This window comes from Carya illinoinensis, chromosome 2, assembly GCF_018687715.1.
Source record: "Carya illinoinensis cultivar Pawnee chromosome 2, C.illinoinensisPawnee_v1, whole genome shotgun sequence".
Classification (NCBI taxonomy): Eukaryota; Viridiplantae; Streptophyta; class Magnoliopsida; order Fagales; family Juglandaceae; genus Carya; species Carya illinoinensis.
In genome coordinates, this window is record NC_056753.1 from 587,231 (window position 1) to 731,409 (window position 144,179).

Here is a 144,179-nt window from a genome sequence, read left to right on the forward strand (position 1 = left end):
AGGGATATCATCAGCAGCAAGGCATTGATTTTGCTTATACCTTCAGCCCAGTGGTTAAACCCACTACCATCCGGTTGGTCCTCACCATTGCTGTTTCTCAAAACTGGTCCATCCGATAGATTGATATTCAAAACGCATTCCTTCATGGTACCTTATCTGAAGAAGTTTACATGAGCCAACCTCACGGCTACATCCATCCCAGCTTTCCTCATCATGTTTGCCGGCTCCACAAAGCTCTCTATGGGCTGAAACAAGCCCCAAGGGCCTGGTTTTCTCGGCTTCATGACCATCTTTGCACTCTTGGTTTTCAGAACTCTGCCTCGAACAACTCTCTTTTTATTTTTCGGCATGGCTCAGTCACTACATTTGTGTTGGTTTACGTCGATGACATCTTAATTACTGGCTCTAGTCCCTCTGCAATTCACGATCTTATTTCTGCTCTCAGCCTTGAATTTGCAGTAAAAGATCTTGGAGGATTAAGCTACTTCCTGGGAATAGAAGCTCTGCCCGTTGCCGATGGACTCATTTTGTCTCAAAGCCGTTACATTACCAACTTGCTGCACCGAACAAATATGCATGAAGCCAAGCCCGTTTCTTCACCTATGTCCTCCTCTCAGAAGTTGTCGTTACTTTCTGGTTCTTCTTGCTCCGATCCCTCCCTCTATCGAAGTGTCGTTGGTGCGCTACAATACTTGTCGCTAACACGTCCGGATATTTCCTTTGCAGTGAACAAAACTTGTCAGTTCATGCACAACCCAACCGAAGAGCACTGGACAGCAGTCAAGCGAATTTTGAGGTACCTCAAATTTACAGTTGATTTTGGCTTGTTAATTCGTCCGACTACTTCCACACAGCTATCCATCTACTCCGACTGGGCTGGCTGTCCTGATGATCGTAAATCTACCTCTGGCTTTTGCATCTTCTTGGGTCACAATCTTATATCCTGGAATTCCAAAAAGCAACCGACAGTCGCTCGTTCCAGCACTGAAGCCAAATATCGAGCCATCGCCCATGCCACAGCTGAATCTCTTTGGCTTATTTCATTACTCCAAGAGCTCGGTGTCTTTCTTCCACAGCAACCGGTTCTGTGGTGTGACAACATCGGCGCCACCTATCTCACTGCCAACCCCGTCTTCCATGCACGTACTAAGCATGTCGAAATCGATTACCATTTTGTACGAGAAAAGGTTCAACAAAAATCACTTGACGTCAAGTTCATTTCTAGTAAAGACCAGTTAGCTGATGGGCTAACCAAACCACTTGTTTCCACTCGGTTCTCTTTCCTACGAGACAAGCTCAACATTTGTTCCTCCACGTTGTGCTTGAAGGGGCATAATAAGGATATATCTCATTATAGCGTGCAACACACCTCTCGGCCTTAACCATTGCTGTGACAGCAGCTACAATTGATTTTCTAGCATCCCTGTAATCATGCTCTACTTACGTATATTCAGTGCATGATCTTAGGCTAGACAAGTTTCCATATTTATCCTGACAGCTACAATGTAAATAGCTTATATATATGTAAACTACTCACCTCCAAATATATAATTCCATGGACCATAATCATATCTTGCTAGCTTGCAATCATCCTTTGTGATATGAATCATCCAACCTCTTTCTATGACAAGGAATTCCGGTGACGTCTGTGCCAAATATATGCCACATCATATATATATTGATTAGGTAAATAATGAATTTTTCACTAATAGGACGTATAATTCCTAGAAATTATTTGTGCCCACGACTACTTCAAACCTAAGATTTAGACACTTTAACAAAAAAATAAGTTGGTCCTTAATTAATTACCACTTGAGCCAATATTATATGGAGAAATTTTGGTCTTCACTTCATGCATGAGAGAGAGGGTGTGTGTGCACGCGTGTTTTTGTCATGACATCAACTTCATTTAAATACAAACACATTCAATTTCAAATATTTAGATTTTTCGTCTAATCATTACATATATAATCACTACAACTTTATCAAATTTTTAAACAAAATACAAAAACTAATTCAACTTTTTTAAATATCAAAATAAAATTATATTAAAAAATTATGTTCTAATAACATTTTAACTTTATAATATTTTTATTCAAATCATTTCACTACTATTCATAAATTTTTCATCTCATCTCATTTTAACATCCAAACGAAACCTTGAGGGTAGCTAACGATTCAATGGAGAGTGACCGTTAATGTGTGTGCTTTGAAATATTTGGCGAGAAGGGTAGAGAGAGTTTCCTCGATTTTGAGATTTGAGGATTTTAGAATTGAATTCCATCTTAAGCAGATTTTCTTTTAAGGAATCAATGATTCAATAAGATGATGATCATGATTAATTAGGGGTGGGTGGCGAACTACTGCATTAATAATAATAATAATAATAATAATAATGAAGATGATGATGCCATCTAGTTGGGTTTGCGTAAATTGTAATGTAAATTAAGGGAAATGGGATATCACTACACAGGCGCGTTAGGATCATAACTACGAGATAAGGAAAAATCCTATATAAAAGAAAGTATGTAGAATATACTCTCCATATGGTCAAAATGGCAAACACTGATATGTTAAAAAAAAAAAAGTCGGAAAATTACCTCTGTTGTAAATCAAATTTTATCATATACAAAGTTTAAAGGGTATATTTTTCACACTGCATGCGCTACTTGCAATTAGAAAGCACTCAAAGAATAAAATTAGATGATTATGCGCTTTGGGCTGAGGTACTGATCGATCACGTCAGTCTGAAATATTTAGGCCGGATATGATATCTTCTTCTTCCATGGGCCATTGATGGCCTAACTCGGACTTATAATCTTGGTTTATAGTACAATTATTATTTAATAATGATAATCAAGAACTTGACTCCTCGATCGATCGGTGTTTGGGGCCCGAGTACTTCCTAAATCGTAGGTCCTCAAACTTATGGGGCACTTGCGTAAACTCTAAAGGGGGTTTTGTAATACTACTACATGCAATTTACATCCTATATAATTAACAATATCCTTGCGCTCTACATGATCCTGATCATGTTTTCTTTTCTTTTTTTTTTCTTTTTTTGAAGAAAACCTGTATGTTGTATTAATCATGTAATTGCTGAGTTACACAATTTATCAAACTTTACACACTTAAGAATCTCTTGTGGATGATCTTCCATCCACAACCTCTCCTCTTGTATACTTAATGCAATTTTAGCAAGACTATGTGCCACATTATTACAGCATCTGTTAACATATATCACAGACCAGCCTATTCTCTTCCTTAATGTTGAAAACACAAAAAGAAATGAAAGGTGAGTGCCACCAACATGACCATGATCTGGCTGAATTAGACAGCCAACAAGTTCAGAATGGCTCAGAAGAAAAAGGAAAGAAGGTGGGAGTAATTGGAGTAGTGGATTAAAGCTGCAACATGCAGAGGCAGCAGTGTGTTTCTGCTTTTTTGTTCTATTTTTTATGTACAGCACAGAACTTTGTTTTCTTTTGTTACTTTTGTACAGGCTTTGTTATCAAGTGTCTCTATCACTTTAGTATAAATGCCAAGCTCGAGTGTATAGAAAACATAACAATGAAAAGAGTTCAATGAGAAGAGCAGAGAAAAGTTTTTCTAATATTTCCCTACTTATTTTCTGTTCTTCAACAGCAGCATAGTGTCTGCAATTCTCTAGTTTACCTTTTCTTATATGGTATCAGAAACATGACTGATTCCATCAACTCCAATGCCAATCAAAACGCAAATCCAAACTCAAATATTTCTGATCCATCCCAACCAAACAGCCCCTATTTTATTGGTTCCAATGACAGTTCTGGAGTCCTTCTTGTCACTCAAATGCTTGATTCAAGCAACTATCATTCTTGGGCACGTTCAATGAAAAGAGCTCTTTGTATCAAAAACAAACTTGGGTTCATTGATGGAAGCATTTCTGAACCATCTGAGGCTGATAATCCATTGATGGATCATTGGCTTCGATGTAATAACATAGTCATCACCTGGCTGCAAAACACCATGTTTGTTGACATTAAGAGCAGCACCCTTTATTCTGAGACTGTTCAGCAACTGTGGAAGGAACTTGAATAACGACTTGCACAACAAAATGCTCCAAGGATTTATGAAGTAAAGCAAGGTATTGCTACAATATTGCAAAACCAAGACACTGTAAGTATGTATTACTCTAAGTTAAAAACTCTGTTAGATGAATTGATGAACTATGAGTCTATTCCTAACTGCACATGTGGGGGTTTGAAAACAATAGTGGATAACCAAGAAAGAGACTGGGTGATGAAGTTTCTTATGGGTTTAAATGACACATACAAAGCCCTTAAGGCTCAGATCCTTCTAATCAAGTCTTTCCCTAGTCTAAATGAAGGGTACTCCATAATACAAAAAGAAGAAAAGAGGCGACAAATTTCTATAGACACTTCAGTTAGACTCCATGGCTATGATAGCAACTACTAGAGATATAGGAAGGCAAAATATCACATCTCAGAGAAAGTATTACTGCACTTTTTGTAAAGTGCCTGGACATTCCTTAGAAAGGTGTTTTAAAGCTAACCTTGAGAAACCAGTGTGCAACCATTGCAAAATGCCTGACCCTGTTGCATAAAAGTGTTTTAAACTTCATGATTATCCACCAGGCCACAATCTCCATGGGAAGGGCAGGTCAGCATTTGTCAATCAAGTCACTACCCTTATGCCACCTGGACATGAGCAAATTGACAACAACCAAGCAGCAATCACTCAAGAGCAATATTCACAGCTGATTGCCTTGCTCAAATCACAACCCAGTCATTCTCACATAGCTTCACTTAATCAAGTTCATTCCCTCAATCATTCTGAATCTGACATGTCAAAAGTATCTGGTATCTCACTTTGTCTCTTAGCTTGTAGCATAAACACACACAACACTTTTGATGGACCTTGGATAATAGACACATGGGCAACAGACCACATGGTCTGTTCAACCTCCCTTTTCACCACCATCAAAAGTGTTGCCAAATATTCTGTAGCTCTTCCAAATGGTGAAACTGTCAATATTTCTCATGTTGGAACAGTGGAGATATCAAAATACTTAACCCTGCATGATGTGCTTTGTGTTCCATCATTTTCTTTTAACCTCATATCTGCAAGAAAACTTAGTCAAAAATCAAGATGTTGTCTTATTTTTCTACCTGAAAACTATTTTATTCAAGACCTTTTAACTTGGAAAACGACTAGAATGGGTAAAGTGAGGAACGACTTGTATCACCTACTGAGGAATGAAGTCTCCCCTACAGCTTTAGTTGAAGTCCTATCCTCTCTAACCACCAACACTGCCATTTCAGCTTCTGTCATCAACAACCATGAAGATTTTGGTCTATGGCCCTATAGACTTGGGCACCTCTCAGATTCTAGGATGAACTTGATTAGCAAAAATGACATTTCTGATTTAGATGTTGCCTCCATACCCTGCTCAGTTTGCCTTTTGGCAAAATTACAAAAACTTCCTTTTCCTATTAGCCATCATAAATAAAAAAAATGTTTTGATTTCGTCCATTGTGATCTTTGGGGGCCTTGTAATGAGATTATTCATGATGGATCAAGATCTTTTTTTAGTATAGTTGATGACTTCAGTCGATGTACTTGGGTGTATATGTTAAAACTAAAATATGATGCAACTGGAGCTTTACAACAATTTTATGCAATGATTGAAACCCAATTTGACTCCAAAATCAAAGTGATTAGAAGTAATAATGGAGGGAAATTTGATATGAAAGATTTTTATTCAAAAAGAGGCATAATCCATCAGAAAAATTGTGTTGAAACACCCCAACAAAATGCTGTTGTAGAAAGGAAACACCAACACATTTTGAATATAACCAGGGCCCTAAAGTTTCAAAGTGAAATTCCAATGAGATATTGGAATGACTGCATCCTCACTGCAGTATATCTCATAAACAGAACCCCCTCACCATTACTTAAAAACAAGACCCCTTTTGAACTCCTCTTTAGGACCAAACCTATTTACTCTCATCTTAGGGTATTCGGGTGTTTGGCTTTTGCCTCTACTTTGATAAATAACAGGCACAAGTTTGATCCTAGAGCTAGGAAATGTGTGCTCTTAGGTTACCCTTTTGGGGTTAAAGGCTATAAGCTTTTGGATCTAGAGACAAAAAGAGTCTTCATCTCTAGAAATGTAGTCTTCCATGAGAACATTTTTTCATACAAAACTAAGACTACAACCACTCCTCATAACCTACCAAGTCCAACTACAGTATCCTTTTCACAACCACAAGATACTGCTCTTGACCACATTTCTGAGTTGTCTCACCTTGAACCTGAACCAGATGTCGATATAGAGAATGTAGCAAACACAGAAAATCCACCAGAACCTATTGAAGAACATGCACATGCCAATCCCACCAATCCTCACATGCCTAGAAGGTCCATCAGAGAAAGACGTGCACCACCTTACTTGTTGGACTTCATTTGTCAACAAGTATCCTCACTCCCTCATTCACAGAAGTTAGACAAGAAGAAAGGATCAAGACTTTCAGGTAATGCTTCTCCTCTTGATGCTAATCTCTCTTATCATAAATTGTCTAATACACACAAAGCAAACAGAACCTAACACATATTCACAAGCTGTCAAAACCCCTGGTTGGTGTAAGGCAATGCAAGCTGAAATTGAGGCCTTAGAGATGAATGACACTTGGACTGTAGTTGATTTGCCTCATGGAAAGGAAGCTATAGGGTGCAAATGGGTGTATAAGATCAAGTACAATGCAGATGGAAGTGTTGAGAGGTATAAGGCTCGGCTAGTGGCAAAGGGATACACACAACAGGAGGGGTTGGATTACCATGATACTTTCTCTCCTGTAGCAAAGTTAGTGACAGTGAGAACACTGCTTGCTGTAGCAGCAGTTAGAGGGTGGAATTTGCATCAATTGGATGTGAACAATGCATTCCTCCATGGTGATTTGGAGGAGGAAGTTTATATGAAGCTTCCACCAGGATATGCTGATAGTAATTGTGCAAAAGTTTGCAAACTTCATAAGAGTTTGTATGGATTAAAACATGCATCAAGGCAATGGTATGCCAAGCTCTCAGATTTCATTGTTCAGAAGGGGTTCAAACAGTCAAAAGCAGATTATAGTTTGTTTACAAGGTCAGTGGGAGAATCCTTTACAGCTGTGCTTGTCTATGTGGATGATCTTATCATAGCAGGTAATGACATGGATATCACTCATTCTCTCAAATCTTCCCTACATGACAGATTTAAGATAAAGGATTTAGGTGTTTTAAAGTACTTTCTTGGGTTGGAAGTGGCACGATCAGAAAAGGGGATTTATGTATGTCAAAGAAAATATGCATTGGACATATTATCTGACTCGGGAACCATTGGAGCTGCACCTACCAAGATACCTCTGGATCAAAACAACAAATTGCCTAAGGATCAAGGTGCCCTACTTAAGGATCCTTCTATCTACAGAAGACTCATTGGGAAGCTTCTTTACCTCACCATCACCAGACCAGATTTATCATATTCAGTCTAATTGCTTAGCCAATTCATGCAAGCTCCTAGATTCCCACATTTAACTGCTGCTCATAAGGTGCTAAGGTACATAAAGAGAGCTCTAGGACAAGGCTTGTTTTACTCTTCACAATCAAATCTACAACTTGAGGTGTACTGTGATTTGAATTGGGGAGCATGCCCAGATACACGAAGGTCTGTGACAGGGTACTGTGCCTTTCTTGGCCCTTCCTTAGTGTCTTGGAAATCTAAGAAGCAAAACATTATCTCTAGGTCCTCAGCTGAAGCTGAATATAAGGCCATGGCAAGTGCTTGCTATGAATTAACTTGGCTAAGGTTTTTACTTCAAGACTTAATGGTAGATCATCCTCAGGCAGCTGTATTACATTGTGACAACAAGCCTACATTACACATTGCAGCAAATCCAGTATTCCATGAACGTACTAAGCATATAGAGCTCGATTGCCATTTGATCCGTGATAAAATTCAAGAAGGAAGTGTCATTACTGAACATGTAAGTGGTGGATCACAAGTTGTAGATATATTGACTAAGGCACTGGGATCTAACAGCTTCTATACACACTTGCACAAGATGGGAGCAGAAAACATCTACTCTCCACCTTGCGGGGGGTTGTTGAAAACACAAAAAGAAATGAAAGGTGAGTGCCACCAACATAACCATGATCTGGCTTAATTAGACAACCAACAAGTTCAAAATGGCTCAGAAGAAAAAGGAAAGAAGGTGGGAGCAATTGGAGTAGTGGATTAAAGCTGCAACATGCAGAGGCAGCAGTGTGTTTCTGCTTTTTTGTTCTTTTCTGTTCTGTTTTTTATGTACAGCATAGAACTTTGTTTTCTTTTGTTACTTTTGTACAGGCTTTGTTATCAAGTGTCTCTATCACTTTAGTATAAATGCCAACCTCGAGTGTATAGAAAACATAACAATGAAAAGAGTTCAATGAGAAGAGCAGAGAAAAGTTTTCTAATATTTCCCTACTCATTTTCTATTCTTCAACAGCAGCATAGTGTCTGCAATTCTCTAGTTTACCTTTTCTTATACTTAATGGATCTTTAAGATCTTCAATTACCTGCCCGTGTCTCTCCCAACACTCATCAGAGCTATTCACAGCATTCACAACAAATAAACCATCATCTTCAAATTGAACCTTTCTGAAATTCAGTTCAGCACACAATTTCATGGCCCTCCATAGTGCATACACCTCAGCTACCATTGCATCTTGCACCTTTGTTCTAGGACAGTAAAGAGAAGCAATTATTTCCCCACTATTGTCTCGGATCACCACCCCAATTCCACTTCTGTCCTCCTTAATTTTCCATGCTGCATCCCAATTAACCTTCAATACATCACCCAGAGGTGGTTTCCAATAAGTAGTCTTGTTGCTTATAGAAACACCACTGTTTGCTTTACTGGTTTGCTTCACTTGAGCCACTAAAAATCTGTCAAACATTGAACAGCTTGGTTAAACACTTCATTTGGCCCTACAAGCTTATTATCAAACATAAGCCATTCCTTCTCAGCCTATCCTCCTCATTACCACAGCCATAATTTCCAATTGCTCTCGAGACAGCTTTAGAAACCAATCTGACCAGAGCTCAAACATGTCCCTTTCACCACTCGACCATTTATGCATTGGACTCCTCTCACAAGCCCATACATCACTTGCCCCCTACAACTCCATAAGGCATGACAGACAGTTTCATTTTCATTCATGCAAACTGGACAGGTAGATTCCTTCACAACAGACCTCTTTATTAAATTTATCTTTGTTGGCAGATAGTTCAACATAGTCTTCCAAAAAATACTTTAACTACCCCTGGTATGTTCAATAACCACACCTTTCTCCACACCTCTCCTGATTTATTTGACATCTCCCGTCTCTCCCTTCTTTTTCTATTGATTTTCACATGATATGCACTTCTAATTGTGAACAAGCCATTTTTTGAATATGCCCATATCTGCTTGTCTGGTAATCCTGAGAGACTAATAGGTAATTTGCATATTATATCTGCTTCCTCTTCTTTCAGCACTTCTTTCACTAGCTCCACATTCCATTCTTTTCTCTCAACTGAAATTAGTTGCTCCACATTTGCCTCAGCATGCAAAATACTGATTAGGGATTGAATTTCAAAGGTAACAGCCCTTGAAACCCATCTATCCTTCCAAATCTTAATACTTCTTCCATCTCCCACTCTCCAAACTAATCCCTCACTCAACAAGTCCCTTGCATTCCATAGGCTTCTCCAAATAACTAAGGGTCTGAATCCTAAGGGAGCATGCAACAGATCAGTATATCTGAAATATTTCTCTTTTAATACCACAGCTGCCATAGAATGGGGTTTAATCATTACTCTCCAACACTGTTTTGCAAGAAGAGCTTGATTAAAGGCTTCAAACTCTCTGAAACCCAATCCCACATCATTTTTAGACCATTCCATCTTTGCCCAATTTCTCCACTGAATTCTGTTCTCCCTTTGCTTAAATCCCCACCAGAATTTTGCCATTTGAGAAGCTATCTCATCACTCAACTTTTTTGGTAACTTGAACACACTCATATAATAGGTTGGAATTGCTTGAGTGACTGCCTTACGTAATACTTTTTTTCCTGAAGGTGATAGAAATTGATTCTTCCAATTACTCAACTTCTTCCATACTCTATCTTTCACAATGCTGAAAGCTTGGTATCTCGATCTACCAACCATGATTGGCAATCCTAGTTACTTCTCACAGTTATTTTGTTCTCTAGCTCCACAATCTTTGATAATGGCCTTTCTCATTTCACTAGCAACTGTTGGACTGAACAAGACTGTTGTTTTATGCTTATTTAAGCTCTGACTAGAAGCTTTTTCATATACCTCTAGAATCCCACTGATCTTCCTCCATTCATTCCAAGAAGCTTTCCCAAAGATTAAGCAATCATCTGCAAACAACAGGTGAGTCATTTTAACACCCCCATGAACCACTGCCACCCCTTTCAATTCACCTCTTTGCTTTGCTAGCTCAAGCATAGAGCTTAACCCTTCAACACATATTAGGAAAAGATAAGAGAGAAAGGGTTTCCTTGTCTTAATCCTCTTGAAGGAGAAATAAACTTCCCTGGTCTACCATTAATTAGAGTAGCATATGTTACTGTTGAAATACACTTCATTATCAAGTATGTCCATCTTGCCCCAAATCCAAGTTTCCTCATAACTGCCTCTAAGTATTGCCACTCAACCTTATCATAAGCCTTAAAGATATCAAGTTTTACAGTCATGCTCCCCACTCTGCCTTTTTGTCTACATTTCATAGAATGAAGAATCTCATAAGCTGCAATAACATTGTTTGAGATCAATCTTCCAGGTATGAATGCACTCTGACATCTTGAGATAACTCTATCCATCACCTTTTTGAGCCTATTTGCAAGAGTCTTTGCAATGATCTTATAGAATACATTGCAAAGACTTATCGGCCTGAAGTCATTAACAGTTTTTGGCTCGTTAATTTTAGGAACCAGTACAATAAAGGTCTGATTGATAGATTCCTTCAAGCTGCCTCCATTCAGAAACCTCAATATTGCTTCACTTACATCATTCCCAACCACATTCCAAAAGGATTGAAAGAAAATAGCCCCATACCCATTAGGTCCTGGGGCTTTCATAGGCCCCATCATTTTCAGAGCCACCTCCACTTCCTCTCTTGTAAAAGTCTTCTCAAAAAATTCATTCATAGATTCAGACACCCTGGGCTCCAACTCAGCAATGCATTCATCAATACTTTCTTTAGATGGATGTGCACTAGAGTAAACTTGTGCAAAATGTTCTCTGAATGCAGCTTCAATACTTTCCTCATTGTCCCTCAAAATTGATTGGTCATCTATTATGGCCACAATCTTGTTTCTTTTTCTTCTTTGATTAGCACATTCATGAAAGAATCTAGTATTTTTATCTCTCATTATGTACCAATTCCTCTTAGCACACTGTTTCCACTTTATATCTTCCTACTCCAGTAATGTACCAATTCTTTCTTGCAGCTGTTTTAATTCTATCATCACTTCCTGAGAAAGCTCCCCTTGTAGCTCTTTAATTCTCTTTGAAATTGTTTCAATTTCCTTAGTTCTGCCTTTATCACTCTCCTTAAAGCAAGATGACAGTATGCCACTGCAAATTTTTAGTCTAGTTTGAACTTTCTGTATAGGTTCAATGTCAGCTATCCTCTTCTCCAATCCTTGCTTAATTGCTTACTCACAGCCCTCCTGCTTGATCCAACAAGCCTCAAACCTAGATGGGACTCTCAACCTTCTTTTGTTATAGTCACCATCACCACCAGTGAGTAAGATTGACAAGTGATCTGAGCATCTCCCAATTAAGGTCTCCACATTCAATTCCTTAAACAAGGCTCTACAATTATTGTTTATCACAAACCTGTCCAGTCTTTCCTTTGTAAAGGATAAATCCTCTTGTTTATTTGACCACGTAAAAACATTACCTCTGCATCCAATGTCAACTAAACCACATTCCTCCAAAGCTTTTCTGAACATTTCAATTTGTCCCTCTGGTCTGCTCTTACCTCCTACCTTCTCATTCTGCCATAAGATCTCATTGAAGTCTCCCCCTACACACCAAGTAGTAGTATTGGCAGGTTTTAATTGCCTCAATAATTCCCATGATAACCTTCTTTTTCCTATTTCAGGGTGGCCATAAAAGCCAGTAAAGTGCCAATCTCCCCCTTTCTTTTCCCCTTTAACCAGAACACTGACATGCCAGTTTGAATAGTTGATCACTTCCACTTCCTTCTCATACTTTCACATTAACACCAAACCTCCTCTTCTTCCAACTGGATCCACAATTAGACACCCTTCCATGCCTAGTCTTCTTTGCAAACTAGAGATCTTACATGATCTAGCTTTTGTTTCACAAACAAAAACTATATTGGGCTGCTTATCCTTAACCAACAGGCTAAGATCTTGAATTGTTCGAGGGTTCCCAAGCCCTCGGCAGTTCCAACAAATGATTTTCATAATGCCAAATGGTGCTGCTCAGCAGCAACCACCCCTAGTCTGTTATCATTACAGACCATCGCAATATCACTTTTAATTCTTTTTCCTTCACTCACCACCTCACTAGCATCTTCAATTGACTCATGATTTCTTTTCAACAAAGAGTGAGGACTAGAATACTTACCTGACTCAGGTCTAGCTCTAGTTCTTCTCCTCCATCTAGCAGCCTTTTTGTTGTCTGGAACCTGGTCAGCATCATTTGACTTCAGTTTTTTAACCAGCAACCTACTCTCCTCCACTATAGTTTGCACATCTTCCACATTCACATAAGATTCTGTAAATTCCTTATTCAATTCTTGCTTCATCACTGTTAACTGTTCTACATTAGGCATCATCACCTTGGAACTCTCCTCACTTACATCCACTTCCTTATCACCAGAATTCTGTTTGTTATTCCCCCCTTCATTCTCTTTATTTGCACAATTTGATCTCAAATGATCCTCACTCTCCTCACTCTTAACATTTTTTTGCTTCCCCCCACCCCTACCATCATTCTTTCTAGCTTGAGGCATAGCTTGAAGCCACACACCATATTGACCAGAACTACCTTCCTCAGCCTTACAGCCCTCCTTTTCATGAACAAATGTACCACAACCAAAACACATCCAAGGCAATTTCTCATATCGAAAAGGAATCCAGCTTTTCTTTCCATCTACTAGAATAGTTCTCCCTCTAGCTATAGACCTCCTTAGGTCACATTCTACTTTGACTCTCAAACACCTTCCCCAAGCAGAGCCATCCTCCTGGACATCTACCTCCTTCACCTCCCCCATCAACCTCCCTATAACTTGCCCCATCTTCTGATTCATTAGCTTAATGGCAAATCCAGCATCTGTATCCATAGACATGCATGATCGAAGTCTATTCTACTAGGTTTTGTTTCACCATCAAACTCTTTAATCACAAACAGATAATTGTCAAAAAGCCATGGACAGCCTTCTAAAACTCTCATTTTACATCTTCGAGTAACAAAAGTAATTACAAAATAGTTACTCCCTATCTCATAAAATTCCAATGGCTTACTGACTTTCCATACGTTTTCCATCATCGACCTCACCACCTCTTTTCCTATCCTACGATCTGAAATGATCTTCCCTACCAGACTTCGTTCAGCTTTCAAACTCAATGCTCCAATCGAGTTTTGCTGGATCTCAATCGGCTGCTCTTCTTCATCATTCAATTTCAGACACTTCCATACTTCCTCCATTTCCTCCATCCTTTCCTCTGCTTACAATCACAAGCACAAAAAACCTTCCCTCCTCAATCGAGAAACAAAGACTCACACTTTTTCCCAGTCACTTTCCAAAAATAGAAAATGGTTGAGAGAAGACCGTAAGACTGAGTAATGACCAGATTTGGTTTGACCCGGGAATGTCTGATCATGTTTTCTAATTTGGTCAATTGCATCCTTAATATTTATTGTATCTGCTGGTATTATATGCATTGATGCAAATAGTTTTTAGGTGTAATTAGTAGCTAGGATGCCATGCATGTTAGACATGAAAATTAAACTCAGGCTTTTCAAAAATTAATTAAAAAAGATTAGAAAAAATTCAAAGGTATTCAATTGATCGGATACTCGATCAGGTCAAATTAAAGAACTACTAACTTTTCATCATATGATATGAATTATGAAAAATGTTATGACAGTATCATATATAAGAATTAACTGATATATATAGTACTAAAATTAACCATAATTAAGTTGGGTGTTATAAATAATATCATACGATATGAATTGTTGAAAAAGTCGCTTAAATGTGAATGCAGAAGTTCAAACTTGGCTGCTCTGCACCGTCCAGTTTAATGCTTGGCATCGTTCATCAATGCATCGTCCTATATATAGCTGCTGCAACTCTATATTCCTCATCAATGATGGTTGATATTTAGTAAATATTTAATAGAGCTTCTCCTATAAAAGGAGAGCTCTGATGTGTGAAGTGAGTGTGTGCAAAACAGAGGGAAGTGGACGTGAGAAATTTTGAGTGTTTGTAATCTCATACAAACATACTGAATTTTGGCTTCAGTGGACGTAGGCAAATTGTTAAACCATTTAAATATCGTCTTGTGTGATTCTTGGATTGTTTTGATGTGCAACAATTGGTATTGGAGCTTTAGTTTGCGCAGTCTAGAAATTAAGTTGATCAAAATCAACTTTTGACAACTCTAGGGTGTTCCTCGCCTCAAGACAAATCCGTTACTGCAAATAGAATAAAAAACAGAAGTCGGAGGAGCCCACATGCACCCTGAGAAGTCGGAGCATGAACCCACACACCCCACCCATGCGCATCTGGAGGTTGAAGACGCGTGAGATGAACGTGTTCCTATACGTCTGAAGATGTGTACACCATGCGCTCCACACACCCTGCCTCAGCGCATGTATCCCATATGCCAGACAATCAGGACCGTCCGATTTTCAGATCCTTTTTGGGCTTGATCTAAGCCATTTAGAGTCCAATTTCAACGATCAAATAGTGCTTTCCAACTATTTAGATCATTCCAAACTCATCTATATGGTTAGAATTTTGAAATTATTTTTTGAATTCATATGAAAGGTTATGGGGGAGATAGAAGCTCTAGAAATGTCAGCAGCTTTGGGCGTAGGTCCAAAGTTTTGAATGCCAAGTTTGAAGTTGAGAAGTTCGATAGAACTAGCAACTTTGGCATGTGGCAATGAGAAGTGATAGACATTTTGATCCAACAAGAGTTGGATATTGCATTAGAGAAAAAATTAGATGAATTGATAGAAAAGGATTGGAGGAAACTTAATACCCAAGCTTGTAGTACAATCTGTTTATGCCTTACCAAAGATTAGACGTACTTTGTCATGAGAGAGACAAATGCAAGTGAACTTTGACAAAAATTGGAAGATAAGTTCATGAAGAAGAACATTGAGAGTCGTTTGCACTTGAAGAAAAAGCTCTTCAGATTCCAGTTTCGTGAAGGTATTTCTATGTCTGAACACCTCAATAGTTACAATCAAATTATTGCTGATCTATTAAACTTAGATGTTGAAATCCAAGATGAAGATAAGGCTTTACTATTATTAAATTTCTTGCCTGATACATATGAGCATTTAATTACTACACTATTATATGGTAAGAAAATAATCAATTTTGATGATGTATCTAGTTCTTTGATTAGCAATGAGTACTGCAAAAAAGATAAGCAGATATAGCTAGATACATCAAGTGAAATATTAACAGCAAGAGGGAAACCACAGTCATAGTATCCAAGATAAAAAAAAAGGTTTTCAATCGAAACTCGGGCAACATCATGTGGCTCGTCAGTCGGGAGAAAACTCGCCAAAGACGAACGTTTTTTTTTTTTTTCACAACAAAGGACATTGGAAGAATGATTGTCCCAAGCTGAAGGGACAACAGAAGAATCAACCCACCACAGCCATTGTCACAAACAGAGATGAAGATTTAGACATTGTCTTGACAAGTTCATCATTCATTTGTCATTCTGATGAATGGATTATGGATTCTGGATGTACCTATCACATGTGTCCCAATCGAGACTGGTTTACTTTCTTCACAAAGATTGATAATAGAGCAGTACTTATGAGCAACGACAATGCCTGTAAGACTCGGGAAATACGAAGCAATTCATTGAAACTGCACGATGGAAGTGTTAAGACTCTGACAGAAGTTCGGTTCATTCCGGACTTGCGGAAAAATCTCATCTCACTTGGATCTCTGGATTCAAAGGGATTCAAAATCACTATTAAAGACGGAACTCTCAAAATAGTAATGGGAGTTCAAGTGGCTATGAAGGGTTTGAGCAAGAAAACTTGTATTTTTTACAATGAGATATTGCTGATGGAAAAGCTTCCACAAGCTATGAGAAGCTAGATGAGACTGATGCTGACACCACCAGTCTTTGGCATATGCGTATGGGACACGCCAGAGAAAAATCTTTGCAAACACTAGTGAGGCAGGGGTTACTCAAATGTGCCAAAACTGGTAAATTGTATTTTTATGAGCAGTGTGTATTGGGGAAGCAGACGCAGATCAAGTTTGGAATCGCTATACACAATACACAAATGATACTTGACTATGTACACTCCGATGTTTGGGGACCTACCAAAATTGCATCTTTGGGAGGTAAGCATTAGTTTGTAACTTTTGCAAATGATTATTCTTGTCGTATGTGGGTGTATACAATGAAGAATAAAGATGAAGTGCTGAACATCTTTATTGTTTGGAAGAAAATGATTGAGACTTAGACCAGCAGAAAAATCAAGCGGCTAAAATCTGATAATGGAGGTGCGTACACTTTAAACCCCTTCATAGAAGTATGCCGGAGAGATGGAATTGTCAGACACTTTATGGTACGAGAAACACCACAGCAAAATGGTGTGGCAGAACGGATAAACCATACTTTGCTAGATAAAGTGCGATGTATGTTACTGGATGCTGGATTCAATAAAAAAATTTAGGCTGAAGCTGTGACATATGCCTACCACCTCATCAACACTGCCAATGACGGGAAGACACCCATTGAAATGTGAAAATGTATACATGCTAATGATTATGACTCTTTACACGTTTTTGGATGTCCTGCTTATTATCATGCTAAAAAAAGTAAGCTTGATCCTAGAGTTAAGAAAGCAAAATTCTTAGACTTTAGTAATGGTGTAAAAATGTATAGACTTTGGTGCATAGAGTCTAAAAAGATAATCATCAGTAGAGATGTTACATTCAGCGAATCTGAAATGCTTAAGTTACATAAGCATAAATATTTCAATAAAGGCAGCCATGATGGAGAAACACCCGGTGATTCACAAAAGGTGGAGTTTACTACTTTAAATGATTCAGGAGACACAGATGGAGAGCATTGACAAGATGAGGTTGATAATCTAGTCACAATACCTCCACGTCAACCCGAATCAATAGCAACCAACAGGCCAAGACGAGAAAAATGTGTACCGACACATTATGCAGACTTCGTGACATATGCACTATCAGCTAAATGGGGTGAGATCCCAACCACTTACAGAGAAGCCATATAGTCCAGTGAATAAGTTGAATGAACAAAGGCGATGAAGGAGGAAATGCAGTCTCTTCATAAGAACCAGACTTTGGAACTTGTGTCATTTCCACAAGGAAATGATTCAATTGGCTATAAGTGGATTTTTAATTAGAAAGATGATCAGGTTGCTAAAAATAGAGTACGATACAAAACTAGATTGGTAGTCAAGGGCTACGCTCAGACAGAAGAATTGACTATAGTAAAGTATTTTCTCCTGTTGTGAAGCATTCATCCATTCAGATATTGCTAGCTTTGGTTACACAAAATGATCTTGAGTTAGCACAGCTTGATGTGAAGACAATTTTTTTACATAGTGATTTGGAAGATGATATTTATATGTTTCAACTAGAAGGTTTTAAAGAAGTCGGTAAAGAAAAATGGGTCTACAGTCTGAAGAAGTCTCTCTATGGATTGAAGCAGTCACCTTAACAATGGTATAAGCAGTTTGACCGCTTTATAATGGACCTGAAATACACTTATTGCCAATACAATCACTATGTATATTTCAGAAAACTTGCAAATGGATCTTTCATTTATTTGCTTTTATATGTAGATGATATGTTAATTGCATATAAAAACAAGACGGAGATAAATCGTTTGAAAACTTAGTTGAGTCATGAGTTTGAAATGAAAGATCTGAGAGAAGTATGAAAAATATTGGAGATGGAGATCAATAGAGATAGACTCAGAAGTAGTATCTAAAGAGAATACTGCAATGCTTCAACATAGACTCGAAGATGAAGCTTGTGAGTACTTCAATGGCCCCATATTTCAAGCTTAGTGTATTGTCGTCTCCTAAAGATGATGAAGAGCGGGACTACATGAAGAATTTCTTGTATGCAAGTATTTTTGGAAGTCTAATGTATGTCATGATGTGTACACGAACTGATATCTCGCAAGCCGTTAGCTTAGTTAGTCGCTATATGCATAATTCTAGAAAGACACATTGGCATGAGGCTAAATGAATTCTATGGTATATTTTAAAGACCATAGATCTTGGTTTGAAGTTCGAGAAGAGTGAAGATAGTCTAATAACTGGATATATTGACTCAGACTATGCAAGTGATCTTCACAAATGCCGATCGACAATTGGATATATGTTCATTATGGCTGAAGGACCAGTTAGTTGGTGATCATATTTGCAGTCTAGAATTGCACTATAATCCATGAGGGCTAAATATATGGCTATAACAAAAGCCGTGAAAGAACCCATTTGGTTACAGGGACTGGTAACAAATTTGGGCTTTAAACAGCAAGAGGTTATCGTTTATTGTGACAGTCAAAGTGTAATTCATTTGGCTAAGAATCAAGTGTATTACTTTCAAACAAAATACATAGATGTCTGATTTCACCTTATATGTAAAATATTAGAAGAAGAAGACATCATACTTCATAAGATTGGCACTAAAGATAATCCAGCAGATATGTTGACGAAAGTCTTCACAGGGATCAAGTTCTAACACTGTTTGCACTTGATCAATATTGCATAGTGTAGGGGTGGGCTTCGACTCTGACAGGAGTCGGAAAAAGATTTTCACTCCAACGGATGTCGGAACTCCAATCGAAGTTCAAAACTCCAATCGGAGTATGGTTGGGCTTCGGCCCACCTCTGAAGGCCCATGTGCAATCCAAGGCCCAAGCACCTAATTGACTTCCAATTTCAAAAAAAGATGTAAAAAAATAATAATGAAACTTAAATACAAATAACATTGATTGAATTCCATACAGTCATACATTACAAAACCAAAAAGTAGCAAATTAATAATTGAACATTGACAAAGTCTTGATTCTTGAACATCGAGAAAGGAACAAAATTTTGATTCTTGAAGTTGAAGCCAATAGTCACTATTATTCGGCATTCGTTCTCATAAGATTTTATTTGCAAAATAATACATATGAAAATATTTTTTAAAAATATAGTATGAATTATGAAATGGTCAATAATTTTTTAAATGATTTAAAAATACTAATATAGTACCTGAATAGCATCACTACAACACATGAACACAATTTCTCATCCATGTAACTTGTAACTCATCTGCAATTATCACTCATCTACAACTATGCTAGGGTTCACAAGTAGGTCTACAAAATCATAAAATTAGAAGTTGAATAATTAAAACATTACAAATATTTAAATTATCATTTAAAAGTATAAAAACTATAAAGTTACCTAATTCAAGCCTATAGGTCTCGAGATCAATGATATATACTCCAATGAACATTTCACATAGCCAGTTTGGTGTGCAAATGAGGGCCTCCACAGTTGAAGCTGACAATGAACTCCGATAAACATCCAACACAAGACCTCCAGTGCGCCGACTCAGAGGCAACTGTAATTATAAAAATAGCTAGCAGATCTCAGGCTATTCGGGAAAGAATAGGAAACTTGGTGGAATGAACCTTCCACCAAGTTAATAACTGAAATGCATCACTAGGTGCCTCAACATCTTCCATTAAATAGCGTTCAACCTCAGACCTACACTGCATAATATTCCTTGATGCATGTCTTTGATGATATCGCTGCACCAATGGTGATGAAATAGTTGCAACAGAAGCAGTGTAATCATAGGAAGATGTCAAACTGGTTGGGTGTGAGGAGTTACGGCTACCACTTGTTGGAGTAGGATGATCATTATTGTTGTAGTGACTATATAAGTCATCAATATCCTTTCTCAGCTCTTTAATAAACTCTTCAGCCTTCTATTCCCCAAGGATGTCAGTAAAAAAAAAAAATTGTATAATTTTAAACTTATATCAGGGGTCAAGGATTGCAGCCACAAGTAATAATCTATTTATGTTCACAATATCCCCCCAATATTTATCATATTTTGATTTCATCCTCGTAGCCGTATCAAATAACAATCTCTCACTGTTAGCATAACTCTGTTGCAAGTGTTCATGAATCCTCGAAAGTTCGTCAAAGTATAAGTTCGCAGTACAATATTTGAATACAGATATCCGCATAGTTGTATCATAAAACAACTTCGAAAAATCATAAAAGACATCACATGATCCCAACCAACTGCATCCGGCACACTGAGCCCCTTTGTCCCCCTAGTAAACTCCATCAAAGCATACCTCAAATCCCCATCCTCGACCTCCATTTGCTGGAACGCTCTTTCGTACTTATGCACCACCTCCAACATCATATATGTTGAGTTTCATTGAGTCGGAACGTCCAAGTACAACATGGCAAAACATGGAATCTGAAGCTGTTTTGCTATCGCCTTAAACTTGCCAAGCCTTTTGGGGGAAGCCGCAGACTTTGGTAATTGAATCATCAACCTCCTTCAACCCCTCAGAAACAATGAGGTTGATGATATGAGCACAACATCGAACATATAGGAACTTGTTTCCATGAATGATATCATCTTTTTTACCATTGTATTCCTCTTGAACCACTCAATTGCAGTATCATTGGCACTGGTATTGTCAACTGTGATACAAAGGACATTTTTAGTACCCCAGTCTTGAATGCAATCATCCATCATTGCACCAATGGATGCACCATTGTGATCAACAATCTCTTTAAATCCAATTATCCATTTATGCAGCGTCCACTCATTGTTAATAAAGTGGGTTGTGATGCACATATAGCCCACATTTTGTATGGACATCCATATATTAGTGGTGAATGACACTCTCTAGCTAGTCCGACTAAACATCTCCTTCATTTCCATCTTCTCCATCACATGCCTCTTCAAACAATCTCGCATAACTATATACCGTGAAGGCATGGGAAAACGTGGCTCAAGACAACGCACAAATTTGTTGAAGCCTTTTTTATCAATTGTGGTAAAAGGCATCTCATCAGCAATGATCATCTCTGCAATTAATTCCTGCAACATCTTCTCACTATATTGAGGGATTATAAGCTTCTTAACATGTGATCCTCCACCATCAGTTGCCATTTGAGTTTTGTAATTGAGATTGGTTTGATCAGTGCCAGTGGCTGCCAATCCCTTCGGGATCTTATACCGCTGGTAACCATTAAGATGTGCTATTAATACACTGGTGCCTTACTTTTTTGAATGGCAATCACAAAGTTTCCCACAGTGGTTACATCTTGCTTGAGGGTTCACATGATCACCAAAAATTTTAGTGAAATGCTCACACCTCCACGATAGTTTTTTAAAAGGCCGTGGTGGTTGATCATGCTTAATGGGCACATCTATCATCTCCTTCTCTTCATTGAACATATATTCATCTTCTCCTTCTCTATCTATTGGGAGTCGACTACTTGCATTGGAAGTAGCTGCTCTAGATGCTGGTCTAGATGCTACCCTAGATGGGGCTCTAGGGGTGGAAGTACACGCCTTCGTCGGGGTGGAAGCCCCCGCCAGTGTAGGAGCAGTGGCATTGTTTTCACAATCTCTACTTCCACTAGGTCTAGCATCCATACTATTTGAAATCAAAGAAGCTGAAAAATTAAATTAAAAGTATGGAGTTAGTTGCTAAATAAAAAAATATAAATACTATAAATAAAATAAAATTAAAGCAAAGTTGCAAAATCATCACAAATTTGAGAAGTAGCGTTAGATACTTATAGCAGTTTCGAAAGGAGTATTTATAGGTTGGTAAGAAAGCATGGTTTTTGTGCTTAAAACTCACCACTAAAATCACAATGTTCAACCCAACAATCTGTAAACTAGTTAGAATTGTGATAATTATGTAATCTTAATATAATGTTCAGCCCACCACTAGATAAAAGAAAATAAATGAATTCACATTTCATTTTTATAAATTAAGCACCAACAAAACACCATTTTTAATAGGCTAGGGATTCAAGATCAACAAGAAAAAGCCATTGACAGATTAAAATAGTACTCAAACTACTTTATATTATTACGAAATGCTAATGGAATCTTAATTTATGTAAAGAATACATGGCACTAGGAAGGCTATGTACTAAAAAGACAATAATTTTGTGTTTAATCAAATAAGTGTGGGCTGGGATTACCCAAAATCTTGCAAGTCTCAAAGTCTAAGCCCCAATCTGGGTCATTGCATAGGCAAACAAGAATTAGAGGCCCAATTAACTTATGGACCAGACTAGTAGGACCATGAACTTTAACCACAGCCACACATTCAAGTATTAGATCATCAATCGCAGTCATGCTTTTGAGATTTCTCATCCTAAAGGACAAATTATTGGGACATTGGTCCCCCTATGCCTCCATAACCAATCGAGCCCAAGGAGCTGAATTTTGCCCCAATGAGCTGAGAGCTGAAACTGTCCTAGCAAATGACTAGAACACCAAGAGTTAAGGTCACACGCATGAAGATGACTCAAACTGGACCCTTTTCGTAAAAATCTATATTCCACCATAATAAAAATTTTGAACCTGTGGGCTATTTAAAATTATTTGCTAAATCTCAAATGGGTTTCCTATAAATATCTATCTCAATAAATTAATAGTTCGCAAGTTTGGTGTTGAGCTTGGGTGTTACATTTTTACTATTCTATTGTAATGTCTCTCCTAATTTTTATATCCTAAACTGATCATTTCGGCACTCAAGGTAAGTGAGAAACCGGTAAGGAATTTCCCTAATCATATTAGAACAAAAAGTTTTATTATATACAAGTAAAGTTGTGTACTAATCTGCGTACCAATACTGATTTTTTCATATTTAAAATTTAAATTAGTATTGTTTTCAATAAAATCTATTTTTTGACAAGTCACATTAGATTGGTGCACATATTAGTGTGCAGTTGTGCTTATAACTAAATTTTTCCTAGAACAAATGACTTAAAAAAGTTAAAACTCCATTACTTGCAATGCATATAAGACATCTTGTGTAGACCAATATTCTAGAACTTGTGTGCCGTAAAAGTGTGAAGTGCTCAACTTGAGAACATTTCTTATATCATGATATATGTAAATATATGCATGCATATCTCTTTTTCTCTAATCTTTTAACTTCTTGTTTTTTTTTTTTTTTTTCTCTCTAATCATATGCATGCATATCTATGTTCAAGCGTCACTCATTTTCAAGTTTCTTCCAAGCAGTTTGATTAGCAGATGTCAAAAAAGATGAGAATTCTCAGAGGATTGGACAATCATTGTTTCTGAAATGCCACAAGAAATGCACAAGCTATTATATAATTTTTTTTAAGAATTATATATCCAACTTTGAAAAGAGTAGTGATCAAATGATCAAATGACCGAATTAAAGTGTGCTTGAGGCATTTTCACAAATAGTTTGCATGCAACCCCATTTAGATTCCTATACCAATAATGTTGTTACTGCATTTCCATCCTAATTACATACAACGAATTAAATTCATACACCAACAAATTAAATTGAAGAACAAGGGACCATTACATTACATTATTTGAAAAAATATAAAGCCTAAAATTACCAATTGGGAACTGGGAAGACGGCACTGATCAGTCGGCACTCGGCAAGATGCAGGATGGCTGCAAGACAAAGCGGCACTGCAGCAGCGTGAAGAGCCAAGACAGAAATGAGAGGCTATGCCGAGGAGACTGAGGGCCGTCTTGTGATGCTGTGCCGCTGTGAGCTAACTTAGCTGAGAGTCTGAGGTCTTGAGGCAAGGTGGTAAGGAGGAGGGGTAAATGAAGAGAAGTGAAGAACTGAAGAGAAATGGCTGAAATGCAACGAGCCATAGGAACGGCGTCGTTTAATAAAGGGGTAAAAAAAAATGTCGTTTTGCATCTGTTTTAATTTTAAAAAAGTCGGAGGTCAGAGTCGAAATTCAGAGCAATTCACTACTCGGACTTCGACTCCGACCTCCGAACATGTACTCAGAGCTACATCGACTCCGATTTCGACTTTCGAAAACTCTAACTTTGTCGGAGTTGGAATCGGAGCGGAGTTCAGACGGAATTGGAAATTTTAGAATTTTGCATAGCCCTAGCACACTGCTGAGTACATTCAGGTGCATTAGCGCCTTAGGACGCATTTGATAGCGGAAATCTCTTATGTTAAAGAAGAATGTGCATTCATTTTTAGAATGAATCAGTTTATAAGCAGCCTAGTATGACACACTTGGGTGGAGGTGGTGATTATTGAAAAAGCCACCTAAGTGTGAATGCAGAAGTTCAAACTTGGCTGCTTTGCACCGTCCAGTTTAATGCTCTGCACTGTCCATCATTGCACCGTCTTATATATAGCTACTGCAGCTCTATATTCTTCATCAATGATGTTGGATATTTAATAGATATTTAGTAGAGCTTCTCCTATAAAAGAAAAGCTCTGATGTGTGAAGTGAGTGTATGCAAAACAGAGAGAAGTGAACGTGAGAAATTTTGAATGTTTGTAATTTCATACAAACATACTAAATTTTGATTCCAATAGATGTAAGCAAATTATTAAACAACTTAAATATCGTCTTATATGATTTTTGGATAATTTTGATATGCAACATGAACACTACTGATAAATTATTGCTAGCTAGACTAGTATGAATTTTCTAAATATTCATATATATATATATATATATAGCGTGATCATGTACATGGAGATGAAGCTCATCTAGGAGAATATGCATGGAATACTTTATAAGCTAAAGAATCACGTTAACACATGTTAATTTATAAAATTAATTTTATGTAATTATTTTATATTTTAAATATTTCTCATAATTATATAATATAAATATATATATATATATATATTATAAATTGTTACATGACAAGCGCCGCTACTACCAATATGCATGGACGTCGTAGACGTGTGATCATTAGCAGGACTGATCGATTGTACGCTAGCTCTTATTTGTTTGCTAGCTCTTGAAGCTAGCATGCTGCAGGCCAGCCTAGCTGGAGTATTAATTCGTACGTATTTTAATTTGATTATTCCATATTAATTTGAATTATATTATCTTGAAGTTGGAGTTGGAGTTAAGAGTACGTAGTTGGGGACAGACCGGGGGCGGAACCATCAATATCTAAAAATTAATGAAGGATCCAAGTGAAAGCTAGCTAGCGATGATCGTTGGAATATGTTGACATATATTACCATAGACTTTATCAATCCACCGAAATTGTTGACTCAAAATATATAAATTCATATGATCGGGTCCATCTAATTTAATTGGCTGGCCTGGTCAATGTCAAAGACACTAATTATCACCCGGCCCCTCGTAAATAAATTCTTCCAACATGAGTACTTATCCTCGATCCATCGCACATAGAAAGAAAGAAAGTTGCTTCACACTAATCAACAATACATGAATTCTTCACCTATATATATTCCAGTAAACAGCATATATATTATATATACATTAATGATATATATATATATATACTACTTAATTAATTAACTATATATCTTAATTATAAGCGAGCATCGATCAATACATTTAACATAGTGGATTTTGAAGGGGTCTAAATATTATCGCATGATCCCCTCCATCCATCGCCTAGCTAGCTAGCTTCTTCAATATTCTTCCAACCATATTATATATAATACGATATGCTTTACTTTAATTAATTTGACCAATTCATATATATTAATTAATATTGTTAAACTTATATAATTACAAAATAGAGTATGGTACTTATATATATACTCATTTCACGGCCTTTTCCATCCCCTATCCAATTCTTCAGTACAGTCGTCTCTAATGGCCATTGGACCGTACTCAAAACAAACCCCATCTCTTTCTCTCTCTGTCCGTCGCTTTCATACATTCATATAATATAATTACACATGAGTGCAAATACCCAACGTCGTCCATATATACACGTATATATTTAAGCCCTTATAAACCCACCATCTTATATATCCAACCTCTGGCCTAGTACCTTGTAATCCCCTTCATTTTTCTTGCTTTCTCACAAGGCCAAAAATTATCAAGTGTTAAAGTTGGAACCTGGCATGGGCAACAACGCGGCTAACAAGCATACAAGACTCAGCCGGTACGTGAAGGCACCCATTAGAATCCTCATCAAGATCAGGGAATTCTACGTCCAAGGCATGACTGAATTATCGGGTCGCTTTGAATACGGCACGGCCATGGGATGCCCCACTCCCCAAATATCCACTCTCCCTAAGAGCTTCAGCACCAACTCCGCCAGATCGAGCAACAGCAATGAAGATTTCAGGGAGCTTACGAGGGCTGCATCTACTAGGGGCCTCGGCAATAAAGTTCAGGCGGATCTTCTTCGAAGACAGCAGGCCGTTGGCAACTCTCCAGCAACTGCTGCACCTGGTAATATATCTCGGAGCCGCAGTGTTGCTTTTGGGAGGATCGATGAAGACAAGCCCTGCGATTTTGAAGAAGATATCAAGGTCAATGCAGATGTGTATCCAAGAAGCAGAAGCTACGCTGTCTCTAGGAGAAGTAGAGTGTTTTAAGATTATAGTATAGGCAAAGAAAGAAGGGGAGAAAGGGAATTAAGATTCCTAATCATGTCTCCTTTGATCACGATCTTATAGCTTGTTGTTCTTTGTTTTTTCTTTTTACTTGAAGCATTTAGAGTGCCTAGCTGGTGTTTGGGTCTTTGGGATTTGTTTATGTGACATTGTCAACGTTATGATTGTTTCCAAATTAAATACTTGAAAAGGATTCTGGGGAATAGAATACAGAATTTCGTTATATGTTGTTTTATCTTAAATTATGTACAGACGTGCACGTTTGAGATTTTTCTAGGCTTGCTCAATTAGGGAGCGGGATTCTGAGAGCAACTAACAAATCAAACCTGGAAAAGGATTGACATTGACGCAGTACAAACAGCGATCGAAAAGTTCATGTGCACCTGAACTTTTGTTATTTGGAGATCATATAATATAGCAAAGTAATTAAAGTAACAAGTCTCGGTAGTAAGTATATAATTATTGCCAATGATTAAGGGAGTATAATAATGACTGGCTGCCAAAGTTGATGAGGAAGTACTGAGTTCATGTAATTTTTCAAATATTACGTACTGGCCGGGCCGATTCAGTAGCTGGAGTACTTGGGTTGTGGCTTTAAAGCATGCATGGTTCTCTCCCTTGTTGCTTCAACAATTTTAATTTATGGAGTAAGTCGACATCATATATTATAGAATCTTAACAAATAATTGATTTTGAATATCGTTTTCAACAACAAACATACTCAAGGAGTGCTTTGCCAAGAGCACATATGACCCATAGAACACCATTAGTGTCTGGATAACATAGCCTCCGGCGATCGAGGAAGCGATAATTTCCAAGAAGTTTCTCTCAAGTTCTGCTATAGTTCCTTGAGGAGAAGTTTATGCCTTCACTCTATGTGGTAGGCGAGAGTTCTGTCATTGGATGTTTCTAGTTTGTACATCTATTTTTGTTTATTATGGCTGAGGATTTTATCAAACAGTGGAATTCCCTTAGTCTTACCAGTATTGAAAAGGAAGGTATTATTGTCTCGGATTCTGGTGTTGAACAAACCTTGACGAAGGGCAAATTCTATGTTGTGTGGAAGATCATCACGGAACGAAAGATTAATCGTGAGGCCTATAAGTTGACTATACTTAAAGTTTGGAAGGTGGATGCTAGTCTACGTATTGTGGAAGTGGGTTTAAACCTCTTTCTCTTGGACTTTTGTTCTGAATAGGATCCGCTGAGAGTTTGGGATGGCCAACCATGGCTTTTTTTTTATCAAAACCTGCTTTGGTTAAGGTTTTTTTATGGCCTTATTCTGCCTATTGAGTTAGACTTCTCTCATGCATACTTCTGGGTGCAACTCCATAATATGCTTTTGGCTGCATGAATCATATTGTGGCTTCTTGGCTTGGAGGTCTAATCAGGAATGTGCTTCATGTTGAAGTTGATGATAAAGGCACTGGTTGGGGGCAATATATGCGTATTCTCGTTGAACGTAATCTTTCCAAGCCACTTGTTAGGGGTTCAAAGTTAGCATTGCAGGACCATCAAGCCTTGGTGGTGTTTAAGTATGAGAGATTACCACGATTCTGTTTTTCCTGTGGTGTTATCATGCATGGTAGTGGTGGTTGCTTGAATAGGGTTGTTGCCTTATCTACCATGCCATATGGTACATGGCTTCGTGCTTCTTTTAATTCTACTAGAAGGGGGGGTGGGGAGATTCATTCTTGGATCTTCCAGAGTGTCTTCCTCCTTGGTTACTCCTGAACAGTTGCATGTTTTTGGTCCTTTGAGTAACTGCCATGACAGTTATGTATCGATTGGAGGTATGGATCCCACGTAATAGGTGCGGATACTTTACTGATTGGTTGCCCATTTCAGATTAATAATTATGTTACTCCATGTGAGGAAACTGCTACTATGGCCACAACTAATACCCGTACCAAGATTATTCATGGTGGGGAATCTCCTGGTGTTGTTCCTTCTGCTGGTGATGGGGTGCCTTCTGTTTTGGCCCATGGCTCCCAAATACAGGTTGCTCCTAGTCCTTCCTCTTCCCTCCATCATTTGAAGCAAAAGGTTAGAGTCGTTACTAAGAAAGTCAAGGATTCTGATCCACACTTGGCACCTAGAAAGAGGAAGTTCTTGCCTCTTGGGAAACATAATTCTGAGGAACAACTGTTGCTCAAGAGGAAACTTCGTAATGTGAAATTATTGGCGGAGGCTGATTCTCAACCCCACCAAGGGACATGAGGCTTCTAAGTTGGAACTACCGAGGGCTTGGCAACCCTCTGACAATTCATGACCTTAATCTCATGGTTAAGGTCCATAAGCCAACTATCTTATTTCTTATGGAAACTAGACTCCATAAGAATAGGATGGAGAAGTTGAAGCATTTGTTTGGTTTTACTAATATGCTTACTGTGGAGGGAATGGGTCATGGGAGTGGTTTAGCATTGTTATGGCAGGCTGACTGTGTTGTTGACATTCAGAGTTATTCTTAGAGACACATTAACTGTTGGGTTGATGACATTTCTTCAAAACCACCACAGATGCTCTCCTATTTTTATGGTCATCCCATTACTGAAAAAAGGTTCAAGGGCTATAATATTCTAAGGCATCTTCATTCTTTTAATCCTAAGATGTGGATGTGTACTGGGGACTTTAATGAAATCTTATTTCAAAGTGACAAGGAAGGTGGTGCACCAAGGAATGTGAAACAGATAGCTCTTTTTAAGGATGTCTTAGATGAGTGTCAACTCCATACTTTAAGATTTGTTAAGGGGAACTACACGTGTCCAATAATAGAACTGATTCTTCCTTCACTAAGGAGAAGCTTGATAGGGTAGTGGAATCTTCTGCCTGGTGTGAGGAGTTTGGTTTGGTTGATGTCAGGTTACTCTATTCTGTCTCATCTAATCACAATCCTCTTCTATTGACTACTACACCTAGGCATTGTTTGTCTGGCTCTTTGAAGAGTCCAAGTAGATTTGAAACACGGTGGGCAACTTATGAGGATTATGGTGAGGCAATTCACTCTAGTTGGCTGCAGGCGGGTGGGGTTTCTGGGGATCTGTCATCCTTGTCATCAAAATTGGCTAGTTGTATGCAGTTTATTTGAAGATGTGCCTCTTCCAAATCACTAGTTTCTGATAAGCTTTTACAGGAGAAGTTGTCTCTATTAGGAAGCCTTCAAACCAACTTAAATGCAGCCTCAATTTCAGAAACTAGCAAGTTACAGAAAGAAATTTCTATTTTACAGGAAAGCCTCCACTTGACATGGAAACAAACGGCCAAAGTTCACTGGTTACAGAAGGGGGGATAGGAATACAAAGTTTTTTCACCTGAGTGCTAGTCAAAGACAAAAGAGGAACAAGATTACAGAAGTGGAGGATGAGGAGGGGGTTGAATGTAGATCTACTACTGCAATTGGCCTGACTTTTACTAATTTCTATCGACACTTGTTTACTTCCTCTAACCCATCTCACATTGATGTCTGCCTTCAGGATCTCTCCTCTAAAGTTTCTGCAGCCATGAATGCAAACCTGCTTCAGGCATTCACTGAAGAGGAGGTCAAACTGTTGTTTTCCAACTGGGACCATATAAAGCCCCTAGTCCTTATGGTTATAGCTCCTATTTCTATCAATCTCACTGGGATTTGATGGGTAAAGAGGTTTGTCATGCTGTCCTTTCCTTCCTCAATTCTCATTCGGATATTGCCACCATAAACCACACTTTTCTAATGTTAATTCCTAAATCTAGTAATCCTAAAAGTGTTTTTGATTATCGACCTATAAGTTTATGTAATGTTCTGTACAAGATTATCACCAAGATGCTTACTAACAGATTGAAACCTATTATGCCTTTTCTCATTTCACCAAACCAGTGTGCCTTTGTGCCTGGAAGACAAATTTCTGATAATATCTTGACTGCCTATGAAACCCTCCATACCATGACGACATAGCTATATGGGCATCAAGGCTTTATGGCTCTAAAGTTGGATATGAGTAAGGCATATGATAGGGTGGAATAGAAGTTTATTCAAGCTATTTTATTAAAACTGGGGTTTAATGCTAAATGGGTTAATTTAATCATGGCATGTATTTCTTCCTCATTCTTTTCAGTTTTGGTAAATGGTGTTCCTCACCATTCTTTTAGACCTAGTAAAGGCCTTAGGCAAGGTTGCCCCCTATCCCCTTATGTTTTTATTTTTGGTGCTGAGGTCTTGAGTTCTCAATTGCTTGTTGTTGAACAACAGTGCCAATAGCTCGTGATCAAATCAAACTTAATCATTTGTTTTTTATAGATGATAGCCTTTTATTTTGTAGGGCCTTTTTGCAAGAGTGGGTACACTTGAACACCATTCTCTCTATATATGAAGCCACCTCTGGTCATCAGCTTAATAAAGATAAAACATCACTGTTCTTCAGCAGGAATACTAAGGCTGCAACAAAGAGGTACCTTATGGAGGTGGTAGGTCTTCATGCTTCTACTAATCTAGACAGATATTTGGGGCTTCCCTTTGTTGTTGCATGGTCTTAAATGAGGGCTTTTCATGGCATAGTCGAAAAGGTGATAAAGAGGTAAGATAATTGGAAGAATAAATTCCTTTCCAAAGCTGAGAAGGATACTTATCAAAGCTGTTTTGCAAGCTTTGTCTACCTGTAGTATGAGTGTCTTTTTACTTCCAAAAGCTCTTTGTTCCAAGTTGCATTCATGCTTTGCAAAGTTCTGGTGGGGTCATCAAGAAAACTAGGTTAAGATACATTGGAAAAGCTGGGATTTTTTAAGTATAGGCATATCTTCTGGTGGTTTGGGATTTCGAGATCTTCATAGTTTTAACTTAGCCTTATTGGCCAAGCAGATTTGGAGGTAGGAAATGTGTCTTGATTCATTATCCAGTAAAATTCTCAAGGCTAAACACTTCCCTCATACCTCAGTTTTACATGCTGGACTTGGTTCAAGGCCCTCTTACCTATGGAGAAGTCTGTTTCACTCTATTCCTCTAGTTGAGGAAGGCCTCATGTGGCGAGTGGGAGATGGCACCAAGATTAGAATCTGGAAAGACAAGTGGCTGCTGAGAGATTCTTCATGCATGATTCAATCAACTGTGTCTGTTCTTCATGAGGATGCTGTTGTAGTTGAATTGATTGATGTCCACACAAGATGGTGGAATATGGATCTTCTTCAAACACTTTTTTAGGTGGATGATGTCTAGGAGATTCTCAAGTTACCTCTGAGTTTCCTGGCAAAACCTGATACACTGATGTGGAAAGGAACTGTCAATGGGCTTTTTTCAGTCAGGAGTGCTTATCATTTACATAAGAAATCCCTGTCAAGAGTTTATGGAGAATCTTCTCTAACTGGGACTCAAGTTTCTGTTTGGAAGAGACTTTGATCTTTACCAACTACTAATGCTGTGAAGCAGTTTGTGTGGAGTGCTTGCACAAACTCATTGCCTACTCAAGTCAATTTATATAAGAGGAAGGTGATTCCTGATTCCTCTTGTCCCATCTATAAGCTTGAAGAGGAAACACTGGGCTACATTTTATAGACTTGTCCATCAGCCAAAGATGTTTGGATATGGTGTTCAAAGTCGATTCAGAAGGCTAACATTCACTCTCCCCATTTTTTTTCATGTTTTTGAGCTGCTACTCAATAGATTGTCCTGTCAAGAGCTTGTGTTGTTTGCCACCTTGGCTTGTCTCATCTGGTTTAGAAGAAATTCCTTACTTCATGATGGTCCATTCCAAGATCCCAATGTGCTATATAGGACTACCATTCAAGCTGTTGATGATTACAATACTACTTCTTCCACTCTTGCAGGGTTAGTTTCTCATCATCCTGGTGTTGCTTCTCATTGGGAACTACCTCCATCATCTTGGGTGAAAGTCAATTGGGATGTTGCTGTTAGGTCTGAATCTTATAAGCTTGGTGTAGGTGTGGTGATTCGAGATTCAATTGGTTTTGTTTTGGCAAGTCTGACGCAACCATTAGCATATTGTACTGATCCTGTCTTGGCAGAAGCTAGAGGTCTCATTTTTGCTGTGTTATTTTGTTAGGAATTAGGGCTTGATTCTATTATCTTTGAGGGTGATAGTAGCCAAGTTGTTCATGCTGTTATGAGAAATGCAGCACCTGTTGGGAAATTGCAGGGTCTTATTTCAGATGTTTGCAGTCTTTTGAGCCATACTCAATGGAAGATCTTGCATGTTAAGAGAGAGATGAATGGGGTAGCTCATCGATTGGCACAATCTGCAGCTCATTTAGATGTTAAAGTAATCGATATTGATTATATTGCTGAATGCATAAATTCTCTTGTGCCATATTTCAGTTTAATAAGATTAACTACTATGTTCTCTTCAAAATAAATAAATAAATAAATAAAAAACATACTCCCTCATGTATATTTATATTAATGCTTTGTAGCACAAAACCTGCAATCATTCTATCAATAACATTATCATGATTACCAACATATTAATTTGAATTTGAACTTTCTTAATTATCTTCTATTTTCTCCTTCTTATCCTTATCTTCAAGGTGGTTGAGTTGGTGTTTATTCTTATCTTGAGATTGATTAGAATCTAGTCTATTATGTCCCCCTCAATCACAATAGTATTTCATGAATGTTGAGATGAACTTCATTGCTAGTAGTTTTTGTGAGACTTGTTCCCTTACAAAATGTAGATCAAGTTCAATGTTCTTTGTACAGGCATGATAGATTGGGTTTGCCGTTTAGTAAAAAGTGTCGATGTTGTCACTCCAAAGTACAGGTTGATCGCTGATATGAATGCTCGGCTCTCAAAACAGTGACTTGAGCCATATGAGTTCTACAACTACATGAGCGACTGCCTGATATTACTTAGCCTCTGTGCTTGACTGGGTAACTATAGGTTGTTTTCGAGAACTCCAAGATACAAGGTTTGACCCAAGAAACATATAGTAGCCACTAACCAATTGATTGTCATTGGGGCAACCAGTCTAGTTGGCATCTAAGAAAGCATTGAGTTGATGTGAGGATTTGTAACGAGGAAGAAAACCATGATGCATTGTTTGGTGAAGGTAGCGCAAGATCCTTTTAACCACACTCTAATGTTTCTTTATTGGACGTTGCATATATTGACAAAGCTTGCCAACTGATAAGTTTGGATGAGTGAATGAGAGATATTGGAGGGAGTTCATGACGCTTTGATAGAGTGTTGGATCACTAAAAGGGTCACCCTTGAATTGGGATAGGTTTGTCGTAGTGGACATGGGGGAGGAGACATGTTTAGATTGATGCATATTTGTCTTCTAGAGTAGATCTTGGATATATTGTTGCTAAGATAAAAACAAATCATTAAGTTGATATTAGGCTTCTATCCCAAGAAAGTAATGAATTGGCCCAAGGTCCTTTAAAGCAAACTCCATTTGGATTGTAGTAATTATATGTTGAAGAGATGTTGAGCTAAGTTTATTGATTAAAATATCATCAACATAAATTAATAGAAAAACATTATCTGATCCAGATCTAAGAATAAATAAGGATGTGTACTCTGTCCTGGAACAATTTAAATCTTTGTAAAAATTTTTGTTGAGTCGTGACAATCTAGCCAGTGGGCCTTGCTTAAGCCCATATAGAGATTTGCGCAAATGATAGACGGTCTAGACAAGATGGATTTGAGTACCCAGAGGCTAAGTCATATAAACATCTTCATGTAAGTGACCGTGCAAAAATACATTTTTGACATCAAATTGGCGTATGGCCAACTGGATGAAACTGCAAGAAATAGAACTGTTATGATGGTAATGGGATTTACTACTGAGCTGAATGTGTTATCATAGTCGAGTTAATAAATTTGATTAAAGTCCTTGCCAATAAGATAGGCCTTGTAACATTCAATGGACTCATTGGCTCTTTTCTTAATTCGGAAGACCCCCCTTGCATCCAACTAAATTAATATTAGGTCATCGTAGAACAAGGGCCCAAGTCCCATTGTCAAGAAGGGCTTGAGATTCTTCTTCATTCATTACTTTTCTCCATAGTGGGTATTTAGCTACAGATGAAAAACATGTGGGCTCAACCAACAAATCATCAGAAAATGTTAGCAAGGCTTTAGGTGGTGGATATTGGATCATATTGTTGGAAAGATGTCCAGGCCTGTGAATCTTATTCTTGGCCCCTGTCTACATAGGGTGTTGGCTGATCAAGTTGTTTTCCCACTTCCATTCTAGGTTTGCAGTAGTTGTAATACACCTACTGGTTTTTTATGTTCTGCTTTAACAAGTCTGTAGACAACACACTTGTTCACAAATTTTGCCACATCCTTTTTCATTCATTCCTCCCAAAAGTGATACTTCAGGTCTTGGTACATCTTTGTACTGTTAGGATGGGTTGTATAAGGAGTGTTGTGAACTTCCCTCAACACCTTATCTCTCAACTCCTGATCAATGGGATAACTCTTCAATCCTTGTAATATAAAGTCTCGTCTTTTCTAACACTGAAGTCTTTTGGCCCTCCAGAATTCTCGACTTTTCTGATAACCTCCATAAGTTTTTTGTCTTTTCTCTTTATGTTCCTTCAGTTCTTCCCGATCCAACTGAATGAACTCCTGAACTGAGGTCAGAAAGACTTCCTAACTGTGGTCTCTGTTCAATAGTTTTCTCATACTATTTAAAAGAGATCTCACTTTCGATGATGGAATAGACGAATCTTTTTCTCTGCTCTTGCGACTCAATGCATTAGCTACAACATTGCCTTGTCGGAATGGTACTTTAGGTTGCACTGGTAGTTACTGATCAATTCTATCCATCTTCTCTGCCTTATATTAAGGTTCTTCTGCTAAAAAAGGTACTTGAACCTTTAGCGATTTGTAAAGACTTCACACTTTTCATTGTACAAGTAGTGTCTCCAAATCTTAAGAGCAAAAACCTTAATCCAAGTCACGAGTAGAATAATTCTGTTTATGGTCCTTAAGTTGATGTGATGCATAGGCAACCAAGCTCCCTTCCTATATCAGCACACATCCAAGCATGGTTTTGAATTTCGTTCCATTCTAGCAGGAATGGCTGAAATTTGCCATTCTGGTATAGTGTCCGGTACACTTCACCACCTCATTCCGTTTCACTATAAATTCTAGTCATTCCGATCAAATTCCATCCATTTCGACCGGAATTGAGCATTTCATCCCTACTTCATTTCGGACTGTTTTTATAATTTTATTATATTTAGATGGCATTTTTGTAAATTTAAAATCCAAATGGTATTTAATTAATTCTAAAATATAAAATATATTTATATAATTTTAATTTTTTTATAACTTTAAATATGTCACCCCATTCTCTATTTTTTTAAATATCATTATTTTTAATAATTTATCTATTCTTTTATTTATTTTTTCTTTATTTTTGTGTCTTAACTCAAGTTTGTGATTTTTTTTCAACATATATTCATTTTATAAATCTTCAATTCTTATATATATATATATATATATATATATATACACACACATATACATGATACACACTTACATATATATATATATGTATTTATTTTATTAGTTGTTAGTTTATATATACATATAAATATTTATATATAATATATAATTAATCCAAAATGGTACACTGAAACATACCGATATCAAAATATTTCATTCTAGTCTCTTAACCAAAATGATCATCGAAACAGTATTCAAAACTTTGCATCCAAGGCAGGACTACATACCACAAAAGGCTTATGAGGCTCCTACAATGTAAGTATCGATGTTGTCGTAAGTCTTTTCTTCAACTTAAGAAAACTCACTTCGCACTTATCACTCTAAATGAATTTTGCACTTCTTGGTTAAGGCAGTAAGCTGTCCAGAAAAACTGGAAAATCCTTCCATGAACCTCCTATAATAATTAGCCAGTCCTAAGAAACTGTGAATCTCGTGCACACTAGTCGGCTTCTGCTAGTTCATTAATGCTTCAAGCTTACTAGGGTCAACTACTACTCCTCCACTAGAAATCAAGTGACCCAAAGACTTCACTTCACGAAGCCAAAACTCACACTTACTGAGTTAGGTATACAACTCTTGATCTTTGAGCATGGTTAACACCATACTTAGGTAATTTTTATGTTCCTCCTCGCTATGAGTAAATTAGGATGTCATCGATGAGCACAACAATGAAACTATCTAGATAAGGTTTGAATATTCTGTTCATCATGTCTATGCATGTAGTTAGAGTATTGATTAACCCAAATGGCATCACCAAAACTCGTAGTGATCGTACCTTGTCCTAAAAGTAGCTTTCGGCACATCTTGCTTCTTGACCTTCAACTGGTAATATCCAGACCATGGACCGATCTTTGAAAATACTGAAGCTCATTGCAGTTGATCCAATAGCTCATCAATCTAAGGTAACAAATACTTGTTCTTGATCATTACCTTGTCAACTCCCTATAGTCAATGCACATCCTCATGGAGCCATCTTTCTTCTTCATTAATAGTACAAGTGCACCCCATGGCAAAGAACTGGGACAGATAAATCCATTCTCTAATAGTTCCTTTAACTACACCTTGAGTTCCTTCAACTCAGTGGGAGCAATACAATACAGCGTCTCATGCGTTGGAGCCCTCATAGGTTCCTACTCTATTTTGAACTCTATCCGGTTGTAATCCAGGTAACTTGTTAGCAAAAACTTTAGCAAAGTCTTCAACCATGGGTATCCTACAAACTTCTTTACTTCCGACTGACTTCTCTACAACCATCGCCAGAAACGTTGAGGCACCATCCTCATTGCACCTTCTGGCTTGTAAAGCCAAAATCATTGGAAGGGTGGCCTTAAAAGACATTTCTACATAACTAATATTGTCTTCATTTGGGGGCTTCAAATGTAGAGCATGTACATGACACATGTCTAAAGAGTCTTATCAAATTCAAAAAAATAGAACAAGAGGAGGATTCAGGAGAAAAGAAATTCTAGAAAACACATGTGTAGCGGAAACTCAAGATGTAATTTTAGGCCTAAGTCCATTGGGATGGCGAGAAAAGAAACACGGGTGGTTAAAGACTCAATCACACGAGATCCACTTACGACAAACTTACTGAGAGGTGGACAAGTCAAAACGCACCGTATCTACCATAAGAGGTGGGTTTAAGACTATTGAAATTTGAAAACCTACAAAAATTTCTTTTTTAAATGGGCTAAACAGTCTAAACATGAAACTAAAAGAAAAATCCAAATCCGACTCTGTTCTCACTTTGTTTTGATAAGTTGAAATCAGAGTCGAAATTTGGATTTGACCTTCAATACAATCGGAGTCAAATTTCAACACTTCTTGTTGTTTGGATGTTGCTACACTTTTCAATATATTTCACTACTATTAATTATTTTATTATTACTTTTCATCAATTTTTTATTACTATTCATTACTTTTTATTACTATTCAATATTTTATTATTACTTTTCACATACTTTTTCACTATTATTCACAAAATATATCAACATTTCTCAACATCCAAACCCAACATATCTCACCCCTGCCTTTACCCTAAATTATAATGAAAAATAAAAGAAGTTTTTGTTCTTAAATCGTGAACGTTAAATAAATAAATTTTTAAAAAAATCATTAATTGACGGATAAATAGAAATTGGTGCACGGCCCGCTCGATACCCACCGAGCGTAGCAGAAGCTGCGTGGTAGCCGCCAGCGAAGTAAAGAGTGATTTGGCTTCACAATTCACATTCACCAATTCTAGAAAACCCCTAAACCCTAAACGCATCACTGTCTCCCACCACCATACAATAGTCATGGCGGAGCTGAAACTCTCAGAGAACCGAGACCTAACCCGTATAGAGCGCATTGGCGCACACTCCCACATTCGTGGGCTGGGTCTCGACTCTACCCTTGAACCCCGCCAAGTCTCCGAGGGCATGGTGGGTCAGACCGCCGCCCGCAAGGCTGCCGGAGTCATCCTCCAGATGATCAAAGAGGGCAAGATTGCCGGCCGTGCCGTTCTTCTAGCGGGCCAGCCCGGCACCGGCAAGACCGCCATCGCCATGGGCATGGCCAAGTCCCTGGGCCTTGAGACCCCCTTCGCCATGCTTGCTGGAAGCGAGCTCTTCTCCCTCGAGATGTCTAAGACCGAAGCCTTGATGCAGGCCTTCCGCAAGGCTATCGGCGTGCGCATTAAGGAAGAGACCGAGGTCATCGAAGGCGAGGTCGTCGAGATCCAAATCGACCGCCCGGCCGTCTCCGGGGCAGCCTCCAAGACCGGTAAGCTCACCCTGAAGACCACTGAGATGGAAACCGTGTACGATCTGGGCGCCAAGATGATCGAGGCGCTGGGGAAGGAGAAGGTACAGAGTGGAGACGTCGTCGCCATTGACAAGGCCTCCGGGAAGATCACGAAGCTCGGGAGGTCCTTCTCTCGATCCAGGGACTACGATGCCATGGGACCCCAGACCAAGTTCGTGCAGTGTCCCGATGGGGAGCTCCAGAAACGTAAGGAAGTCGTGCATTGCGTAACGCTTCACGAGATCGATGTCATCAATAGCAGGTAAGTGGTGCTCCTTGAAAAGCAGAAGAATATGTCTTGTGCAAAGTTTGATGCTTTGGTATTATCATAAGTATGAAAATGAGAAGCAAAAGAAGTTACTTGTGCACAGCTAGATTTGTTTGAATTTTCATGTAATCTTGAGACTATGTTGGTGGCTGCATTGTTGCTTGCTTTCGTTGTTGTACCGTTGGTTCTGCTTACCACGGCCATAACCCCCATTGAATTTCTACAGTTGCACTCTCTATTTTGTTTGCTGTATTATTACCAGGTAGGGAAGCTAAAAACGTCTTTCCCCTACTCTCGAAATTAAGATAAACTAGGGTACCTGGTCTCTTTAACTAAGTCCTAGTTCTATGCCTATTGAGCCTTATTGATACTTGATGTAGTTTTAGTCACAGTTGTGGTGAATAACGAGCTGCCGTTAAGTGATTAGAGCCCAAGTTTGGCTTCTTGAATTGCTTTGCCGCTTGTTTAGTGTTAAATCAAGCTTTGATATGCTCATATTATAAGGATTCAAATTTAAGGGCATCTGTGTTTTGGAAGAAAGTGGATCTTAGCTTCTGTTGGAAGTAAAACACTTAAACAGTACGAATCTCGCAATCATAGAAATGGAAATTGAGAATTCAATTTATTGTAGGACTTATTTCTCTTTATAAGAGAACATGCCTACTCATGTTATCATCTTTTCTTTTTGGCTAGATTCTTTCATCTGGTTGTATTGAAAATCGTTTTTTTTTTTCCCACCATAGATCAAGCTAAGGTGTTGCTTGTTGTAGGCTGCTGGTTAATTTTCCTGTTTTTATCTCTGACTGTCTTATCCATCAATTTCAGGACACAGGGATTTCTGGCTCTCTTCACTGGTGATACTGGTGAAATCCGTGCAGAAGTGAGGGAACAAATTGACACAAAGGTGGCAGAGTGGAGAGAGGAAGGGAAGGCAGAGATGATACCTGGTGTTCTCTTCATTGATGAGGTGCACATGCTTGACATTGAATGCTTTTCTTTTCTGAATCGTGCTTTGGAGAATGAGATGGCTCCCATATTAGTTGTCGCTACAAACAGAGGGATCACCACAATCCGAGGCACAAATTACAAATCCCCACATGGGATTCCAATAGATCTTCTTGATCGCCTACTTATTATCACAACCCAGCCTTACACAGAGGATGAAATCTGCAAGATTTTAGACATCAGGTGCCAAGAGGAAGATGTGGAAATGTCTGAAGATGCAAAATGTTTGTTGACCAAAATTGGGGTAGAAACATCATTGAGATACGCCATTCATCTCATTACAGCTGCTGCATTAGCTTGCCTGAAGCGGAAGGGAAAGATTGTGGAGATGGAAGACATTAACCGGGTTTATCATCTGTTTTTGGATGTGAAGAGATCAACACAATACTTGATAGAGTTTCAGAACCAGTACATCAATGAAACTGGAGATGGTGACGAAGATGATGCCAATACAATGGTTTCCTGAAAATGTTTTTGACTTGAAATTGGTTGTGTATTTTTCATCCGTGTTTGCTAGTTTTCAATGTGGAGCCCGAGTAGTTTATCTTTTGGGTGCAGTATCTGCAGCATGTATGTAAGAGGCTCTTGCAATTGTATGGCGAGATGCTTGTTCTGTATACCTGCACGTATTGTTTGCGGACATATAGTATGCATGATCTAGCTATTAGACTCTTTTGGGTTCCACAAAAGCAGAAATGAGGCTCTCACTTGGATGCACAATCCCTTTAAAAGTTCACAAACTTGTGAATAATCTTGGAGTCTTGGAAAATGCACTACCAGTACCAGAAGTGGACTTGGACCATGTTATCTTGGATTGGACCTATTAACATTGACATATGTTAATGTCATTCGGGCATAGTACAAGGTCCATATGGTAAAGAAACATATGTCAATATAGAAACAGAAATGCTTTAACCCAAAAGAGATCTCCAAAAATAAAAGTAAAGTTTATGTTTACAAATTGAGTAAGTTTCATATAATAATTTTGAGGTGTTAAAATTTTAACTTATTTGTATCCCCAAGTCCCTAATCTTCATCATTTAGGGTTTCTTTTATTTCTAGGATGTCTCTGGATGAAAAAAATATGTTATGGTTGATACTTCGCGCTACAAATCTTCATCATTACAAAGCTATAGCAAGAACCCCTTTTCCCGGACACCCACAGAAGCAGTGGAGTTGGAAGAAAAACTCTTACGAAGGGTTGCACACATGAGTGCTTGTTATGGTTGATACTTGATACTCAATTTTATGACTATTAATTTGAAAAATTATAGGTCAACACAGAGGAAAAGAACTCAGTCACAATCTAAAACTAAATTTTTTTCTTCTCTTTGGCTTCGAACTAAGTTCCCGTTCAACGACATGGCCATTTATATATATTATTGGCCTAATTTTGGGTATGGTCTGTATGGACATCACATGGATATGGCTACGAGACTGTCAACACTGACTAATCATTTTTAGTGGAAACTGGATGATAATTAATAATTCAATGTTGGCGGAAGGAATTAAGGGTCATAAAAAAGCACAACCACTTGTTAATCAGGTCCAAATTCAATATCTTTGGCAATGGAACACCAAAATAGTCTGCTTCCTGTGGTCAGCGGATGATAAATAATTAGACAAAGCATTTTTGCTTTGGTGAAGACTTGACATTTTGGAGAAGATGAATATACCATAAATCAGCTACAATCCCACTTTCCGTACCCTTGCCTATCAATTAGTGCAAACTTGGAAACCAATGGCTTAGAAATGAGAAAATCTATTCGACAGCCTGTTTAAGTTTCTTACATCACACACTTACATTACATGGCAAATTGGATTTGAAGAAAATTCATAAACAGGAAGGGTCTGGCCGTCTGGGTCTGCCTATTCTCTCCCCTTGTTGAAAAGTCTCTCTCTCTCTCTCTCCTCGTTCTTCCATCTATAAATCTTGAAGATGAATCCCATCCTTAATCGTCTGTAGTCTTGAAAAAAACCAAAACAATATACCCACTGAACAAAAAAGAAATTCTACATTCTCTCGCGCTCTGCCTTCTCTGCAAGCGGCTGTCTTTCTTGGAAGACCACAAAGTGGAACAAGACGCATTGGAATAAAATAAATTAAGTTAAATTAAAATATGTGTGGGACCCATTGTCAAGGTGTGCGGTGTAGATAGACGAGTAGAAGAACTCCTTCGAAATTAATTGAAATTAATTATTACCATCTTATTTGTCATCCTTTCATAAATTTGGAGCTTGTAATCCACTTATTGTATTAGCAACGCTGACAAATCACCAAAGAGAAGCGACTTTTCAACCATTATTTTTGTGTATAATCTCTTATTTCATTTGTTAATGAGAAAATATACAAATATTCAATTCCTAATCGTCTAAAATCCAGAAGGACCAAAACTAAACTCAACTACATACCCACTGTTGAGTACAAGAGAACAAAGGTAACCCCCCTTGAAAGTTGTAAGAAAAGAACAAAATTATATATGTCCCAAACACAGCCACTAACAAAACCTGCCTAGGCTTGGCATACGTATCGTTTTGGCCTTTTGTGGGATTTTTTTATTTTGTTTTGCTTTATTTTATTTTGTTTTGTTTTTATCACGTAAAGGTATAACGAATGTAAGAGTTTTAATAAGGAATGGATGGATGGAAGGCAACTTAACATACAGCTGACCATAGTGTTGTATTTATAATCACTTAACGATAAGATTACATAGTATGAATATGAAATCTAAATGTATACAGTTGATGTTTATCACTATTGATGTATACAACTTCCAATGACTTTAAACTTTAAATATTGTTTAAGTGTTGTGTTATTTGATAACATCATGTTGAAATTGTGCCAAGGGAAGAGTTTGTAGTAGTGTAGGAAACTGAGTCAGCAGCTACAGCATGTTTATCTGATTCAGATAAAACACTAACAACCTCGATCAAACACATGACAAGTTCACGAAGCATGAGTTTGGTTGAAGCATGAGTTTGGATTGAGGCAAAAGGAACCGAGACAAAGTTAATCTTTTAGTGAACACATCTGCTAGCTGAGCATGAGTGGAAATGAAACGCAGCACAAGATCTTTGTTGAGGATTTTCTTGCGAATGAAGTAACAGTCCACTTCAATATGCTTAGTCCTAGCATGGAAAATTGGATTTGCTACAACAGATAAAATTCTAAGATGATCACACCACAACACAGGTGGAGAGGAAAGGTGGGTATGTAAGGTCACACAGCAGCATATGAGGCCAATGTAATTCAGCAAAAATACTCTGATTCAATACTCGAACGAGAGACCATCGATTGTTTTTTGGCACAAGAGGAGACCATAAGTAGCACAAAGAAGATGGCAAAAACTATAGTGGATCATTTGTCATTAATAAGATCAACTCAATCTTAGTCACAAAAGGCATTGAGATGGTAAGAGCCCTGCAAAAGCAAGCTAGTATGTAGAGAGCCCTTGAGGTAACGTATGACTCGCTTAGCAGCAAACCAATGAGTTGTGGTAGGAGATTGAAAAAACTGAAAAAGATGGTTCATTGTAAGAATTTCAGAGAAAAGCAAAAGGAAATTGAGACAAAAACTCTGTTCTTATTGAAAAGAAAAAGATAATTTACAAATGTTGCCTTTATATATATATATATAGCACTGTGACTCTGCCAAGACAGCTAGCTGAAAAGAATATGTAGCCTTCTACCTAGCACACGGTTGTACTATCCACTACACAAATAATAGACACACTAAAAATAGTAAGAGGGACACTATGATAGAAAAACATTTACAAATAATAAGGCAGAATGCAGATGAGTCATTTGGCAAAATGATCTCAACTGCAATCATGCATCACTTGGTGGTTGCACCTTCACCTTCATACCAGCACCATTGAGAGCCTCATACTGATGGTGGTGCACTCGAGCATGATCATCATGCTTCAATACAACACCACCCACCCCCCCCCCCCCCCCGGGGCCCAAAAAAAAAGATGGAGAATGGATATTGGCTATTCCCATCTTGGACTAGATGAGATTGGAACAGATAAGAGGGGAGTACCTAAGTAAATATGTCTGCCAGTTGAGAGGTGGTGCAGACATGAGCTATTCTTATGCTCCCTTCTTGAATTTTATCCCTAATTAGATGGCAGTCAACCCCTATATGTTTGGCCATTACATGGAAGACAAGGTTGGCTGCATATGAAGTGCAACTTGGTTATCACAGAGTAAAACAACAGCTTGAGGATGATTAATGAAGAGATCAACAAGAAGTTGTCGCAACCATGTGAATTCAATAGTGGCAGAAGCCATTGGTCTATATTCTGCCTCTGTAGATGATCTAGACACAACTGTTTTCTTCTTTGATTTCCAAGAAATCAGTGAGTTTCCCAACAATAAGCAATAACCTATTATAGCATGTCTAGTGTCTGGACATGAGTCCCAATCTGAGTCACATAACCCCCTCAACTGAATAGGTGATGAGGCTGATAGAAATATCCCCTGACCAGGAGCTCCTTTTAGGTATCTAAGCAACTTATATGATGCTGCAAGGTGAGAAGTAGTTGGTTTTGCCATAAATTGACTTCGAATCTGGACAGGATAGCTAATATCTGGCCTAGTGATGGTTAAGTATAGAAGGTGACCGATTAATCTCTTGTAAATGCTAGGGTCGGCTAGTAAAGTCCCAGAATCCCTGCTAAGTTTGTGTTCTAATCCATAAGTAGCTTGAGTGGTTTGGACCCTAAGGTCCCTGAATCAGCCAGGATATCTAAAGTATATTTCCTTTGACAAAGATGTATGCCATGAGGAGATTTAGCTACCTTAATCCCAAAGAAGTACCTGAGTATGCCTAAGTCCTTGATCTTGAATTGTTGGTTCAAAAAGGCCTTGAGAGCAGCAATAGATTTCAAGGAATTGCTTGCTACAACTATGTCATCAACATAGACCAATAAAGCAGTAAAACAATTACCATCAATGCATGTGAATAAGCTGTAATCAGATTTTGATTGAACAAAACCAAAGAGAATGAGTGAGGTGGAAAACCTTGAATACCCATGCCTTAAAGCTTGCTTCAAACCTTAAACATTTCGAAACAATTTGCAAACTTGATCAGGTTTCCCTTTAGCATAACCAGGAGGTTTCCTCATGTAAATTTTCTCATTAAGCTCTTCATAAAAGAAAGCATTATTCACATCAAATTGATGAAGATGCCACCCCTTTATAGCTGCCAGAGCTAACAGAGTTCTAACTGTCACCATCTTAACCACAGGTGAAAAAAATTCATGATAATCAACTCCCTCTTGCTGTGTGAACCCCTTAGCAACTAGTTTAGCCTTTTTTCCTTTCAACACTGCCATATAATTGATACTTTGTCTTTTAGACATATTTTCCATCAATAGTGATTTTCCTAGGTGGTAAATCAGTGACCTCCCATGCATTATTCAATTCTAGTGCTTCCAGTTCAGCCTCTATTGCCTTACACCAGCCATGGTCTTTAACAGCTTCATTGTATGTGTGTGGGTCATTGTGTGATGAAATGGTGACAGAGAAGGAAGAAAATGAAGGTGACAGATTGCTATAAGAAAGTGAATTTGATAAATGGAAAAGAGTACCTATAGTCTTAGACTGAGATTAACCATGTTGAAGTGAGGAGGCTTGCTGGCAATGGAGGTCTTGTTGACCTTCTGAGACCAATTTCATTGGACTGTGTGAGCCATCAGAAATATGTGGGGAAATATGGGAATGAGATGATGTAAGGGGAACTAATGAAGAATGAGAAGAAGGATAGGTTTCAGAGTCTTCCAAGGGGGGAGAAAATAGTGATTTGGTCAATGGGAATATGGTGGTGGAGAATAGGGATTACCATCAACTAGTAGAGTGTTACTAAAATCTCTCAATGGAGGTAAGTCATGAAGTTTTGAATGTTGGAAAGGGAAGATGTGTTCATGAAAAATCACATCTCTAGAAATGAAAACTGTGTTGGTATCTAAATCCATAAGTTTGTAACATTTGACGCCAAAAGGATAACCAAGAAAAATGCAGTTTCTTCTATGAGGCTCCAATTTCTTCCTACCTTGAGATAAGGTGACAGCAAAACAAAGTCAACCTAGGGTCCTCATGTGTGAGTAAGTGGGTGGAGTTTTGAATAATAGTTCAAAAGGAGTCTTGTTAGACAAAGAAGAACTAGGAATTATATTAATTATATAGGCTGCAGTTAAGATACAGTCATTTCAATATTTTATAGGAAGAATGAACTGAATTTTAAGTGCTCGAGCTATATTGAGAAGGTGTTGATGCTTTTTTTCAACAATTCCATTTTGTTGAGGGGTCTCAACATATGTTTTGTGATGCATAATGCCATTTTTGTTATAAAAATCTTTCATTTGGAATTCTAGTCCATTATCACTTTTGAATATTTTAATTTTAAACCAAAATTGTGTCTCTACAAGGTTAGAAAAGGCTTCAATGCAAGCTCTAGTGTCAGATTTGTTTTTGAGAAGATAAATCCAAGTGCTTCTAGAAAAATCATCCATAATAATCAGAAAATATTTAGATCCATTATAGGACTTAACAAAATTCCCATATGTCGCACTGCACAAATTCAAAAATCTATTTGCTTTTATGTGTGCTAATGGGAAATGAGAGCTTGTGATGCTTAGCCATTGGACATATGCAATAAGGAACAAAAGAAACAGTATGTAAATGAACCTTAACATAATAATTTGAGATTAAATTCAAGACTCAGAGGGGTGTATGATTCATTCTACAGTGCCAAAGGTTTGATACATCATCAATACTGCTACTAGAAGATGTTATAATAGGCATGTTCTTCTTTAGAGAAATAGAAAACTGGTCAAGTAAAGTTGTGGGGGGCACTTCAGTCACTAGAAGGTGATACAAGCCATTCCTATGTTCACTCGTGGTCCATGACAAAAGATCCTGAATATAATATGAGTTGGAAAAAAAAAAATCAAGAAATGGAGTTAGCTAACTATTTAGCAGAAACCAGATTGAAGCTAAAGGAAGGGACACATAAAACATTATTCAAAGTTAGTGTGCTTGTGATTTTTACTGTACTAATGTGGGTGATAGGAGCTGTGTGCCTATTTGGAAGTTTAACCATGTAGGAGACTTGTGATGTAATGGAGGTGAAGAATGAGGTGTTACAAATCATGTAATCTGTAGCACCTATGTCAACTATCCAAGATGAAAAATCAGATGGTTTTTTAGAAGAGGAAGTTGAGCAAAAGTGCATACCAGACATGGTAGATGGAGAGTTGAAATTTGTCTGGATCTAGTTGGTTGAGTGACTAGCAATGGGGGCCTCCCTCGAGTGCATCAATGACATGAGCTGTCGGTATTGGTACTTAGTGAATGACATCTTCTCCTCAGTACTTTTTTCTTGCTTTAGTGATTACATGTTAGCAGAAAAACCCATTGATTTGCCTTTATTGTGGAGCTTGTGTCCAGGTGGGTATCCATGCAATTTGTAGCACTTGTCAACCATGTGCCCTAAAATATTGCAGTGGTTACAAACAAGAGCTTGTGCATTACTTGCTTTAAAGCAGTTTTCCAAAAGATGACATTGAATATGGCAGTGAGAGTAGTAAAGTCTCTCACGTTTCTGTGGGAAGAATGGCCTTGTGGAAAATTTGAAAGATGAATATCCTTTCCTAATGGCAAGAGCTACTAACTTAGGGGAAGGCATATCAAAGAGGACAATATGTTGCCTCTCTTGCTGCTGAATAATGGAAAAGACCTTGTTCATAGCAGGTAAAGGGTCTAGAATCATTATTTGGTCTCGGGTATTATTGTAGGAGTCATTGAGGCCTATTAAGAACTGGATAACACAATCTTGTTGATACCTATCTAGAAGAATGTTGAGTTTTCCACATGTGTAGTCAGTTAGATTCATAAATTATCAGTTCATCCCATAAAGATTTTAACTTGCCATAATAAGTACTTACAGAATCTTGGTCTTATCGCAAGGCAGCTAAATGTGTCCGTGTAATCTAAACCATCTTCCCATTGGAATTCCTTTGCTACTAAACACATTTTTCTTCATCATCTACCACTTCTCCTCCAAGATCCTTGTATCAATCTGCTTAAACTACTTGGTGGAGAACATACTAAACTCTTGAAGACAATGCTTTTCTCTAACTTTCTTGCAATATCCCCTCAAAATTGGAAGTACTCTAAGATCTAGGTGGCAGCTTGATTTATTAAACACCGATTGACAAAACTTTTCTATTAAGAGCATTCACATTGGATTGGCCAAATGAGATGCTTGGCCAAATTTTACATAATTTGACTAAAAAATTCTTCACATTGGATTGGGCAAATTTAAAATAATTTGGACTTTTGCTACAGTGGTTGGCTAAAAATGGAAAACTACAACTCATTCATCAAACATTAAAATATTAATTTATCATTCCAAACAAATAAATTAAATTAATTAGATCAATATAATTAATATTTAACATTTAGAATATAATTATTATTAACATTTAATAATATTTTTTAATATTAATTGAATATAATATAATTATTATTAACATTTAACAATACTTTTTTTAATATTAATTTAATTAGAATATAATTACTATTAGCATTTAATAATACTTTTTTAAATATTAATTTAATTAGAATATAATTACTATTAACATTTAATAATACTTTTCTAATATTAATTTAATTAGAATATAATTATTATTAACATTTAATAATACTTTTTTAATATTAATTTAATTATAATATAATAATATTAATGTAATATAATATAATTATTATTATTAACATTTAATAATACTTTTTTTAATATTAATCTAATTAGAATACAATTATTATTAACATTTAATTGGTAGAATTACAAAATGTGAGAAAATAAATTAAATAAAAAATTCATTAATTTAATAATATTTTGTTATTATATAGAGAATAGATGGCTAATTCAATGTGGGGATTGAATTTTGATGGAGTAGGTAAATATAAAAAAGTATTGATATTAACCAAATTTAAAAATAAATTTGACCAAACCGATGCCAATACTAGCATTCAAAGCTAATATTACATCATGTATATTTTACTCTCAACGTAGACCCTAAAACTGGATAAGATTAGTGTGAATAGATTTTAATACTTTATGAGTTAAGATCAGAACTGTGTCTTCAATTTCGTCGAAGAGTCGTTGTAGTATAGTGGTAAGTATTCCCGCCTGTCACGCGGGTGACCCGGGTTCGATCCCCGGCAACGGCGCTGATTTTTTGTCACCCGTACGTTTTTCCACGTCTTTTATGGTGGGAGAATTTCGGCCACCTATCGATTCCGAGTTGCTCTCTTTCTGAAAACTTGTTCCAATGTGAAGTACGGGATTCAGCTTTACTGTACTGGAATGCGACTATCGAGTGATTAAAGAAATGTCACATGGACAGGACAGACATGGTTGATTAATCGATCTGTGCCTGTCTCTGTATGTTTTTAATGTTTTTTTTTTTTTTTCTCAGATGGAGCAGGAAGTACAACATCTGGAAAGCAGCAAGGGGTGGCAGGAGGAGCCAGCATTATGACAATGGAGGCCAGCCTTGCAGTTGCAGCGCATGCCAAAGGTTGGACCTTGAAAGCACTGAAAATACCCAACAACAGGGTCCCTCACTTTCGAAGATAGGTTTTAAAGATTTGCATTCAAAAAATAATAATAATAATAATTTACTTTGATTTTGTAACTGTAATCAATATATATTTACAAGGCGCTTTAATTAAAAATAAAAAAATTAAGTCGGCAGAGTTCCAATAAAATATTTATAATAAAAAAAATATAGTTGTAAGTATAATTATTTATTAATCTGTGTATTAATATAATATGATTGATAAAAAATAAATTTTATTAAAAATAATATTAATTTAAATTTTAAATATAAATAAATAAATATTAACATATAAATTAATTGGCTACTGTCATTATATGAAACAAAATTCTTTATAATAATAAAGTCAGTGAGGCCCAATTAAGGCTCGACTCGATTCGAAATTTCGAATGCAGGTGGCTCCGTTGCAAAATAGCAGAATTGCCCTTCCCATTTTACCGTATTCTCAACGAGTACCTTTCCCCACCCCATGGCTTCTCCTAAACCCCTTCGGATCTTCGCCCGTATCCTGTTTCTGCTCTTTCTCGCCATTTCGGGTCGGGCCTCAGCCACCGAAAGTTCTTTGGGTACGCTCCTCTCTTCGATTACACGTTGAATTTGGCTGTGCCTCGGACATTCTCAATATTTAGGGTTCCGAAGTTGTATTTAGTGATTCAAAGCAGAAAATTTGTGAAAGTTTGTGAAAGATTTAACTTTGTAAACATAGAACATGAAAAACGAATACAAGTTTTCTGTTTATACTTGAGTTAGTTCCTTTTGCGAATTTTTTAAAGAAAGAATTCTATGTTTCTGAATATTGGGTAACGAAGATACGCATTACGAGTGTAAATAATTTATTCTATTTCTTTTCTTTATGCCAAGCATATAAGAGAATTTGGTGTTCAATTTTGGGTCCTATTTGATGCAAATTAATACTAAGTTTGGATGTTGTGCCCGCTGTTCGGTTCTTGGTAGCAACGAGGGAATGCAAATGTGCATTGGAACATTTTTAAATAGACTCAATAAGGGAACTTGTTATAGACTATTCTCCTTTCATTTTCTTTCCCTCTCTCATTTTTTTTAATGGAAATTAAAGTGAACCTTTAATGGGAATGAGAGTCATATAAGGAACATATGGACTAAACACTTGGTTTTATGTTTCTGAGAATTTAGACAGACAGTGATCATCTACTGTTATCAATTTGGTTTCGCAGTTGTTGGTCAATCAACTAGGCTGCAGCTATCTAGTGGTCTGCCAATGAATAACTCTCCAGGTTTGAAGCCTGGTGCTTCAGTGATCATTGAAAGAGTTCATATCCGTGGATTGTCAAGGCTTAACAATTTGAGAAAATTTGCCCACACGGTGAAGGTGAATGTATCGCAAAAAGATCCAAGCATTCGTCTACAGAATGTTGAGGTTTGTTTCCATAGGTGAGTCATTGTATCATGTGATTTTCACACCTGGCATTCCAAACATAATGAGTGATTTGAATGACTGGCAAAATTAGTTTACTGTTCTAGAATTTCATATTCTTGATGATCATGTATTCGCTGCTGCTTTGGAGAAATTGGCATTCATGCAGCAATGCTGTATTTGTTCAAGATAAAGTAATCTACCATACAATTTATATCCTTGATTGAAAATTGTGGGAATTACATGTCTTGAAGAGTGTTTTTTTTTAGAGAAGTAATAGAGTATATTAATCAAAGAATAGGCAAAAAGCCACGTTCAGTACAAAGAATGTCCTAAACTACATAGGAACAGTAGAGATAAGGAAGTCATGTAAATTTTGGCCATTAAAACTAACAGCAACAGCCCAAGTACAAAGAGTTCTAAAAAAGAAAACTTTCAGCTCTTCCATTGATCTCTCTTTATCCTCAAATGTCCGTTCATTGCGCTCCTGCCACACGCACCACATAATGCATATCGGAATCATCTTCCAAATTGCCTTGATCTGGTTGTTGCCTCTTAGACTTGTCCAGCTAGCAAGTACTGCCACTACTGTTTCCGGCATAACCCAACCCAAGTCTAATTGATAGAAAACCTCATTCCACAACCCTCGAGCAACCTCACAATGTAATAACAAATGGTCTACGGATTCACCCGCCTTCCTACACATACAACACCAATCCATGATAATCACCCTTCGTTTTCTCAAATTATCTGTTGTGAGGATTTTACCCAAGGAAGCGGTCCACACAAAGAAAGCCGCTTTGAGAGGCGCCTTGTGTTTCCACAACCTTTTCCAAGGAAAATGAGATGATTGCTCTTGTGCTAGAGCCTTGTAAAAAGTGCGGACCGAGAACAGACCTTTTATTGATGGTACCCACCACAGCGAGTCTAGGAGCTGGTTGCTTGGTTTGGTTGAATAAAGGAGACTGAAAAATACTTCAAAATTGTCCATTTCCCAATCTTGTGCCGCCCTGCTAAAGTTGATGTTCCACTGGATTTGTTCTCCCATTACCACCATAACTTCCGCGACTGATGTTTCTTTATCACTTGCAACGGAGAACAATGTTGGGAATAAATCCTTAAAAGCACAATTACCACACCAGATGTCATACCAGAATTTGATCCTGTTTCCCTCTCCTAAATGAAGCCTCGTATACTGAGAGAAAAACTCCCATCCATGTCTAATGTGTTTCCACAAACCCACACCATGCCCCCCTCGCACTTCCTTAGTACACCACCCACCCCATGAATCCCCATACTTGCTTTCAATCACCAACTTCTATAGGGCTTCTGGTTCTCTATGATATCTCCATAACCACTTTCCAAGCAACGCCCAATTAAAGGTTCTCAGCTTTCTGATGCCCAATCCCCCATTCGAGATAGGCCTACACACCTGTTCCCATCTGACTAGATGAAACTTGAACTCCTCTCCTATACCACCCCACAAGAAATCTCGTTATAATTTCTCAATGCGAAATGCCACCCTTGCTGGAATAGGAAATAGGGATAGAAAGTATGTTGGTATGTTAGAAAGAGTACTCTTAATAAGCATAATCCTAACCCCTTTTGAAAGGTACATTCTCTTCCAGCCTGCTAATCGTCACTCGACTTTCTCAATCACTGTATCCCAAAGCGCAACTGCTCTCGAGGGGGCCCCCAAAGGTAGGCCTAGGTACGTCATAGGGAGTGTAGTAGTCTTACACCCTAGAGTATTGGCCAGCTGTCTAAAATGCTGAACACCACCAATAGGCACTATCTCTGATTTGTCCAGGTTCACTTTCAAACCTGAAACTACCTCAAAACAGAGAAGTAGAGCCTTCAAAACTCAAACCTGGGGTTGATTCGCCTCACAAAAAATGAGGGTATCATCTACAAATAACAAGTGAGAAATATTAATACTACCCCCTCCCAGGGGTCCAGTCGAAAAGCCAGTCATATGCCCATTTGCAACCAGAACTGAGAACATTCTGCTCAAAGACTCCATCATGATGACAAAGAGTAACGGGGACAATGGATCTCCTTCTCTTAGGCCTCTTGTACTATTGAAAATCCAGTTGGACTTCCATTTATTAGTACTGAGAATTTCACCGTCGAAATACACCATCAGATCCAAGATCACCATCTCTCTCCAAAACCACACTTCCCCAAGATGTCAATAAGAAAATCTCAGTTAACATGGTCGTACGCTTTTTCCATGTCTAACTTGCATATAATCCCTGGATAACCCGCTTTCATTCTACTGTCCAGACATTCATTAGCTATGAGCACTCTAAAATCTGTTTATCCTTTACAAAAGCATTTTGAGGCTTTGAGATTATCTTTCCCACTGCCTCACTAAGGCGATTTGCAAGTACCTTGAACAGAATCTTGTAGACCCCATTAACTAAGCTAATGGGTCGAAACTCCTTTATGTCCTCTGCTCCCACCCTTTTTGGTATCAAGGCTAGAAAAGTCGCATTTAAGCTTTTTTCAAACTTTCCAAACGAATGAAACTTCTGAAAAACCTTCATAAGGTCATTTTTTAAGACCTCCCAACAAGTTTGGAAGAATCCCATAGAGAAACCATCAGGACCCGGAGCCTTATCTTTAGCCATTTTCCTTACCACTTCTAGCATCTCCTCCTCTTCAAACGACCTCTCCAGACGATTGGCTTCCAACAGCCCAATGGAATCAAAAGCCAACCCTTCTAGCTTAGGCCTTCACCCCTCCCGCTCAGTGAGGAGCTGTTCAAAAAAACTAACCACATGATTATTGATCACCTGTACATCCTTGCAATCTGCCCCATCGATCTTCAGCATCTCAATGTTGTTGGATCTCCTATGGGAATTAGCTACCCTGTGAAAAAACTTTGTGCTACGATCACCTTCCTTCAACCATAACGCTCTCGACTTATTGGTTGGAACTAATAGTCTCAAATAACAGAATATTTGAGTTGGTCGGATAAGTTAATATTATAGACTAATGTCTTAAGTTTAGTAGCACAATGCAGAATTAAGGTACTTTTATGAGATGCCCATCGATCTCAATTCTCACCTAAAAATTAATGTTTTATTTTCTTCCCAAATGTATTCTTAAGTGGTTCAAAATAAGACTTGCTGATATAACAACAATTTAAAATTATTTGGTTATTAAATAAAAGCAGTATCTTCTCTTTGTAGGAATTTGTCTATAGGGATAGGGATGTGCCCTCAAAGTCAGTGGGAGAAAGTTACCAAGAGTTCTTGGGTTCGTTCCATGTCACCTTTTGACAACAGGCTCTTAGACATACGGACTACTGGTTCATCCTTAGACAAATTTGAGGTGTCCATTGAAGAAGGTATTTTGTTGTCTAATCAGTGGATACATTCCTTCCCACTAATTTTTTGCTAGAGAGGTGTTCAATTACTATTTTATTGTTTTGTTATTTTTGGCAGAACTCTTTTCATATCGCATAACATGTTTAATCCTGGGCATAGTTCTGATGAGCGTGTCATCCTATCTGAGCAATTCATTGATATTTTATTATGGAAGTGCAATCTCGATCGGGGTCATCCTTGTAATATTGATAATCCTTTTTCAGGTAAGATAGCTTTTCATTCCTCTACTATTAATAATATGGATTCCCTTTGCAATTTTTAGGCTTTAAATATAAACTGGATTTTCTATGAAGGTTTACTGGACTTGCAGATAAGAATTTACATAACAGGTAGATATATATAGATATAGATATAATGATATCCACTATGATGCCATTCATCCTTCTTCTTTGTTGTGCTTGTGTTGGTTAAAACTGTTGTTCCATCTTTGTTACTGTATTGTTACTAGGGTGGGTTTCCTAACTGGGCAAAGAGGATTGTCTGGATTCCGATGAGATCTGGTGCATTAGTGCTGTTATCTAGGCAATGCTGGATTCTGATGACTTTCTTGTATCATTCTAGCTCCAAATTTGTGATTGGTGTTCTCTTTTTTATACTCCCTATATACATGGGCAACGCTTTTTTCGATAAAATTTTCTTTTACCTACAAAAAAAGAAAAAAAAATTATCTGGATTCCAGTTTCAGTTTGATGTTTGCAACTTGTATATGCGTTACATTCAGTTTTGGTATTTCATTTCTCTATTGAGTTTGTTTAATGTCTGTATCTGATTTTATCATTTGCATTTCTTTTCTGGTCAAATTGGTTGATCACTTATCAGTTTTGTATGGAGCAAATTTTGTATTATCATCTATGTCGGCTTCTTTATTGGATCGAGGCTTTGAATAACTACTGTCACTAACTTTTTAGTCTTGAAAAAATTTATTTTTGTTATTTTGTTATCTTTTCCTGGTATTGTCATATGGCAAAACAAAAGTTGTAATATGGAATATCCTTTATGGTTATTGACAGGGGATGAAGCTTTTACCGACTGGTCGAAAGAATTCACTTGCAATTTTTATATACTCATCTGCTGTGGGTATCAACCTTAACTCAACTCACTTCCCTGCCCTTCTTCTTTTTAGATGTAAAAGATGTTTTAAATAAAATCTTTTTTACAGGTTGGTTTGGGATCTTTCCTCCTCCGATACTTACCTGGATTGTGCCACTCAATACTTATGGAGATAGGAATCAGTGAAGACATGTACTATCCTGTATGTATGTAAATATGCTAGGTAGAGAGAATAACTTCAGGGTCTTTCATCTGCATCCTTCTTTTTTTATGTTATTCTATTTTTTGCTGAAAAGGCCTTGATATAGTCGTACATATGAATGAGTAATCAGCAAACAAAGAATTTTCTGGCTTCTATGCATTTTCCTAGTATACAGGAGCTATCAGCTACCTCTTTGTCCTTTGATTTCATTATGTATTTAGCTGATTTACTTGGACATATAAATTATTAGTTTAGCTTTATTGCCTTGGCTTTCATTTTGGTGGTGGAGAAGTTGGTGGAAATGGGATAAATCTTATTAATCCAAATCAAATGAGTTATGATCTAGCTTTCTTCACAAGTTAATGCACAGACATGTAATGAGCATTATTTAGTTTCAGTTGAAAGCTTGGCAAAACCTCTGTTAGAACTTATTTAATTGTGGCATATTTTAAGTTATTTAGGCAGTCCTACATTTGGAATATACTGATAAAATAAACAGATATCTCTGTACCCTTTCCCCCAAAAGAAAAGGGGGTTAAATTATATGCTGAATGGAATGCTTTCTTGAGGTTTATGTAGAAAATAATATTTAAGGTCTTACCCTCTTTGGATCTCATCCCTCTTCATCTCTCTTCTTTGTTTTCAATTGCCATCCTTGAAATTTATAAATCTTTACTTTCTAAAAAGAAAAAAGTATTCTTTAGGCGTGTATGTAATATTTGGTTTCAAAATTAAAACTAGAATTTTTTTATTCATTTGAAACTGTAAAAGTAAACCACTATTCTTTGTGTTTGTTTGGATTATTGTTGTTGATGTTGTTTTATTTAGGTTTCTTTCGATTAAAATGGCCTTTATATTAAGAGAAATGCTTGGTCTATATAGAGATCTTACAAAAGTGAAGTTACAAACTGGCGTGGCTTGATGTAAGACGTTAGATTGTAAAGCTCTTTTTATTGTAAAGTAGATCTAACATCTCACATCAAGCCACATCATTTGTAAGTTCGCTTTATTAAGATCTCTGTGTAGACCTAGCGCTAACTGATGATATTGCTTAGCAAATTGAGAAATTGTAATGTTTTTCAAAACTGTGAATTGCAGTTGACAATATTTCTGATGGCTTTTGTTGTTCTGACTGGAGCGTGGATGGGCTTCTGGGTAGTCCGCAAGCTTGTCCTGATGGAAGATGGATCGATTGATATAAGCACGTCTCACTTTGTTGCATGGTCGATCCGTATTTTGGCTGCCATTATGATTCTTCAGGTTTCTTTTCATTTACGCCAGAAAAATAAATTTAATCATCCTTACCAATATATAGTAAAACCATGGTCCAGTTAATTACATATAAGCTTCTTGTTTCTGAAGAAATGGTAACAACCCTGACAGTGTGTTGCTTTCTAGAGTTCTGTAGATCCTCTTCTGGCAGCTGAAGCTTTAATAGCTGGAATAATAGTCTCATCATTATCAAGGAGAATCTGTAGATTGAGATTCCTTCGTCGCCTGTACAAGTATGATTTTACAATTCTGGAGCTTAACGATTACCTTCCATCATCAGGATTTCAAGATCTGCTTCCATTTCATCCATTAAGGTCTTTGGCACTCATATATTTGACACTTATCTCCAAATTATGATAATGTTGGCATGCCGTTAGAAAAATTTACTGATTATGGGGGGAGGGGATAATCATTCTCTGTTTTTACTCTAAAATAACTGAAAGACGGTATGTTATCGTGGCCTGGAAAAAATATCCGACATATTTGCATAGTTTTTCAACCTCTTGAGCTCCAAGTTATAACAAATTGTCCTAAACTATCTATCTACACTATTAGACTTGTAAAAAAACTATCTGCACTTTATCTCACATGTTTCACTTCTTTCTTTTATGGAAAAGTGTTTCTTTTGTTTTGTGCTGTGTTCTGTGATCTGTAATTCATTCAATCTGTGGAATACTTCTACAGGAATATGATGAAATCTCCACGAACAAAGCGGAAAAGAACTAGAGTTCCTGATTCTTCACCTTTTGGAGACTCAGATAATGAAGATTTGTACAATGTTCGGGGTGATGATGGTTCCAAGTTGTTTAGGCCCCAAACCAAGAATTTTACCCTGGCTCCATGCAATTCTGCCGGTCGAGGTTTAATTGATCTCTTTTTATGCTTGATATAATTAGTAAAAAGGAAATAGTGAGTCAGTGACTGTTACCCACTGGAGATGTTCTTGACACATTCTATTCTATCGTTCAGGTTTTTCCAGAACATTGCCTAGTCAGCTATCAGATTCAGAGTTGTTATACCCTTCTACATTCCATACAACACCTGAAAGGAAAAAATTCTCAAAGGCTGAGTGGGAAATGTTCACTAGAGACTCTACGGAGAATGCCTTGGAAGAACTTGTGTCGTCACCTGATTTCAGCAGATGGCTTGTTGATAATGCAGAAAGAATCACCGTAAACCCCAACAAAGGCAGGAGGGCTGTGCAGCGTCGGAAATGGCTCATTTGGTTTTAAGCAGCTGTCATGTTCTTTGTATCGGCAACACACACAAGGCATTCAGATGCCACTAAGTTCAGAAAGAAAAGCCAAGCTTAGTCTTGTAATTAATCCAACTCAAGTTGTGGAATTGAATAAGATCCATGCTGGCCAAAAAGAGGGATCCGTGACAATCTTGTAATATTACGTTGTGCAATAGTTATGCAGTGTATCACGTTGTTTCTGGATGCCTGCTTGGAGAGGATCAATTAACTATCAGGATCTGTACTTATTAGGCCGATGTCTTGACAGTGTTTAATTTGTCCTTTTTCCTTGTGCCTTCGTCGTGAAGACGGGGTAAATTGAACAGGTGCGGATTGATTGGTATATTGTTTCAAATAACCTCAGCGGACCGACTACTCGGTGAAGTTAATGTAATACCCAGGATGTAATTGAGAATAGAAATGTGATGAATGAAATCTTTATATTGTTTGAGAAGGAGAAGTTGTTACACTTTATAATGCCTAAAATCATTGTTCTGCATTATTAGTTCAATAGTCACAAGGTTGCTGCACAATTCATCCACCTCCATTCTATTATCATCATGGTTGACCTTTTTCCACTTGAGCCTCATTTTTCCATTGAGAAAGTAGTAAAAAAATAGAACCCACTCAATCTGCAAGGAGGAAAGGGAACATAGAGAGTTTAAGATAATTTGTGAGATTTTGAGTAGAACACAGTACCTTAATTTCTCACAGCAAATAATGGTAAAGATTTGTGGGAAGGTATTATCATGTACGGAATCTAGAAACCTTGATATATGAAAATTGGGGGTGATCTGAGTTGATTTACCTCATTAATAAAAAGATGATTCACCGGTACATGAACGGTGGAAAAAGTTTTGCCTTGCAATGAACATGAACATGAACAATAAATAAAAATAAAAATAAAAATCTAGTCAAAAACCAAAATAATATTCACAATTAAGGGCACTAATGCAAACCATTCTGTACAAGCAGGACACAGTTTCATTTCGAAAACCCTTAACAGACCCCTTTCCTAATTTCAGAAAATATAGGTCGCTGTTTCTAAAGAGTTAAAAACACCAAAACTACTTTTATTTTTCTCGGACAACAAACATCATACAAAGAACACATGCCGTAATCTCTTCCATTATCTCCGGGTCCGAATCCTGTATTCGACTGGAGTCTACAGAAATTCGAGCAAACTTTGGGATATATAATCCTTAATGATTAGCACCTGAACCCACCTCCGTTCATAGTAATTCCTTTTATCCGCTACACCTCTGCCTCCTCAACTTCTCCGATTTAAACCTCACAGGTACATTTGGATTATATTGTGTATGTTTTTCGCCGCTTTTGAGGCCTGGTTCTTAAGTCAATAAAATCATGCGGATGAAAATTTCATCAAGTGGATTAGACTCTCTGCTTTCTTATGTTGTTTGCATTTTTTTGCGGTCGAATCTATCTCGCATTGTTTTGCAAGTATGAACTTGCAGGGTTAATGACAATCTGAGCCGATTTACATTAAAATCTGATTCTAGTCGTTAAAATAAGTTAATATTTGCTGGCTATAATTCATCCACTTAAAAGTCGATGATCGGTTTTGTAGGAGCACGTGTGTATTGATAGCTTGTGTGAATATTTGAAGTTTATTTGAGGATTCGGATGGATGCTTCTTTAATGTTTTTGTGAATTGATTCCCTGTTCGCATGGGTTTTACATATTACTAGCAATACAATAAAGTCTGTGGCTTTCTTGAAACTTGGTCCACGCTGATGGTATCATATTCGATCACATGATGTATGTAGAAGGAGATGATCAGATAAAGCTATTAAATTGCTGGGTTTTATTTTTCGTTTCATATGATGTATTATCGTTCATTTTTCCCTTTTTTTTTGGTGTTTTGTTTGTGGGTTCCCCCGCGGGGGGGGGGGGGTACAACTCAAAAAACTGAATTTTGTTTGTGCTCAAGATATTTTTTGTTGGGTTTCTGTATATGTTTGTTAATTTCAATTCAGTGTTTGATTATCTGTTTTCTATTCATGGGTCCTGAAAAGCTACAGGATAAACTGTATAGGTTTTGTTCAAGTAGGAATTGGGGGGGGGGGGGGGGGGGGGTTGGGGGGTACAACTCAAAAAACTGAATTTTGTTTGTGCTCAAGATATTTTTTGTTGGGTTTCTGTATATGTTTGTTAATTTCAATTCAGTGTTTGATTATCTGTTTTCTATTCATGGGTCCTGAAAAGCTACAGGATAAACTGTATAGGTTTTGTTCAAGTAGGAATATAAACTGTATAGGTTTTGTTCAAGTAGGAATTGGGGTTTGTTGATGGGTGCTCCTAAGCAAAAGTGGAAAGCAGAAGAAGAAGCAGCTCTTAAAGCAGGAGTCATTAAACACGGGGCAGGCAAATGGCGGACGATACTAACCGACCCAGAGTTCAGTGGCATCTTACATCTACGTTCAAATGTGGATCTCAAGGTATCTGTTTTGGACCTTCAGACGGTACTCCCAACTATTATAGAAGAAAGTGTAATTTACACTTTCAGCTGTGATGCTCTAGAACTGGTTCCAATGGACAGTGCTTCTATTTGTTGCATCTGAAAATTAGGAGCTGTGTCCTAAACTCAGTTGTAAATCTCTAATTATGCGTGATGATGTATTAGTTTTGACTATCATATATTCTGGATAGGATAAATGGAGAAATATAAATGTGACGGCGATATGGGGCTCCAGGCAGAAGGCCAAACTTGCTCTTAAAAGGGATCTACCAATCCCCAAGCTTGATGATAACCCTAAGTCTTTGAGCACTATACCTCATAATGATGTTGAAACCGTCAATGCTAAGCCTCTTGCAATTTCTAGAGGAACATCACAGGCTGCTGATTCAAAGGAACCATTTGCAAGGTTACACCTCTTCTGACTATCATATTGCAGTTATTATCCCTACAAAACTTGTATACTCATTCTTTAAATGGAAAAATTTAGTTGCAAGCATAATTGTGCACTAATATGTGCACCAATCTAATGTGATTGGTCAAAAAGTAGATTTTATTGAAAACAATGCTAATTTAAATTTTAAGTATAAATGAATCAGTATTGGTACGCAAATTAGTATGCGACTTTGCTTGTACGTAGCAAAACTCTTCTTAAATTAGCTGATCTAAAGTTCATATGGTGGTCAATTTCTTTTTTCTTTTTCTTTTTTTTTTAATTTTATAAGTGAGGATTTTATTCATTGAAAGCAATAGGCGAATCCCATGTACACAGGAAGTATACAAAAGAAACACATAAATACATTCAAGAACTAGAACAATGAGGATAGCAACTCATGGACTACCCCACCATTAAGTACAATAGCTGAAAACCAACTAAACAAGGAACACATAAAAAATTACCAGAGTTCATCTACATTGCATTCCCTAGTATTAAAACACCTCTAATTCCTTTCCAACCAAATGCACCACAACATATACAAAGGAATCATCTTCCACGCAGTTGCCACTTGAAAGCAAGAAAGAAGTCTAGGCCAACATGCAAGTACAGCCTTCTTCACTTTCATAAATCATCTCATCTCATCTCATCTAATTATTACTACTTTTCCAAATTCTTATAGAAAATAAAATAAAAAATTCGACCTTTTCAAATCTCAAAACAAAAATAATATTAAAAAAATATATTCTAACAAGATTTTATTCAATTTTCAACTTTTATTTCAACTAATCTGTTCTCATCTCATCTACGAAAACAAACGTGGCCTAAGTCTACCACTGATTTTGGCATAACCTAGGACAGTCCGGATCTTCTAAACATATCATCCATAACTCTTTAGCCACATCACAATGTATAAGAAGATGGTCCACTGATTCCGCAGCTTTCTTACGCATAAAGAACCACTCCATAACAATCATACCACGCTTTCTCAAATTGTCAATTGTCTGAATGTTCCCAATTGCTGCTGTCCAAACAAAAAAAGCAATATTTGACCAAACATGAGCCTTCCATATACTCTTCCAAGGAAAAGAGATATTATGCTGATCGTACAACGTCTTATAATAAGATCTAACAGAAAACTTTTTAGACGCTGTGTATCTCCAGTACATTTGATCCTTCTCATGTTCTCTAATAACCACTGAATACAACAACCTGAAAAAATCAGCAACCTCCTCAATTTCCTAATCCTGAACAGGTCTGAAAAAACTGACATCCCAATGCACCTCTTCATTAGAGTAACTCAACAACTCTGAAATTATGGCCTGCTAATTAACAGCCAATCTGAAAGCAGCCGGAAAAGCTCTAAACAGTGCAGTCTCACCACACCAAACATCAAACCGGAATCGAACTCTTGAACCATCATCTACCACAAAATTGACTTGTTTCACAAAATTATCCCATCCTTTTCTAATAAATTTCCATAAACTTACACCATAAGACCCCCTACTCTCCTTAGTGCACCAAGCCCCACAATCACTTCCATACTTCCGGACAATCACCCCCCTCTACATTGCTCCCTCTTCCCTATGAAATCTCCACAGCCACTTCCCCAACAACGCCTTATTAAAACTACACAAATTATGAACCCCCAAGCCTCTATCAGCATTTGGACAGCAAACCTTTTTCCAATTTACTAAAGGAATTTTATTCTCCTCTCCCAAACCTCCCCACAAAAAAGCTCTTTACAACTTTTCAATATGATTAGCCACTCCTACTGCTAAAGGAAATAAAGAAAGAAAGTATGTTGAAATATTAGCAAGAGTACTCTTTATATGGGTGATTCTACCCCCTTTTGATAAATACAACATTTTCCACGCCGCCAACATTTTCTCAATTTTCTCAACCACCCCATCCCAAACATACTTTGCCTTGAATGAGGCCCCCAACGGGAGGCCTAGATATTTCATGGGCAAAGGAGCAACTCTACATCCCAATAAATATGCCAAATTATTAATATTATGCACATCTCCTTCCGGGACAGCTTTGATTTACCCAAGTTCACCTTTAACCAAGAAACGGCTTGAAAACATAACAACACAGCCCTGTGTATACTTCCTGTGTACTCGAACTTTGCCTATTTACGTGGATCAATAAACTTTTTACTTATCAAAAAAAAAAATGCTATCTGTTCCCCAACAGCATCACAAAAATTGAGTGTATCATCAGCAAAAAGTAAATGTGATATAAAATTAAAGCCATTATCAGAAGTTCCCACCGAAAAAGCTGAAATAAAACCTCCTTCTACCACGGCCTCCACCATATGGCTCAAAGCCTCCATAACAAGAACAAATAAAACTGGGGATAGTGGATCCCCGTCTCAATCCTCTTTAACTTTGAAAAAAACCACAAGGCTGCCCATTAACTAAACTGAAAATCGAGCAGTTGAAACACAATCAACCACACCACCTGTCACCAAAACCACATATTCTAAGCATGCAGAAGAGAAAATCCTAATTTACGTGATTGAATGCCTTTTCCATGTCCAGCTTACAAAGAACCCCCGGAACACCTTCCCACAACCAACTTTCTAAACACTCATTTGCAATCAGCATAGAATCAATGATTTTTTGGCCTCTAACAAAGGCATTTTGGGGTTTAGATATAATCTTATCCATCACCTTGCTCATTTGATTTGCCAAAACCTTTGAAATTATCTTATAAAATCCACTTACCAAACTAATGGGACGGAAATCCTTTAACTCCGAAGCACCCACTCTCTTAGGGATTAGAGCGACAAAAGTGGCATTCAACAACTTCTCAAACTTTTGAAAATCATAAAATTCTTGAAGAACCTGCATCACCTCCTCTTGCACTATCTCCCAACAATTTTGAAAGAACGCCATAGATCCGGGCTAGGAGCTTTGTCTCTTCTCATCCCACAAACGACCCGATGCACCTCAACCTCTTCAAACAGCCTCTCAAGCCAGGTTTCTATAAAAGAATCCACTGCCTCAAGATTCAGACCATCGATTTTGGGTCTCCAATCCTCTGTCTCAGTTAGAAGGGAACTATAAAACTGCACAACATGATCTTGAATCTCATCGGGTGTAGAGAGCACATTATTTTTTTTTTTTTTTTTTTTTTTTGATGTCGGGGAACCTCTCCAAGGCAGGGCCCTTTGGACCCACCCCTGCAGAATAAACCCCGGTCCCGTGCACCGCAGAGAGCACATTATTATCAGCTTTAATCATCTCTATAGCATTGTTGCGCCTATGGGAGTTAGCCATTTTATGAAAGAAACTAGTGCACTTATCTCCCTCTTTAAGCCATCGGACACTTGATTTCTGCCTCCAAGAAATTTCTTCCAGCAAAAGTACCCTCTCAAGTTCTAGCACCACTTATTTCTTTCTTAACATAGATTCCTCCCTATCCCCCTCAACCTCCAGGGCCTGTAGGTCTTCCCAAAGAGATTTTTTCTGCTGCTCTACATCTCCAAAAGCTTCCTTATTCCACTTCTTCAAATCAGCCTTCAAAGCTCTGAGTTTACTTGCCAAAACAAAGTTAGGAGTCCACACAAAATGATAAGAGTACCACCAACTTCTCACCTTGTCTACAAAACCCTCAACTTTAAGCCACATATTCTCAAATTTAAAATAATGTCTACCGTCACTAATACCCCCACAATCAAGTAAAATGGGAAAGTGATCAGAACATACCCTGGGAAAATCAATTCCTACTCAGATGTTTGTGATGTTACCATAGACATGTTTTTTTACTTATAAAAAATTGTTGTTACTATAATTTTGAAGAATTTATAAAACCTAGTATTACAAGACAATAGGCAGACAAAAAATATTGGATGCTTTTAAATTATGCCAATCTATATAGTCATGGCATGTAATCTTCCTGAAGTGTACACAAGTGATGATGGGAATATCTCATTTCAATTATACATCCAGTTACTGGGATGAAGAATTGGAGACATACTACATTTGATGAAATCTTTCCCAGGGTATGTTGGGAGAAAGACCAAATTAGTATGTTTCAATGGGTTGGTCCGAATTGTAGTATATAGCCAGGAATTTTCTGCACTCACATCCTACAAAGATTTCATCAAATGTAGTATGTTTCATCAGAGAGACCAATGGCTGATGTGATCTCTTAGTTGGGATGTTCTTGTGCTAGTTGTTGGGAGTAAGATCAAATCGATCAAATAAAAGTTGTTGGGAGAAAGATCTCTTGCTCAATTCTTTTAGTTTTCTGTACTGTATTAAAATGTAAATAAACTCTTTATAAGTAAGATAATTTTATAAATAAATTAGGCACTATACCAAGTACACCAGAAGCATACATATTTTTCAAAGTACACCAGAAGTATACATTAAATGCACCTAGTTGGAAAGATTAAAAAGGTCATAATAATCCAAAAACCTATGGCTAGAAAAATCTAAGTTGGCTGAGGTCCAGAGATACAAAGATAAAAAAGAAACAATCCTTAAGATCCTCCATATTCTTGTCACAAATTTTGAAACTTCAATTATTCATCTCTACCCAAATATACAACATTAGGCATTAGGCAAATTGGTATTATTATCCAAAAATCACTGCTAGGCTGCCAATTGACCTTTACATTGAAAAAGATCCACCACCAGTCAAGGCATGACCCAAACTCAATCCGAAGAGGCTAAAATCAGCATGCCAAAGAGCACTAGTTACCTCACAATTAACTAACAAGTAATCTGCCATTTCCCAATCCCTCTTTTTTCTTTTTCTTTTTTATCAGTATTTCCCAATCCCTCTTACATGTGCAGCATCAATTTATCATTGTAGTCTGTCACCTCCTTAAGTTATCTTGCATGTGATTTTTACCTCAAGTGGCCACCCTAGCAAAGACTACCACTCTCTGAGTAAGATCTTTTATCAGATGAGACCGTTTGTGGAAATATGACACGATAAAATGATTTCACTTCACACAATGGCTCTTGGAAGAGGCCCACAACAGGGAAGTTAATTTTTTTTTTTTTTTGAAATAGAAACATTCTTTCCTTCATTCGATAAACGGATAATTACAACTTCTAACTTGAAAACACAAGCCAAAAACTAACAGTTCGCACTCTCCAGCCCACAAATTTCTTTGTGGCTGGTAGGGTATTGTCCCACGCCTCCAGACTAACCGTCTGAGAGACAGGCCTCCAGACTAAACGTCTAGGAGACACACCTCTATCTTAGACCACCGTCTAAGATAGACCACACAACTCCCCCTCCCAAAGAGTGGAGTACAAACTCTACGGACCCCCGGTCCTAGAGAGACAAACTCTACAGACCCTAGGTCCTAGAGACAAAGTTTCCTAATATTTCCTAATACAAAATAAAATACATAATGGTCAATCCAAAAGCACAATACAGACAATACAATTGGACTGCTGAGTACACCATGGGCCCAGTCCAACAAACCTAAAGGCCCTAAATACAAGTGGGCAACACGTGGACAGGGTTGAAGGACACACAAAGGCCGGGTAGGGTTTCATCACTAACTCTCCCGCCGCCCGCCTTCTTCTTTCTTCTCACTTCTGTGCAGCACTGATCCGCCATGCCGATTTCACACCGATCCGCTACCAAAGCCAAAGAGAAGGAAAGCCAACACCTTTCCGACGTGATCCAGCATCTTTGCTCGTACCAAACCGAACAGCATGCCTCTCGCCGACTAGCAACCTTGCCGTAGCCTCGCCTCGCCTCGCCTCGCCATAGTCCAACGCCATCAGCCTTGTGCCACCAAAACAGGGCGGCCAGGCTCTCACCCCTGTCCAGATCCTCCCCCCTCGGCGAAACCACCGTACCTCTGTTCGCGTCTCCTTCGCGATGTGCCACCCAACTTCGGGGTTGCGCTCGGGAGCGGTTCCTATTTGGTTGCAGATGGTCCTCACCTCGGGGCGGCTCCGTAGAGAGGGCAAGAAATGCGCCACCACAACCACCAGCACCGACTGGAAAAACAAACAAAAGCACCCAAAACCAGACAACAGACTGGAAGAAAAATAAACGAAACAAGGAAAACTAACAAATAAAGCTAACGGGGGGAGGGAGGGAGGGGGTCCTCCCCCCTCCCCTCAAGATCTCTTTTTCGATTAACTGTCTAGAGAGAAGGAGGAGGTTCTCTCTCTCGAACCTCCGAATCGTCCCTTGAAATCAACAGGGAAGTTAATTGGTTGATAAATTGATTTCACTTTTAAACATAGTCTAAGCTGCATATTGTATAATGCTGGAAAAATTCGTTGCATGACTTTTTGGTTGATTCTGGCCCCTACAGGTGGAAATAGGCATTGCAGTCAATCAATATTTTTTTTTTTTGGTAAGTAAAAAGTTTATTGATCCACGTAAATAGGCAAAGCCCGAATACACAGGAAGTATACATAGAAGTGCCTAGTTACCACAATATTGCATATATATAACAGCTAAAATGTGGGGTTTTATACCTAAAAAAAAAAATGGGGGGTTTTATAATTTATAAACCTTCCAGAAATATAGGAATATTGTAATGTTAACCATGATATCCTGTTTTTCTTTGCATCACCTTACAAAATCAAAATCCTGTTTTTCTTGGCATCATTAATTTCTTCTGTTGGAACCTCCTTTCCCTGGTTGTAGGTTGGACAAGCTTATATTAGAGGCTATTACCAATTTGAAGGAGCCAAGGGGTTCTGACAGGGCTGCAATTGCTTTGTACATAGAGGTATTTTCACTTGCTTGTCTTTTGGCTTGGACTTCATATAACTATCATGCTTGCAGAAACCAATTCTAAAAGTAGTCAAACTTCTTGACTTTTAGTGCTTGTAAGCTGTAAAGAGCATTCGTTATTTCCCTTGAGCAGAACTCCTTTCCTACCTTCACTTCTTTTAAATAAATTGGTTTTGCCTCAGATAAAGTGCACTTGCAAACGACTTCCTCTCAAGCATGATCTTTTAACAGAATAGAAACGATGTAATAAATTTTGTTTTTATAAGAAGATATTTTATTGATATTGAAATAGGCATAGCCCAAGTACACAGGAAGTATACATGTGATTACACCTAGTTAGGAACTAGAAACGGATACAATGAAATCATGAAAGTTGAGACCATTAGAGTCAATAGCAATGGCCCACATAAATAAAGTCTTCTAGAAAAAACTCTTAAACTCTTCCAAAGAGCGCTATCGATCCTCAATTTCAGTCATTCCTTTCCCTCCAAATTCACGAAAGTAGACAAATGGGAGCCATCTTCCACACAACTATAATCTAGGGTATGCCTTTGATCCCTCTCCAACTAGCTAGTAGGTCAACCACCCTTCTTGGCATAACCCATGCTAATCCCATTTTGCTGAAAAAGTAATTCCATGAGGCCCTTGCAAACTCACAATGTATATAAGTAAATGATCCACTGTTTCACCACTATTTTTGCACATGCAGCACCAATCAATAAGGAGAAACCCACGTTTCCTTAGGTTGTCAAGGGTCAGGATCTTCCCTAAGGATGCAGTCCAAACCAAAAAAACAGCCTAAAGTGCTTTACTCCTCCAAATGCTCTTCCAAGGAAAGTGATTACTAGCTTGAGTAGTGAGAATCTCATAGAAAGAGCGTACAGAAAATTTTCCTTTACTAGAAGGAGACCAAACAAGCTTATCCACCACTATATCATCAGTTCCAAGTGTGTATAACAAGTTAAAGAATTCAACAAAGACACCAACCTCCCAATCATGTGCCTCCCTAATGAAACTGACATTCCACTACTATGAGCCATTAGTAATTTCCCTCAAATCTTACTTAAAAAAAAAAAAAAAAAAAAAAAAGAACCCCTCAAATCTGCCACCAAAGCATCCTGTTCCCGTGCAATTATGAAAATAGAGGGATAAGCATCCTTAAGAGCTGTATCTCCAACCCAAACATCATGCCAGAAACAACACCCCTTCCCTCCCAAAAAAAAACTCACATACTTCGTATCAACCACCTCCTTCCATAATGCTTCTCTCTCATAATTATATCTCTACAGCCATTTCCATAAAAGAGCCTTGTTGAAGACCCTCAAATTGCAAACTCCCAATCCGCCTCCCCTCATTGGAGAGCACACCTCCCAACCAACTAAATGAAACTTAAACTCCTCGTCAAGTCCACTCCACAGAAAATCTCGTTGAAGTTTCTCATTTCTCAATCCGTTAGGCAATACTAACTGGGAGAGGAAATAATGATAAGAAATATGTGGGAAGGTGTAACACCCCGTTCCCGTAGGATAGAGACGTTACTAACAAACATGATAAAATGCCCGGTAAAGAGACTCATTACTCTGAAAGACCTCATTTATTGAAAGAAACTTAATTGAAAGGATATAAATAGTCTTGAAATTTAAATCTGAATAAAGCAAAACATGAGCTAGTCTTAAACAAGACTAGTTATTGAAATGACATAAAAGAAACTTAATCCTTGTGTAAAAGACACTTATTCATCTCTAAGTGCTTATACTAAATCTACTCCTGGCCATCCAGCTCTGCATCATCATAATCACCATCTGTGGCAATCAACATAGAAGAAAACAAAAAGACAAACAACAAAAAATGAGTCGAATACTCAGTAAATAATACATCATACCGTAAAATACTATCTAGCTTAGCATAAAATTGATTTTTAAAGCCTTATCATAACTTTCATATAACATTCATGGATTAACATGAACGGAAACATTCATAATCATGGCAACATGAAGCGTGAATGCATGAGTAACTTGTTTATCTTGAATTGTACTTATTTCATGGTGAACCACGCTTGAGTCCATGGCACCACATAACTTGTCATGTAGTGAAACACGCTTGAGTCCGTGGTTCACTTAACTTGCATAACATGAAGTGAAACACGCTTGAGTCCGTGTTTCACTTATCTTGCTTGACGTGGAGTGAAACACGCTTGAGTCCGTGTTTCACTTATCTTGCTTGACATGGAGGGAAACACGCTTGGGTCCGTGTTTCACTTATCTTGCTTGACATGAAGTGAAACATGCTTGGGTCCATATTCACTTAACTTGCATGACATGGAGTGAAACACGCCTGAGTCCGTGTTTCACTTAACTTGTGGTAACCACGCTTGAGTCTGTGGTACCGTCTTAGCATAACTATGGTAAACACGCTTGGGTCCGTGCTACCCTAAAATGTTTATCTTTCTTAATGCATGATAATTTTCTTGGACTTCATAGACTTTTCTAGCATGACATATTCTTGTACATGGCATGGCATAACATGATATATTCTTGTACATGGTATAGCATAGCATGACCTGGCCTAACATGATTTAATCATCTTATGACATTTCATGGCATGCATGATCTCAAAACTACATGAATATGGCATACATGATCTGGCTATTTATTACATGGCATGCTTGACTTAAGTTATTGCATGAACAATACATGGCATACATGGTCTAAGCACTACATGAATGAAGCATGCATGATCTGGCTATTTTAATTCATAGAATACCTATCTTAAATTATTATATGATCATATCATGGCTTCCATGTGATTTTAGTAACATTCAATCCATCAATCAACAATCCATAAAAGCATAACACATATATAGGCTTAGTTTCATGTAAATCATCATAATTCATAGAAGTTCATGAAAGCGATCTAACCTTGACTTGGCTCTTAGCGCAACGTAGATAACCATCAAAACCATATCATATTATCATATCCAATTATAATATTTACATTACACATACATTTATATGATCATATTATTTACCTCTTAGCGCTGCTTCCAAAATCTCACGTCGTAGCTCGTGACCTATACGAGGCACTAGACGTTACTAATCTTTCTAGAAAACGTGTCGTAGCAATCTAATTATTTAAAATCTTACCATAGAGATAATATAATGAATATTCAAATATAAAAAGATTACCTAAAATAATATTATTCCAAAGCTCATATGATGATCTTAATAATTTTATAAAACTTAGTTAAAGGTCAATTGAAATATTAGCTAAGATAACAAGCTGAAACAATATAAAAGAATTCTTTAAAGTATGCTTAAAAGCCCTTCAATATATTGTATAAAAGAATGAATCTAAGACTAATATATTTATTTAAGTGAAACTTTGGTCTGATTTAAGTTTCAGCCCAGCCCCAATTACAGAAATCATTTAAGATTACTAGAACAGTTTCTGTAAATACAACCAGCCCAATAAAATAATCAAGCCCACAAGAAATCAACTCACTTATCAATTAAAACAAGTTTCTGAAATATACTAGAATCAAGCCCAATTTAAAACAAAAGTCCATATTAATGAAAGATGTCTAATAAACCTCAAGCCCAGCCCACAAGGAAAAAATAGCCCACGTATATGATCAGGTTTAAAATATAAAGTCTGCCTAGTTACTAGAGGGTAAAGAGGTAACTTCACCAAAAGTTCCTTTATGAGGCAGTTTACGGAAAGGTTAGGTGCAGTGGGTTGAAGGGCATTTGTGTAATAACCAAAACTTGCATGTGCTTTTCAGTAAAGTAAAAGAAATAAGAGGATATGAACAAAGCAAATAATCATTTGCTGGAGAAAGCAGGCCAGCGATGGGATCTAAGGCTTGCTAAGGAAAGGTAATGTGTGACAAGAGAGAGAGAAAAAGGTGGCAGACTGCAGTGGCTTACCAGATAGTGGGGTGTTCAACGAAGTGGTTGACTGGCAGTGTCTGCGCAGATCTGAAGGTGCTCTGATGAGGTGGCTGGGTAAAAGAAAAGAAGGGGCTGCACGAGTGCTATCCTTTTCTTTTCCCTCTTTGTCAACTAAAATTTCTGAAACATTATTCTGAGGGTCTGGTGATATTTTATAAAGGTGAGGGAAAGGGTTTTACGTGAGTTTTCAGGAGATTAGCTAGAGTTTTCAGGAGATTAGCTAGAGTTTTCAGGAGATTAGCTAGAGTTTTCAGGGGATTAGCTAGATCTGATTTGGTTTTGATCTTAGAATCTTTTCAAAAATTTTTAAACCTATCTGATAATAACAGAGAATACAAGATAAAAGGAAGCCACCTTAAAAAACTAATTAATCTGGTTCATTATCTTATTTAACAAATAGATAATTATAAGCATCTGAAAATAAATAAATAAGTAATTAATAAAAGCAATAAATATAAACAGAACATAACTAAATAATTCTAACTGAATTAACCTAAATTCTAGGTTCGTATGTTACAGAAGGTTTGAAAATGTGCTTTTTATTAAGGTAATCCAACCCCCTTTAGACAAATACAACCTTTTCCACCCAACAAGCCTTCGCTCTTATCTTTTCTAGCACCTCATCCCAAATAATCTTGGCTTTGAATGATCAAAGATACTTCATAGGCAGTAAATAAACCACACAACTCAATAGGCTGGCCAGACCCCTTATGTTGCAAACGTTACCCACAACAACCAGCTCAGATTTAGAAAGATTTACTTTTAAACCGGAGATAGCTTCAAAGCAAAGCAAGATAGCCCTCTAAGATTGGATATGACCTTGGTCCGCCTTACAAAATAACAATGTATCATCTGCAAACAAAAGATGCGAAATAATGGTAGAGCCATGGTTAGTATCCACCATCAAGTAACCTGAGAAAAAACCACCCGCAACTAAAGCCAACAACATTCTGCTAAGAGCCTCCATGACAATAACAAATAAGAGGGGTAATAATGGATCTCCTTGTTGCAATCCCCACAAAGAATCCCACGAGGTCACCATTCACCAAAACCGAGAATCGAACCGTGGACACACAAAACCACATCTCCTTAAAAAGTAAAATAGGAATTCCCAATTAACATGATCATAAGCCTTCTCCATGTCTAATTTACACAAAATACCCGAAACTCCTGACTTAATCTTGCTGTCCAAGAATTCGTTAGCAATAAGGACCGAATCCAATATTTTTCTCCCTTTGCAAATGCATTTTGAGACTTAGAAATGATTCTATCCATGACTAAGCTCATCCCATTAGCAAGAACTTTTGAAATTATCTTGTACATACTGCTCACAAGACTGATAGGATGGAAATTTGTCTCCATTTCACCAACCTTTTTGGGAACAAGTGCATTGAATTTAGAATTAAAACTCTTCTCAAACTTCCCAAAAGTGAAAAATTCATGAAAGACCTGTATGACATCCTCTTTCACCACCTCCCACAAGTCTGAAAAAATGCCATGGAAAAACCATCAGGGCTCGGAGCTTTGTCTCTATTCATTTTTCTAGCTACTTGCTGGACCTCCTCCTCTTCAAAAGGTCTCTCAAGCCAAACCATATTTTTATGATCAATTGCCTCAAAAGATAGACCATCTAATCTAGGCCTCCAATCAAATGGTTCGGAATGCAACTCTTCAAAATGTCCAGCATTGTGATCCTTGATCACTAATTGGTCTGAGGAAACAAGGTCATCTATGGTCAGGGTCTCGATGGCATTGTTCCTCCTATGTGAGTGCTACCCGATGAAAAAACTCTGTACATTTATCCCCCTTCCTTAGCCACAAGGCCCTTGACATTTGCCAATTGCCTCCAAGAAATCTCCTCACTAGAGTCACCCTTTCTAGTTCTGAGATGAGGCTTTTGCGGGTGTTCTCCCTCAAATGCATACTCCTTACTTCTACACCCTCCAAACCTTGTAACTCTTGTAATAATGTCTTCTTTTGGAATTCCACATTGCCAAATACCTGTTCATTCCAACTTCAAGGCCTTCAGAGCTTTCAATTTACCTGCCAAAATAAAGCTCGGAGTGCCTTGTATCTGGTATGAACTCCACCAATGTCTAATCAACTTCACAAACTCATCAGCTTTTAACCATACGTTATAAAATTTAAAGTACCTCCGTCCCCCTTGGATGCCTCCGCAATCCAATAATTTAGGAAAGTGATCTGAACGTATATGTGGTAGTCTTTTCTGATATACATCTGGAAAATGCATCTCCAGAAGAGGGGGGGGAATATAAGAAATCTATCCAATCTAGACCGAGCATGATTGTTAGACCATGAAAGGAACCCCCAACAAGAGGAATATCCGTAAGATTCATGTCAAATATGAAATCAGAAAATTCAACCATTGCATGGTTTTGACGTCCCTCCCAAATGAAATAACATGATTGCTGCTGCTGCTACTTTTTTTCTTATCGCAGCAATTTTCAAATTTCTATGACTACCAAGGCTGCAGTGGATTAATCCTTTTTTTTGTCCATCACATCTAGCTGGTATTGGGCAGACAATACAACTATTTTTATGAATCTGCTGATACATTATCTGCTACTTCTTTGGAGTCTCTTTGAATTTCCTGTAATATGTTTCTCAGTTTTGTCAAAAAGCATCGGTCTCTCCTAACTCTAGATGAAACTGTGCATGTTCAATTCAGGAGTTCTAGAAACCGGAAAAGCTTGTGCCTGTAATATTCTGAACATTCTTCTTTTTCGTAGGAGCGATACTGGGCACCGTCAAATCTAAGAAAACTATTGTCCACGAAGTTGAAGCATATGACAGCTAATGGAAGACTGATTAAGGTACTCAATCTTTCAAGTCTTGGTGTTGATTAATAAAATTTCTTTATTTATCAAAAAAAATCTTTCAAGTCTTGGTGTTACAATGATAGGTAAACACTGAGGCATTTGTCTGTGGTGACTGATGAGCTAATTAAGCTAATTGGGTGAAACATTCGTTCCTATTGTACCAAGATAGATCTTACTTGTCAAAAAAATAAAATAAAAGGCGAAGGCCAATCTTTTATAACAAAGATAGTTAGGTGATGATACATTTTAGTAGCTGTGGATGTTCCTGAAATGTTGCACTGCAGAAAACAGTTTAAAAAGAAATTGATATACACAGCATAAAGGATTTTATTCTCATTGATTAATGACAGGAAATTTTGCATGTCATATGCATATGTGGGTATTTGTGTGTATGAGCCCACTATGATTTGAGTAAGAAGTTTGTATTTTACTGGAAAATAATTAGTATGATCATGATTCAGAATGGGATACCGTTTATGGTGGTGACAGATAAAACACAAGTACAAAATGGCACCAAGTTTGGCATCTGAAAAAAGAAGAAGCTCATCCTTGTTACTCCTGGAGGAAAGGCAGAAGGATTCTTTAGAGGCAGAAAAGAGAGAGATCAACATTCTTACAAAAGCTCAAGTCGATGCAGAGCTGTCAGAAATGAAGGGTATGACTGCGCAAGAGGCTGCTGCAGCTGCTGCACAAGCCGTTGCAGAAGCAGAAGCCGCTATCGCTGAGGCTGAAAAGGCTGCAAGGGAGGCAGAGGCAGCGGAAGCTGAAGCAGAAGCAGCACAAGTTTTTGCCAAAGCAGCAATGAAGGCATTGAAATGTGGAACACTTCGTGCTTGGTAAAGTGTTCTCTCTGCAATTTTCCTTTTATATTTGCCATTTAATTGCCAAAACCCCGAGTCTTAGGATGCTATGGTTAGGTTTGATGCATTGCTTCCTGTCAAAAAACCTTGGTTTCCTCTTTAGTAAGGTTCCCTGATATTTTGGAAAGGACTGATTCCTGGATTAGATATGGTTTCCTCTATTATTATATTATATAACGAAAATACTTGTATGATCCTCTGCATATCCAATGCACCACTGATTAACAAGATTTCCAGTGTTTCCAAGGGGAGATACCTCCCTCACCCCCATCCATTTGCTGGTTCATAAATTGATGCCTGTCAGATCCATATTACCCCAGCATATGCTGCTTCTTTTTCCCCACTTGTATATATTGTTATTACAGTACTCGATTTTGTTCACTACATGCTAAATTTTGCAGAGAATTGTACCACCCCCTTCCCCACACCCCCCCCCCCCAAAAAAAAAAAGTAACTAACATTTAATTCTGATAGAAGTCAACTTCAAGTTAACCCCATTGAAATAACCGTGAAAATCGTGATTTATGACTTGGATGTTGTCATGGTAGCACACAGAGGTTCTGGTTGATCTATAAGAAGATTTATATTGGTGCCTTTATGGTTGCTAATCCTAGTTGTCTTTGGAAATGTTGCAGATGATGGGAAACTCACATATGGGTATTGAGATCATTGAAACAGGAACCATACGTTGGGCTTGGCATCATCCCATGCAGCTCTGTATTCTGCCGATATGTCTATAACTGTATAGGGTAGGATTGTAAATGTGGGAAATGAGAGATTGATCTTTGACTTGTGTTTGCATTTTTTGGGGATCACTTCATTAAGAGCTTATAGATTTTTCCAAACATTAGAACTTAAAGGATGATCGTAAAAGATGCCCTTCAGAAATACATATAAGGACTTCGGATGCCAAGTTAGAGATGTAATCCAGATGTCCTCGAGACTATTTGACAATGGAAGAGTACAGGAAGATACGAATCATTTTCAAGATTTGTGTTTAGAAAGTTTTGTGTTCATGGCTTACCAAATAAAAGCCTTGTCATCAACTACTGTGTCTGCACGGTTTCGCATTTGTGTTTTCCTCTTCAACCACTCTCTTTCTGTATGCATGGAGACGGGCATTTTGATTTCCTATTCATGCTTTTCGAGATCATGGCATCAAACAGAAAGTAACGTGTTAATGAGTTCACGCTTGGAACTTAAAATGAGAATAAAACGGTCCCATAAACTTCAAAAAAATCTGAGTCGGACCAAAACGCCTCGGCCTCCCCCTCCCCTAGTATTTCCAGGATTACTAGTAGCAACTGCAATCCCAAGCCCATCTTTCTCATCGTGAAAAGCCATCATTCATCGATCTATGGATGCTTTGTTCAGAAACTTATGTCTGGGGCATATATGACTCCAACGACGTCGTACTAAGGGGGTGTTCCATTTCCATAGACATTGTTCTTGTTTGTCAATATGCATTAGTCTATATATGGTGTATGTACAGCTTACGAGTTGACACTCACTTTTTTATTTTTTTATTTTTGTTTGAAGAGTGGAATTAACAGTTGCTAAGACACTGATTTTAAGTGGAAAAATTATGTATGTATATATATATATATTGGCCATGCAATATGCAAGTGCATAAACTCATCTATGCAACTGTAAAAATTTCCAATTCTCTTATTGCTGTAACAATTCTCGTAATTTTGTACAGCTCCAAATTCACAAAATGCCGAAAAGGTAGTGAAACCCATATTCATTTTTCTTATTTTCTCTTGTAGAAACTGTTTCGGACAGTGTTGGCTGAATATATACAGGAATACGAAGATACAAAGAAATTTGGACATACAATTTGGACATAAACTGAGTAATGCTATATACCATACTCTTATCATATTTTTATTCTATTAAGTAAGATGTGGCTCATTTATCACCATTAGATAATAAAGAAACATGCAATAAATGATCATTCAATGGTGATGAATGTGCCATATCATATTTAGTAGGATAAAAATAAAATTGTAGTATGATGTATAGAATTTTCCAAACTAAAATACGGCTTTTCACTACCTTTACAAGCCATTAGTGACAACGAGAAGCCATCAGCGATGGTAATGGCTATAAATTGTCCCTAACAAAAATCTGACAAAGTTGAACATCAAATCAGCTAATTGACTTATCTATTAGCCATGTAACGATGTCTTCTATAACTGATGTCCCACAAACAATGAGACTTTTAACTCATTTCCGGCCAAGTTGAAAGGGGAAGAATATCCCATCCTTCTTCCTGCTTTCCTTCCAAGATTCCAGTACTTCGTCTGCTGTGGGCAGGTTAGAGCCGCGAGAATCAACCCCGTCCATTAGGGTTTCCAGTTGCAACCCATTAAGATCAGTTGTGTGTACATTAATCAAGAAAGTTGCAAGCTTGTTAGGCGCAGCATCACTACCAGATGTTACATCATCATTAAAACCCTTTCCTATGGAGACAAGGTTGTTTTTTCTATCTGTGCCAGAAGCTTGATTTGGAGAACCAGAGATTGCCTCTGAATCAGCATTCACCTCTCCGTTAGTGGTAGCATGATTAACAGGATGTGTATCTAACGTGACATCACCATCTTTAACAACGGTGTCCTTGCCAGGGTTAAGGTTTTCATCCATCATGCTTCTAGAAAAGCTTGGCATATCTGCTCCAATACAACCATCAAATCTACCCTTACAGCCATACAAGGATGATTTCTCTGAGGCTGCCTTTCCCGATGCATTGGAACTTAAGGCTCTCGATGTGCCAGAACCGCAGAGAGAGTGCAAACATTTTAACAAGTTTGAGAAAGTGGCCTCTGCAGCTACTTCACAATTACCAAGAGCTTCCAACAGTTTCACTAAACTTTCCTCGCTAATCCTGTCCCCATTATTCTTAAAAAGGTCTGTCCACTGCCTTTCACTGACTTGAAATGGAGCATAAGCCATGGTGTTGACCAGCGTGACAGCTCTCTCATAACTACATTGAGCTGTAGCTTGAACAAACATTTCAGTAAAGAATTGCGGGTGAGGAACTTCTCCAGCTTCCAAAATAGTGTCAAATGCATGCTCAAGCAGATACCACTGCATCAGAGATGATAGGTGCTAAGTTATTTATTTATCCACCCATATTTGAGCTCATAAGCTTATATGGTAAAAGTGCAAGTACTAAGAACAGTTGAACAATTACATGAAAAAGAGGAAAAAATCATCTTTTAGTAATTGTGGCATCTCTGGCTAGGTGACTTGAGATTTAACAAGAAAAACTGAAGAGTTCCAGCATAACAAACATTGGCAAGTGGATTAAAATCAGCTGCAAATTTAAGCAGGATGTGATGGAGCAAATAAGAATATAACTAAAGATATGTGATTTACCTTCCCAGCTCTTGATGCTTCCACAAGTAGTAATGCATGTTTAGTTTGATCCAGCTGGTACCCAGCGAGAGTCATCTCCCGATACACATACTCAAAATATTCCCATTGCATCGCACTAGAAGATGCCTCGAGCATTGAGCTATATGTGTACTTATCTGGGATAGGTGCAGTATCATCCCCGTTTTGAGGTGCGTAAGAATCAGATTTCGCTCTCTTAACATCTTCAAACAACTCTTTAGCTTTAGAAAACATATCATTCCTACCATAAACTTTCAACATGGTGTTTATGGTACCTATGTTAGGCGCACAATGGGCTTTCATGCGTTCAAAAATAGATATACAATCAGCAATATGCCCACCACCCATTGAAGACATTATCATGCCGGTAAAAGTAACCTCCAAAGGTCTAGTACGAGATAGTTTTTTCATCTTATCAACCTGCAGGCATTTTTTACACATAAGAGAAGCATTCTTCAATAGAAATAAGAATGCAGGTCAGGCATAAACTAGAAACATTCAACCATCAAAATCTATGATGTATTGGACATGAGTCCTTTCGAATTGAGATCCTCTCCAATTGTTTGACCGAATTAGATGGTATAATTGGATAATTGGGCAGAGATACATACAACATTAAACAGTCATACAGGGTGCATACTGCCTGAAATCCTACACGCATGACATTATATTCTGTAGGATCGACATGATGCGTCCATCTCTCTCCAAAATTCGACCATCCAATTCAGTCGGGCAATTGGAGAGGATCTTTATGGGTGTCCTTTCCTGCTATTACAATGACTTTTAATAACAAAAGTCATTTGAACGATCAGTTCCATATCTCAAGCCAAAAACAAAGAAACTTATTAAGAAGGTGCAGGTATCGTTTTGCGTCTTCTCGTAGATAGTGTGAAAATCATAGTATTCATTAATATAACAGTGGTGTGGAGTGAGGATATTTCATGTAATTTGCAGGAGGATTAACATAAAAATTTAACCCGTCACCCCATTTATTGGAAGTTAAAAGAGAGAGAAACAAAAATTATTTCAAAAGGAGAATCCAGTCAAAAACAGTAATAAAAAAGCAGCACAACTTCAAAAGTCCAAAAGAACATGCGAGGATCAGAATTGTTGAACAATTCACAGCAGCTGTGAATGGAGCAATCATATGACAAGACAGTGTCAGAGGGAGTTACTGATGGTTCAGGCAAGACAACCAGCATTAAGATTGGAAATGAAATGATTTGATACGTACATACGAATTATTATAACATTGTATCAATAAACTAAATTTAACAAAGCTATCTGACAAAAATGTTCAATAAACAAAAATTAACAAAAAATATCTTGTACAAATGTAGCCCCTCCCAGTTGATAGTGGTATAAATCAATCCAAATTAAAAGAAAAGGGAATGCTTTGTTAGATGAGTTTGAACAAGACTGCAGAATTACAGTCAAATGAGTTTTATCAACAAACACATAAGAAATTATTAAAATAGACCACATTAAAAGGTTCAAATTCCCTTGGTATGGGTCATTAGACTGGGGATTTTTCCCTTAAATTACCCGAGGTGCATTTGCGGAAAACTCCTTACCAAGAGCCTATGCACCCCCAGGATTAGTCGGGACACTATTTCCGGACACCTGGTGCTAATAAAAAAAAAAAAAATAGACCACATTAAATCCAGTCACAACAGGTCCAAAGTCTACCGATACAGAAACTTACCTCAAACATAGCATCTTGCCACCTCCCACTGTTGCAAAGGCAGCAAGCTAGCTCATAGTATACACTAGCTGCTCCAACCACTCCCCTTTGTTCCATATCCCTGACTGCTTCCACAGCTTCATTGACTTTACCTTCCTCCCAAAAAGCTCTAACAAGAACTGGAAGTCAGACGTCAAAATTGTATGAGCCACCAAACACCAAACCTGATTATAGAAAAGGAATAGCTAAAATCACCTTTGTATGTTATCGCTTTTGGAGTTTCCCCAGTTTTCTTCATCTTCCTGAAGTACTCATGGACAAGGCCATACTTTCCAGATTGCAACATGACCTTTCAACAAACACCCCTTGTAAGACATGAATGCATTTATAATTTGAGGACAAACATCTGGCATCTGCAATACTTTTTCCTAAATTCAGATGACCACTCACTCAGTTCCACTACAATTTATAAGCAACTCTTCTTTTTACAAGTAAAAGATACAATTTATAAGCAACTCTAAAGGATTAAAATCTAATTTAATAGTCTTATGATGTTTATCAAATTAGGGAACAGAAAAATCCTCGTATATTTTGATAAATGCCTACATTCCTCCAGATATTGCACAACTGCAAAGCTGCAATATCATTCTTACATCACAAAACAAATTATTAACACCATATCTGCCAAAAGAGGACAGCACACGAATTTTCAATCACAAGAAAGGACTTTTGACGTTAGTTCTACTTCTTATGCTTTCTGCCTTTAAAACAAAAATATACTTCTTTAGTTGGTTCCCAACATACAAAGGCAATGCCCAAGACATTTCATACTAATGTAAGCCATGATTCATAACTACCTCCATTGCAAGTCCATAGGTAGCCCCATTAGGTTTTCGTCCACTCATTCTCAACTGCTCAAATACCCAAGATACACCCTTCCACTGGCGCGATAAAACACAAGCATTCAAGACCTAGCAAACAATTCACAAGAAAGCAAGTTGCATCATCATTATGCAGATTAATGTCAGTCAGGAATTAAAAGTAACAGATTTATGCTATCTTACCGCATTATATATAACCATATCAGGTTCAAGGGTCGGATCCCAGTTCTTACGCCCAGCTTTTACTCTTTTAGAAGGTTTCAGTCTCATGCATTCCATAATGCTTATCAGTTCTTTCACAAGACCAGCTTGACCAAGTGTAACAGCGATGCTGTGATATGCAGCCATGTCAGGATACAAACGGCCATCTCCCTGAATCACTTAATCGTAAGAATCCATCCACTAACATCAAAAACACATTCAGAAAGAAACACAATGCATAAAACCAACAAAGTGGGTTGACTATTACACGCATCAGATTGAAAATACGAAGAGCTGCATGGGGCTGCCGTGCCTTCCCAAGAACTGCCAAGAGTTTGGTGTAAACAAACCTACAAGGACAATCAAATTTATTTATAGGACGAAAAGTTATGAGCCCAACCGATGTTTTCAACAAAACTCGTATACTTCAATTCTAAAAGTCTTGATTCTTCACATACGAATGCATTAAAACCAAACAATAAATAAAAATTACCTACTCTTATAACGTCTATGTTCCTTATCATTGTACACCCATTCCACAACAGATAACGCTTGCTTCCACTGGCCCTTATTCCCAAGCCCTTCAAGAACGTTAAGCAACTGAGACTCAGTGAACTGCAATTCTGACTGTTTCATGATCCTGGAAAACTTCCAGTCCCTCATCGTAATCTCCCTAGCACTTAGCCTACACCACAAATAATTCATTACCCTCGTTAAAAAAATCCAACCAATTTATAAACAAGACCAATCACATAAATTCCTTAATGCTAATTCATTCCCCTACCACCCCCCCCCCCCCCCCCCCAACAACCCAACGGATGGATTTAAAAATCTTAAATACAAACCTATGAACGAGAAACCTAACGTCCTCGGCCTCGCTGCGCCTCCGTTTTGAAGGTTCCCACACTTCCTTTTCACCATCCAACCACTCTTCTTTTACGAGCACATCGTCATCCAAAACCCACCGCAAAGCCTCACGCTTTCGCTCTTCAAACAATTCCCTCAGTTCACTCAGTTTCTCCCTCTTGAGCTTCTCTCCGCAGTACTCCCTACTCTCACTGGAAATCTCTCTAATCCCAGCTCTCTCCAGACTCTCCCACGGCTTCCCGACCATCAAAGTCCTGGTCTTGACACCCGTCTCTGCCTTTACCGCCTTGGTGAAGTCCTTGTACTCGTTCTTGAGGGTTTGGAAGTGGGAATCTTCGGCGAGGGCTTGTTTCTGAGATTCGGAGAGGGGTTGGGTGGCTTGGGATTTCTGGGAAAGAGGATTCAGTTTGCGGTTGTTTTTCTGGATTTGCTTCTTGCGCAGGATGTGGATGATTTTGGGGGTTGGTAGCACACCCTTTTGTACAAGCTTCCGTTTGATTTGTTGGGTGTCCGGTTCGAACATGGGAGTGGGAAGTAGAGGGGGACCTTGCACAGCTTCCATGGTGGAAGCGGTCGCACAGCAATCGAGAACTGAGAAAGATGGAACCGTGGGACGACAATGGGACTCGTAAGTGGATGGAAAATGCAAGTACGATTATCAAATATTTTCATTAAATATTTTTTTATTTTTTAATAGTTAAAAAATGATTATTGATAAATTTTTATATATTTTTATTTTTTTAATAATTAAGATTGTTTAAAAAATAATTAAAGAAAAAAAATTATTTATAGTAGTATGCATATTTAATAGACATTTAATAGTTATCTTAACATTATCCTAAATGGCTATATACAGTAGAAAATAATAGTGTTGCCTTTAGAAAGTTTTTAAAAAAATAGAAAATGCTAGTAGAAAATAACATTTAGACGGTTTGTATATTTAATTTTTTTATTATTTTTTCTCTTAATAATTAAGAAAATAACATTTAGATTGTTTGTATATTTAATTTTTTTATTATTTTTTCTCTTAATAATCAAGAAAATAACTTTTAGTATATTGAAGTATTTTTTATTTTCTAAAAATATTTAAAGACGCTAAAACAATGTAAAAAGAAAAGAAAAAAATTAAATACAAAATTTGTACTAGTGGGCATGTCTAGTGGTCAAAATTATGCGGCACACTAGCAATACTCTTTAAAAATATGAATAATTCTACTAATCATTTCATACATCATACATTATATATCTTTTAATTTTTTTTTTATAATAAATATGTGGTATATGAATTATGAATAAAATTATTTATTTAATTTCGTAAAAATTAAATTAATTTTTTTTTTTTTAAATATAGCATTCCTAATCAGGTAAAGGCTGGGAAAGGCGTGATAGAATCACTACTACTAGGGACAGTCATTGCTTGCAAACGGCTGACAGTCGGCTAATGCCACGTCAGCTGTTAAAAAATAGAGTAAAGAAATGCGGAAAAGATGAATTTGTGAAAGCTTCTTCTTCAAGTTTCACTGAAACACTCTTTGTTTCTGAGCTGCATCTTGCATTTGGAACGATCAAGGATCATTTGTTCACAACGTTCGTGGTTGTCTGAGATCATGCAGTTGGTTCACACTTTGAAACAAAGTAGAAAAAATAGTGTGTTTGCATCACAATCTTCGGTGTCGTCGTCTGTAAGCAACCTGGTAATAGCTTCATGCTTCTTCTTCTTCTTCATGTGGATCTTCTCGATCAAGGGAGCCACCTTTTCTCTTTTTGCTCTTTCTAAATAATCCATTGTCTTAGCTAGTTTTTGTAGTTTCTTCTCCATTTCCTATCCTAGCTAGTTTTTTTTCTTTGAAATAACTGAATAAGTCAATTAATATGTATAGAGTTTAACTTTAGCAGTACCAATAAAAAAAAATGTATAGAGTTTAACTTTAGCATTAAAGCTTGAATTAGTTGAGGACCATGAAATGCCCACACGCTTTATTCTGCCACTGGCTGAACAATCTCTAGTCAAGTGGAATGCCAATTGTCAATTGCACAAAATAAAATCGGCTCATATTGTAAGGATATAAAAAGAAAACAGAAATAGAAATACAACAAAAGATCAGAACAAGTGATTATCCCTGGCTACTTCAAAGTTGCTAATAAAGAGCCAATGGGAGTGTTAAGGGCATGAACAACCGCCTACAACAGCTAACCATAGTTGGCATCTAGAAATGGAGCATTGGACTGTTAGATAGATCTGCACCACACTTGAAAATTAAAAACTAGCTCCAATTAAATGCAAACAAGTCAAAATCCAAGGAACATGACAACTCCCAGACAACTGTTATTAGTCGAGACTGGGATGTTACCTTCATTTTCATAGTTATAATGAGTTTACTAACGACTCGAAAACCAAACTGGCATCATCCACCTAGAGTGCCTTTGCTCCTCACAACTAACAAAGTATCTAGCAATGAAAATACACCTACGCTAGGTAAAAGAAAGCCCAGCTGCAAGAAACAACTCCACACTGCTCCACACAAAAACACAGCATAAATATTGCATAGAAAAGATATCTGGCAATCTGTTTCAATTTTGTACCAAAAGAAACGGAAATTTTTTTTAAAAAATTAACATCCCAGTTTCCATTCATTCTTTTGCTCCTTCCTACCACTCTATGCCATCCTAATTGTACAATGGATTACATAATATAACTAAAAGCAAAATTGCAACTCTCAAGTCCTAAACTTGCGCTAGCATTTATTAATTTAGGCAAATACATGTATACATATAATTAAAAAAACAAAACAAAGAAAAAACTGTCAGCTGGATTAAACGATATTGCCACCAATGAAGCCATCCTCTGATGAGGAGGTGGACATGGTGATCAACGCATTACAGTCAGACACGCTATCCTGCAAACTCATCAAGAGGTAGGAAGTGCTAAAACTCATGGAAGGCTTTGCTTGAGGAACAATGGGGACTTCAGCCTCACCCACTAGCATCTAAACCATACCTCTCATTGTGGGTCTAGCCAATGGGTCAGGATGAGAGCAAGCCAGTCCAACCAGCAGCACCCTCCTCATCTCGCCCTTATCAAATTCACCTCCAAGCCTCGCATCTGCCATCGTTAACAACCTCCCTTCTTTGTGTAAACTCCAAACCCATTCCACTAAGTTGCTGCTAGCTCCAACTCTCTTGACCCCAGTCTTGATGGGTCTCCTTCCACTAGCCACTTCAAGAACCACAACACCATAACTAAACACATCAATTTTCTCTGTAGCTCTCCCCGTTAGAAGATACTCAGGCGCCAGATACATAGAAATGGGGCTTCGGGACTTCAATGGTCTTCGCAAATCGAAAGCACAAAGAGGAAAGGATGGGGCTTCCATGGTCTTCGTTAATCGAAAGCACAAAAAGAGAAGGAGCTTGTCCAAAAGCACAGATAAGGAAGGAAGGGGCTTCGAAACATAGAAAGGGGTCATACTAAACACACAGAAGGAGGAAATGGGGGAAATGTAAAAAGCACAAAAAGGTGCCGTTTGATTTTTTCCACATCAGCTTTGTTTGCACGGCGCTTTCAAGAACCAACTACGTCCAACGTTTTTGTTGTACAAAATATAAGACGATGAAATGAGATGAAAAGAAAAAAAATATTTTTTATACTTAAACTGGATGTTATTACTTCATGGATTAGAAGTGTTATTTGTTAACAGAGATAAATTAAATATTTAATTTAAAATAATAATTAAAAAAAAAACTGCCGAATTGAAGTCCCCAATTAGGCACTAATAAAACATACAGTAGCTTACACAACATCTCTAACGCTGAGGTAAATACCACAATTTTAAAATAATCGGCAATCAAAGACAAACCCACCGGCCTTCAAAGAGAAATTATGACATAGAAACCCAAAAAGAAAGAAAAAATCACCTCAGCTGTTCGATTTGGAATGCTTTACAAGCCAATCAATTACTGAATCAATGTTTGTCAAGTTCTTGCACGAGATCATGAAGCAACAAACTTCTCTATCAATAATTGACTTGAGTCCCTGCAAAGCAACAATGCAATTTTTAGTAATGAAATGATCATATGTTCTTCCTCATTCTTTAGCAAAAACATTAATATGGAAATTGTATCATCTCACATTAACCCCAAAAGTGGCTCATCTTGGAATATTGCTTGAGAAAGTTTCCATCATAAAGTAAATTTGTCTTACATTTGGTCAATTAAAGCCTGCTCAGACACAACTCCCCGCTTGTCAATCTTGTTTCCCAACACTAGCAACGGGATACCACTAAGTGAGGATTTGCTCAGCAAATCATGCAGCTCGCTTTTTGAGATACTCAGGTTGTCTGGATCAGCAGCATCAACAGCATAGCTGCAGAAACATGAATCAGGTTCTAGCAACTTGTAAACTTTTAAGACATAACAAAATTAAGATGAACACAAACCACTAGTCTATTACTTATACCATCAAAAAGGTATTAAAAATACCTGTAAACAATCAGATGCATATCATTGCTATTCTTCATCATCTTGTCTTGTCTTTCTTTCTTTTTTCTTTTTCTTTTTTTGCTTAGAAAAAAATATATAGAAATTCATCTATTTAGACATACAAGCATTGGAATAGAAGTGCACATTCATTAAACTATGAAAAACTTAACATGCTCAACAACAACAAAGAATACATAATTTCTTATGTTTGAATGTTCTGTTCTAATAGCTATTTCAGTTCTAACTTCTAAAATCTCCTGAATTAGTTCTCAAATCTAGATTGCCCAAGATAAATGGAAGCATGCATGTATAATTGTACAATTGCAATCATGCATGATTGTAAGTATTAAGTCCCCTTTGTGAAGTTTCCGGCTTTTCGCCATACCTGCATTATAGTTTCAAAATTGTACATTATTCTGAGCTTCCATAATATATATCTATTACTATATATTGCTACCAAGGGAAATAGGTCGTATAAAGCTAAGCTTCAAATTATCACAAGCATTTAGTGCAGTGACTACGGCCTCTGAATCTCTACTATGGTACTTTCACACTAAATAAAATTAACAAAGAGTACTTGAATATCAACAAGGTGTAAAACATTTGACAATCTAAAATTATTTACTGATATTGAAAATTTGCTGTATAATTAGTACAAGATTTGATAGAAAACTGCACAAGAAAGCATCCATGGATATCCAAACTAGACATAAATACAAGGCCATAATATAAGGAAGAAACATAAATAAGGCCGTATGCATTTAAAACCAAATATTATCTTATTCAACACACGATCAAGTCAACTAAGATGGAAAAAAAAAAAATAGGTACATACACAATAGCAGAAACTACACGACAATATCGCTCCCACATACTGCGGAACCTTGCTTGACCTCCAAGATCCCAAAACTTTATGGTGACATTTCCTTTTGTTACCTTCCTCATATTAAATCCTACCTGCAAATAGCATTGGTAAATACATTTCACCACTGACAAGAAAATAAATGTAAGAGAATGAAATAGCATTGACTGAAAGGGAGTGAAATACAAGCTTTTGGCAAAAGTATATCTTCCACTTGCATGTAAAGTTGAAAAAGGGCACAAGTACTCCTTTTAAAAGGCCACTCATCGTAGTGGTCATGTCTTCACTATATGCACCAGTCTAGAAGCAACACCAACAATTAGGATTTCAGTGAATAAACCCAAAGAGACAAGAAGAAGAAATACTAATACAAGCTCCATATGATGATTACGTACATCAACAACATTTACAAGTGATGACTTTCCAGAACCCTGAAGTCCTATCAAAGATAGCTCCATTTCCTGTTTGAAATAGCAGCTGCAATCACATTACAATCGAGTAAGCCCACTCCTTCTAAGCGAGTGATCAATCAAGGTCACTCAAAAAAACCTAATAGCAGGCTGTAATTAAAGATTCCAAATATTCTTGTCATAATACATTAGCAAATTAAAATGGCAGCCAAATTCCTTGCATGACAAAAACAGAGTAAATGCGTTTGCACACTCAGTGTTTGAATAAAGTTTTTAAATAATTTTCTTATATAAAAACACACTTCCTCATTCCATTGAATATTTCTCTCATAGATTATAGAATACATAAGATTTGTATATATAGGCCTTGTCATAACAGATTTTGCAGATTATCACCATACATCATTTGACACCTGTCTAGCCTAGCTTATTACAAGAAGATTCTTCGAACCTCTTCTCAATCATTCTAGAAGAGTCTTTGGAAGCATATAATTCTATTGCTTTAACATCACTCGCGATTCAGGCGGTACGGATATAAGAGTAAGGCTTGATCGAAGTTGCAAATAACGATTTGTTGAGAGAGGTTTGGTAAGAATATCAATGATCTGATTTTTGCTGGACACAAATGACACTTGAAGAGATTTGGCAGCCACTCTTTCACATACAAAATGAAAGTCTAGCTCAACATGCTTAATCCGAGAGTGCAGAGCAGGATTCATAGACAAGTCGTAGGTGACACCAAGATTGTCACACCATAGCGTAGGAGGAGATGAAAGAAAAACACCAAGTTCCCCTAAAAGAGACTGCAACCAAAGAAGCTCACAAGCAGTATTAGCAATAGATTTGTACTCGGCTTCAGTAGAAGACAGAGCAACAGTAGGCTGTTTCTTGGACTGCCAAGAAATCAAATGATTCCCAAAATACACACAAAAACCACCTGTGGATCGTTGATCATCAGGACATCCAGCCCAATCAGTATCAAAGAAAGTAGCTAGTTGAGGAGCGGAAGTGGAGAAAAGATGTAGACCAAGATACTGAGTGTTATTAAGATAACGCAAAATACGTTTGACGGCTGTCCAGTGAGGAAGCCGAGGACAGTGCATAAATTGACATACACGATTCACAACAAATGATATGTCAGGACGAGTAAATGCAAGATACTGTAAACTTCCAACAACACTACGATACCACTGAGAATCCTCAAAAGTGCAAACATAAAAAATATTCAATTTTTCCGATGAGGACATGGGAGTAGAAACTGACTTAGAATTATGCATGTTGGTTTTGTGTAACAAGTCAATAATATATTTGGACTGAGATAAAAACAGACCAGAGAAATTCCGAGACACTTGAACACCTAGAAAATAATGCAAGGGACCGAGATCCTTGACTGGAAATGATGCTCATAAAGCAGCAATAAATTCAAATATAATCAAGGCATTGGATCCAGTCACAATAATATCATCGACATAAACTAGAATAAATAAGCAATCTGAGTTAATACGCATAATAAACAGTGAAGAATCAGATGAAAAACTTCAAAATCTTAGAGACAACAATTTATCACTAAGCTTAGCAAACCAGGCTCTAGGAGCCTGTTTTAGACCATAAATTGATTTTTGTAACTTACACACATGATGTGGAAAATCAGGATGCATGAACCCAGGTGGTTGCTTCATGTATACATCCTCTTCAAGGTCGCCGTGGAAAAACGCATTCTAGATGTCCAGTTGGTGAAGTGCCCAGTTAGATGAGACAGCCAAAGAAAGAAGAAGTTGAATGGTCGTTGGTTTCACAACAGGACTAAAGTCTCTGTGTAATCTAGCCCCGGTTGCTGATGAAACCCCTGAGCTACAAGCCTAGCCTTGCGACACTCAAGTGTGCCATCAGCACGCCGTTTAGTCTTTAAAATCCACTTGGATCCAAGAAGCTTATAGGCTGGAGAAGGGAAGACAAGTTTCCACGTCTGATTTTGAAGGAGAGCGTCAAACTCTATGGTCATGGCAATACTCCATTCAAGGTGTTTGGAAGTTTTAGAAAATGATGAGGGCTCTTCTGGAACAGATGTGGAAACCGATGGGGAGGAAGATACAAAGGAAAGCGAAGCCATGGGTTTGGACGGAGGCCAGGGAATCGTTCCATCGGTGCGACGCAGAGGACAAAGGGTTTGAGTTTTAGATCGTGTAACCATAGAGTGAGTGAATGGTTCAGACATATTGGGTAGAGGAGAGGTCAAAGTCTGGGAAGAAGATGGAGACATAACGGTGGCAGAGCTAGGGTTCGGTGAAGAGAAAGACTCGGGTCCTAGGGTTGGACTTGGACGAGATATGTGTGGAGAGGAGGTAACGTGGCCTTGTGAGGAAGTTGGGTCAATGGATGAAGTGGTGGGTACGGGCTGTGAAGGAGTGGGTTGAAGTTGTGTTGAGGAGGGAAGTACCGATGCAACTGGAGACAATAGAGGAAGCCCCGAAGTGATGGTGTGATTATTAGGGGTTGGGCCTATGGATTGGGATAGAGGAGCAATCTGAGAAAAAGGAAAAACCATTTCATCAAAGAGAACGTCCCTAGAAATATATGTACGCCCAGACCCAATATGCAATCAAATGTACCCTTTATGGTCAGGGTTATATCCCAAGAATACACACTGTTTAGAGCGAAAATCTAATTTATGATGATTATACAGTCGTAAATTAGGCCAACATGTTGAACCAAAAACACGAAAAAATAAATAATCCGGTGGTTTTTCCATTAAAATTTCAAACGGTAAATGATTTTAAGGACAAGAGTAGGCATGCGATTTATTAAATATGTGGTGGTGTGAAAAGCCTCAGCCTAATAGATGTGGGGAACCAAGGCATGAGAAAGAAGAGATAAGCCTGTTTCAACAATATGGTGACGACGTCGTTCGACACTACCATTTTGTTGGTGAGAATAAAGACAAGTGACCCGGTGATTAATTCCAAATTTTAAAAAAATAGGATGGAGGGGCCGAAACTCACCCCCCGTCAATCTGAATGGAAATAATCTTGGAAGAAAATTGTTTAGTGACATAGTTTAGAAAGGCAAGAATGATAGTTGTAACATTAGATTTTAATTGCATGGGAAAATACCAAATGAACTTAGAGTAGTCATCAACAATGGACAGGAAATAACGAGATCCTTTAGTAGATAAAATTGAGGCCGGACCCCATACATCCATGAACATTAATTGAAAAGGAAAGGAAGAACGTGTGGGAGAGGCAGGATGAAGAAGAGCATGAGCTTTTGAGGAGGAGCACGCTGAACATGAAGACAAAGCCATGCTGGTAGTAAGAGGAAGACTAAACCGTTGAAGAGTCAGGGAGGTGGTACGAAGAGAAGGATGGCCCAACCTGGAGTGCCAAAGCTGAGCAGATGTTCTAATAGCAGAAAAAGATTGCGGAGAGAAGGGCACTTCAGCCGCATGAAACACAAATAGACCATTCTCAACGGGCCCCTGAAGAAGAGTTTCTTGGGAACAAACATCCTTCACAAAACACGTAGAGGAATGAAACTCAAAAAATACATTATTGTCAAGACAAAACTGACGTACTAAAAGTAGATTGCGAGATATAGAGGGAACATGAAGTAAATTTTTTAGAAGAAATTTGCCATTATTGGAGCTGAACTTGGCAGATCCAAAATGCTGAATGAGAATACTAGAGCCATCTCCAATGCATACTTGGTCTGATCCCTGATAAACACTGGAATCCACATTAAGGTTATTAATATCAGAAGTTGATGAGTGTGTGAAAGTGCACTCTATATACCCTATTATTGGACTAAAATGCTAAAATGTGAATAGAAATTATAAGAATTAATGTGTATTCTTAAATTGAATTTCTATTTACGTTGGGATACTCCTAAGCAGTTTTTTTATGTCTAATTTCAGAGTTTATAAAAGAGCAAGTCAAGCCCAGTCAAATTCAAAGGAGGACATTCATGGGGTTTGAGAGCAATTTGGAAGAAAAGAAAAAGAAAAAAAAATCACAAAATGAAACCACAAGAAGTCCAAGTCCGAAATTCTCTAGGAGACAGTCTGGATATATTTTAGTGTTTTAACTGTATCTTTTTACTCATATATCGGATTGATGCGATTCTTGATGCATTGGAAAGCTATCTTAAAGGGATATAACTTTGTATCTAATAAGGATTTCCAAATTTGAACTCCTAAAGGCTGTACGTGGCTGCCAAGATAAGTCCTAAAATTTAGGCGATTTTTTTATGCGGAAATCAAGAGGACATTAGGGTTTCTTTCTTACCCTATATAAGCATATCATTAGCACGAAATGGAGGGGAGGAAGAGGCACAAGAGGCAGATCTGAAGAGAGGAAAAAATCACTTCCATGGCCACCGTTCGCTTCAGTTTTCTCTGGAGATTTTTGTTGTCCATTATATTTATGGGTAACTAAATTCTCAAGTACGGTTAAGGATGAACTTGCACATTAGATGGTATTTCTAATTTATTTTTAATTCATGTATTTGATCTTCAATTGCTAAAACTCTTTTGTTTTAGCATTCTCAATTCATCGTTGATGTTTTCTTTTCCGAATAATCATAGAATTTATTCTGTTTATGGATTCAGTCATGCTTTTTCTATTGAATGGATTAGTTCTTTGATTATGTTTGGATCAATTATTTATCTATATTGATTTAGTTTTTTTGCTGCAATATCGCTCCTTGAGTATATTTTCGTCATTGGATTTTCTCAATAGGGGTAGTAATTTACGTTTTTTTAAAAGTGATGAATGTTTTTTCAAAGGGTTACATTTGATTTAAGTCTAGTTTATAAATCTATACCTTCCGATTGAGAATTTCGAGAATTGAGTTCCTAATTGAGTTATCCAGTGAATTAAGAATAATTAAAATACCAGATTTGTGTAAGGGATTCCTGACGCTCTACTGTTCGTCAAATTTGAGTAATTTTTCCGTTAATCACATTGCTTCATTTTAATTTACATTTAAAGTTAATCTTTATTCTCTATTACTTATTTAATATTTTTCTTTAGATTCTTTGTTCCTCTTGCTATTCTTTTAATTTGTCTCCCTGTGGAATCGACACCCCAAAGCTGTGCTACAACTACCGCATTATTCTTTGGGCGTAATCAAATTTTTGCGCCGTTGCCGGGGAGACGGTAGAAGAATTGTGAGATAGTTTTTTCTTTTCAACAGTTTGTAAAAACGGTAACTTTGTTCCCTATTTTAGCTTGCTGCCTCTTTTTTTTTTCTTTTTCTTTTTGTAGTTTTTTTTTTTTTAGTGTTGGGTTTTTCTCTACCTTGCATGCATAGGTATAGAGACGCCTTGGGTCGGTTTGCTTGTAGACCTGTGTTAGAGTCAGAGTTTAATTTTTCTGATCATTTGTTTGATAATTCTTCTAATTTTGAGAAAATGAGTGAACATGAAGATCAACCCACTAGGACCCTTCAGGATTACCTCCACTCTACACGCATAGCCACACCATCATGCATCATGTTTCCAGCTAATATTCGCCAATTGGATTTTAAAACAGGGATAATACAGTTACTCCCTACTTTTCATGGCTTGGAAAATGAAAATCCATATGTGCACATTAGGGAGTTTGAGGAAGTAGTTGCGGCTTTTCATAGTCAAAATGCAACTGATGACATTGTGAGACTTAAGTTCTTTCCTTTCTCTTTGAAGGATAGAGCTAAGAGTTGGCTATACTCTTTGAGACCACGATCTATTGGGTTATGGAATGAGATGACTCAGGTATTTTTTAATAAATACTTTTCCCAACATAAGACCAATGCTTTAAAAAGAAAAATCTCCACCTTTGTACAAAAGGACAGTGAGACTTTGTATCAGTCTTGGGAGAGATTTAAGGAGCTATTGAGTATGTGTCCTCACCATGGGTATGAGAATTGGCGCTTAGTGAGCTATTTTTATGAGGGACTTACACCTAGAGATCGTCAATTTGTGGAGATGATGTGTAATGGTGAGTTCTTACAGAAAGATCCTGATGAGGCCATAGAATACCTCAATGAGCTTGCTGAAAAAGTTCACACTTGGACTGGACCTAGTGCTACTGAGAGCACAAATAGGTCACGACCTGCAGGAAACCTAAATGGTGGTGGAATTTACCATCTCAGGGAAGAAGATAACCTAAAGGCTAAGGTTGAGATGCTCACTAGGGAGCTAGAGGTGTTGAAGAATAAAGACTTAAAGCCAACACACGTGGCTAATCATGCAGAGTCTTTTGGACGATGTTTTGTGTGTGGTGGGGTAGATCACCTTGCCCAAGAGTGTCCCACATTTGCTGAGATGAGAGGGATGTATGAGGAACAATGTAATACCTTAGGTATATACATGAAGCCTGTTGCACCTTTCTCTGATACCTATAATCCAGGGTGGCGTAATCACCCCAATTTTAGCTGGAAGTCTGAAAACCAGCCACCTGCACAGCCCCCTAGATCATATCCTACACCATATCATGCACCTTCATCTTCTAGGAGCCCCTTAGAAGATACTTTACATGCTTTTATTGAGGCATAATGTAAGACTAACCAAAAGTTTGAATCTTTGATTACGCAGGTTGTTGAAGAAAATAAGGAGATAAAGAGTCATATATCCCAAGATAATGAGCTCCTTGAGTGTGAATGAGCGTGGCAAGTTTCCTTCTCAAGCTCAATCCGCACCCCAAGGTCAGCATATGGCACAAAAAAATTTAAAAGAAGTTCATGCCATTATGACAAGAAGTGGTAAGTCCTTACATATCCCAACAACTGATAAGCAAGAGGATGTTGAAGAGGAACAAAGCAATGATAGCACCGAGTTCCCCAAGGATGCCGAGGTAATCAAGAGTCCAGTTAAGGTACCATTTCCTCAAACTTTAAAATCTGGTATGCGAACTTTGGATCCTAATAATGAAATCTTGGAGAACCTCAGGCAGGTAAAGATTAACCTTCCTCTTTTGCATGTTATTAAACAAGTTCCCACTTATGCAAAAGTTCTTAAAGATTTGTGTACAGTTAAGAGGAAGCACCATGTTAAGAAGACAGCATTTCTGACAGAGCAAGTTAGTGCTCTAATTGAGCAGCGAATTCCTCCTAAGTACAAGGATCCTGGTTGTCCAACCATTGCATATAATATTGGGAATCATGAGTTTGGGCAAGCCTTGCTAGATCTAGGAGCTAGTGTTAATTTGATGTCTTAGTCCATTTATTTGCAGCTTGGTTTGGGTGAAATTAAGCCTACTTCTGTCGTGCTTCAGTTGGCTGATCGTTCAGTTAAGAAACCGAGAGGGATAGTTGAGGATGTTTTGATCCAAATTGACAAGTTTTATTATCTTGTTGATTTCTTAATTTTGGACACTCAATTAGTTGTTGAGTCTAACTCTAAAGTTCCTCTCATATTAGGTAGACCTTTCCTTGCTACGGCTAATGCACTTATAAATTGCAGGAATGGGTTGATGAAGTTATCTTTTGGAAACATGGCCATAGAGGTCAACATTTTCCATATTGAGAAGCAGCCAACAGATGACGAGTGCCACCAAACGTATATGATTGATGCACTCATAGACAAGAGAGTTCACACAACTCATGATTTTGATCCCCTTGAATATTCTCTTGTGAATTCTGAGTTTAATACATCTGTTAGTGATTCATCTGATGTTATTGATATTTGTGCTGTTTTTGATGAAACTCAGGATTATAGCACACAGGTTTGGCAACAGAAATTTGAGGAGTTGCCTAAGAAATGTGGAAAAGAGATTCCTGTAAGTATGAAAGCACCAAGAGTTCAATTGAAATCTTTGCCTAAGTCTAAAGTCTATAAGGTTAAAATGAAAGCGTTTCATGATAAAAATATTCTTAGGAAGAGGTTTAAACCTAATGACCGAATATGCTTATATGATTTTGGATCTCATAAGCACAAAGGAAAACTTCGGTTTAGGTGGACTGACCCATTTCTAGTGAAAAATATTTTTGTAAATGGGGTGGTAGAAATGGTCGGATCTTTAAAGTAAATGGTCAACGCCTTAAAATATTAATTGATAGGTAAGTTCCGGAAGTGGAAGACATTCCACTTGTGGATCCAGTCTATCAACCTTGACCACACCACCAAGGTATGTGTTTCTTTATTTATTTTGTTTTGCTTTGTTTTGTTTTTGTTTTTTCTTATTTTCTTTCTTTTCCTTTTTGTTTGCTGTTGTTTTCTTTGTTTTTGATTACAGGATAGTTTCATTTCGTCATTTCAGATTACCATCTTTGGTGTTTAGGGAGCTACCCACATCACTCATCAGGTGTATTCTACCATTTTCAGTTACTCCCCATTCAATTTTGATTCTTAAACATTGAGGACAATGTTTCATTTAAGTTGGGGGGTGGTGGTGCAAATTCAGTTTTTAAAATGCTTGTTGGAACTCTGTGGCATATTTTTATGTGTCAATTTTTTTTAATTTGCATCACATGTGCATCATTTTCACATGTGTACTCATTCTCATTCATAGCCATCTTCGTGAATTCACCAAACCCACCAGATCATGTTTTGCTAAAACATTCACAGAATCCTTAATGCACTTATCCAAGTTTTGTGGTAAGATGGTGGTTTGACACATGTAGCTAGAGAACTCTTTTGCTTAAGTTTTCATGTGAGTTTGGAGAGGATTGAGAGCATACAAATGCAGTAAATTGTGATAAGCATTCATTGATATGTTGAATTGGGCACTTCTTTGGAGAATATCATTACATGGTTTGCAGTACAATGGTGGATATACTTGGGATATGACGAATGTCAACTTAGGATTAACGTTTGAGCCTTCCAAGCTATCCTTTCCATCATAGACCCCTAGTAGCCAACTTTGAGCTAATAAAACACTTGTAGCTTTTTCTTTTCATATGCCCATATCATCCATGCCTCTCCACATTGGAGTATAATCTATACACAGATTTTCTTACCCTTTTTACTTCCAAGTGTATACTAGGTGTGGAATTTGAATTTTCTTTCTTTAATTTTATCATTTTCAATTAAAAAAAAGAGAGAAGAAGAAGACAACGGAAAAAAAGAGAAGAGTACAAGTTGCAAAGTGTTCAATTGAGTGAGCTCCAAAAAAAAAAAAAGTTGGTAGAGATAGAAAGAATACAAAAGTGGCATGTGTTTGTCCATCAAATTGTTGAAAAAAAAAAGAGGAAGAAGAAGGAAAAGCATTATTATTTGATGATCTGAAAAGTTGGAGGGTATATCAAGTGAGAAGTGTGGTCTATTGAGATATTTAATAAAATTCCCTTTGTATGTACTTGGAAGTTTTTGAATCCCTTTCATCCTTTTTTTTTTTATATAACCCCAAAACCAAGCTACATTACAACCTTTTGTGTTGACCATTCTGATCCTAAGTAAGCTATTGGAAAGATTGATGGAAGTCTCATTTGTTAGTATTCCTATCATAAGATCAATGTTTGCTTGTTGCTTGTACATAATTGCCTAATTTTCCATGAGATATACATCCATTGTCAACTCCATAGAGAGAGCCCTTACACGAAACACTATTATACCCGTGAGTTATGGAGTTGAACCTTTTGCTTAAGATGTTCTTGATGTTGCATGTGTCAAGGTTAGTGGTACGATGGTTATGGCTTGGAGAACACACACCATTAGCACGAAATGGAGGGGAGGAAGAGGCACAAGAGGCAGATCTAAAGAGAGGAAAAAATCACTTCCATGGCCACCGTTCGCTTCAGTTTTCTCTGGAGATTTTTATTGTCCATTATATTTATGGGTAACTAAATTCTCAAGTAGGGTTAAGGATGAACTTGCACATTAGATGGTATTTCTAATTTATTTTTAATTCATGTATTTGATCTTCAATTGCTAAAACTCTTTTGTTTTATCATTATCAATTCATCGTTGATGTTTTCTTTTTCGAATAATCATAGAATTTATTCTGTTTATGGATTCAGTCATGCTTTTTCTATTGAATGGATTAGTTCTTTGATTATGTTTGGATCAATTATTTATCTATATTGATTTAGTTTTTTTGTTGCAATATCACTCCTTGAGTATATTGTCGTCATTGGATTTTCTCAATAGGGGTAGTAATTTACGTTTTTTTAAAAGTGGTGAATGCTTTTTCAAAGGTTACATTTGATTTAAGTCTGGTTTATAACTATACCTTCCGATTGGAAATTTCGAGAATTGAGTTCCTAATTGAGTTATCCAGTGAATTAAGAATAATTAAAATACCATATTTGTGTAAGGGATTCCTGACGCTCTACTGTTCGTCAAATTTGAGTACTTTTTCCGTTAATCACATTGCTTCACTTTAATTTACATTTAAAGTTAATCTTTATTCTCTATTACTTATTTAATATTTTTCTTTAGATTCTTTGTTCCTCTTGCTATTCTTTTAATTTGTCTCCCTGTGGAATCGACACCCCAAAGCTGTGCTACAACTACCGCGTTATTCTTTGAGCGTAATCAGAAGTAAAATGGTGCATGGCAATGGTGTTAGGAAACCATGTGTTTGAAGGAGAAGATGATGGAGCAAGAGCAGAGTAATTAGCCGCAAACCCAGCAGGTGGAGGAGTGGGATAGAAATGATCATATCTATGATAACAGGCAGCAGCCTCATGACCCAGTTTGCGACAAACTTGACACATGGGCGTGGAGTAGGAAGAAGACCCCTACCATAGCCATGACCACGACTTCGACCCCCACGAAAATTGTTCCCACGACCACGAGAAGAAATATTTGAAGATGAGAACTTGGTGGTGTTATGGGCGGCGATAGTGGTGCCAGAAAGAGGAGATTGGGTTTGATGGGAGAGCCTCGATTCATGATTCAAAAGATAACTGAAAATCTGGTGAGGAGATAGAGAATCTGGACGTGTGGTTAAGGAGGTTACAAGACTCTCATATTTAGTGCCCAGTCCAGCTAGAAGGTAAATGGCAAGTTCCAAATCATCTAGGGGACGGCCAGCAGCGCTTAAGGAGGAGGCAAGGGACCTTACTTTATTGTAATATTCTGTAACCGATTCAGCTCCTTTTTTAAGTGTAGCAAGCTAAAACTTGGTATGGATGAGATGTGCAGAAGACTTGGCAGCAAATAGGTTTTGTAAGGTCATCCAAACCTCACAAGAGGTAGAAGAATCCAAAACTTGTGCCAAGACCGAATCAAACACGGAGGATTGATGGTGGAAATAATTAGTTTGTCCTGTAAACGCCACTGCATATGCACTGGATTTGGTTTATCATTAAGCATAGCAGGAGGTTGAGGGAAGGAACCATCAACATATTGAAAGAGTTGATGCCCTTCAATGTAAGGAACAATTTGAGCTTTCCATAAAAGAAAATTTTCAATTATAAGCTTGATGTTGATATAATGAGATGCAGTGGTGAGAAGAGTGGGAGATTTATCTGATTTGGCCATGAGTAATGAAATAGCCGTAAAAAAAAAAAAAAAAAAAAAAAAAAGGACGTTGGTCCGTTTACGCTTGTGATACCATGACAAAAACAGAGAAAATGCGTTTGCACACTCAGTGTTTGAATAAAGTCTTTAAAGAATTTCCTTATAGAAAAACACACTTCCTCATTCCATTGAATATTTCCCTCACAGATTACAGAGTACATAAGGTCCGTATATATAGGCCTTGTCATAACAGATTTTGCAGACTATCACCATACATCATTTGACACCTGTCTAGCCAAGAAGATTCTTCGGACCTCTTCTCAATTATTCTAGAAGAGTTTTTGGAAGCATATAATTCTATTGCTTTAACACTGCAAGACAAAGTTTTCTATTTAAGGTCAACGTGCAAAATTTATTTGCTCCAAAGATTACCTAGGGTGGTTTGGGAGGAGTTTAACTATCATATGCTTAAGTGCGGAAAGACGTTTTCACATCTTTAACGAGGTGGTTACTTGGGGATAAGGGTTTCTCAATGTATGACTTGGAAAATCAGCAAAAAGGAATATCCTAATTGGGTGGCATGGGTGTATATATAAGATGGTGTTGTATGGGTTGATCGGGGCAAGGAGGATTAGGTCATGGATGACTGATGAGTATCCCTGCAAGGAGGGTTACGTTACGTCACGCCTTTTGCATGGAAGGTGCACTTCTGGCAGGTTGGATTTTGGAGATTTTTTTTTTTTAAATGGAAAATGGGAGAGAAAAAAGGAAGATACAGATGTTTATTTTTAGGATGTTCAGAAGGCATTACGAATTACTGTCTTTATTGATCGAAAATCAAGCATTATATTACTCGTGGTCTACTACTGCTGATTTATAATAGCGCTAGCTAAACCTATATCTTCATTTATATTTCATAGAATATGATCCATTGTGTCATTTAGGAAAGATAATTTTCTGAGCAGCTAAAGCCCAAGAGTAATATTTGAATATAATTCAACGATAGTTCAGCATATTTCGTTTTAATATTAATGCTCTTTACTCAATCACCATATAAAGCATTAATGGAAAGTTACATAGGAAAAAAATAATATGAATAATTGAATGAATTTCCACTATGATTCTTGAAGTTGAAGACAATATATATATATATATATATAAACGAAGAATTAAATCAGAAAGACATCTATGAGATGTTGCTATCATTACGCGGAAGGAAAGTCGACCTGCAGCCAATACAAAGCAGAGATTCGAACGATGAAACATCGACCTCTGATCGTCAATATTCATGATATATATTCATACCACAAAATATGAAAATGTAACTTATGGGATGAAAAAGGTGGAAATCAAAATTTAGAGAGGGAGAGACCAGGGGAAAGGGGAGCTTGTTGAGGATGAAGATCCTCTGCCCTAATACAAGACTTTCCTTTTATAGTCTTCATTGACCCGTGATTAGTGTAGCCTTATTCTTTCATTTATTTACTTGATTTTCTCTCATTTATTTGTAATCAATCTCTATATGTAATTTCCATATATACTCATGTAAATGCAACTATATAATACCATAGACTCACCAACACAAAGTGTGGTGGTTTTACTAAACCTTCTCATGGTATCACGAGCCAAACCGGATTAACATCCTCTATCCAGCATTCTTGTTTCATGGCTTCCGAAACCTTCCCCACCCTCCTCCCTTTCAACACCTTAATTCACATGGTCACCATCAAACTCTCTTCCACCAACTATCTCCTATGGAAAAGCCAACTTCTTCCCCTTCTTGAAAGCCAAGAATTGATAGGTTACGTTGATGGCATCATTCTTTCCCCACCCAAATTTGATCCTGCCGATTCTCACACACCAAATGACAAACACTTGGCATGGAAAGCTGCTAACCAACGTCTACTTAGTCTCCTTCTTTCCTCTCTCACCGAGGAGGCCATGTCTGAGGTTGTTGGTCTCTCCACTGCCCGTGAGGTCTGGTTGGCCTTGGAAAACACTTTCAGTCATCAATCGAAAGCACGTGAAATTCGCCTCAAAGACGATCTCCAACTGATGAAACGTGGCACCCGATCTGTTACTCTCTACGCCCGAGCCTTCAAGGCCATCTGTGACCAACTTCATGCAATTGGTCGGCCGGTTGATAGCACCGATAAGGTGCACTGGTTCCTCCGTGGTCTCGGAGCCGACTTCTCGAGTTTCTCCACCGCACAAATGGCTCTCACTCCTCTCCCCTGTTTTGCAGATTTAGTTTCCAAAGCTGAGAGCTTTGAGCTCTTCCATAAGTCACTGGAGTCTCCTGCACCTCCAACTGCAGCTTTCCTTGCTGCAAATCGTGGCCCCGATCGGAACACCCAGCATTCCTCTTCCCGAAATTCCCATGGCTGAACCAGTGGCCATGGACACAACTCTGGAAACCGTGGCCGATCCACCTCTGGCCCAGGCCGGCGTCCTCCTCGCTGTCAAATTTGACGCCGAGATGGACACTACGCTGATCGTTGTCATCAGCGCTACACCCAGAGTGAACCCAGCAATTCCCATGCTCATCTGGCCAAAGCTTTCAACGCCTGCTCTGTTAATGGAATCGATGCCTCTGATTGGTTCTTGGACACAGGGGCTTCGGCCCACATGACCAATGATCCAGCCCTTTTGGATCAGCCCACTCAGTACACGGGTAAGGACTCAGTAATTGTGGGAAATGGTGCCTCATTACCTATTACCCATACCGGTACTCTCTCTCCCGCCCAAAATCTTCATTTATTAGATGTTTTGGCTGTTCCTCATCTCACTAAAAATCTTCTTTCCATTAGTAAATTAACGTCTGATTTCCCTTTGTCTGTTACATTTACTAATAATTTTTTCACTATTCAGAATTGTCAAACAGGAAGGGTGGTGGCAACCAGTAAGAAAGATGGCGGCTTATATGTGTTGGAACATGGCAACTCTGCTTTTATTTCTGTCCTTAAAAATAAATCTTTACATGCTTCCTATGATTTATGGCATGCTCGCCTAGGACATGTAAATCACTCTATCATTTCTTTTTTGAATAAACGAGGACATCTTTATCTCACTTCTTTATTGCCCTCTCCCACTTTGTGTAGTACCTGTCAACTTGCAAAAAGTCATCGTTTGCCTTATTCCCGTAATGAACATAGATCGTCTCATGTACTCGATCTCATTCATTGTGATATATGGGGTCCTTCCCCCATAAAATCAAATTCGGGATTTACCTATTACGTTCTCTTTATTGATGATTATTCGCGTTTCACTTGGCTTTATCCTTTGAAATTCAAATCTGATTTTTACGAGATTTTCACCCAATTTCAAAAATTTGTTGAAAATCAATATTCTACTCATATCAAAGTTTTTCAAAGTGATGGTGGAGGTGAATTTACTAGCACTTGCTTCAAAGCTCATCTACGTAATTCTGGCATTCATCATCAAATTTCTTGCCCATATACACTCGCCCAAAATGGCCGCGCCGAACGCAAACACCGCCATGTCACTGAGACCGGCTTGGCCTTCCTTTTTCACTCTCATCTTTCACCTCGTTTCTGGGTTGACGCCTTCAGCACTGCAGCTTACATCATCAACCGTTTGCCCACACCACTTCTTTGAGGTAAGTCCCCGTTTGAACTCTTATATGACTCCTCTCCCAATTATGAAAATTTTCATCCCTTTGGCTGTCGTGTTTATCCTTGTCTACGTGATTATATGCCTAACAAACTTTCTCCTCGCAGTATTCCTTGTATTTTTTTGGGTTACCATCCCTCTCATAAAGGGTTTCGTTGCCTTGACCCCATCACTTCTAGGCTATATATCACTCGACATGCCCAATTTGATGAAAATTATTTCCCCTTCATTACCACCTCCCAGGCTCAACCCCTTTCCTCTCTCCAATTTTCTAATTTCTTGGAACCTAGTCTTCTCCAGATAGACCTCCCTCCCTCTTCCCCTGATCACTATTCTCCACACATTACTTTTTCCGGATCCACCTTGTGTGCTATTTGTACTGATCCTGTGGATGAGTCTTTGCAGGTCATTGATTCTTTTGCAGGTCCTTCTTCGCCACACCCGGCTTCTCACTCGCCATCTCCTGTTCCACAAGATGTTCCTGCTCCTGCTTTTCCGTTGGGCTCTCATCCAATGCTCACACGAGCTAAAGCTGGTATTTTTAAGACCCGCCATGCAAACCTTGGTGTCTTGGCATCCTCTGGACTTCTTTCTGCTCTTCTTGTTTCTACTGAGCCTAAATGATTTAAATCTGCCACCAAGAATCCTGCCTGGCTTGCTGCTATGGATGAAGAAGTCCAAGCCTTGCAAACTAATCATACCTGGATTTTGGTTCCTCGTCCCGCCAACACCAACATTGTGGGCTCCAAATGGGTGTTTCGGACTAAATATCTACCTGATGGTTCCATTGAGCATCTCAAAGCTCGCCTTGTTGCTAAGGGCTATACACAGGTACCTGGTCTTGACTATACTGATACTTTTAGTCCTGTTATCAAGGCCACCACTGTTCGTGTTGTGCTTTCCATTGCTGTGACCAACAAATGGCCTCTTCGTTAACTTGATGTTAAGAATGTTTTTCTTAATGGCACTATCACTAAAAACATTTATATGGAACAACCTCCTAGGTACATTGATCCACGTTTTCCTAATCATGTTTGTCAGTTGAAGAAAGCCCTCTATGGCCTCAAGCAAGCTCCTCGTGCTTGTTTCCAACGTTTCAGCACTTTTCTCATACAGATTGGTTTCTCGTGCAGCCGTGCTAACCCTTCACTTTTTGTCTTTCATAAGCACTCTGACATTATCTATTTGCTTCTTTATGTTGATGATATTATTGTTACTGGCAACAACTCATCTCTTCTTACCAGCTTTACTTGTAAACTCAATTCTGAGTTTGCCATAAAAGATTTGGGTTCTCTCAATTACTTTCTTGGTCTTGAAGCTTCATCAACTGCAGATGGTCTTTTTATCAGTCAGCTGAAATATGCCCGAGACATCCTTACTCGAGCTCAGTTACTTGACAGCAAACCTGTCCACACTCCCATGGTTGTTTCTCAGCATCTGTCTGCTAATGGTCCCCTGTTTTCGGACCCCACGCTTTATCAGTCTCTTGTTGGTGCTCTCCAATATTTGACCATATGCGCCCTGATATTGCTCATGCTGTCAATTCTGTTAGCCAATTTCTGCATGCTCCCACTGAAGATCATTTTCTTGCTGTTAAGCGTATCCTTCGCTATATTAAAGGCACTCTTCATTTTGGACTTACTTTTCGCTCCTCTGCTGCCCCTGGTGCTCTAGTTGCTTATTCTGATACTGACTGGGCAGGTTGTCCTGACACTCGTCGCTCTACCTCTGGTTACTCTATTTATCTTGGTGACAATTTGGTCTCTTGGAGTGCTAAGAAGCAACCTACTGTCTCTCGCTCCAGCTACGAATCTGAGTATCGTGCCCTTGCACACACTGCTGCTGAACTTCTTTGGCTTACACATCTTCTTCATGACCTCCAGGTTCCTCTTCCTCAGCGGCCCCTTCTCTTATACGACAACAAAAGTGCTATCTTCTTGAGCTCCAACCCCGTTTCGCACAAACGGGCCAAGCATGTTGAACTGGACTACCATTTCCTTTGAGAACTTGTTGTCGCTGGCAAACTCCACACACAATATGTGCCCTCTCATCTCCAAGTTGCTGACATCTCCACCAAAAGTGTTCCTTGTCCTCTTTTTAAATTTTTTCGCTCCAAGCTTCACGTTCGTTCCAATCCGACGCTCAGCTTGCGGGGGGGTGTTGAGGATGAAGATCCTCTGCCCTAATACAAGACTTTCCTTTTATAGTTTTCATTGACCCGTGATTAGTGTAGCCTTATTCTTTCCTTTATTTACTTGATTTTCTCTCATTTTTTTGTAATCAATCTCTATATGTAATTTCCATATATACTCATGTAAATGCAACTATATAATACCATAGACTCACCAACACAAAGTGTGGTGGTTTTACTAAACCTTCTCAGAGCTAAAGCTAACCTTTGGAGACAATGGAGAAAGGCTTTCCACAAACCCATGGATGATCAGAGAAAGGGATCTACGCGAGTCTGATCTGTTTATTACCAATGAAGAAGAGAAGCTTTCTGATTGGAAGAAAAAGAGTTTGTACTTCCCTTTCTCAATTATTTTTGGGTTACTTGATCTAAATAATTCTTTTATAGACTGAACATGAGGGCGCTATCCCATGCATGTTATCTTATTTTCGGGTGTTTGTTGACCTCTTTTAGTAAGTTTTTTTTTCCCCTTTTTGTTTAATAAGCATGCAAGGCTTTGAAGGGTACTTGGACGTAGAGGCTTTGCTAAAAAGATAGCTAATCAGCCATTTTATCCAAGCTGATGACTTTTTCTAACAAAATATTTTTGTGCTTTTGAAATGTTGATAAATTGATGAATAGAAGTATTTTATCATTGTGTTGACGAGAAAATTTTATACACAGTCCTATTAATTTAATATTAAAAGAAAATAATGGAAGGTGATTGGTTGATACCGAAAGATAGATACAAGATTATATTTGGTAAGCCGGGAAGAGCGCTGCAGACCATGCATATACACACACATACATATATATATATATATATATATATCAATTGGACGGTACGAGGAATCTTGCACGTGTTGAAGTACTTGGGAATCCAGAAAGAATAACTGCAGCATTTGACTTTTGAGCGTCATGCATGTTGTCGTTATTAGGAGTACGATCATTCACGTGTGAAAGCATAACTAATAGGCATGCAAGCTGCATTTCTTTATCTGATCATGATCAATAATTTCAACATTAATTCTTTGAATTTTACACATCTGTTTATAACATCGATCGGTTACCATATATATTGCATTCCCAGATCCACACTAAAACTAAAGACTAGCTCTTATCCCTGCATCTAGGGATTCTTAATTAAAGGCATGAATTAAGCAATATATATATATATATATAGTTGATTGAGCATCGGTACTGCAAAACAATAAAGCCAGTGCTCTTAGCCTTCGATACATTATTGTAAAGAGACCTTATTACAACAGGTTGGAGATACTTGTTTGTAGGGTGCGTAAGGGAAAGATGGAGATAAAAGGAAGAATCTAAAGGTAGTCAAGGTGATGCACCCCTAGCGCACTCTGGATGACATATAAAGAGATTAAATGAAACGGTGCGTTGAAGCCTCACACCCTGTCGAAGTTGAAGCCTGTAGTTCCCCCCTCACCCGTAGCAGATCCGTTGCAGAGATCATTGAGCCCACTCCTCTGTCCGGCAAACCAACTCCATCTGTCCTCCTCCGTTCGGCAACAGAAATCGATAGAGTTTGCTCAACCAGACAAAGATAGAGGTAAATACCCAAAATGCAAGTGGCTTCACTGCAGTGGACATCTTATCTCAAGGTCCTAGGAATAATAAGATATAACAGACCTGGAAATTAAAGTTTCCTTGAAAAAAAATGGAGCTTTAAAAATCAATAAGGCACCATCAAGTATTTTTTATCCTGAAATTGTCAAAAATGCTCCCTTAACACAGCCATTATCCTCACAAGAAACGGGTGCTAAACAACCAGTTATGAAGCATAAATAATCCTAAATAGTGAGCAAAGCAAAACAGAGGAAAGTAGAAAACCATTTCTTGCGCAGTCGGGGTTTCACCCTTTTTTGTTCTCTGTCTGTGAGCAAAACTCAGGGAATCACATGGCAAGGGACCACAACAGAGAAAAAGCCAGATAAGATGTATACGTACGTATTTATATTTTCCCTCAACCAACATATACGTACTTGATCGTCAACTGCAACACGAATCCAAGGTGTCCAAACATGCTGGTGGCGAGAGAACCGTGCCCAGACGTAACAGTGGCGGAGATGTGTCGGTGTAGAGCCGTACCGATGGCAGAGACGAGAAGGCGCTAAGTATTGTGTGAGAGGCTTCTTGAGCCAAACTAAGCAGAAAAAATGAGCATACGAAGGTCTGGAATCTAATCCTTAAAGTAATTTAATTTACAAAACTACCCTCCAGATCAGCATAGAGTGCACAAAGGGTGCGCATGAATGACTACCCGTAGCAGAATTGGAGATAAACTTGTCCATAAGTCGATGATAAGCCGGTAAGAACGCTGGAAGCATATACATATTTTTTGGTCAACACGAGTCAGCTTGCATGTGAAATTAATCAGGTGAAGTCGGGGTTAGAAAGACGTGCAGCATTAATTTAGAGAAGACTTTTGAGCATTTATGAGTTTTGTTGTTTTTAGGAGTCTAATCATTCAATAAATCACCTTGAACACGTATACGTATGTGTTGGTAAAAAGGAAAATAAATTTTTTATTATGCTCTATTCTTTTTTAAAGAAGACTTTGTAAAATATGAGAAGACCTTTAAGCAAGCTTGCATAATAGATAATAATACGTACCGGGTAAGTGAGCATTTTTGTATTTATAAATATATATATATATATAAATTTTTTAACTATAAAAAAAATCTTATAAAAATAAATTTATAGATTGACGTAATTTGATGTAATATATTAAATTATAAAATTATTTTTATTATAATGTAAATTTAACGTATCACATAAAACTATGTCTGTTAATAGATTACTTATTTGAGAACCTTTTAGATTGTAGCACTTATCATATCAGTTAATTGATTTCTGCAGCAGTTCGTCTTTCTAAAACTACCTTTTATTTTTCTTCATGCTAAAAATCCAACCATTTATTAGCAAAATAGGAAATTTGGTGCTCATATCGGGCAAGATGGCCTAGACAAGTTCATCAAACTAGACGGTGCCATTGTTTTTGGCGTCCATGTTGGCCAGAAGGATGTGGAGCTAGTCATCGGAGGGCTTGAGACCAAGTGAGCAAAGAAGGGCTGCCAATTCCAATTGGGTAAGGCTGCCGTCAGAGTTCATGTCGAAGCACATGAAGATTTCCTTCATGAGCTACTTCAATTAATCTGATGGGAGAATTGAAAGAGCCTAGGGTTCTCATGAATGAGACTTGGGCAGCTACTAGCTAGCTAGGGTTTGACAATCGAAAGTATGCTTTTATACTTGGACGGGTTGACACCCAAAATACAAACTCGCTATTAGTCGGGTTGAAGACTTGCTTAGATAATAACCTAATAAAAGTCGGGTCAGGTCAAGTCATTCTAATCAGATCCAATGGGTGTTTGGGTTACACGCATAGCCTTACTGAGTATGAATCTTTTGTTTCATAATATTAAATCTCATCTCATCTCATATTATTTAATCATTACAACTTTTTTAAATTCTCATACAAAATATAATAAACAATTTAATTTTTTCAAATCCCAATACAAAATTAATATTAAAAAATTATATTATAACAATATTTTATTTATTACTATTTAAAATATATCATCTCATCTCATCTGAATTACGTAACTAAATCGAGCATAAGATTTCTAAATGGCTGGTGTATTTTTTTCAATTAAACTCGATTTTAAGAACAAATAAGTCAAGTCCTTTGTAGTCTACAGTTAGTACCAATTGTTGTTCGGCACCTATCTTTAAACAAGCAAGTGTGCACCTTGTTCTAACAAAACTCTTAGATTAACATTAAAAAACAATCAATCACTCAAAAGTCAACAAAATTTAAAAATGAAAAAAAAAAAAAAAAAAAAAGACCTTAAAACTAGGGGTGGAGGGCGCAGGTTCACTCACGACCACCCACTAGCCCTAGGCATGAGTGCAAGCGGGTAGTTAAAGTTTATAATTGTACATTGGCGGGTTCCGGTACCCACAAGCCCACTTGTATGCCTAGTAATCAAGTAAAAAAAATAAAAAAATAAACCCTAAGTTTACAACTCTTTCTCTCTCTTCTCGTCTCCTAGTCTCCCAGCACCTCTGGCTCCAAGTCCCTCATTTTCTCTTCTCCCAAACATCTTCATCCCATGCAAGTATGCTCTTATTTCTTGTATTTCTTAAATCTCTACTACCAATTTTCTCCTCCTCCTCCTCCTCTTTCTTCATCTTCTTCTTCTTGTCTGGAAAAAACCCATAGCCATAGTCACAGGTCACTCAAGGGGGACAAATTGACCAAACAAGGGGGCAGGGTCCATATCTCCATCCCAACTAAGCAGGAGCAGGGTATAGGGGAAAGGTTGCTGCCTGCCCATATAGGGCATGTAGCGGGCCTACTTAAAACCAAAAAAAAAAAAAGAAAAACATTAAAAAAATTAATATTTTATATTTAAAAAAAAACAGATGCAGGAGGATCCGATTCAAATGATGCTAAGTTTTCAGGCTGCACATTGATGAGATTGAAATACTTTGAGGTGGTAGATCAACACAAAGATGGCAGGAAACCGTGATCTTTCCCTGATTGGGGCAGTTTTAGGCACGTTTCGGTATTTTGTCCATAACTTTAGCTACGAGTATCAGAATTGAGCATATGACCCCAACTCAGGAAGCTATTTTTGGCGCACACGTTGTGATCACCAGCTATGCTTGATGTGCATCCTTTTTTAGGCCAAAATCCAATGTTTACCTTCCAAATCTCCATTTTTACTTATTTTTTACCTTTATGGTAATATTTCATTTATCATTTAAGAAGTGATTCTGAACTTGATTTGAACCAGATTTTTAGTAGATTACTTCTTTAATTACGTATTTACTTTTGGTGTGATTGTTGAAATTTTACTTTTTTTGTAAAATTCTAATATTGTTGATTTACAACTATTACAGCTCAGCTTGTAGATTGATTTCGACATTCTTGAATTTTGATAATTTTGAAGTGAACATGAGAATTATTTTCTCTGTGTTTTGGGCAATTATCTTGTCTTCTTTCCTTACAAATATCTGTTGAAATTAGCCTACAAAGAAACCTCTATTATGTGTGGGGACAGTTGGTATTAAAGCTTAAGCGTTATTCTTACAATATTCTTATAACTCCATAGGAAAAAGTAACATGCTTAAGACATTCTTAAAAGCCATAAATGTTACCTTTAGAGGAAAGAAAGATATTGAAATAAAGTAAGGTAACCATATTTATATGCCAAACTAGAAAACATGGCACCAAGACAAAACCAACTTCAGGTCTAAACATGAACACACCAAGGCATTGTCTAAAACAGAAACTAGACCTAGAGAGGACTACATGGCAACTCACAAGTAGCGACAATCTAGAAAATGGTCCAAATATGTATGTGTTGGCATATTTGGAGTGAGAGAAATGCTAGAAGCTTTGAAAATCAAGAGAGAACTATGGATGAGCTAAAAGTTTTCTTTCTTAAGTCATTGTTTTTATGGGCGGGGGCCTTATTTTTTAATAGGCTTAGGGTCCATGACCTTCTTCTTTCTATTGTAACCTCTAGCTAGGTGTACCTCATGTATACTTCATGTGTACCTAGGCTTTGTCTATTTATATAAATATAACTTCTTATTACCTATCAAAAAGACTTGGATTACATCATCACACTAAATCTCATCATAAAATCTTATACTAACTCTATTCAAAAGAAAGAAACATACTTGGATTGCCTCACAGCAGACAAATGTTATTTTTTTATGTCTACAAACTTGAATATAATACTAATAGCAGCAACCTCGAGAGTTTGATGATGATAATATTCTAATAGCAACAGCTACAAGAATTTATAAAGGATTACACACAATACATGAATTCATTATAGCACCAACTAAAGTTAGTATAAGATTACACGTAATATGATGATAATACAACACTAATAGCAGCCACTAAAAGAAATTATAAAGGATTACACACAATATATGAATTTGTTATCAATTAAAGAGAAAATAAAGTATCAGTCCATCAATATAGCATCAGCCCTTTACCTCCTGTTTGGTTACCAAGAAAACTAAGCAATGATAAATAAAGGCTCCTCTTAGTCATAGCCACTTCACTTATGCTATGGTTAAGCTTGTTATCTTATTCTTACATTGTGTGTGTCACTCCACAATGGCCTAAAGAAAGCTCAACCAAGTTCTACATCTTAAAGGTCACTTCAGTACTATTCCTACCCTCTCCCCCCCCCCCCCCCCCCCCCCCCCTCCCTCCCAACACTTCATTGATATAACAAAAAGAGCAACTGGGCAAGTTTATTAAAAAGCAATAGGGCAGGTCAATTAAAAAGAGTAAAAATAATTGGAAGACATATGACAGTATGTTTCTCATAGTTATATAACTCAACACATTTATCATATAAGTTTTATGAAAAAATTTAAGGATAAATTCAATATTCCTAGCAAATCTTAATAAACACTATGTTGAGCCATTGCCTTTTGCTGTAAGTTTTCTTTGTATATCTTATATATAAGTTCTCACCTCGACATGCATACAAGCCTCCAACTTGTTGGTGGCAGTCTGTTGGTGGCAGCTTTTATCTTAATTCAACCTGTAGCTTAATGCCCCACGATCTTGCTATTTTATGGTTCTATGATTTGTTTTGTGGTTGCTATTGTATGAAGTTTGAGTGAGGTTTGTGACTTTATTGTATGGTTGCTGTTTTTTGAAGGATGGATTCACAAGTTTATAAAAACCCCTTTTTCACTATACCACACTTTTGCAAAGTGGTGGAGAAGGTATTAACAACCCCCTATGGCTAGTGTCTTGCATGATAATGTTGAAGCCGAGGTTGAAGTGACACAACCCAAATGGGAATTAAAGGCACCAACTAAGAAATCCCAACGGGGTGTGTCACTCAATATGGAGGAAGACAACCTCCTTGTATCAAGGTAGCTCAACATTAGCATAGATACTATTAAGGGGACTGACCAAAAATCCACATAATTGTGGATAAAAAACCATGATTACTTCAATACCTTTAAAAAATCTAACTGGCCTGAATGTTTCGTAGTCTCATTGACTAATCAATGTTCAACCATCCAAAAAGCCACAAACAAGTTTTGTGGTTGCTTGGCCGAAGTTGAATCAATGCATCCAAGTAGTACCAATCAACAAGAGAACGTATGTTTCTAATTATTATAAATTTTCATTGAAATGTGTATTTATATTTTTATGATTATTGTTTAGATTGAGAAGGAAAATGTAATGTACTAGTTGACACAAAAAGCCACCTTAATTTGGACCATTGGTGAAACCTATTGAGAAACAAACCAAAGTGGCAAGTGCATATGGATAATTTGCTAACACGGAGAAATGAAGGTTGCTCTACTATTCCAATTGCCAATGCTGGAGATGACAACATTTGTGAGAGCATGTTTGTCAATGTAGAGAGGCCACAAGGCAAGATAACTTAAAAAGAAAGAGAAAGAAAAATGAAATGTAAAGAATCTTCACTTATTGATTTTGGTGAAAGGTTAAGTTACATGGAAAGTGATAGGAAGATAATAATGATTGAGCAATGGTAAATGGTAAGCTAGGTTGAGAGGAACAGGACTGAGATGATAGATCTTATGAAAAATAAGATAGAGATGGAAATCATGAGTTTGGATATTGATAACATGAATGTGGTGCGGCAAGAATGTTTTAGTCACTTCAAATGAAAATCCTAGAGAAATATAGGAATAGATTACCATCTTAGTCTTAATATATTTTGTTTGGTTGTTTTTGTATAATGGCTGGGGTAACTTCTTGTTTTAATCCACCTACTTTTTTTTGCTGTTTTGATCTACCTCCTTCGGGTTGCTATTTTGATGAACCTATACTTGGCTAGACAAAAATGAACTTTTGATGGCCGGACAGATTATGTACTAGCTAGACAAATAATGTAGTAGCTGGAAATGTATGAATTTTTTATAAAAAAATCAATTTGACAGATTATATATTAGGTTGATAGATGAAAATGTATGAACTTTTGATCCATTTGTATGAACTTATGTGGTGGCTAGAAATGTATGAACTTTTGATAAAAATTCAGTTTGACAGATTATGTATTAGGTTGATAGAAAACTCTATTTACACACGTCATTGGGAACCCCCACGTACACGCCTCCATGTGTAATAATGAAACAGGGCGTTTCATTGAACAGAAGATGAAATGCAGCTGAGATTAGGGCATAAGTTTTCCCTTATTCGCATTGCATCACGAAGGAAGAGTAGAGAAAACCAAAAGAAGGGAAAATCGAAGGAAGAGAAGGGAAAATCAAAGACGAAGGCAGAGAAGATGAAATGTAATCCAAAATTATTTACTTCTTCGCATCTGAAATCTTTTTCATCTTCTTCTAATCTTTCCCTCATCTGCTTCTCATCTGAAACGCAGCACTCATCTGAACATATTAGGCTTCGGGAGCAAGCTTCCCCACACACGATCATGAAGACATGTTATTCTGATCTACTGGTTTGCATCTTCTTCTCACTTTCTTCTCATCTTCTTCATTCGAAAATATTTTTTTCCTATGCCGTGCACCATACAATGGAAAAGATTCCGAAATACCCTAACCCTAAACAATGGAAAAGATTTGGGACTCTTATATGAAGTTGTGTACGATCCACCATCAAGGCTCTTGGTGCCCATGGCAGCCAAGTGTAATAGGGACAAACGACCTTGTTGTGGGGGCCCTTCCACCTTTAGAACTGCCTAGTTTCATTGATTGAAATAGAACTTCACTGTAGTCAGATGGATTGTCTAGTCTTTGGGTGTTAAGATCATATTGATCAAGTTTGTCATGGCATGGTCTGATATACAAGACCATTTCAAAAGGATATGGATAACTCTGGGCATCCATTGACCTGAATTTATAGGTTAAGTTGTTTGGATGCATCAGTTAGTTTGATCATCTTTATTGTTATGTTTAGTACTGCTTTATCACTTTTGAAACATTTTCATAGACATTAATTCCCAAGAGAGCCTACACATGGTTCTAACATGATATTGGTTATATATTATATATTCATATCTTTTATGAAGGAAAGCTTTCTTGCTAGTCTTATTGTAGCGTATGCGTTGTCATTTTCAACACTTCAACAAACCGACTTTTTTAAATCCATTAGAGGATATTTTTCGGTTTGGTATTTCATTTTCCTTTTGTTTATGCTATGAACATTATTAAACTAAACCAAAGTGTATGCAGATTTTAGAGTTCCCTTGAAAATTATGACTTGTTCTCAATTGATTTTAGATTAAGTTTGTTACTCGTTCATTGGAAAATTTCAGGCCTACTTGAGCTTATATATATTTAATGACATGCAGACATATGTACGTGTTTCTATATACATGTATGTGTGTACATATCATACGTTTGTGTGTGTTGTATCTATATATACATGGCATTTTGAATTTGGTTGTGCTTTCCTCTTGTTAATTTCTTTCTATGGAAGTATAGCCAGATCATCGACTGGTGTTATTTTTAGATATATTAATTTTATTTCACATGAAATGTAGTAATTAACATTAACTCATTTATATAAAAAGATCATGAAATTAATTAGGGCTATGATAATCAACCTTTTTATTAATTGTTTTAGCTAGGGTTTATATGTGGAAAGTGGGTGGTAGGTAGTTTTTTAAAATTGTGTCCAGGTTTCTCCTCTTGAACTTTACATGCACCTAAATCCATCACCAAAATATCCGCAGCATATAAACCACAGCTAAAACTTACGACCAATTTGGACATGGCGATCATTTTCACGATTAGAAAAGTTCTTCTCAGTTGAAGCCAAATTCTACTAATACTAGATTCGGACTTGAAAGGCTAATAATCCAAAAGGTGAAGATGGCTCCTCCCTAGAATATATACTTCCCACCTAATTCATAAATGTGATTTCTACAAAATAAATAAAGAAATTCTTAGTTCTGTTGTTGCTCTATTCCTTTTTAAAGGAAGATTTCAGATAATTGCACAGTGATATTTAACTGTTTCCTACAAGGTGATGTTTAACATTGTTAAAGAGATACATATCAAGAAACTTCCTTTCATATGTGCATGACCTCAATCAAGTATTCAGAATTTTTGTATTTTAACATTTAATCAAAAGGGCAGTAGTTGTTCTATTTTTCTGACAACATTTTTCATGACATTGGATAAGAATAAGTCAGCATCCACGATGACATCTTCTTCCTCTTTTGCTAAACAAACTCTGGGGCATCCATTATGCTTTTGTGAGATTGAAGCCCAACTGAGATACTCAAATACTCAAAAAAATCCAGGACGGCCCTTCTTAGGTTGTCCAAAATACAACAAAGAAGTAACTAAATTCATGTTTAGTTAAATTATTAATATTATGTTCATCTAACATTTTGCTAAAAAGTGTGTATAAAATCACAGGGATTACCATATTGTAAGTATTTCAAGTGAGCAGAGAGGGATGAATACAAAATATTGGATCTTCGAGAAACTCACAATGAACCATTAAGAAAGGAGAAAAAGTTTAAGAAAATACTCAACGATATCGAAAAGATCATTATTGATCTGAGTAAGAGAGCGGATGAGATCGAGTTGGTGTTGTCCAATAGAAATGAGGAGTTACTAAAGGAGTTGGTGCATGTTGTACACGAAGTTGAAATAAGACGTTCACGCACACTACTCCGTGTGTATTGGGGTTTTGCATTTATTGTACCATGTTTCTTGATAGTACATAAGTGATTTCATATTGGTGTTAGAAGTTAGTTGCTATGTGTATGTAATATTGTTTATGTGTTGGTTTTACCTTTCAAGCATGTAGATTGCACCTGATAACAGGACTAGAACCGTGCATATTTTGTATTGTAATTTTTTGGACGTTTGGAAAGATGCAATCACAGGCATGGTTCATAATTTCCATTGGAATGGAAATTATTACTGGGATGGATGTTTTAATTATTTAGAAATTAAATTTATTCCAATCTCTTTTTATTTATTAATTTATTAGTTTTGGTCTTTATGTGTTAAAAAGTATACATCTAAATTTATTAGTTATTGGCCTTTCAATCTCTATATTGTTGTAAATAACGTTGGCCTTAGAATTTTATATTCTTGAAGAGCACGTTGGCCTTAAAAATCTTTGTAGACTTTGGGTAAATAATGTTGGCTTTCATTACCAAAGCAACTTTACATGCATGTGGCAGTTTTCTGGTGAAACCAGAGTTCACAAAACCTGGGTTTTGTATCAGTTCGTAAAAGAACAACCATGTAGTTAATCAATGAAAGAAATGGGTACAAGTTCCAGTGATGATGGCTGGCTTATTCAAAAAGCACTAACCAATGCATTCAACAATTAGGAACAATAAAATTCTTGTTAGTTGCCAGAACATTAAGTACCACATGTCATCTAACATCAAGTATTTTTAGATTCACCTAATGTTAAGTTTTTCCATATCTAACATCTGCTACACAACCTCTAATCTAAACCTCTCAGTAGTAGGACTGGACCTAAAATATGAGCTGACCTTGCTATTTGGAGATTTTCCAAAACCAATTTTAACTCTCTCCAGTTCTTTCTTCAGAGACTAATATTGACCTATAACAATAAAGATAGGCATACTATTAAAAAAGAAAAGAAAAAGAAACACAGATAATATTCATTAAAAAGATGCATCCCATAATTTTGGTAAACTAAGAAATATATTAGATGATCGTTAACGAAGTGACATCAACTTGACCAATATCAGCATCTTTTGGAAGGTGTTGAGATGAAATCCAAGGTTATAAACACCAAATGAAATCCAAAATCCTGGAGGAAGTAGAATTGATAGTTTCTCTTGCTGTTTAAGTGATACTTTCCATGGGAAGCTCTGAAAACAGCAAAACACAGCTTGAAAAATAGCAAATAGTAGAAACACACAACTTGCTACTTTTCTCTTTTCAATGATCATTGAAATATTTGAGATGATCCAGTGCCTACTACAACTTAAGTTTTTTAGTCAATTTGGATACATGAACATATCTTTCTTTTTAAAACCATGCCTGCGATTGCATCTCTCCAAACGTCCAAAAAATTACAATAATTTTCTTTTCACCCTATGGTTGCTTGAATAACCACTTTACCAATATTGAACTTAAAAGTCACTAAGGTTGCACCGGTTGTGATCCATCTACCAGAAACTCTTCAACCAGTTGTGATCCATCCAAACCAAATTGAATTTGCAATGAGTAATATGCAAATCTTAGTGTAATGTCAATATTACTATTTCTAAAAAATGCAGAATTATTATGCTTTCTTGACTCCCAATCATTGATTCTCAGCGCTAGGTTCGACTAATGTCAACAACTGAGCTATCTTCAACAGGTTGGTGATAACATAACAAACGTAAAAAAAAAAAATTATTGGCAGCAATAAGTAAACATCAAAAAAAGTATAACAGCTCCATTATACATTTTAGGAAATTAATATACCTACAATAAGCTAGCATTGGACATGTCTATCTCTGATGGGCCAAATAAATTCCTGCACGTGTTCGGCAATGGTGTATCTCCTCCATCTCTCTAAAATATACAAGTAAAAAAACCCATTTGTAAGTGTTTGCATTAATAATTTATAAAACCACATAAACACCTATATTTATCTATAACTAGTTTAGTGAAGTACCTGTTTACGTTTTTCCTTGACTGGCGCTTTCTTCACCTTCGCTTTAATTTTCCGCACATCTTTCGACATTATGGATGCTCTCCTCAAAGATGATGGTCTGCCTTTGCCTTTTACTACTAGTGGACTGAGTACTTTATGTGAACCACCACCTGTAGCTGCATCCTGTGTCGTACAAAGAACAACATTGGAACCCGTGCATGTTCCTAATGGAGGTTCTTGGTTGTCACTATATAACTCAATCATTGCATACAATTTTTGTGTTGCATCCTCAATATGTTTTCTCAAACCCGCTGCATGAGTAATCATCTTATAACAGATATTCAATAGAGTTGAATATCTGTTAGCATTTGCCGATGAGCCCCTGCGTCATAGCTTCTATCGATTAACGTATACCTCCTCTTGATGTCCTTCCTCCATCTCTCTAAAATATACTAATTTGGCAAAGATTTTATACCGTTACATTTGAATATAGCCAAAATATGCCTGTACAATATACCCCTCATCTGAAATAACCCACACGAACACTTTGCAGCTGTATCCACCTCACTAAAGTCCACTGAATATTTAACTAGTTTTGTGAATTCTTCCACATGAACTTCATCCTCTACCAGATACGTCTTTATTGCACCATCTCTATTAAGTAACTCTGGATCCAGATCTATAAGACATGTAAGTTCTCGCTAAACTTCCCTGAATTTTGCATTCATATACAATTCTTGAAACCGATTTTTGATTGGAGATCTATATATGTAGGGAATGGTGATACTAAATGAGTGGAAGTCAACGCTATTTTCATTTTCAAATTTCTTTTCCAATGCATTGTCAAACTGATTGACAAACTCTTTCAAGTTTGTCTTAGCGTGAACATAACTGTCAAAAAAATCATTCATGCTCTCACTTCGTTGCGTTGTACTCATCCCCGCCAAAAAAAAAAAGAAATATTTCAAGAACGCCGATACCCAGTGCTCATGCTTAGTGTATAAACTTTGCAGCCAAGCATTCTCCTGCAAGTTGTAAGTGGTGATTAACTAATCCCAACTTTTTTCAAACTCTTCAACACTTTGGGTGTCATATACACATTTCATCAATGCATTATTGATCCCAATTTTGTAGGCAACATAGGAGGCAAGCTTTTCAATGGCTTTCTTTAGTATATGCTACAAACAAAATCGATGTCAACTTTTTAGAAAGACAATAACAATAGCATTCTTCATTGCTTGTCCTGATCTGTGATAATAGCTTTTGAAGCTATACCATCCATACACTGTAACCAGGTCTTGAATAACCACACAAACGTTGCTATATCCTCACTAGATATCAATTATGCTTCCAAAAGAATTGATTGGTCATGGTAGTTTATACCAACAAATTGTGCAAATGGCATCTCATATCTATTCATCATATATGTGGTGTCGAATGTAACCACATCACCGAAATCTTGGTAGGCTGTCCTACTACGAGGATCTACTCAGAAGACATTCTTTAACCTCTCATCATCATCTGAATTTATCAATGCAAAGAACCCAAGATTTTTGTATTGCATCCGTAAAAAATATTCTCGAAGCGCTCCAGCACCACCAGCGCCAAGTCATAGATGTCTTGCCTTATCGATGTAATTGCGATAATCATTTTAAAAAAACGGGAGGTTCTCAAAACCTCCCGCGCCAACGACCAGAGATCCGAAACTCTTATTCATTCAGATGCCAGCCAGATCATTTGTATCTAAGACTCTTTTTACGGAGTAACTCACTTGTCTATTACATCAAAAGAAGCGGGATTTTTTTGGACTGAGGCCATGGTTATGAATATTATGAATTGTTGTCAACTGAAACTTTCAGTCAACTTTTAAGAAATTAATCTTTGCCTTACATTCTGTTTTTCCTGTTGGACGTGGTCTGGCAACATTCAACGTCCTATTACGAGCCTTCCCACCACGGGCAAAACCGAGGGTGGCATATCTGACAGTCCCATCATCTCCATTCTCAGTCATTCTTGTCATCACCTCAAATCCACATTTCTTAACATACTGCTTATTATAAGTCATTACTTCTTCAAAATAATCAAACTCCATCTTTGACTTTAGCTCCTCAATCGTATCACCACCAATTTCATCCTCTACCTAAGGTGTCTCGACAATTCCATCCTCGGTTTCTACTAAATCTGGTCTATTTTCATTGTTTTCTTCAACTCTAACGGAGGTACATGGAATATCAGTTTCCGTACAATCGAATGTTTCTTCTATATCAACTCTTTCGCTCGCGGTGAATCCAGTAGTCATGAGAGGAGTTGGGTATCCAGCATTGTGCTAAAAGAACAAAAAATCTATGACATTAATCTTGTTTTAAAAAAAAAACCAACTTATAAAAAAAATTCAACACAGTTATATCACCTCTTGAATGTTGCTTGGATATTGGTAGCCATCTGGATGTTCTAGAAAAGCTGGTGACCATGCAGGAAGTTCTCCATAGTACCTGTGCATGTGCATGTAATTTTCGAAATTTATAAAAGTTGATGGTATGCCCTAACGTGTTATTACACAAGTTATTCATGTACAAAATCCATAAATATCAACCCAACACAGTCCTACAAATTTTTAAAAAAATATAACACATCGTAGTTGAGGGATTTGAGCAAGATGGTGTTAGCAGAGATGGGTGTTCTTCCCCTTTTTCCATGATGAGAAGAGATGAACTGCATAATTCCACAAGAGTAATTAAAACTGGCCTTACAAGTAGTACATCCTGAATGAAAAATTCTAAATAAACAACACTAAACTGTTCTTTCATTAAGCAACAAAATCATTTTCTCAGACCCAGCAACACCTACACAAAATACGAAACAAACTACATTTCCCTTTTCTTGTGTAATAACATGTACTTGTGGATTACATGTTTTGTATCTCCTCGTGTTGTCTTGGTGAGTAATTTGTGTTTTAGTGAGAGAGAACTTTGCTGCTTCGAGGAACCGATATAGTTGGAGAATAGAGATTGCTAAGTACAAAGATTCATGGGCTATCTTTCTGTATTACACATTTTGCCTAGTCTCATTAACATGGGTACAGGCCTGGTGGTTTTTTCCATTGGTGGGTTCCGATTAATGCTATGGCCGAAAGGGATACGTTTAATTTCTTTGTTTGGTGATAAGTTGAGTTCTAACCCGGCTATAGAGATTGAAAAAATAGTCTACCATGTTGTTTCTGAAATGTCAGTTTACCAGTACCCTCTCCCAGGGAGCTATGTGCCTTAAGCTTTAATTTCAACTAAGTGATGTTCGAAGCAGTAACACTACTCATTAAACAGGGTGTCGTTTTCCACTACGTTATGCTGCTTTATTCTTAATTAGCTTCCCATTGTACATGTAATATGCCTTCAGCCCTTAGTAACTGTACTGAGAATATATGCAGAACCTTAGAAGAAAGACCTTCCTACGCAATGTGACAATCATGTAATGTGCCTTCACATTACTTTACATATACTGAGATTCCTATGGTCCAGCCACAAAATATGAATTATGGCCGTAAAAATAAGTAATAGCATTGATAATGCAAAATGGAAAGTGATTTTACTTGAAAATGGAATCTTTTATTATGTATTGTCAGTTTATGTTGTTTTATCTTTAATTGTTTTATAAGTACAGCTTGTTATCTCTAGAATTAGGAGTCTTTTTCAGTTCATTTGTTTGTCTCTTATTTTATTAGGATTACAAGTCTCTGGTCAGGTCAGAAAGTTTAGTTCTACCAGTTCTCTGATTTAGAATACTATAAAACCAGTGGAATGAAAATACAACTACTTTTTTTTTTTTTTTAATTTTTAATTTTTAAGGTACCTCAATACAACTACTACTCCACATAAACAAGAAAAATCCCATTTTCTTGCCAACTGGCTTTGCTTCAAGTCCCCAATTCAAAGACCAGACCAATAGGATATCTCCTAATAATCAATATATCAAGATTAATAGAAAAGACATACTCTGTTTGGATTTCTACTGGTCAAAGCTTCCGCCATTTCATAATTTTCAATTTACAAATATTCTTATATGGGAACTTGAAATACACGTGGCCCAATGATATAGAATGGGTTGTTATGCATTGAGTAGTATAAATATTAGTAGTGAAAATCAATGAAATATGAAAGCAATCCTTTGAGGCATTTCAGTAAGCACCTTGAGTGCTCTGAGTCTGTTCTCTTTTTACGTTATTATCCACCACATGTATCTTTTTTCTTACTCTAATTTTGTATCTTTCATCTTCTGCTCATGTTAACACATTAGCTTCTCAAAAGAGTAGGCTCTAGTCGACTAACAAATACATCACTACTAGTACAAACAACTGCTTATGAGAACATAAAACATTGTGTTTAACAATACGCTAACATGCTTCATGAAGCAGTGTCAACCTCATAGGTTTTTTATACACTAACAATGTGCAAACATAGTTTTATAAATGGAAAATAAAAATACTTTAGTAAATAAATAAAAGAGCCCCAAACTCACCATTTCAACAGTAGATCGAGCAGAGAGGAGCGGGCATTCAACAAAGTTGCATACCCATCTACAATACCTGCATTTTTTAGCTCAAACTGGAGTTCAAAAACCTACCGGGAATGTAGAAATGCAAAAACAAACGAAGAATTTGGTTGGTAGCTGAACAATCTATTGGGATGGGGTCCGACAGTGATTTTCGTGCGGTTCTTCAGAGAGGGATGGATTTTGGTGCTCGTGGCTCCTTTTTGCAGATTTCATCATATTTGAAATGCAGTTTTAATGGATTTTCATTTTTTAATATATTATAATATATTGACTCACGTGACGTCAACGATTCCGCAACAGGTAACTAGCGGCAAGTACCTATAGGAAAAATGCTATTTGCACACGGGTTGGGGTACCCACCGCGTACACGAGTCCACATGGCAACTTTAATGAAACGGTGCGTCGCGACGTTGGAACCTTTCCTCATCCTGCCTTCCCCCCTTCACGTACAGAACCCGTTGGAGGGGAAGCTGTTTTTCACATTCTTTTTTATTTCGCAAGAACTGCTGTTGCTAATTTTACTAGTTCGATTTTAGAAACAAATTACAATCATCGCTCCCTCGCCCGCCTCCTTCCTTCATGATTTCATCGCTCGTTTCAAGAAGGCGACTATGATACTCTGTCCAAACTAACTTTTCTCCACTTCTTCCGAACGCTTCCTTGATCTTTTTTCCTTCTTTTTCACAGGTGTTTCCTTTAAGTACTTCCCCAAATTCCCCAAGCCCTCTTTTTCCGACCTACCAAGAAACTCTCCCTACTCGCTTTTTCACCATAAGAACTGAGTTTTCCATAAAAGCACCAAATGAGGTTAAAAATAAAAAAAAACAGAGGACCGTCATCTTCTACCTTCTGTTAATCAATTCCCAATTATTCATACCACGTAAATAACCCATATGAAACATGGTTATGGGGGTAGCAACGATCCAACAAATCTAAACCTCAACAAATGACATACCCAAATCACCAAACTCAAACTGAAAAATGGACAGAATCAAACCACAGCGAAACTGAAGTGAGGCTCGCGACCAAGTGAGGAGAAGTTTGGTATATATTTTTTCTCACAACATCTTCATTCAAAATGCTAATGCTTTTGCTTTACTAGATATATTTAAATACATCAAAAGAGAAAAATAGCAACTCCCAAAGAGACATCTCAGTAACATTCACAGTATCAACATAAACAAAATTCCTCAAAATGCTTCTTCTTCGTCTCTCAAAAACCCCTTTTTTCTCCCTGTAAAGCATTTAGACATAGTTTCTCTATTCATTTCTTTTATGTATATATAGATATATTCAAGCGGCAGCTATAGTGCTTGTTCGGAAAGGGTAGTCCTGGGTTTCGTTTGGGGAGGTGGATTCTCTATGGGGCCGGTGCTCTTCGAGTCTTGCATCATAGAACCTCCCAAATCTTGGAGACAAAACCGAAGCGCTTCTGAAACTATTCCTCGTATTACCATTACAAGGAGCACTGTGACACAACCTAGACAAGAAAGGTTGTCTGTGGTGTTGGGTTCCAGAGAAGCCGACTTCCATGCCTGCCAAAGAGGCCAACCCATCATCTCCCTCAACGAAACATGGCCTTCTCGTAGAACTACCAGAGTCCATGAGACTAGCAAATGTATTATGTCCTCAAATGTATCAGAGTTGAAGAAATTGCAGAGAGAGAAAGAGACCAGAGACACGAGAGAGAGTGATACGGAGAGGAAAATGGGATGTGACGAGATATAAAGAAGTTGGAGAAGACTCGGAAGGGGATGGAGCAATAAACAGCGTCAGGTTTCAGGAATCCATGCAAGTGAAGCCATTGGCTCAAATTACCTGCATCTCAAAGTACCCGCCAACTTGCCCAAATTATCACTATTTTTCTCCATTATTATAGAAAAATGCTGACGTGACCTTTTTTTCTCTTTTTTTTTTTATTTTATTATTATATCAGCTGACGTGACATTACGCCACATCAACCGATTCCACAACAAGTACCCATCGCCGGGTACCTGTAGCAGTGCTGCTTTTAATATAGAGATTGTTGGATTTTATGAAAATGAACTTTTGAAGTATTTTGATAGATGGAAATGTATGAACTTTTTATGAACTTTTGAAGTTAATTTAGGTTGATAGATGGATTTTATGTATTTTTATATAGAGATTGTTGGAAATTATGAAAATGAAAATAAAAAATATTTTCAAAATAATTAAATATTGCATTAAAAGTATATATAAAAATTTTAAAAAAATAATAATAATTTTTATTATAGAGAGTTAGATAACTAATCTAATGTAAAGTTCAAATTTTGAGTGATTAGGCATAAGGCAAAAGGTGGCATATTAGCCAAACTTTGCCTAAGCAAATGAGAGTGCTGTAATGTTTAATATTCGTAAGTGAAAAACTACGTAATGGTTTGATTTGCGCTATCCCATGTAATCTTATTTTTGCGTGTTTGCACTTCCCGACTTGTTTGTATGAACTGACCCTTCAGTAAGTTTTTTCCCTTTTTGTTTAATACGCAAGGGAACTCAAAATAAGTATGATTGATGTCCGCTTGAATCCAAATGTTCAGACGGGATTCGCTCATGACTCATGAGCACCGATTGGCTGCAAGAATATTATAAAGATATCCACTTCAAACTAGATGAAAGCCGAATGTATCAAATGGTTGGATCCATATATTCTCATCCCTGCATCGATTAATGGAATTCTTTTATTTCTCAAACTCATTTTCAGGAGAAATACCTTTGCCGCAAATAAATTTAGGTCTCATGTTTTAGCGTGAGTGTGAGCGTTGCTTTTCTAAACCCATCCTCTTTTCTTTGTAGAAGGTATTCATTCTTCTGTAAAAAATTAAAATTGATTAATAATAGCTCAGAGGGAACGCGGGGCAGGGAATTTATGAAGAGAAGTTACACCCACACCCTTCTAGTTTATCAATCACGACTTGTCCTATCATCTTCTGCAAAATCAATGCTGTACATGATTCGCTCGGCGGGACGCTGGCCATTTTCAGGTATTCCAAGTTAGCTATACATCCTCATCAGCTGTTCGAGGAAGGGAGATCAACACAATGACCAGGTACTCAATTAGGCAGTAATAAATATATAGTAGCTTACACATCTCAGAGGAAAATACCGCAATAAAACAATCAGCAATCAAAGACAAACCCACCACCAAAGGAAATTATGACACAGAAACCCCCAAAAAGAAAGAAAAAACCACCTCAGCTCTTCGATTTGGAATGCTTTACAAGCCAATCAATTACTGAATCAATGTTTGTTGAGTTCTTGCACGAGATCATGAAGCAACAAACTTCTCTATCAGTAATTGACTTGAGATCCCTGCAAAGCACAATGCAATTTTTAGTACTGAAACTATATGTTCTTCCTCATTTAGCGAAAACTAATATATGGAAATTGTATCATCTCAACATTAACCCCAAAAGTGGCTCATCTTGGAATATTGCTTGAGAAAGTTCCCATCGCAAAGTAAATGTCTTACATTTGATTAGTCAAAGCCTGCTTAGACAGAGCTCCCGGCTTGTCAATCTTGTTTCCCAGCACTAGCAACGGGATACCACTAAGTGAGGATTTGCTCAGCAAATCATGGAGCTCACTTCTTGAGATACTCACGTTGTCTGGATCAGCAGCATCAACAACATAGCTGCAGAAACAATCAGGTTATAGCAACTTGTAAACTTCGAAGTCATGACAAAATTAAGAACTAACACCACTGGTCTATTACTTATTCAATCAAAAAGGCATTAAAAGTACTTATTTGACCAGAGATTTATTAAAAAACATGGTTCATGATCAATGAACATTTTCCTGGAGATAAATTTTAGATTACACAAGCAAAGTCTCAAATGCAACTTTACGAAATAACACAAGGCATTATAGCCAACATCTGTTGGTGGAAGTATATAATGACAAGCAAACCAAACGGAATATTTGGATTTCTGAACCTGTAGAGACTCTGCTAAACAATACTGTTAAACCTCAGAATTTTTTAAAGTTTTCTTGTGTCTTCCATGTAATTGCACCCATCCCATCTCATGCTTAAAGAACTAATTGGATATCACGGGACTATCAATCCTATACTAACGTAGACTAGTGAAGACAAAAACTCATACACAACAATTTGTGAAACCAAGGTAATTCATGGAAAGTTCTCCTTCCAAAAAGGCAAGAGCTCAACTCCAAGGAATTTGGGGGACCGCTGGCTTTCAGCATTGTATTGGGTATTGCACAATGACTCAATTTCTCATCAATTTCAATAAACATAGCTTTGAAGGAGACAATCCGAGCATTTCAATCAAAAACAACATCTCATATCAATTTGATAAATAGCCAAAAGGAGAAAAACAAAAGGTTATAATTTGACAAATCAGGTGTACATAATTGCTCTTCTTCTTCTTTGCCTTTCTTTTTTTTTAAAGCTTAGAAAAAAAAATATAAATGCATCTATTCATAAATACAAGCATTGAAATAGAAGTGCACATTCATTAAACTAGGAAAAACTTAACATGCTCAACAATAAGGTAGAAAACATAATTTCTTATATTTAGTTCTGTACTAATATCTATTTCAGCTAGAACTTTTAGAATCTCCAGAATTTCTCAAATCTAGACTATTCAAGATAAATGGAAGCATGCATGTAAACTGTACATATGCAAGCATGCATGGTTGTATGTATTAAGTCCCCTTAATAAAGTTTTCGCCATATCACTTTAGTTTCAAAATTATACATTATTCTGAGCTTCCATAATATCTATTACTGTATACTGCTACCAAGGGAAATAGGTCATATAAAGCTAAGCTCCAAATTATCACAAGCATTTAATCCATAGACTACCTCTGAATCTCTAATATGGTATTTTCTTCTTTTTTTGTTTGGCATTGGGTGTCCAAGAACAACGTATCAACTAATCTCAATGGTGCACAAGCCTTTAGCAAGGAATTTCCTGCAAGTGCAACTCAGGTAATTCAAGGAGAAAATCCTCCAGTCCAATGGCCCCTAGAAATTGTTTGCATCCAACAGGATTCGAACTTTAGACCTAGAGGGAACATACCACCAAGACCAAGGCCTTTACCATTTGAGCCAACCTCTAGGGGTTCTCTAATATGGTATTTTCACATTACATAAAACAAAGACTTGAATATCAACAAGTAGGGTTGGCAATTCATGTTCGCGGGTTGTATTCGGGTCATGTTAAGTCATGGGCATTCGACTATATGGCTCAACCCGAACAAGACCCGTTAAGTTAAAAAGGTCAGACCTTCAAAACCTAACATAACCCGTTTAAATAATGGGACATGTTGTGTCACCCATTTTGACCCTTTAGAAATTAATTCAGAATGGGTCAACACAACATAACTCATTTCAACCCATTTCATATAAATGGGTTTAACTAACCCGCATAACCCATTTGACATGATTAACATAATTTCACATAAAAGTTCAAATCTATCAATATATAATTTTTATAAATAAAAATATAATATATATCAATAGGAGTAACCAAGTACACTGAACGTATACAAGAAAACACCTAACTCATACTAGAGAGCACTTTAATGACCCAAAATACAATAAAACACTACCCAAAACACTCCAAGCCCGAATTGGAATGGAACACACCTCCCCAACCCCAGCCCTTTGTTTCCCATAAAACTAATCCTCTACCCGAAAATAATAATATCTAAAAAAATAATAATAAGACTACTTACTAACAAAAAATATCAATAACTTTTAGATTTTAACATATAATAAAACCAATTTACGAATCCAACAATAACATATATGAGTATAAGTCCAGAATTACAATCTCAATAATAAAAACTTAAGCATATTGAGAAATACCATTATTACAACCCAACAAAAATAAAATCATAAATTTGAAATAAAATTTAAACAGGTTATTGTGAGTTGATTTCGAGTTAAGCGGGTTGACCCGTTATTAACTCGTTTATTAATCGTTTCTTAACAAGTCAAATCCATTTATATCAAATCCAAACCTGCTAGTTTCATGTTGGGTTCGCAGGTTGTGTCACATATTGTCACTCCTATAACAAGGTGTAAAGCATTTGACAATCTAAAATTATTTACTGATATTGAAAATTTTCTGTATTAGTATGAGATTTTATAGAAAACTGCACAAGAAAACATCCATGGATATCCAAACCAGACATAAATACAAGGCCATAATACAAGGAAGAAACATAAATAAGGTATGCATTTGAAACCAAATATTATCTTATTCAACACATCAAGTCAACTAATATGGAAAAAAAAATTGTTACATACACAATAGCAGACACTGCACGACAATATCGCTCCCACATACTGCGGAACCTAGGTTGACCTCCAAGATCCCACAACTTTATGGTGACATTTCCTTTTGTTACCTTCCTCATATTAAATCCTACCTGCAAATAGCATTGGTAGATACATTTAACCACCAACAAGAAAATAACTGTAAGAGAATGAAATAGCATTGACTGAAAGAGAGTGAAAAACAAGCTTTTGGAAAAAGTATATCCTCCACTCGTAAAATTAAAAAAGGGCACAACTCCATGTAAAAGGCCACTCACCGTAGGGATCATGTCTTCACTATATCCACCAGTCTAGAAGCAACACCAACAACCACGTATAAAAAAAAAAGCAACACCAACAACCAGGATTTCAGTGAATAAACCCAGAGATACAAGAAGTAGTACTACTAATACAAGCTCAATATGATGATTACATACCGCAACAACATTTACAAGTGATGTCTTTCCAGCATTCTGAAGTCCTATCAAAGATAGCTCCATTTCCTGCTTGAAAAAGAGGCTGCAATCACATTACAATCGAGTAAGCCCCCTCATTCTAAGTGAATGATCAATCAAGGTCACTCAGAAAATTTAATAGCAGACTTTAAGATTCCAAATATTCTTGTCATAAGACATTACCAAATCCAAATGGCAGCCAAATGATATGCAAGACAAAGATTTCTATTTAAGGTCAACGTGCAAAATTTATTTGCTCCAAAGATTACCTAGGGGTGGTTTGGGAGGAGTTTAACTATCATATACGTGAGGAAAGGTATTTGCACATCTTTCAAGTGGTGGTTACTTGGGGATAAGGGTTTTTTAATGTATGACTTGGAAAATCAACAAAACAGAATATCCTTGGATGGTGGCTATATAAGATGGTGTTGTTATGGGTTGATTGGTTCAACTTAGAATTCATGGATGGGATGCGTATCCCTGCAAGGATGGTTAGGTCACAAGCCATATGCGTAATTTAGTGAGCAATGGAAGGTGCACTTTTGGCGTGTTGGATTCCGGAGTTTCAAAAATAAAAAATAAAAAATAAAAAATAAATTAAAAAAAAAATTAAAAAAAAATTTAAAAAAAAAAAAAAAAAAAAAAAAAAGAAGAAGAAGAAGAAGAATGGGAGAGAAAAAAGGAAGATACATATGTTAATAATTGTATAGGGTGTTCAGAAGGCATGACCACTTACTGTCTTTATTGATTGGAAACCAAGCTAATCAGAAAATTCTCGCAGTCGCTAATCGTATGAATATCGTGGTCTACTACTGCTGATGTATAATACCGCTAAACCTATAGCTTCATTCATATTTCATCGGGTATCCATTGTGTCACTAGGAAACATAATTTTCTGAGCAGCTAAAGCCCAAGAGTAATATTTGAATATAATTCAACAATACCAGGTTCAGCATATTTCGTTTTAATAATGCTCTTACTTAATCACCAAATAAAGCATTGGAAAGTTACATAGGAAAAAACCAATATGAATAAGTGAGTGAATTTCCACTATGATTCTTGAAGTTGGAGACAAAAAATAACTATGATTCTTGAAGTTGGAGACAAAAAATAAAGCAGAAAACCAGAAAGACATCTATGAGACGTTGCTATCATTACGCGAAAGGAAAGACCTGCAGTCGGAACACATTACACAATACAAATCAGGGATTCGAACGAAAAAACATCGACCTTTGATCGTTAATCTTCATATGCATACTACAAAATATGAAAATGTAACTTTTGGGATGAAAAAGGAAATCAAGATTTCGAGAGGGAGAGAAGAGAGGGGGCGGAAGTAAAGCTAACCTTCGGAGCCAATTGAGAAATGCTTCCCACAAACCCATTGATGATCAGAGAAATGGATCTACGCGAGTCTCTGTTTGCAATTTGACCTTTTGGGAAATTATTCTTCTTCTTGTACAAGATGCGATGCGAGAAGGAAGGAAGGATTCAGATTCACGCTGATCAACTATTTACTATTTTGCAGACCGAACTACGAAGCGACGTCGTCGTCTTTGTTTTTCACACTGAATTCCCCATGGACCCCGAATAATTGGTAAAGTAAGAGGCGTGCGGCCAGGATCTAGTCTGATGGACTTTCGCCAGCACCAACCAATCAGCGAAAGAGATTTCGGAGAAGGTGAAATATAATGCCTAAATAGCGAGTGGGTGAAACGTACCAATAGAAGGAGCAGGGAAGACATTGGTCCAATCGCTTCTCTTTGCCACGTGTAGTCGTAGAGAATAAAAAACAAGGTCCGAGTCTGAATTTAAAATACAAGCAAACCAAAGCATGACCTGTCATAACCTCTGAGCTGTGACGAAGTTTGGGTCCGGTACGTCGCGTGTCACATCATATATAATTTATTAACATTAATATTCCATCATGATTTCCAATCATTTTGGTAGAATTCTGTTTATGTCTTTTGAATATATATTTAATTGAGATTCATTATAATTTGAAAGTTGAGCTTGATATTTAAATATTTAATTTTTAAATTATTAAATTTATTTTAATTTAAAATTTATTTATATTGATAAAATAGATTAAGGTTGGTTTAGATTTTTGGAGCATTGACAATTCTGTTAATAATAATAAAATAATTTGTATGGAGATGTTTGAGTAGAATTTAAAAAAGTGTGTATCATATATTTGGATATATAAGCATGATGATATGGATTTAGTTTTCTATGGAAATTAAAAAAGTTTTGGTCCTGCCAATAATTAGTGTGTTTTTATAATTAATTATTGAAGAAGATATTTTTCATTATAAATTATCAAATGAATTATGTTTAGATGGATAATTCCTAAGTTTTACATAATTGGAAAATTTCCTAAATTATCAATTATGAACACACCATTCTAATTATCAACTATTAAATGAAAAATCTCTTGATTTTTAAATAAATACTCGTATCAATAATTAGAATGGTGGATTAAATTGTTATATAATTCATGATTTTATAGTGCTTATATTTTGGAAATTCGAATTTTTTTTATTTAAAGTATATTAATTTTCACAACCCACTTTATAATAAACAGTGGTAATTAATTAGTGATATTAGGTGGAATAACTTTTATGAATCGACTCGAAAATGGCATTAATTATTAACCTGATCAATTTACATGTGTCGAATGGATCATGATCAAATTATGCTTGATTCTATTCCATCTACTTCATGTTCATGTGTTGGCTCGTGTTAAAAATTGATATCCTTAAATATTAAATGGTGCAATGGGGCAGAAATATTAAGCCTCTTTTGAATGAGAACGATTTCATCTCGTTTTGTCTTCAAGATCAATATGTATTGTTATTTAGAGTCCCTCGACATTTCTTCGCCTCCATTTTGCATAGACTAAAAAGCTTGGTTCCAAAAGGTTGAGCATAGCAAATAGCTTTGTCATGGATACCCGACTCTAAGTGTAAGGGGAGTTATTCCTTAGGCCGGGCCTAGCTAAATCGCAGGGCCCAAACAGGTCCAATGACCCAAGAGGATAAGACGGGCCTAGCCTAATTCCATGGGGCTCGAACAAACCCAGTGGCCTGAGAGGATAAGATGGGTCAGGCCAGGCCAAGCCGAGCCAGGAAGCCCAAGAGAAGTAGCGATTAAGCAACATGCACTGATTAGGGGTTGGAAGATAGATTGTCTGACACCATTACTAGCCGACAACCCTAGTGCGAAAGGTCAAGGACAATCCATGTCCCTGAACCCAACAACCATACAAACCTAAGGAGTAGGCACACCTGACTGAGGCCACGCTATATTTAATGGAGGGCGGAGACGGGCACGCCACAACAAGGAGCCACATCGCATTTAATAAAGTCTAAGGGTGGGCATGCCACGACATGCATCTAGGTTGTTAGTAGTTGCCATGATTGGGTCTGGCAGGTCTATTGTGCAGCAGGAAGCTGGCAGGGTAATGCAACTCGAGTACAGAGCGACACCCCCACAATCCCCTTTCCAGGAATCACCCCGACCAGGTATATATATTCCCTCTCTTAGCAAGGGGAAGGGTTAGAAACACTTTCTACACTTAAGTTTCTACATTTCTCATATAGATGACTCATACTGACTTAAGAATTAGATGTGTCTCCCACCACCCCGTAGCTCTCGTTTCTTCATTATTACGGGTGTGAGTTAGGTCCCCGTGGAGTCGCTCAGGTAGCGAAACACGACATCAACACTTGGCCTCCACTCCCAAACCTCCAAGCCCCACCCACCAATTAATTTCGCTTCCCTCTTCACCCACCTTGCCTACCCCTTCCTTTCATTTATACTTTAGGTGTGATTGCTATAATATATACTTCACTGACTACTTCAAGACAAATCGATCTTAAGATGATCATTGCCTCTCCTCAGTTGCCCATATGAATTTGGTGACTATTGGTATGTTTAGTTGGGTGGCAACCGCGCTCTCACGTCCCTCACAAACCCCATCCCCAAAAACAAACCCATATCCCTATGAAAACTTGAAAACCACCCAAATCACCTCTCAATTATGTCAATTCCACTACCTACCTCTCCTTTGCCTCTATTTCCTTAAAACTCATCTCGCGCAAGGCCCCAAACCCTAAAAGACCCTTCTCAAGAGCCTCTCTGTCCTCTAGCATGCCCTCATCGACACAACTGGTGGTGGCATTGCTAGAGCTTTTGCCTACATCTATTTCCACTCATTTGACACTATCAAAATAGAGCTCCAAACTAAAGGTGCGTCCAAAATGTATGCCAACACATTTGATGACATCGTCAAGACCTTCGACGCCATCAGTGGGAGATTCCTCACTATTTGGTGGGGTAAGGAATATGAGAGGCTCGATCCTTGGTCCCTTGCTTTTGGCTGACCTCTCTGTATTGGACTTGTTTAATTAATGAAGAGGCTAGAGACATCATGAGATGACCTAAAATTATCCCGTGAAGTGTTTTCATGTGCGTTTGGTTGTTAGGGTACTCACTTGGTTTGGATAGAGAGATACTTTCATTTTATCTCAATATCCAAATACCACAAAGATAAAATACTTTTCAATTTTAAATCTTCAATTTTTTTCATTTAATCATTACCTAATTGTTACAGCTTTCCTAAATTTCCAAACAACACATAAAAAACAATTTAACATTTTCAAATCTTAAAATAAAAATAATATTAAAAATTTATATTTTAACAATATTTTTATTTAACTCTTTATCTCTCATTTTTCAAAATCTCATGAAACATTTTAACTCAAACAATTTCTAACTCATCTTATTTTAACTCAAATATCTCACAACTAGTCACAACTCATCTAAACTCATTATCCAAGCTAGACCTTAGTCGTACAAAATTATTTAAGATTTCTGGTACTCTTGTATCCAAATGAGGTCTAAGTCGATGATTTTCTTATAATTTTTTTCAACTTTAAATTTAATAATAAATAATCTTATAAAATTAAAATTCATTTTTAATTTTATTTATTAATTATGAAATAAATTGTAATAGTTGTAAAAGAATTATAAGTATATCATTATTCTTACTAAATTAGTAATTGCGACAGAGGTGCTTCTTTTATTTTTAGGTGTTCCTACTACGATGCCCAGCTTTGACTGCTGGAGTGCCTTAGGTACAAATTGTATTTTTTCTGTCTTTTAAATATTTAAAAAAACACCAATACAATAATAATCACTTTCTTAATTATTAAGTAAAAAAATATTAAAAATAAAATAAAATACATGACCACTCAAATTAAGAGAATAAACTTAGCCAACATGGTATCATTTTTCTATTTTTTTTTATCTTTTTCGATGTGAACTTTATCCAAACTTGGATGTGTTTGATACGTGCGATAGAGTTCTAAAAGAGAGCTCATGTTAAAAGTAGAAAATTGCTATTGTTTGAGTTTGAGTAATTTTTGTAAGGAGGCCGTATAGAATATTCATTCCTCAAAAAAGATATATATCTATATATATATATATATATATATATGTTAAAAAAAAAAACACCATTCATATTCATATTAGAGTAGTAAATCTTTTGGGTGGCTAGCCATCATCTATATATTCAAAAACATTTAAGGGATAGCCGGAGCAAGACCTTCTGAATGGTTGATAACTAGGTATGTTTACGAATTTTTCTTTAATTTCAATGAAATTCTTATGTGTTGTCACCAAATAATAAATAAATAGATTAGTATTCCTATATAGCTAATGCCTATTATGCAAAATTGAAGTAGCATAAGAAATTCCTATACGCTTTGTGTCTATGATCAGTCCATGCATGCAGCCAAAACAAGTTCCTACCAAGAGATCACGAAATTATTCAATGGCCCATAGCAGACAACAGGACGAAGGTACGTAGAGACTGTTAAATAAAAAAATGTCACGTGCATGTTCGCAGGAAAGGAAAGAGGAGCGAACTAAGTACCAACCAAGAAGATGCCCTAGCATGCGGCTTCAACTCAATTGTCATTTGCGAAGAAGATGAATTATAGATGATGTAGATGATGAGGAGCAAGAATCAAAATGCATATATGTTAGAAAAATATACTTTATAATAACATCTATAATTCAAATCTCATTTGGTTACGAGATGAAATGAGATAAACGTTAAAATTTGAATAAAATTTTGTTAGAATATAAATTTTTAAGATTATTTTTATATTGAGATTTGAAAAAATTGAATTGTTTATTAAATTTTGTGTGAAAATTTAAAAAAAAAAAATTGTAATGATTATATAATATGAAATAATCATAGTAACCAAACTAGGCCTAAATCTAAGTGTAAAATATAAGTTTTTTGTAATTTTAAGAGTAATATCAATATGCCATTTTTTAATACTCTAGAATGCAAAACATTAAACCCTTGTGATGATCATTTGATGGTACAAAATACATGTTTTCACATACAAACATATAATATGTGATAAAATAGCACTTCAACATGTTCTTAACCATAAATAACACTTAATGCCTACAAGAGAAATACTGAATGATCATTTATGTTTTTTAACAAAGACAACCTGTTGTTGCTAACTTACTTGCCATCCAAGAAAGTGCTTCTGTTGAAGAAAAGACTCAATGGCACATTTGTGTTGTTATTGAAGATAATGATCCCATAGAAGATCAATCTCCTAGTGACGCTATTCAAACACCAACGACAAGATTACTAAAATTAGAGCACTTACCAGATGCAGCATTCTCTCCTATGGTAACTTCACACCCAACAGCTACAACACTATCAACGCCCAAAGACCAACCCATCTTAGCTCTAGCTCTTACCATGTATAGATTACTCTCTCTAATAGTAATATACATCTTGTATAATAGTACCTCATTATATAAATACAAATAATAGACTCAGTATTCTCATGATCACTGAGAACTTTCATCAAACAACTTACCATCATTGTCTTTATGGTACCAAAGCCTGTGTGAGTGAAGAGAGTCTTCCTCCCACTGCCACCATAGCTTTGAATGTGGGTGACTTTTTTACCTTACGTCTCAACAACAGCAATTATCCACTCTGGCGTGAGCTGGAACATCTCTTAAGTAAGACTTTGGCACCTCCAGAGTTTGAAATCCCCATCGACAAAGCTTTTGGGTCTGGTAATTTAGAACCCACCACAGCTTTCCTTTAGTGGCACAAATTCGACCAATTGCTATGGGAATGGATTATTTGCACTCTCTCAAAAAAGGCCCTTCATCTCCTAATTGGCTTAGACTCAGTCCACCAAGTCTGGGATGCACTCAAGGCAGTGTACGCACACTAATCTCAGGAGCAAGAGTTTCATCTCACCCAACAATTGACTTACCTAAGGAAGGAACCCACAACTCAACTTGCATATTACCTACGGACGTTCAACAGATTGTGTGATAGCTTGGCTTCAATCGGATGCCCTGTGCAAGACAAGATGAAGGTGTTTAAGTTGCTGAATAGCCTCGGTGCCAAATGCAAACCCTTCACCAAGTCAATGCTCAAGCCTCCCATGTCGTCCTATGCCGAGCTCATTCTGCTTCTCCAAGGGTTTGAAACTCGAACCTCCCTCCATGATTCTACTTCTAGCTATTCATTTGAATTCCATAGACAGTGGAACAATGTGCCTGCCTCCAAGGACCACCGTAGTGGCAACCATTCATAGTAGCAACCCTCCTCCTCTCGAGGTCGAGGGTTTTACCCTACAAGTCACTCGGCCAAAGAAAACCACACAGGGCCCTCTTCCACTCATCGTATAGATAAGTCCAACCCAAATAAAGCCAGTGATTCCCCCCCCCCCCCCCCAGTGATTCCCCCCGCCCCCCGCCCCCCCCAAAACAGCGAGGGTGCAGATATATGTCAAATATGTGGCAAAAAGGGCCACGTTGCAAGTGCTGTAACATATTTAATCACTCTTACTAGCATAATGATATTCCTCAAGCACTAGTTGCTCCAACATTGAAAATTTTTTCTAATGATAACGAATGGATTGCAGATACTTGAGCATATGCCTTTATGACAGGTAATCCAGGTATACTCGAAAATCTCCTTTGCTATTTTATGTTATAATAATAGGCGTCAGTGGCTCTCATACCATTACACATGTTGGTGACACTTACATAAATAATGGTACTATTAGAATTAAATTGTAATCTTTTTGTATTGGCCCTGGTGAAAAATCTTTGATCTATTGAGCAACTTATTAAAGATTATCCCTATAACTATAAATTTTAGGGTATTGGTTTTGTTATTAAGAACGAGAGACTCACTGTGTCCTAATGGCTGGACAACAAAAGGGTTATTTTTACACCTTATCATCTCTTTACAACGCTCACTTCTCCATTCATTTATAGACTATCTTTGAAGAAGTTTGGCACCAAAATTTGGGACATTCTCAATCATTTGCCCTCCAAGTCCTCAAATCCAAAGGACTTATTCAAATTACTGGTTTCAATAAAACTCATTCTGTTTGTGAAATTGTTAGTTAGGCAAACTGAGCAAACTTTCTTTTTTATCCTCTTCTAGTTTAACTCATTCCATCTTTGATAAAGTTTATTGTGACTTATGGTGCGATACCCCGTATTTAAGTGTATTTTGACTAACTAATTGTTGAATTTTTTTAGGATTATGAGCTTTCTTATTTTAAATTTTAGATGATTTACGTAGTATTATTTTATGACTTTTAACTATTAATTTAATTCGATGTGTTTTATTGTTATTAAAATAATATTTATTATTTAAAATGCTTTTTTTTAAATTATGTTATTGTTGGATTTTATTATTTTATTTTACTTAATCATTGTGTTAAAATTATTTTTATTTAAATTGTTGTTTTGAAATCATTTTCATTGGATCAATTTTTAGACCCGAGATGAAAATGTTGGATTTTATTTCTTTTCCTTCCTTTTTCTTTTCCTCCTTTTTCTTTTTCCATTTTTCTCTTTTTTTTTTCTTCTTTCTTTTTTCCTTCCCTACCTCCCAACCCATGCACGACCAGCCCCCTCTCATTTCTCTCCAGTCAGCCCAGCCACTGTGCGCCACCAGTTGTCACTGCCCACCTCACCATCCTCACCTCACGCCGACGACCACCACCCCACTGAAACTAGCCTCCCTTCCTCATGCTCTCTCTCTCTCTCTCTCTCTCTCTCTCTCTCTCTCTCTCTCTCTCTCTCTCTCTCTCTCTCTCTCTCTCTCTCTCTCTCTCCACTGGCCATGTGTAGCCCGAATGGGTGTGCCTTTTTCTACTCCGCCGTGCACCGCCCTTTGGCACCACCACCACCACCATAGCTTCCCCTCCCACCGGCCATTATCCTCCACCAAGCTCAGCCTCTAACTCCCAGCCGTTTACTCCCTCAAAGTCCATCAAGCCACACGGTTCTTGAGCTCATGAACCATCGTCGCGCTACCATTGGCCACAACATCTTCACCATTTCACCATTGGCCTCCCAGCTACCTAATCCACCCTTCCTCAGCCCTGATCCTCCACCTTGAAAGCCCCACCATCTCCATTTTTGATTTGAGCATTTTGGCCTCCAACCGTCACCCATGGCCAACCACCACTACCATTAACTTCACCAATACCCTTAAGCCATTTCCTAGCCATCTCAAGTCTTTATTTGTCCCCATTTAAAATTGGGTATTTTGATACTCACGACCATTACTTGGAAATTGCTGTCTGTCGCTGCTCTGCCACTTTTGGCGTGACTTCCAGAGTGCATTTTAGCGCTGTAAATATTTTTTAAATAACTTTAGAAATTTAAATATATTTTGCATTAACAAATACTTTGTGATTTGAGGAGTCGGGCGGTCGGTTAGATTGGAAAATGAAGTTATTTGTGTGATTGGTTGATGTTGGGATTTCTTGGTTGTTAGATATTTTTGTCTTGTCATACATGGCATAAGTTCACGCATATTCATGTTTGTAAAGAAAAACTGGATTCTCGCATGATTGCATACATGTTCAAGTATTAGAAATAAAAACTTGGTTTTCATGTGTAAATGGAGTTTTGGGTGCGTGTGTATCACGACCCCAAGCCGAGATGGAGGATTATCTCAGTCGAGCTCTTCTGGACACTCGGGAGTAGAATATACTAAGTGACGTCCTCTAAATTATCGTTGGGTGACAACAAGCTCGAATGATACGGTAATGCTATTGTATCGACTCCGTGGCCCCTCTGCTGGGTGGGCTAGAGGATGCCTGGTCATGATACGTGTTGGGCACAGAACTGGGTATTGCTTATTATGAAATCACATGTATGGTCGTTACCTGCGGTGTGGCAATGAGAGCTAGGGTGTGTAGATGATCCCTAGGGGAGATCATGATGCATACGGTAAAATGGATAATGGGTTATTTTCTGGAAAAATATCAAGTTTTGATAAATGGATTTATGTGGACCATTTTCTGAAAAAATTTGTGAATTTTATACTAGGTTATTTTCTTAAAAAATTGCGAGATTTGATTAAAAGTTATGCGAATCATTTTCTAAAAAAATTGTGAAATTTATATTGGGTCATTTTCTGAAAAAATTGCGGATATGTTTTAAGGCTAAAATGAGATTTTGGTATGTGTTGGAAAATATTCATTTTCAGAGAAAATAATATTTTGGGTTTTATGCATATTTCATCATATACACGCATTTTGTTAGTTGCATAAATGTATTTTTATCTTGTAGATTGTTTGAATTATTACTTACCTGCAGTATTGTTTTTTGATGCCGTATATTTTGATGTAGATGAGGATGCAAAGCCTAAAGATGCGGCTCCTTCTGAAGTGATTGGGGATCACTTTCTCGTGGGTTGAGATTTATTTTCTGCTTTTGGTTATTGTGTTTGGTTTGTATTATATTTATATTGGATAACTGTATAACTTTTAGAGACATTTTATTTTAAAATTCTGTATTTAGCAAATTCTGGTACTTAGTTGATTGGCTTTAACTTATCCGCTGCGCATTTTGTCTTATACGTGTTGCATGTGCACACACTTAGCACTTGCTGTTGGGGTGTGTGACCTGAGTTGTCATCATCCTGACGATCTTAATTTTCATGTGTCCGTACATGGGATTTGGGGACTTCACATATGGGGTCTTGCCCCTGTTATTTTTGTTGGAAAAATTCATTACTATGGATGTTTAGTTTATGTATTTTCTAAATACAAATGGTTTATTCCACTCCGAAAGAAATATGATTTTTCTCCACCTTTTTACTTTTTGAAAAATATGTTGAATGGCAATTTAATAGCAAAATAAAAATTTTCCAAATTGATGGGATGGTGAATTTGCCAACAGTCAATATACTTCTCATTTATAACAACAAGCTATTAGCTATTATTCACCAACTCTCTTGTTCGCATGGCCCTTAACAGAATGGTATTATCCAATGTTGTCATCGTACCATTTGTGAACTTGGTATGACGATGCTTTTCTATGGTGGTGTTCCAAAACATTTTTAAGTTGAAGCATTTGCTTTAGCTACCTTTTTAATTAATCAGCTTCCCACTACCACTCTTGATTTGTAATCTCCTTTTTCCATACTTTATAGGACTTATCTCAACTATCATTCCTACACTTGGGACACCAAACAAAACAAGTTTGACCCTAAAACCATACCACGTGCCTTTTTGGGCTATAATGATAAGTATTGTGGGTACAAGTGCTATCACCCTCCAGTTTGTAGCACTTACATTGCTTGCCATGTTGTCTTTGATAAACATAACTTTCCTTATAAACAACCTAAGAACCTTCAATTGCCTCCACCCTCTGAGCCGACTCTTTCTACTTTTGACATTTGGATTAGCCCCCCTCCCTCCCCCCCCCCCCCCCCCCCCCCCAAGCTCAACCTACACACGTTGCTATCTCCCTTCCAATCACTAATTTACCCATCCCTTTGCCTAGTATCTTCTCCTCTCTGCCATGATCCTCACTCCACTACCTCACCTTCCTATGATATCCAAGAACCTATTACTCTACCATTTGCTCTTCCTCCCACACCTCCTTCTGGGCACCACTGAACGCATAATGATTACCCTCTCTAAAGTCAAAATACATAAACCCAATCCAAAATATGTCAACTTTCATGATCTCACTTCCATATCCAAAGAGCCAAAAATCGTCTGCTCTACTCTCAATCACCCTGCTTGGTCCAAAGCCATGCTTAATGAGTTATGAGCTTTATATGACAACAATACTTGGACTCTTGTTCCCCATGATCCCTCCATGTCTGTCATTGGTTGCAAGTGGATTTTTAAAACCAAACTCAATTTAGATAGTAGCCTTAATGTTTAAGGGCTCATTTAGTTACTAAAGGCTTTCACCAAATAGATGGTATTAATTACTATGAAACCTTTTTCTGGTTATTCGGTCGAGCACCAACCAAATTGTTATCACTCTTGCCCTGATCAACCAATGGGACATTCGCCAGTTGAACATCAATAACGCTTTCCTCCATGGCAATCTCCACGAATCTATCTACATGGAACAACATCTAGATTTTATTGACCCAACTCACTCTTCTCATGTTTGTAAGTTGAGTAAATCTCTTTATGGTTTAAAACAAGCACCACGTGAATAGCTTGATAGGTTCAGTAGGTTTCTTCTTACTTATGGCTTTATTTGTAGCACTGCTGATTCCTCTCTACTTATTTATCATTCATCTTGTGGTTGTCTTTTATTACTACTGTATGTTGATGATATTTTACTCACTGGTTCCCCTACTGATTTTCTTAATGAGCTTATTTCGACTCTTTGAAGTTAATTTTCTGTGAAAGATCTTGGCCCTCTCCACTAGTTTCTGGGTATTCAAATCACCCTGACCCCTGATGGTCTCATATTATTTCACACCAAATATGACCTCGATATTTTAAAATGGCTCAAATGATTGATTGTAAGCCCATGAGTACTCACATGATGACCAAGACCAAAGGCTTACCACTACAAACCCTTTTCTTGACCAAGCCCATTATTGTAGTATCACGGGTGCCCCTCAATACTTCACTCTTACCCATCCTGAATCTTGATCTTTCCTATATTGTTAATTTTGTTTATCAATTTATGCACTCTCCTATAGAAGCCCATTTTAGCTCCAATTCTATGAGTGATCTTTAGGCCTTTTTCAATGCAGATTGGGCAAGGTGTCCTCTCACCTGGAGTCCCACCACCAGATATTGTGTATTTCTTGATAGCAACTGCATTTCCTAGTCTTCCAAAAAGCAACACATTGTCTCCTACTCGAGATCTGAAACTAAATACAGTGCAATAGCTTAAACTATCTTGAGCTCACTTGGATCTCATTTCTCCTTTGTGACATGGGCATCAAGCTACCAACTTCCCCAGTGTTACTTTGCGATAATCTCGGCGCTCTTTACATGATAATTAACCTTGTTTTTCATGTCTGCAGCAAATATATTAAGATTTATTACCACTAATCCGTGAATGTGTAGTTCTTGGTCTACTTCATAGAAATCATGTCCCATCATCTTTGCAACTTGCTGATCTTCTCACCAAACCACTTGGCTGCATTGCACTTTTTGATATTCACACCAAACTTGGCCTCGTAACTTGACATATTTTGTGGGGGTGTATTGACAGTATTCAAACACTAGCAGCAAAATTATCAAAATTAGAGCACTTACCAAATGAAGCATCCTCTGCTATGGTAACTTCACACCTAATAGCTACAACACTATCATCGCCTAAAGACTAACCTGAGCACTCAAATAGAATCTCCATCACAAGCCATGACCAGCAGTTGCCTTTGTAAACTGATTGTGTATATCTTAGCTCTAGCACTTACCATGTATAGATTACTCTCTCTAACGATAATATGCATCTTGTATAATTGTACCCCATTATATAATTATGCATGATAGACTATCGGCACTCTCTCGATCATTTTCCTCAAACAACTCACCTTCATTGTCTTTACCTCCCTCAACTAAGTGATATCATTTAAGTGTTACCATGTGTATATACTTATCCTTACTTTTAGAAATCCAAATTCATATGTAACCTAATAAAGTTGTGTTGAGTCACTGTAAATATAAGGATAGACTTACGTGTAGATCATCTTGGTCACCCTTTTCTTTCCAAACTTTTCATGATACCAATAGCCATTGGCCTACACCACTAAACCTTTCTCTTCATGATTTCCCACTCCTCTCTTCTCCCCTCCACCACTTCCTTTCCCAACTTCACTCAAGTCATTCTTGTCAAACTCGATTGCACCAACTACCTCATGTGATTGCAGTTGTAGGCCAACCAATTGAGGATGATGATCTCATCTCCTTTATCATAAGTGGTTTACACCTTTCTTATTCTCCCTTTATCACTTCATTCTCTTTTGCTACTCG

The 144,179-nt window shown here is 37.3% G+C and overlaps 7 protein-coding genes, 2 long non-coding RNA genes and 2 other non-coding genes across 21 annotated transcripts; 6 read left to right on the plus strand and 5 right to left on the minus strand.

Moving 5' to 3' along the window:
* The first annotated feature begins 26,457 nt into the window (after positions 1–26,457).
* Positions 26,458–26,937, plus strand: LOC122301583. The gene has a single exon (XM_043112996.1). The coding sequence runs from the start codon at positions 26,458–26,460 to the stop codon at positions 26,935–26,937; it is 480 nt and encodes a 159-aa protein (XP_042968930.1).
* Positions 26,938–38,548: 11,611 nt separating this feature from the next.
* Positions 38,549–41,154, plus strand: LOC122295829 (ruvB-like 2). Its single transcript, XM_043105085.1, has 2 exons — positions 38,549–39,447; positions 40,279–41,154. Exons 1-2 carry the CDS (start codon positions 38,699–38,701, stop codon positions 40,922–40,924), a joined length of 1,395 nt encoding a protein of 464 aa, XP_042961019.1. The 5' UTR covers positions 38,549–38,698; the 3' UTR covers positions 40,925–41,154.
* Positions 41,155–49,623: 8,469 nt separating this feature from the next.
* On the plus strand, positions 49,624–49,695 carry TRNAD-GUC. Its single transcript has one exon. It is a non-coding gene; the product is annotated as a tRNA-Asp (tRNA).
* Positions 49,696–49,795: 100 nt separating this feature from the next.
* LOC122295849 (nuclear envelope integral membrane protein 1) lies at positions 49,796–59,087 on the plus strand. 3 transcript variants are annotated; one of them, XM_043105109.1, is made up of 10 exons: positions 49,796–50,045; positions 51,278–51,494; positions 54,675–54,832; positions 54,930–55,075; positions 55,883–55,945; positions 56,032–56,124; positions 57,223–57,384; positions 57,523–57,710; positions 58,081–58,256; positions 58,366–59,087. In XM_043105109.1, the coding sequence occupies exons 1-10, from the start codon at positions 50,003–50,005 to the stop codon at positions 58,626–58,628; spliced, it is 1,509 nt and encodes a 502-aa protein (XP_042961043.1). In that variant the 5' UTR covers positions 49,796–50,002; the 3' UTR covers positions 58,629–59,087. The 3 variants fall into 3 exon arrangements, with proteins under 3 accessions (XP_042961043.1, XP_042961038.1, XP_042961047.1); XM_043105104.1 differs by lacking the exon at positions 49,796–50,045 and adding an exon at positions 50,443–50,650; XM_043105113.1 differs by lacking the exon at positions 49,796–50,045 and adding an exon at positions 50,443–50,650 and having other exon boundaries at positions 57,523–57,629.
* A 506-nt stretch (positions 59,088–59,593) lies between these two features.
* Positions 59,594–76,931, plus strand: LOC122295866 (telomere repeat-binding factor 2-like). 5 transcript variants are annotated; one of them, XM_043105151.1, is made up of 8 exons: positions 59,594–59,930; positions 60,670–60,689; positions 60,912–61,092; positions 61,304–61,518; positions 68,188–68,272; positions 74,978–75,061; positions 75,557–75,903; positions 76,563–76,931. In XM_043105151.1, coding segments are annotated over exons 3-8 (882 nt in total). In that variant the 5' UTR covers positions 59,594–59,930; positions 60,670–60,689; positions 60,912–60,942; the 3' UTR covers positions 76,564–76,931. The 5 variants fall into 5 exon arrangements, with proteins under 5 accessions (XP_042961085.1, XP_042961069.1, XP_042961060.1 ...); XM_043105135.1 differs by lacking the exon at positions 60,670–60,689 and having other exon boundaries at positions 59,594–59,931; positions 60,899–61,092; XM_043105126.1 differs by lacking the exon at positions 60,670–60,689.
* On the plus strand, positions 68,279–72,794 carry LOC122295919. The gene is made up of 2 exons (XR_006238329.1): positions 68,279–69,780; positions 72,750–72,794. It is a non-coding gene; the product is annotated as an uncharacterized LOC122295919 (long non-coding RNA).
* A 714-nt stretch (positions 76,932–77,645) lies between the features above and the next one.
* On the minus strand, positions 77,646–83,611 carry LOC122295839 (pentatricopeptide repeat-containing protein At5g67570, chloroplastic). Its single transcript, XM_043105095.1, has 9 exons — positions 82,938–83,611; positions 82,586–82,777; positions 82,361–82,442; positions 82,075–82,263; positions 81,868–81,981; positions 81,266–81,359; positions 81,032–81,189; positions 79,309–79,746; positions 77,646–79,017 (listed from the first exon to the last, which is right to left on the minus strand). Exons 1-9 carry the CDS (start codon positions 83,519–83,521, stop codon positions 78,157–78,159), a joined length of 2,712 nt encoding a protein of 903 aa, XP_042961029.1. The 5' UTR covers positions 83,522–83,611; the 3' UTR covers positions 77,646–78,156.
* Positions 83,612–86,875: 3,264 nt separating this feature from the next.
* On the minus strand, positions 86,876–88,767 carry LOC122295905 (ADP-ribosylation factor-like protein 8a). The gene is made up of 5 exons (XM_043105179.1): positions 88,696–88,767; positions 88,564–88,600; positions 88,274–88,391; positions 87,161–87,322; positions 86,876–86,993 (listed from the first exon to the last, which is right to left on the minus strand). The coding sequence occupies exons 1-5, from the start codon at positions 88,756–88,758 to the stop codon at positions 86,876–86,878; spliced, it is 498 nt and encodes a 165-aa protein (XP_042961113.1). The 5' UTR covers positions 88,759–88,767.
* Positions 88,768–94,497: 5,730 nt separating this feature from the next.
* Positions 94,498–94,605, minus strand: LOC122302018. The gene has a single exon (XR_006240269.1). It is a non-coding gene; the product is annotated as a small nucleolar RNA R71 (small nucleolar RNA).
* A 23,590-nt stretch (positions 94,606–118,195) lies between these two features.
* LOC122295910 lies at positions 118,196–123,826 on the minus strand. Of its 3 annotated transcripts, XR_006238323.1 has the most exons (4): positions 123,055–123,826; positions 120,953–121,034; positions 118,564–120,868; positions 118,196–118,460 (listed from the first exon to the last, which is right to left on the minus strand). It is a non-coding gene; the product is annotated as an uncharacterized LOC122295910 (long non-coding RNA). The 3 variants fall into 3 exon arrangements; XR_006238321.1 differs by having other exon boundaries at positions 118,564–121,034; XR_006238324.1 differs by having other exon boundaries at positions 118,564–121,254.
* A 395-nt stretch (positions 123,827–124,221) lies between these two features.
* On the minus strand, positions 124,222–131,426 carry LOC122295891 (ADP-ribosylation factor-like protein 8a). Of its 3 annotated transcripts, XR_006238313.1 has the most exons (8): positions 131,197–131,426; positions 129,832–129,913; positions 129,673–129,705; positions 129,386–129,507; positions 126,581–126,742; positions 126,302–126,420; positions 126,001–126,123; positions 124,222–125,919 (listed from the first exon to the last, which is right to left on the minus strand). XR_006238313.1 is itself a non-coding variant. In XM_043105171.1 (7 exons), exons 1-6 carry the CDS (start codon positions 131,232–131,234, stop codon positions 126,303–126,305), a joined length of 555 nt encoding a protein of 184 aa, XP_042961105.1. In that variant the 5' UTR covers positions 131,235–131,426; the 3' UTR covers positions 125,940–126,123; position 126,302. The 3 variants fall into 3 exon arrangements, 2 of the variants coding, with proteins under 2 accessions (XP_042961105.1, XP_042961096.1); XM_043105171.1 differs by lacking the exon at positions 124,222–125,919 and having other exon boundaries at positions 125,940–126,123; XM_043105162.1 differs by lacking the exons at positions 124,222–125,919; positions 126,001–126,123 and having other exon boundaries at positions 126,142–126,420; positions 131,197–131,424.
* Between the last annotated feature and the right edge of the window lie 12,753 nt (positions 131,427–144,179).

Coding starts and splice junctions, on each gene's coding strand:
- LOC122301583 (XM_043112996.1), top strand. CDS start 26,458: ATGGGCAACAACGCGGCTAACAAGCATACAAGACTCAGCCGGTACGTG.
- LOC122295829 (XM_043105085.1), top strand. CDS start 38,699: ATGGCGGAGCTGAAACTCTCAGAGAACCGAGACCTAACCCGTATAGAG. Junction 39,448..40,278: donor ATCGATGTCATCAATAGCAG/GTAAGTGGTGCT, acceptor CATCAATTTCAG/GACACAGGGATTTCTGGCTC.
- LOC122295849 (XM_043105104.1), top strand. CDS start 50,554: ATGGCTTCTCCTAAACCCCTTCGGATCTTCGCCCGTATCCTGTTTCTG. Junction 55,946..56,031: donor TTTTTATATACTCATCTGCT/GTGGGTATCAAC, acceptor TCTTTTTTACAG/GTTGGTTTGGGATCTTTCCT. Junction 58,257..58,365: donor ATGCAATTCTGCCGGTCGAG/GTTTAATTGATC, acceptor TCTATCGTTCAG/GTTTTTCCAGAACATTGCCT.
- LOC122295866 (XM_043105120.1), top strand. CDS start 60,845: ATGGGTCCTGAAAAGCTACAGGATAAACTGTATAG. Junction 68,273..74,977: donor CAATTGCTTTGTACATAGAG/GTATTTTCACTT, acceptor TCTTTTTCGTAG/GAGCGATACTGGGCACCGTC. Junction 75,062..75,556: donor CTAATGGAAGACTGATTAAG/GTACTCAATCTT, acceptor TGGTGGTGACAG/ATAAAACACAAGTACAAAAT.
- LOC122295839 (XM_043105095.1), bottom strand. CDS start 83,521: ATGGAAGCTGTGCAAGGTCCCCCTCTACTTCCCACTCCCATGTTCGAA. Junction 81,982..82,074: donor ATATGGTTATATATAATGCG/GTAAGATAGCAT, acceptor ATTGTTTGCTAG/GTCTTGAATGCTTGTGTTTT. Junction 79,747..81,031: donor GGCAAGATGCTATGTTTGAG/GTAAGTTTCTGT, acceptor AAATGCCTGCAG/GTTGATAAGATGAAAAAACT.
- LOC122295905 (XM_043105179.1), bottom strand. CDS start 88,758: ATGGAGCTATCTTTGATAGGACTTCAGGGTTCTGGAAAGTCATCACTT. Junction 88,392..88,563: donor AGACATGACCACTACGATGA/GTGGCCTTTTAA, acceptor ATTTGCAGGTAG/GATTTAATATGAGGAAGGTA. Junction 87,323..88,273: donor CGTGTAGTTTCTGCTATTGT/GTATGTACCTAT, acceptor ATGTTTCTGCAG/CTATGCTGTTGATGCTGCTG.
- LOC122295891 (XM_043105171.1), bottom strand. CDS start 131,234: ATGGGTTTGTGGGAAGCATTTCTCAATTGGCTCCGAAG. Junction 129,508..129,672: donor GTGAAGACATGATCCCTACG/GTGAGTGGCCTT, acceptor TGCTATTTGCAG/GTAGGATTTAATATGAGGAA. Junction 126,421..126,580: donor CAGGCTTTGACTAATCAAAT/GTAAGACATTTA, acceptor TGTGCTTTGCAG/GGATCTCAAGTCAATTACTG.